Source organism: Rattus norvegicus, chromosome 7, assembly GCF_036323735.1.
Source record: "Rattus norvegicus strain BN/NHsdMcwi chromosome 7, GRCr8, whole genome shotgun sequence".
In the NCBI taxonomy this organism is placed as follows: domain Eukaryota; kingdom Metazoa; phylum Chordata; class Mammalia; order Rodentia; family Muridae; genus Rattus; species Rattus norvegicus.
Window position 1 is genome coordinate 136,177,890 of NC_086025.1, and position 141,844 is coordinate 136,319,733.

Genomic DNA, 141,844 nt, shown 5'->3' on the forward strand with positions numbered 1-141,844 from the left:
GCCTTGTGGGGACAGTAGATTCTGGCCGCAGCCAAGGAAGAGCTAGCAGGTGCGCCCTGAGCTGTGAAGCAGCCTCTGAGGCCCCGCAGCCTCTACTTGCCTCTTGGGTGCAGAAGGGTTAACTTGCTTTCTTGGTTCCCCCGTTTCCGCAGGCTGCAGGGGCTGTGTTGGGCCACGAGCGCCATCTATCGGCCGTTGAGGGAGTTAGCTTTGCCTCACTAAGATTTCTAAGCCACGCAGCCTTTCTCCTGCCAAGGGCTCTGGCTGCACAAAGCTTAAAATTGCCTTTTGGATGAATGCAACCCACGTTTTCCCCTCTCCGGGTACCAGGTGTCACCTGGCCACTTCCCTGGGGAACTCCAAAGGACTTTCTGGAGCTTTCTCTCCACGCTCTGATCTCCTCTCTCCCAGCCAGGTCAGCACCCGTGTGAGTGATTAGAATGAAAGCTGATAGTCTGGAACTAGGGCTTGATCTGCGGTCACGCTCTCAGCTTACTAATGGGGACCTCAGGCAGGTTACTTCACTTCTCTGTGCCTCGGTTATCCCAGCTGTAAAATGGAACAATCCTTGAAATCTCTTTGTCTTTCGTGATAAATTAACTGGCAAAGTGCTTTATTAAGGCCTGTCGAAGAAGGGACTGTGTGAAGGTTAGTCACACAGGTTGCTATGGCTACTGGCAAGCCTGAAAGAAGATGCTGGGCTGAACCCTCAACCTCCTGACCAGACAAAAAGGCACAGTACAGTACTAGTCAACTCATCCCTGCAGAGTCCCCATTACAGACCACGCCCTGCCCGAGTTAGGTGTAGGGACTGGGAGTTCAGGGATATAGAGAACCTTTCCGTTTCCGAAGGTCCGGAGATTTGATGAAAGGTCAGAAAAACGAAGGAGGGCAGGGTTTAGCTCAGTGGTGAACTACAGAGTAGCATGCACAAAGTCCTGGATCCTATTCCATTGTACACACACGCACACACTTCCATAAAAAGGCAATAAGGAGGAATTAGCAGGCATATAAAATGACCTTTTTGCTGGGTATGGTTTCACGCACCTATATCAGCACTGGAGACTGAGGCAGGAGGATCACAAGTTTGGCACCAGCCTGGGCTATAGAGCCAGAGTCTGTCTTAGAAACAAAACAAAACAAAAGACACTGGCAGAAAAGGATGGCTCCAAAAAAGTGCCTCTTACTAAGCCTGATGACCTAAACTCAATCTCCAAAACCCACTTGGTAGAAGGAGAGAACTGATTCCTGCAAGCAGTCTCTTCCCCCTCTACAAAAGGTGATGGTACGTGATCACACACTCATAAGTAATAAACGTCCAACAGACACCAAACCCACAGAATGTGCTGCTTTGGAGGAGGGCAGGCCCAGTATGTAGGGGAACCTGGGCCACTGCACCCCAACAACCTGTCCTTCACTCTGGCTCAGAACTCTCAAAGGCAGCCTGTAAAAGCATCTCTTACAGGACTCTCCAGTTCTTCAGGAACCTAACCTTCCCTGGCTTGTCTGGTGGATCAGAGACTAGAGTAGAGGAAGCTGTCTGGGGGTCCCCAGACCCATTCCCACTTACCTCCCAGAGTTGGGGAAGCAGAGCAGCCGAGTTCATATCAAGCCTTTTCCTGACATCTAATCTTTGTGTTAACCTTCCTGTATCTCGAAAGAGAAATGGGTACATAGATTTACCCAAGGGGTGAGAAGGCAGAAATGTGGGCAGAAATGTGGGCCTCCGTTGGCTAAGGCCTTACTCTGACCCTCAATCCCAAGACCACACAACACAACCCACTTAACTGGAGACAGGTGGCAGCTTCCTAATCTTACAACTCAGGTGTCCCCAGTCTCCTGGCTCTGGATGCCTTCCTTGATACCCAGGAGAGGGATGGGCAGCTACAGAGCTGACATTGCTTACTTGGGAAGCAATTATCGGAGGAGCCGTCAGCTCAGTGAGGCTCAGTTCTCACTAATCGGATTTCATCGGAGCCCCAGGCTGGGGGAGGGGGTACTGAGTAATTTGGCTTGATGCAGTGGTAGGAGATGTCCGGGAGGGGAGGAGGCTGCATAATCTGTCTGAGTGGTATTATAGTTGTCCAAAGCGGTTATCCTGAGTGGGCCACACAGACATCAGAAAGACAGTGTTCCGGGTTGGGGGAACTGATCCCCAGGTCTTGGAGAGAGAAAAATGGATGTTAGATTTTGCAGACTGAGAACATTGCCCACAGTTGAGCTGGGCTGAGCAAGTAGGAGAGGGAGGAGGTTCAGCCTGGGAGCAAGGCCACTAAGCCAAGTGAGAAGGTGCTCTGAGACCCAACATGCCACCTAGCCATCACCCAAACACCCTGGCTGTGTCCATAGCCAGTCAGACACAAAGGAAGACTTGAGTCCTCCCGTGGTACTTGCAGGCCACACTTAATCCTGTTCTGTCACCAGCCTTCTCCCACAGCCTCCCTAAACCGGTGTTCCCTTTTCTGCCCATATCACCCCAGTCCCACGTGGTGTCCTCCAACCCCTGCCCCCCTCACCCCGAAACACACAGATAACCCTCTCCTCACCTCTATAATCCACTCCACAGCTTACAGAACAGTGCAAGCATGACAGCAAGAGTCGCTTATCTACTGAGTCTCCTCCCACACCCGGCACCACACAAGTGCTTCAAGCTGGATTCACCTTCCTCTCAGCCCTCCCCATCCAGCATTTGGCCTTTCTCATCCTCACTGCCAAACCACTATTGTCCCTGGCCTGGAATTCTTTCCCTTTCTCAAGACCCCGCCCAACTCCATTAGAAGGATCCCCCTCTCTTTGCCTGTACCAGGCTTTGGAACCAATATGTCTGTTGGTGCTTTAGGGCTCATGGCTCTGCCAGCCTGTGTTTTACTGGAGGCTGGCACTTGCTTCTGTCCCGGGTGCTGCCTTGTGTCTAGTATATGCTCAGTGAATCCCTGTGCCAGGGTTGAGGTGGTGCTAAGAGGGGGACCCTGACTTAGCAGGTTCCGGGTACTAGGTTCTACCCTCAGCAACGAAGGAAGAAAGAAAATAGCAGAGTAGGCACGGTGGCTCACCCCTGAAATCAAGAGATAGCAGTGAAAGTTGGAGTCCGGAGCATCAAAAACTCAAGGTCATCCTCAGCTACATCGTGAGTTTGAATCCCGCTTGCTATGTATGAGACATTGTGTCGAAAAGACAAAGTATCAGAGCAGACCTGGGACGCCTAACTGCCACCTATGCTGGCTGTGACTCCCAGCCTTCCAAAAGGGAGAGCCTCCCTCCTAAGCTGATATTATTTCACCTGTACAGGCCACAACGACCTTCTTTCTGCTCCTTTCCCCAGAGGGTTGATGGCCTCTCCCAGCACTCAACAGTCCCTGTCACTGGGCCCACTCTCTGGTCACATCTCTTGGGCAGAGTGGCCTCGAGAACTGCCCCACCCTCACCCCCTTACAGCCATGATGAAGCCCCGGCACTCTGGGCACTAGGTGGAACCGGATGCAAACCCACCCTACCCCTCACCCAGAAGGGAGGACGCGGGAGCGGCGGGCCCCGCAGCACTAGCTCGCTTGCATACATTTGCATGCGATTTGCATGTGATCAACTTCACGTTCAAAGCCTGCCCCTCGGCCCGTGCGGGCGGGCCACCCCGCACATCCTCCTGGGTGCGGCCAGGGTCCCCGCGCCCCCGCGCCGGCCGAGCCGCGCAGCCGCGCGCCTCGCGGAGGATCCCAGCCCATTGAGGCCGCTGATTGATGGCGCTGCCCTCCGCGTGAACCCGCCTTTAATACCGAGGAAGTTATGAAACCGCCATACATCAGCGCCCGCCGCCCCGCCCGGCCGCCGCCCCGCCCGCCGGCTCCTCTTCAAAACCTCATTTGGGCTCCGGCCGCGGGGCTCACGGGGAGGGGGGGTGGGACCCCGCGCGCCCCCCACGGCTGCATCTCCGGACCCATTTAGAACTGCTGACATTTTATCTGTGTTCCATACATCACTCCGTCCCCAGCAGCTATCTCTCAGAGAGCGGCGGGGGGCTGGTCCGGGTCCTGAGCTGAAGATGCTAGGAAGCTGGATGAAGGTGGGGGAACCGCCGCTGCCTGAATGCCCCTTCCCAATCTGAGAGTTTGTGCAGGTGGGGTGCATCCTGTGCAAGTCCCTGTTGCCTTTTCTTGAAGTGGCTAGTTTTGTTGCCCATCCTCCTACTGAAGAGTATGATGGTGGTCGTTTAACCTCTTCTGTAGACCTCTTCTAATATTTACTGCACCTCCCTTCTCGGAAGTCCTTCTGAATGTCTAACCATTGTGCCTCATGCTGCTTTTTCTTCTCGTTTTTGTCCTTGGAAGATAAGAGAGCCAAGTCGCCTCGCACATGCTTTAAATCCTTTGTTACAATGTCAGAGCAGTCCAAGTACCTGCCCACACTCTAGAGTTTTACAAACATAATAGAAGGCAGACCGCTGCCTTTCACCTCAGAATGGAGAAAATGGAGACCCGAACTCCACAGGAAACAAGGCCAGGACCCAGGGCCCCGAGGCAGAGAGCAGGGACAGACAACCGATGTCTGGACTGACAGACAGCGGGTAGAGGAGGAAGAAAGGGGGATGGGAGAGAAGCGGGCAGACAAAGGGAGAAACACACAAAGCGCTGGACAGACAAAGGGACTGTGGCTGGGGACAGGCAGACAGCGGAGAGGCAGAGACAGCTGCACGTCCGCCGGCGGGTATGTGAGCGAGCCCTCCCGCCTGCCCATGTCACTCAAGGCTCTGCAGGAATGTGGCCCGGGTCCCTGGGGGTACTGCAGCTCTAGTTTACGTCTCTCTCATTTTCCTGCGGGTCTTTGCCTCCGAGCTCACCGCGCCTGCCCTCTGGTCTCCCCTGTCTGTGACCCCGGCCCAGTCACCGCACCTCATGGCCTGCCCTTCGCCCTGGCTCAGGGAAACAGACATCTCTGCGAGCGTAGGGATCTCCCCGGACTCCGCCAGTGCAGGAGGGCGCAAGGCACGTCTGGGGCTGGAGAAGGCCAAGGGCTGCCCGGCTCAACGACTAGAAGGCACGGGTGTGGCTCATTGAGCCCCAGAGGGTAGGTGTGGTCGCGCATCATTTGCATCTCATTTGCATATCCGAGTTCCCATTCCTCCCCTCAGGCTCTGCAGTCCACCCCCAAACCCCATCCTGCCTTGAACTTCAGCTAGGCCCCAGTAGCCCTAGAGAGGTGAGGAAGGGCAGGGCGAGCATGAGAAAGACGCCCGGTGGATCCTGGAGGAGTCACTACACTGCAGCACAAGTCACCCCTGCGCAGATTAAAGCAACATCTCCCCGGGGCTGCAGGGCATCAGGTCCTCTATGACCCCTGGAGCTTGCTAGCTCGTGCTCTCTCTCTCTCTCTCTCTCTCTCTCTCTCTCTCTCTCTCTCTCTCTCTCACACACACACACACACACACACACACACACACACACACACACACACACACACGCTGTTTAGCCCAACCAACCGCAGCTATCCTGTTCCATGAAGTATTTTCTAGCTACACAAGCCTCAAGTGCTGGCCTCTCCACGGCCTCTAAAACTGTCATCGTCTGACCAGAGGACGACAGGACACAGGGTTTGCACAGCTTATAGACCAACCTATGGTGGTCTCTCCAGTGGGACTGCCTTCTCCACATGCCCACCAATGAACCAAGTAAACTCTAGTGAAACCCTCAAAACCTCTCTTGGGAATCCCTCCCTGACGTTCCTCCTTAACTCACTACCCACTGCACCAGGCAGAGTCCACACATCCTGTGCAACCTCCCCGGAACACACTTAAAGATGAGACTCAGATCTTCTTGGCATTACAAGCACCAATCAGGGGCGCACCCCAGAGGAGGTCAGGAAAGAAAACAATAGAGGCCTTCTTGTTTCCTAAATGGTCCCTTTGCACAAGGAACCATGGAAGAAAGGAATGAAAAACTAGGACAATGAGAGGACAGTGGATCAGGAAGGCACAGAAGAGGAGCAGAACTCAAAGCAAGGAGAGAAAAGAGCAGAACAGGAGGGCGGAGTCCTGGGTGCTGGGTCAGATGAGCTCGGAAACAGGGAGGAGTGAGCCTTGATCCCTGCTAGAGCAGATCTAGGTGAGCTTAGTCACTCCTGCCCTGGTTTTCTGATTTGGTTTGGTTTGGGCTTTGTTTGTTTGATGGGGTCTCCCAGTGTGGCCTCAGCTGTCCTGTAACTTGCAGTGGTCCTCCAGCCTCAGCTCTTAAGGTTAGAATTATAGATGTGAGCCACCACACACACCTAGCCAGTTTTTCTGCCCGGGAAATAGATGCATCTCCCTTCTACCCTCTCCCTGACCTTGGGGAGAAGGGACAGCAGAGGGTTGTCACCTCCTCCCTGGGACAAGGGTGCTGCAATCCCGTTGTGATACTGTGGGAGGCTGCAGGTTCTATCTGGCCATCTGAGCCTCCAAGGCACACTGAATGACTGATTTCCTTCCTCTGACCCTGACAGAAGGCTCATGCACTTGTGGCGCCCGCGTGTTCATTGTTGTCCTAGGTGGCGAGTAGATGCGTAGTGCAGGTAACTGGACTGCCACTGCCCCTCCACTTCCTGAGAGAACGTAGGTGGAGGCCAGTGGGTCACAGAGTTCTCTCCTTAACACCACAGAGCCAGATCCTGGCTCAAGAGGACAAGCTGCTTTCCTGCATTCTGCCTCCTTCATTTCACCAAATCTCGTAGCCCATGGCCTTGTCCTTTCTGGTGCAAGCTTACATCTTTTTCTGATACTTTATTTTTGAGGCTCCCCAATGACAAAGCAGAGTCAGGACTCTAGTGCTCTAGAGGATGGTGGGCAAAAGAAGAATAGCTTTCAGTCTTGGATGGAGGAGTAGGAGTGGGAAGAGACTAGGAGAGGAGGAAGTACTCTGCTGAGGATAAGGAAGGAGCACCAGGAAGACTGTGAGGAGGAGGCAGCGTCCACTACCTCCTCTCTTCACCAGTTGCAGTTGAAATGGAAGGTAGACAACTGGAAGGACTAGCTAGCTGAGACAAGGAAAGAATTCTGGGATAGTAAGATGAAGGCAAAGTCTGCACGGGTCTGAGAGCGTCTGAATCGGTGCAGGCCCCTCGGCAGCAGCTACAGGAGCAGGAGCTGAGGTAACCCGAGGTGCAAAGAAGCTCTGCGCGCCAGCATTGCAGGGGTTCTCACAGCACCAGACACCAGAAGGAAAAAGACTGGTCCCAGAGCCCCCTTGTGGCCGCTCAGGACAGGACCGGAGGCGCTGCACGCACCCAGCCTGCTTAGAAGGCCTGGGCCGCTGCAAGGAGGTGGCTCTGAGGCCCGCTAAGGCAGAATAAGGCTTAACGGCTTCGGTTTTCATAGCCACCGGCCTTTGGCACGTCTCCTCTTGGGCATCAGTTTCTTCATCCATCCAAAGAGATCAGATTGATTTTGGATGGTTCCTGCACACGTATGACTCCAGCCCTGAGAGAAACTGAAGCCAAACGAGTAGGCTGGCCTCAGACTTGCTGCAATCCTCCCGTTTTACAAGTGTTGAGGTTACAAGCCAAAAGCATCATACCTGGCATACTGTGAACAATTCTAAAGACTTCAGCACGTCAAAGTCACGCTTGGTGCAGTCCCTTAGTCCCAGCACTTCGGAGGCAGAGGCAGATGGATCTCTGTGGGTTCAAGACCAGCCTGGTCTAGGACAGCCAGGACTGCAAACAAACAAACAAATAAGCAAACAAACAAAAACGACTTCAGCATGTGGTGAGGGTGAGGACTCAGGTACTGGCCACAGGTGTGCAATGGGCTCTATTCCTCTGTACTTCTCCCCAGCTGAGATCTTTGTTGGGGGGAGAGGGGAAGGGGATCATAGACAGACTGTGAAGACTCAAGCCCTCCTGCAATGTCTTCAAGGGAGGGTAATCTGCAAGCTTTGGCTTGATCAATCAGGCTGGCCTGAGGCCACCAGCAGGAGATCATCGAACCCTCAAGAGCTAGTATCCCTCTTGACATGTCATCACATGCTTGGGGTCTGTCATTCTTTTGCCACAGACACAGCCTAGGTTAGGTGGAACAAAGCCCAGAGGCTGAAGTGCTGGGTAAGAGCCACTCAGGTTCAGCATGCTCAGCCTCCCACACTACTGAATGCATAGGCACACCCCCACATTCAGGGCTCCACACATGTGGCTCTCCAGAGACTCCTTTGGCCCTAAGGAGATGGCTGAGTAAGTGAACATAACGTTAAGTCCTAGACCAGGGACAAGGGGCAAGGGCAGGATGCCTGCAGCATTGGTGGGGTCCTGAGGAGACCAGGAGCTTTGCATCACTTATGATGGAAGCCAAGGATCCCTACAAACTGGAAAATGCATGCCAAGAAGCAACCCAGCCAGGGCTTTAACCCAGAGACCACTTTTCCCCTGGAGCCATACTCTTTAGGACTACTCTCCTGGACTATTTGGAAGTCACTCCAGATATCTAACCTAGAAGTTTTCACTGTGGGGATTATTTTAGCCCTTTACCCGTTTTAAGCCTTAGAAACTATTTTGAAATTCTGAAGAGGAAAGAGAAGTAAACACAAAGGGCCAATGGTGACAGGGCAATATCAGACAGAGCTGGAACAGTCAGGGGACACACCTTTGCAGGATGAATCGGGATATGGGCTGCTTTGGAAGAGAGACCACAAGGAGGGTTTCCCAGAAAAGGGCTCATGGTGATATTTTTCTGGGAAAACAACAACCACAACAACAACAACAAAACATTAGCTAATTAAAGCTGAGCATGAGGTTGGGGATTTAGCTCAGTGGTAGAGCACTTGCCTAGCAAGCGCAAGGCCCTGGGTTCGGTCCCCAGCTCCGAAAAAAAGAGAGAAAAAAAAAAAAGCTGAGCATGACAGTGAGAAAGAGGACAGGAGACAGGGAACGCACAGCAGAGAGAAGGCCCTAGACAAGATGGAACAGGATCTCAGGTGGAAATGGCTTGGGCTAGCCCCTAAATGTTCTGAAGTGACCTAGCCTGAGAACACCCACCCTGCTTCCCCATGTGGACTGACTGACAAGCCATGCTGAGGAATGGGAGGGGGCTTTGGTACTTCAGGGGGCTTAAGGGGAATCAGAGGCCTCTGCCTTCCTGCACTACCCCTCAGCACCCATGAATTGGGATGTTAACATTCCCCACACCCAATCATAAGTCACCCCAAGGCCTGTGCTGATGCAGGAAGGGAAACAAGGTCAGAACCCTCACCAAGCTGGCCTCCACCTGCCAGGGAGGGAACATCCACTGTCCTGACTCTTAGCACCTAGCTCTAGAGACCCTGCTGGTCTTGCTCCTGGTTCTGTTTGTGGCAGCCCCTGTCCAGATCCACTTTCAGTCCCCAGAACCAGAGGCTCCGCCAGTCTGGTGTCCTGTCCTGGAGTGAAGCTGCCACAGGAAGGACTCCCAGACACTGTGGAGTGAAATGTCACCAGGATCTGGAACAGGCCTGGGTCTCAGTTCTCTCTCAGCTTGGGCTGGCCAGCTTCAAGTCCAGGGATCCTGAAGCTACACTGGGAGCAGGGAAAGGAAAACTCTGGAAAATGGGGCTCTGGTACCCCAGCTAAGGCAGGGAGCAGGCAACAGCACCTGGCTGCTGCATGCAGAGGTGAACTAAGGAACTCATTCCCTTCCCAGCCTGGATGTGACTGATCTCCTTTAGGAGCTTCCTGGCAGCCCTGAAGCTCTCTTGCAGGAAGCTGATGCTGGCTGGCATCATTCGGGTCAGGATGGACAGGAGGTCTGAGCAGTGCTGTGAGGCAGCCAGTACCATTCAAAGCCACACCTACAAACTGGTCCAGACAGGCTAAAAACAAGTGGCCTAGAGCCCATCTAGGAAGCTGAGGGATGAGAGGAGATGCTCAGGCTGAGAGGACACAGGACACATGAGCAGCAGAAAATGTGGATGAAGCAAGAGGAGAAACCAAGACCCAAGAAGATGGAAGGAAGACAATCTGCTTCCAATAACCTCGGTGTCTAGCCCCAGCTAGGAGCCTGCCTTCCCAGAATACCAGGGATCACCAAGAGCATCAGAGAGTCCAGGAATAGGAATCCAAGGTGTGTGTGTGCGTGTGTGTGTGTGTGTGTGTGTGTGTGTGTGTGTGTGTGTGTCTGACTTACTGTGGGTTGCCTGCTTGTACCTTTGTACACTACCTGTATACCTTATGGGGACCAGAAAAGGGTGTCAGATCCCCTGTAACCAGAAGTACCAATGATTGTGAGTAGCCACGTGGTGCTGAGAATCAAACCTGGGTCCTCTGGAAGATCAGGCCTGGGAGTCCAGGTTTTGTTTCTGAATCTATTTCACCATGCTTGTGGTTTTGGTAAAGGCAGACTGTGGAGCAATTTGGAGGCAGACAGCCGGGCTGAGAGGCTTGGCCCTATCACTGTCCCTGCCCCCATCCCTTCTGCTTATTGATTGAAGCTTCCATTCACTCCTCTTGCAAAGTATTTCACAGGGCTTGGCTGGAAACTCAGGATCACAATGAGTAAGAATCTATTGGCATTCGATGAGAGCCTACCTGGGTAGGTTGTCAAGTGGCCGACACCATTGCGTGGTCGGGACCTGGTACTCAGTTAGGGCAGCCTAGTTGCTGTCTGGCTGTGTGATTTCAGGCTAGACCCTTGACCCTCCTGAGCCTCGATGTTTTGTGTATAGAGGGCGAGTGGTCAGAATGCCTCCCCTGTGGGGCTCTTGAGGGGTCGAATAATTAAGTGATGTGATGTGTGTGGCAATAATCTCTGGACAAGTGTCAGCTATAACAATGAGAGGAACAATGGTGGCTTTTAGCCTGAAGACAGAGCTCAGTTTGCACAATGCTTGCACAGTACGTGTATGAATTCCTAGGTTCTATCCTAGGCATAAATTCTATCATAGGCATAGTGGTACATGTGGATAATACCAGCACTTGGGCCAGGGAAGCAGAGGTCCAGAAATTCAAGGTCATCTTCAGCTACATCGTGGATTCGATCCAATCTGGATGATGATGATGTTGATGATGTTTGGAGAGAGATGGCTTTCTTTCTTTTCAAAAACACTGTCTCACTGTGTAGTCCTGAAACTCACTATATAGACCAATCTAGCACTGAACGCACAAAAAATTCCACCTACCTCTGCCCCCTTGCTTCTGGGATTAAAAGCATAGACCACTACACCTGACAAGGTTTACATTTTTTTATTACCAGATGTCTTGCCCTGCTTCCAACACTGGAGTCAAGGGAAGAAAGCGCTTTGCCTTCATGTAGTGGGTCGCCTGGACCATAAAGGAGAGGCCAAGGCAGAGGCAGGAGAGTTACAGCTGGGAGGCAGCAGGAGCACCCTCAGCAGGCACCCTGGAGAGGACTCTCAGGCTGCTTGCTGCGCTTCTATTTCATACTGACCAGTGCACTGACCACACTAGTAATGGCAGCAGGGATGCACACACAAACTACTGTAAGCCTGGATCAGCAGTCTGACCTCCCCCAGCTTCAGCTACCTCATCTCAAGACTAAGGCAGTGGACCGCCAGACAATCTGCATCCTCTCTGACCAGAATAAAATGATGACTCGGTGGCTGGGTGCATTCTAAGACACACATGACCTCTATGCATTTCACCTGGAGCCTACCTCACTCTCATATGCACAGAGGTTCAGAAGTAAGGGCATTGACCTTGCGGTTCGCACGCCCTTTGCTTTGCTCACCCAATGCCAAGTCAAACTGGCACACCACTTCTGGGTGCCACAGGCCGGGCGCCTGCTGCCCCCTGCTGGCTAAGTGTAGCGTGGCAGCCTCTCCTGCCGGAGCTAAGTTTGAGAGCCCGGCCTATTTGGCAGGTAGGTTGTCCAGCTTCACCGGGTCCTTAGGATCATCCCATCCAACTGCTCCCCGCAACCCACTGCCGGGATCCCAGGAAAGGCTGTGATAAGAACGAGAAGAACTCTCCACTGGCTCTGATCCCTCTACAGAAAAGAAGTTTCGAACGTAGTGGTATTTAGAAATGAATAAACAATTGAGAGTAAGCGAGGCCCTGTCCTGCGTGCTTTAAGATCTGATAAATGTGGTTGCAGAGGTTCCCGTTTCACAGAGAAGGGGACCAAGGCGAAGATGCCCGAAGCCACATAGCCAGCAAGCTCAAACCGGAACCTTATCCCTGGGAACAAGCAAAGAGAGTCTGGGAGACAGACACGTGACGAACATCTATAGACAGTACCCGGGCTGCAGGACCACGGGCTGGGGGAGGGAAGGGAGGCGGGTTCCCCTTTGACCCCAGGGCCCCAAAGATGCTATCAGCCAGACCCTGCGGAAAATCCTTCCTGGATCCCTGTGCATTCCAGCCTCAGCCCGCTAGTTTTACAGCCTCCCGCAGCCAGGACGCTGTTTATGGCTGCCCCATTCTCCAGCCCTTGTCTCCAGGCCCCAAAGGCATCTGGCCCGGACAGGAGGCTGGGAGTTGGGGGTGGGGGGGTTGCTCCCCGCCCAGCTCTCCTTTGAACCCTGCTGGGCGCCGGAAGGAAGAGGCTGGGCTTGGGGCCTCCAAGCTGCACACTGAGCCAGAGGGGGAGGACCCCCCAGGCAGGGCCACCTAGCACCACCTAAGTGCCCCTGTTTGCTCTCGTTGTGTGACCTTGGGCTCGTGATTTAACCTTCCTCAGCTTTAGTTCATTCTTCAGAGAATGGAACTCGTAGCTCCTCACGGTTCTTTTAAGAATGTGACACGTCAGGTACAAACTTCCTGCTTCAAATTATAGTTGATATGATTAGCTTTATAGAGTCTGTAAATAAAGCAAAGAACAGGAGATTCCCTCCTCCTCGTCCAGCAGGCCTACCAACTCTGCCCCAAATCTAGTTAGTCCCTGAGGTGGACCTCCAGTGCCCCTCTGCATCCTTCACCCGCCCTCGCGTGCGTATTACCCTCTGCTGGCAGTGCGAAGAACTTCACTCTCTGCCACGGAATGTCTGGGAACCAGGGCTAGAAGGGGCTCTCCCCATGTTCCCAGGTCACCTAGAATCTGCAAAGGAGTCATAGACATGCAGATTAACGGAGTTCGAATGTAGGAATCAAGCTCTAGGGAATATCTTGGACACATAGGGCGGAGCCCTTGTAAAAGGGTTGCAGAGTCATGAAGTAGTGTGTTAGCTCAGCAGAGGGAGCAACAGGAAAAAAATGACATGGCCTTTTCCTGAGATGCTCCCAGCCCTATGGGAGAGGGGTAAGAGAGCTACAGGAAAGCCTGTAACACCATTGGAGACCTGGGGACAGAGCTGCCAGAGATGTGAAGCAAGCCCTATACCCACCCACACCCTCACACCCCCACACCCCACTCCCACAGTAGGTTAGGGATGGGAAGAAACATCAAATGTGCCTACTAGCAAGGGCAGGACTCCTTGGAACAGTGACCACCCCGAGTCTCAGCATCTGTCTGCTGATGACAGCAACTCCCACCCAGGCATGAATGCCAGAGGGGGCAACCTGGCCACCCTGCAAGTCAGGGCAAGGAGGCATGGGCAGGAAGCACTTCTTCATATGTGGGACAGTAGGCTGGGGCCCCAGGCCCTGAGCCTCACAGCCTCTCCTTTGCTCCTGCTTCCCATGTGCCAGCTCAGAGGTGATTCCGGAAGAGAGGGTGTCAAGAAAGCGCAAGGGACTTTGGGTTGTAGACCAACCAAATATCCCAACCAACTTTGGGTTGAAAGCCAAGGTCCAAATATCCCTCAGCAGAGTGGGGCTGTGCCCCTCAACACCATCCTCGCCCTTCCCAAGGTCTGCCTGGTCCTCTCCACTCCATTTCCCACCAACTGCCCAGCCGTCCCCTCCCACCACACCACCACACCACCACACCACCACTCCAGCTGCCAAGAATTCCAAACAAAAGGCCGGATCCAGGCCCTGTTTATGTCATGGCAAGCTCTGTCCAGCCAGAAGCTGCCCACCTCTGACCCCCAGCCCTACCCCCAGGGCTCTGTTGGAACAACATTGAGCAGGGATGGGTGGACAGGCCCTCCTTGTCTGAGGCTGAAGTAAAACTGTTTCTCCAGTCTTAGTTTGAGCCCCAAACAGGTGGGCCTGGCGTGGGAAGCCTCTTTTCCAGATGACTTAAGAGCACGTGGATTGAGGGTGTTCTGCTTCTCTGTGCGTCTGTGTTCTAGCTGTCTCCTCTTTAGCCCATCTACTGCCCCCTCCCCTAGGCCTGTCCAGACAGCCTCCCTCACTCACAAGTAAACACATTGCAAAGAACAGAGCCTGAGACCCCCAAGTGCAGCTGCCCTGGGTAGGTTGTAAACCGAACAGGTCTACAGTAAACACAAAGCAGGAGCCTCTATAAACAGAAAGGGAAAGGGACTCCAGCTGAGGGACTCTCAGGACAGCACAGCAGAGGACGGTACCTGGTCCAGGGAAAGGAGGCACCATAAGGACCAAGAGTGCAGGACAGAAGTGAGATAGCACTGTATCCAGGCCACCATCTCACAAGCTCTCTGTCATAGCACACACTCCAACCCCATGGACCAGGGACAGAGTGACAGGAAGTATTGAGGAATTGACAATCAAGAGTTGGGTCCGTCGATAATGTTGGGACAGAGTCCTGGGAGCAGAGGGGTCTAGCAGGAAGTCCCCAAGTATCTATGCTGGAGGGTCAGGTTCCCAACTCCAAGGTAAAAAGTCATCTGTCTCCAGCACCCAATCTGGATTTGGTCCATCCCGCCTGACCTATAGTCTCCTTTGTTTCCTACCTCCGACATCTCCACGTTTCCGCCGGGTTGAATTTTTTAAAATTATTTTATTGTTACTTGATATGAACGAGTGCTTTGCCTGCATGCATGTCTGTGAAGCACCTGGTACTCTTCAGAAGCCAGAAGACAGCATTGGATTCCCTGAAACCAGGATTACAGAAATGGAACCGTGGACCCTTGTGAGTCTCTGTGTGCTGGGAATTGAACCTGGAGCCTCTAGGCAACAGCAAGTGTTCTTAATCACTGAGTGGTCTCTCCATCCCCTAAGTGCGTTGCATTAACTTGGAGCCTGTACGATCATTCACTTCATATTTGGACGACCAGTAGGGACTACAGCTGTAGAGACTCCCCAGTCCATCTCTATACCCAGTTTCACTTCCTTCCACCTGTGTATGTGGTCCTGCCCCATGTGACCTCACACAACCGAGAGAGAGGGCAAAGAGATTCAGGCAAACCCCGTGCTAGATCCAAGTCCATGCCTGGGTGTGAGAGTGAGGGGAGAGAGAGAGATAGGGCCCCATGAATCCCCCCAAGTTTCCTAGTACACAGGCTGGCAGACCTTACAACCATGACCTGATTCTCTATTGCCCCCACCCCCCAACTAATTGCTATTCATAGGACACAGCTGGGTGATTAATGGCCTGATTAATAATTACTCAGGCTAATAAAATAATTAATTAATTTGGCAAGCCATTATTTATCTGGTTGTCTTCAACCTGAAACTCGGAAACTAGGAGTTAGGAAATCTCCCTCCAGGTTCTTTCAAAAATATAATCTTTAACAGAGTGGGTGGGGATGTCTCTCCCCATCCCAAGACCCTTCCCAAGTGGGAGAGGAAAGGACTGGCGTTTCTGAGAATATAGACATAGGTTAGAGATGAACCCATGGCAACCTCAAACCCAGGGAGGGGCTGACTAGAGCTGGGGGCTTTCAAGAAAGACTGGAACCCTGCATCTGAGCACCCAGGTTTGGGAAATTTTTGTATGCATTCTCCCCAGCACATGATTGATGACACCATTCTCAACAAACAATCTTTATCTCTCCTCTTGTCTTCCAAATTTATGATTTTGCCCCCAAACCTCAGCTTAGGTGAGTGAGGAGTAGGTGAGACCCAAGAAGTACTAGGGAGTTCCCAGGGGACCAGAGCCCTCCATCTGTGTCTAGGTTCCCAGTAAAATCAGAGAAACAGGGGACAGCCGATCTCTTGAGAGGCAAGGATGAAGGCAGGCTCTACTCCAGGGGTGACTTGTCCCATGTCTTGTAGGCAGGTAGAGGTCACACATGAGTACTTGTGTGCTTCAGTGAGTGAGATTAGGTGGGCTCCCAGCAACACTAAGTATGTGTAAGAACTCCATCTTTTTCTAGATAGAAGTATGGAAAACAGGATAATAAATAGAGCATGCCTAGGATAAAAATCTCCACAAAAGAGATGCTTCTAAAGTTCATGTAGCCTGGGAGGTGGGGGGGTCGGGTTCTATCATTCCAGCGCTAGGGAGTTGGAAGCAGGAGTAGCAATTCAAGGCCAGACTCTGCCACCAGTTGTAAAGACCAAGCTGGACTCTCCATGGGAAGGAAAACCTCAGTTTGGACATTTAAGTGGGCTTTAAGGAATGAGCAGGAACCTACTAGTGAGGACTACAAGCCATTGCCAAGGCTGTTGAGGAGCAGGACAAGTGGAAAAGTGTGTGGGAAGTAGCCAGGCAGACACAGGCAAGGCCAAGGTGGCTGGAGGAGCATCTTTTCCTGTGAGTAGTGCGGAGATAGGAGAGGGGTCCACGCTGTTTTGTGTGTTCGGAAGGCAGTTCTGGCAAACGGGGAAGAGCGCTGGTACCTTGGGGCCAGCCTAGGAGACCCTGGGAACAGGCTGGACTCCAGGCCTCCACAGTGGACATGGAAGATCCCTCGGGGTCCGGCTACTGGGGATTCCCACTCTGTCGGTCTTGAGTCGCAGCAGGACTGCGTAGGATCGCTGTTCTTAAATCTTCCCACACCTCTGGAGGATGGAGAGGAACCAAGCCTGACTTAGGATAGGATAGCATATATGGATGGGATCCATCGGCGGCCTGCAGTGGAGGCAGCGCCGCTGCCAGCAGAGGGAGCGCGCGAGACGTGCCGCCAAGAGCAGGGCCTCGCTCTGGCGGGCGCCCCCTGACGGACACTTGCGCTCCCAACCACCCCCCACCCCCTACCCCCACCCCGGTGTCACCCTCGGGGACAGGTCTCGAGGAGTTTGAGGTCCCTGCAGTGTGATTCCAAAGTGCGGCCACCCAGGGCGACTCAGGCACTGGCAAGAGCAATGTGAGGCAGGTCCTACAGTCTCTCACCGAAGCCCACCGGGCCAGCCCGGAGCAGGGGCGGGGCGCGGGGCCACCCAGCCGTCCCAGTGGGCGGCCACCGTGTGGGCACCTGGTCCGACCCGCCGCCGCTTCCGTGGGGGAAGGGCGACTCATTTCACCTGAGCTTCTTTCTATTGCCTCACCCATGGCAACATTTTTCACACCTCCTCTCCCTACCGGTTTCCAGTTATGAGGAGGTTTCAGGTTACAGTCCTCGGAACTCTCATTTTCAGCCCTTCTCCCTGAACATCCAAGTTTGACTCGGTTGGGGAAGTCCTCCCTGATGTCTGACCACCATTACTCTTACTGCAGCTGCAGCCAAATCTTCCGAGTTATAGCCTCACTGGAGAAAGTGAGTGCCTTAATTTTCTTCCCACGCTTGCTCACAATTCCGTTCCCCTCCACGAAAAGCCTTCCCTGCCACCCCATCTTGCATTCCGTTCGCCTTTTGTCATGCAGGCCACCCAACACTGCTTCTGATCCCCCTCCCATCTAATATCCTATCTCGCACTATACCCAATCCCCAAGAAGCTGGAGCCATGAATAGCCTCAGTTTCCCGGGAGAGCACTGGGTCTGTGGCTCCCTCCCGGCCCTCTCAGCGAGCTGCAGCTCCTACTAAGGGGGAGTTGATGGGTGGGGTCGGGGATGGAGGTCGTAGGCTCTGCAAAGGTGCTCGGCAAGCCTGAGCTGAGTCCCGCATCCGACCCGCACCAGCGCGGGGCGCACGAGCTCCCATTCTTAGCGCAAGGAAGACCCCGTGTGGCCGTTGTAGGAGGCGCAGAAGAGGGAGAGCGCCCAGGCTCGGACCGGATTCCGGGGTTCTGGCCTACTGTAGGGATTTATTCCCTGACGTCCTCAGCAGTGCCTTGGAATCCTTCAGTTTGTTCACACACACTCAAAACACAGCAACCTGGACTTGCAGAATGATTTCGCCAAACCACAAGGAAAAGTAATGTACTAACAGCAGCAAGTGTGATTGTCGTTAGACTTCTGGAAGGACTTCAGATAGGGAAGCAGGGAGAAGGATCTTAATGAAGGGGTGGGGCAAATGTCCCGGTCCTGGGAAGAGGGGATTCTGAGGCTGGAGTGAGTGTGGGATTGTCATGGCCTGCTTTACATGCCTCTTCCCTAAGGAACTACACTTCAAATGACAGGTGGGTGGGAACATTTCTCCATTCTAGGAGTCTGCTCTTTGCCTGTGCCTTACGCAGGATGAGAACTGAGTGTTGGAACCCAGGTAGGTCACTGGAAATGATCACCCAACAAGCAGGACCGGGACCGTGCACAGTCCACCCTAAGTGTTTTGAAGCTGGAACCTTTTGGCTCCGCCCAATCGCCATGTCATTTGCACACATTTGCATACCCAGCTGTGCAAGGCTGCCTTCCACAGCACACCTTCGATTGCTGATGGGTGCGCTGCGCTTCTAGTGAGACCAACTAGAGCGGGCCATCTTTGTGCCCAACCCCCCCCCCCCCCGCCGTCGCGCTACCTTCTGGGCAGGGGGGCCCACACCCCGGATTAGAAGCCACCACCTCCGAGCAGTCCGATCTTCCCACCTTTCTGAAGGACTAATGCGGTTTCCTATCCTACTATAATCCGGTGTATGTGATTGGGGTACCCTAAACTCTGGGAACTTCCCAGAATTTCGAACAAAGATTATGATGTAAGCTCTAGCTAAGAACATCCTTCAACTTCTGCTAGCAGCATTGTGTAGCTTCCGTGTGGCCCAGGCTTGTGCCCACTGGCCTTCTGTCAGAGGACTGCAGACTCTGAACTGCTCTGGCTCAACTCATCAGCCCACCCTGACTGCCCTCCTGCTCTCTTGTCTCCCAGACAGACTTGGTAGTATAGGCCTGTAGTCCCAGATGTTTGGGGGGTTGAAACAAAAGGATCACAAATTGAAGGCAACTCTGGGCAGTGTAGGAAGACCCTAAAAAATTAATTAATTAAAAATATATCTCAGATGTTAGCTGACACCTGTAATCCTAGCACTCTGGAGGCTGAGGCAGGAGGATCGTCTTGAGTTTCAGGTTTGGGTTATGTAGTAAATTCCAGGTCAGTCAGAGCTTCATAGCAGGATATAAGTATCATTATTAATAATAAAGCTTATCTTTAATGTTCAATGGTAAAGCACTTGCCTACAGAATGAAAGGCCCTGGGTTCTTCCACAGCAGAACACACACACACACACACACACACACAGAGAGAGAGAGAGAGAGAGAGAGAGAGAGAGAGAGAGAGAGAGAGAGAGAGATTGATTAAAGAAAAAGAGCTTCCATTATCCTCTCTCGGGCCTCCTGGCACCAATGTCTGTGCCCAGGTGCTGCACTCCTTAGATTATGAGCTCTCTCTCAAGACAGGGACCATGTCTTGAGAGCCACAGACTCTGGTGCTCCAGGGTCACTCAGAAAGACTAGACAGTGAATTAACGAGTGAAGCCCGATCCTGTCAGACACCCATAGACACTCCAAGGTCATCCAGGCAATCTCAAGGACAACCGTGAAAAGCGCATAGGAGCGCGACACATCTCCACTCAGCTTGCCAAGCCAACCCAACTCACAACCCCGTGCAAAAGACCCGGGGGGGGGGGGGAGAAACCTGGGGCATGGGAGTGAAGGCCGAAAGGAGAGCTTCAGACGGGGCCAAGGGGCCATGGTTCCGACTCCGGTATGCCTGGAGTAAACCTCTTGAAACTGACTGACCCTGAGTTACGAAACCGGAGTGACCCTGGTTACCCCACTCAACAAGGGAATGAAAGGCTTACTACTTGTGCGAAAGGGCAGGTTCCCCGGCTTCAGGTGGGTGAAAAGGGCGTCGCTTGCCCCCTTGACCATGGTGCGAGGACACATCCCTGGAAACCGTGGCACTGGACGTACATTCATCCAGCATCCAGCATCCAGCCGGGTGGGACTCCGAGGGTCCAGCACTGAGCCGACCTGGATGTGATTTCCACCGTGGCTGCCAGAGGGCAGCATGAACTTCCAAATCACCTCGGGCAGCCTGACTCCGCGATTCGCCAGACAGAACTCTAACCCTGGCCTGGCCCAGCTGCTGTCTTGTATTGCCCAGCCTGCCTCTCATGGTGGTCACAGGCCCTAACTTGGTAGCCAAGGATTGAGGTGACTTTAAGTTTCTGGGAAAGGAGCTCCTCCAGGAGTCCTGCTGGAAACATGCCTGCTTCTGGTACAGGGGACCCAGACGCCTAAGGCCGGTCAGTTTCCTCTGAGCTGTATGCAGAAATGCTGAGAAAGAGCTGAAAGGTGATGGTCAAAGGATGAAAACGGTCCAGGTAGGCATGAGTAAAATAAATGAGAAGCATTCGAAATGATGAGAGCATATTAATTGGATCCAATCATTTCACACCATATACATACTGCTTCAAAACTCAGAAATTTGTACAAGTATAATTTGCAAATACTTTAAAATTAATGAGTCAATGTGTATGTGTGAGCATGCATGTGTGTGTCCACACCATGCCACAACGGATGTGTAGAGGTCAGCTTTGTGGAGTCAGTTTTCTCCTTCCACCTCTGTGTGGGCTCCAGGGTTTGAACTCAGTCATCAGGCCTTGTGCTTCACACACCTTTACACATGGAGTCATCTCACCAGCCTACTAACATTTTTTTAAATGTTTCAGGGCTGGAGAGATGGCTCAGCGGTTAAGAGCCCCGACTGCTCTTCCAGAGGTCCTGAGTTCAATTCCCAGCAACCACATGGTGGCTCACAGCCATCTGTAAAGAGATCTGGTGCCCTCTTCTGGTGTGTCTGAGGACAGCTACAGTGTACTTATATATAATAAATGAATAAATCTTAAAAAAAAATAAATGTTTCATGAAGCTAAGGAACTTTTTAAAACCCAGGTGTGATGCCATATGCCTTTAGTCCCACCACTTAGCAGACAGAGGCAGAGGCCGGCAGATCTCTGAGTTTAAGGCCAGCTAGAGCTACAAAGTGAGACGTGAGACTCTGTTGTCAAAAGAAAGAAAAAGTACGAGTGTTTGCCTGCATTGATGTCTGTGCATCACGAGTGTGCCTGGCATCCTGGGGAAACTGATAGTTGGTTTAACTGCTGTCATACAGACTGTGCAACAACAGGACCAACAGACCTGTATCTCAGTGGTGCTGGGGTGCACATATCCGGTTGTACTTTTCCATCAGTCACCCAGCCTGACCTCAACACTTAATGGCCTTGCCCATAGCCTAGGGTGTTCAGGGATTTTTGGGAGGTGAGGTCCCCTCTGGGTTTATATTGCGTACCCTCTCTTTACCCTGACATTTCGCGTGCCCTGGGCTCCTCGAATGCTTGATATCCTTCCAGACTGTGCTGCCTCTGACGCACTCTGGCCTTCCACCTGCAGTCTCCTGCTTTTGGGTGGCATGGTAGTTTTATGTGGTGCTGTGGAACCAACCCATTGCACTTGTTGGGCAACTGATCCATATCCCCAATTCCCTCTTTCCTCCATACTTTTTTCTTCTCCCTGGCCTCTCTCAGAACGGAGTCTGCATTAAGGAGCTGGAGGGTGGGGGTGTTAGCTTAGGGACTAAATTGCATGCTTGGGGAGGAGAAAGCAATTTCTCCATAATGACTTCTTCCTCTGAGCTCAGAGAAACCCCTCCCATGCAGCAACCCAAGCACTGTTTGCTCATTTTCATAAATGATCTGCAGATTATGCGCTGCCTTGAATTTTCCAGGCAACTGCTTCCCGCCCATGTCCATTAAATGGCTTGACTTAGACCCAGCGGAATTTAATGTAGTCAAAATGAGAACATATTCAAATGGATCCTTCCTTCCAATTCATCCACATCCAGATGCACCATTTCCTTGTGAGGGACCCAGAGATGTCAGTAAAAACCTGCCACTTGGCCCTTGAGATCTGTAATAGAGACTAGGTATCCTTATCTGTGGTCACTTGAACTGCTACGTCCTTGCTCTTCCCCTCATTCCCTTTCTGGGATGTTTAAAGCAGGAGGCCTGAAGGTTGAGGGGATCCAGGTATCCCAACCCCTCTACCCTACCTGAGTAAAAATTAAAGCCATTAAAGATGCACAGAGGACCCTAAAATTATCCACATATTCTTCAGGTTTCTAGGGAGGTCATAGAGTTCAGAGGGAAGTCTATCCTTTTTCAGAACATAGGTGGGCAGATGCTGAATTGATTCATTGCCCAGAGAGAGCTCTTGGGAAGCAAAGTTCTAGCCTGCTGTTTATGGAGAGTAATATTACTTGCTGCCTGGAGCCACAGAAGCATGCACCTTCCGAGGGCTTCCTCAGTCCTTGAATCTGCTTGACACACATGACACTGATCTTACTAAGTTCTCACCTCTGCCTTTCCGCTAGTTCATTCATGTGCTAATTTTCACAGCACAAGTCTGTTTCTCTCTCTCCCCAAACTTGTACTTTACTCCCCAAACCACATTGATCTAACTCTTTAATCCATGCCCCAGACTCCAGTGAAGCAAAGGGCAGGGGTAAGGTGGGTAGGGGAACATAATTTAGTTGGTAGAGTACTTGCTTTTGCCTAGCTTGCACAAGACCCCAGCATAAAACCAGATATGGTGGCACATACCTAGAATCCCAGCACTTGGGAGGTAGGAGAAAGATCAGACATTCAAGCTCACTTTTGGCTATACACTGAGTTTGAGACCACCTTCGGCATCAGGTTTCCAGCTGCCTACAAGCTCCCCAGGTTGATGAATGAAACATTTTTACAGACATGAGAAAAGAAACAAATATTTTGGATAGAAGCTAGGCATGGTGGTGCCTGCCTGTAATATGATTCAGGATGTTAAGGCCACAGAATAAGAGTTCAAGGACGGGGTTGGGGATTTAGCTCAGTGGTAGAGCGCTTGCCTAGCAAGCACAAGGCCCTGGGTTCGGTCCCCAGCTCCGAAAAAAAGAACAAAAAGAGTTCAAGGACACCCTTGGGATTCTGCCTCAAAAAGGTGTTTTTCTTTCTTTCTTTTTTTCAGAGCTGAGGACCGAACCCAGGGCCTTGAGCTTTCTAGGCAAGCGCTCTATCACTGAGCTAAATCCCCAACCCCAAAAAGGTGTTTTTCAAACAAAGAATCCAACAGTTTTATATCAGCAACTTCCAGACTTATAGCAACCCTTGCCCTGAGATGACACAAGCACACCAAAGGTTATAAAATTCTCCCAAGTTGCCATTATTGGGCTGGAGAAATGGTTCAGTGGTTAAAAGAACCTGCTTTTCTTGCAGAGGACCCAGGTTCAGTTCCTATCATCACTTACACGGTAGGTAGCTTGCAGCCATCATCCATATGTATATGTGTGGTACACAAGCAGACATTACACTTTGCCTGAATGAGGCAGTGAGGCAGAAGCTAGAGCTACTCGGTAGACAGGACAGAGGACAGCCAGGCACAGGTCTCTAACAGCTGAGCACCCCTGGCTCCCGCCATGAATGGTAACACACAAGGAAGCTGAAAATCATGGGGGAAGGCAGGCTGCCTCAAGAGGTGCTGCAGGTGTGGAAATAGCTAGAGGACATCCATTCCATGCCCACACAGCAATGGCAAGGACTTCTGCTCACCTGCCCCCTTGCCTCCTTGCAGATGTGGCAAAATTTCACAAGCTGCAGCAGCTGTGGCCAACACTGCATCTCCCTACACCCTTCCTTCTCCACAGGCAGTGGTGACAGGAGCGGGTGGGGGAGGGCACAGTCCCAGCCCCATTTAAAATTATCAGCATTTCTCCCTCCCTGGCTCACGACCAATTATCAGACAAGCTTTTGCCGAGGGAGTTGGCAGCTCCCAGTCTGGCAGTGGGCTAGAGGCTTGCTTTTCCCAGTCTGGCAGTGGGCACCACATTTCATACAGACCTGCACACCTGCTTCCAGAGACCACATGGGCTTATGAATGAGCTTATGGAGAGTCCTGGACTGTTGCAAGAAAGATGATAATTTGACAGGTTGAAATGAAATATCAAAATTAAGGTTGCTTATGGAATTGGGATGGGTAGGAAAATCAGAAAAGAGGAAAAAAGGCAGGAGAGCCAGACAAATGCACACAATACAGTGGGCAAAGAGGAAATACCATTAAAGGGGGTGGTACGCCTGAGTGGGGAGAGCCTGCACCTGGAAATCAAGATGCTACAGCTGCTGAGGGGAGGCAACAGAGGCGACACAAAGATCAGGGAGGAGTCTAGAGCCTCAGACTAGACTGTGCTTTCAAATAACACTAAATACTGGGCTCAGGGTTTGTACAGAGCCACACAGTGCTTATGCCAGATGCCCACATTCTAACTGACCCCAGCCTTCACCTTGTCTCCTTTTCCCTCCCTTCAGATAGATAGCCTGGCCTACAGTGATCTGTCTCCCAAGTGCTGGAGTTAAAGGCATGACACCATGCCCAGTGATGTCTCCCTTAAAAAACAAAACAAAAAAAGCATACGTAAGCAAGTCAACTTTGTGCAGCTGGTTTTCTCCAGATCTCTTCCAGGGATTGGATTTAGGTTGCCAGCTTCCCCATAGTAAGTGCCTTTATGCACCGAGCTCTCAAGTCACACTTGTGTTGCTCTCTCCAAGCACAAACAGGTCCATTCCAGGCTTGGGCAGCAGCTGTTGTCATGGCCTCCTCTGTTCAGTCAGGGTCAGCTCTCACCACAGAGGACACTTGGTTCTAGCTTACACTTCTTTCCATAGAGCAGAGGGCCTGGGGCTGCTGACTCCAACTGAGCAGCTGAGTTACGTGCTGTGAGCCTGATCACAGACCCCCAGTGACCCTCTACTTGCCCCAGCTACCAGCACTGCATCCACTTCGCTACCTTGGTAACTTTCAACACAAACAAGGATGAGGCAAAAGTCCAGTCTGGACTTCTCCAGAAAACAGAAAGATTCAGAGGGGAAGCTATGGCAGCAAAGAGCTAACCTGAACCAGGGCCAGGCAGACCCCTTTGCTCACGGAGGGGAGACACAACAAGATCGTTATCTAGGGCTGGTCAGACCCCCTGTAATTCTGGAGTTAGTCCGGATTCAGACAAGAACGGAAAGGGAGAAAGCAGACCCAGACCTCAGAGGTAGGAAATAAATAATGTCCAGAAAGGCCTCTCTCTGAAGTGGACCAAATGGCTCTCCTGCCCCATGTTTATGGGGTCATGGACCATTAAGCCAGCCAACCTACAGATGTCTTCATAAGACTTTTACGAGATTAGACTGCAGAGACCCTATAATTCAGCAGCCAGAAAGGAAAACAAGAGAGAGGAATTGCAGACAAGCTGGTGGAAACCAGGACTTGGCTCCAGGGTCTGTCCATCTTCAGGTCTCATGCTGCAAGCTCCTGCCCAACCACACCAGGTTCAGGGCCACATTACCTCACTTTCCCCCCTGATCCAATTTCCTCTGCCATCCCATTTCTGGCCCACAGGTAGGGCACAGGTTTCTTTGGTACTTGCAAGTACAAAGAGGATACAGTTACAGTATAACCATTTTGAGCTTTGTAAGCCTTACACTTTCTTGATGTACTTTATTGGTGAAGAGCACCTGGTAGTCCTTTATTTTCCATACTGTCTATGGAGAGCTGGAAGAGCAGGGAAACCAAGAAGGCAAATAAACTGAACTCAGTTCAGGGTCATAGCAGGCACAGGCAGTGGCTTATTCCCCAGGGTTAGCGCCACCCTGTGGCTGTTTGTAGCAAGTCAGAACCAACAAATCCCCAAAGAAGGTAACAGCAGCCAGTTCTCTCTTCTCTTCTTTCACAAATACTTCAGAAATGGGATGGATGGATGGGTGGATGGGGTCAGCTCAGTGAGTGCTTGCTTAGCTTGCACAAGGTTTGATGCTCAGCACTGAAAGAAACAGGGAATGGCAGAAATGGCTGACACTTCGGGACCCAAATTTAAAAGGTTTATAGACCCAGCTCTTCAAACTACCACTCAAGATCCATATTTGAAAAGCAATCCTTTATTAGAACCAATACAAGAGTATGAAAAGAGGGAAAAGAGGGTGGAAGGGGAGAGAATGATGTCTGAATCGGATGTCAGTTATAGAAAGACATGTCTGTTTTTTTTTTTCAAAACATTTACACTTAAAATGCAAACATACATGTATATAGATAGATAGACCACTTATCCTTTAAAGAAATCAAAAGCAGGCGAGTTTGGCTGAAATAGAACCAAGAAACACAACCAAAACTCCCCCACAAACCAAAAAGTCCACCGAGAATTCAAGACCTCACTTCCACTTAGACACCTGGCCACAAAGTGTGGTCTGCTTCCCACTCAGAATGGCACAGCAGAGACTGAGAAAATCCAGCCTCGAGGACCTCTGAAAGCCCTCTCCATGAGGAGGTGGGAACATGGCCAGCAGGCAGGGGTAAGGCAACTGCTGGCTACTACTTGGCAGGACATGAGACTGCTCCTTTCCCATCCTCCAGAGAACCCTCTAGGATCCCTGTTAGGAGTAGAGTCCACCTAACAGTACTGGAGTGTGTACCTCCAGGGAGCTAGGACTGTGTGCTTTTTCATGGTACCAATACAAGGTCAAGTAGGGGAAAGGAAACCTATCACGAAGAGCTTGGGGATGCCTTAGCCCTATACTGAAACACAGAGTAAGGCTTTTGAACCCTCAAGTGGGCAAACAAGTGTCCAAGATGTCCTCAGTGGGTCAGATGGTGGACACTGAAAAGAGGTGACAGATTCCACACACAGTGAACTGGAAGAAGCCTTGAGGACCAATGCTCAATTCTGAAATGTTACACCTATTTCTAGAAACAAAAAAACAAAAATCCAATACAGCTTTTTGGTGGGGGAAGGGAGAGCTATGTTGCTTGAACCATCTGGCTTCTATGAGAGGGCAGAGGCATAGAAGCATGAAGGGTTCAGTAGACTAACTGTCCTAGGATCAGTCTGGAAAATGAAAGCAACAATATAAATCCAAAATACCAAGTGTCACTTCCTTTCGAAGACAGTCAGAAGTAGTTATAAGTCCATGAGAATAGGACCTTAACTCCTGCAGAGAAAGACATGCGGTAGCATTCCTGCCTCAAGATTCCTAAACCAAGGCTCTTGAATTTCTAACAGTCTCTTTGTAATATAAGACACAGAACCCACAAGTGCCTTCCCTTACATTGTCCCAAGTTAGACTGGACGATCAAGACTCCAACATTCACAAAACACTGTTAACATCTGAACTAGCAGCTTTGATGAGGGGTAAAGGGTGGGGGGACAGAAACTCGCCAAGGTCACTAACTACTTCCAAACTTGGAAGTAGCTCAGTGAGGGCTAAAAGAGTCCGACTTAAGGTATCCTCCACAGGCAATCCTAAAGGGTTGATCAGCTCTGATCTGTAATGCCTCACAACACCCCATGAGGTAGGTCAGTATTATCACCCCATTTGACAGATGGGGAACTGAGGCATTGAAAGGAAAGACTTGCCCAAGGTCAGCCATTAAGACCAAGTAGGAGGTTAGCACAGAACTATGCACTAGAACATCTCACTTTCAGTCATTTCACTGCAGCCGGATGAGTCCAATCAACACACTGTTAATTGAGGGCTGCTGCTCACCTGGAGTAACCCAAGGCTGGACAAACCACCTTAGTGCCACTTTGAAAATTAAGTTGCATTTTTTAAACACTAAAACTCACTAAGAAGTGAAGGGTTAGCCAGGCAGTGATGGCGCACACGTTTGATCACAGTACTTGGGAGGCAGGGGCAGGCAGATCTTTGAGTTCGAGGCCAGTCTGGTCAACAGAGCAAGTTCCAGGACATCCATGGCTACACAGAGACCCCATCTTGGAAAACAAAACAAAACAAAACAAAAACAGAACAAAAAATAAACAAACAAACAAAAGACATTGATTCTCAGTCTTCTACTGGGTAATCCAGGTTCCCAAGGTCCAGAAAGCAGCATGGGCCTCCTAAGGTCAGCACTGAGCATCTGAGGGCTGCAGGGCACAGTGCAGACTCCTAAGCACAATTCCCTCTACTACTGCCTGGCACTCCTCCTGTGACAGCAACCGTTCCACAGCCTGACTCATCTCACCTAAAGGGGGTAGCATCTTTACAAACATCTTAAGGACATACTGATGCTTCTCCTACTACCAGAAAGGAAAACAGAAACAAAGATGTCTTCCCCATACCTTAGAATTCCAGTAGGAAATCATTTTGTGCCTATCTTAAAACTATTGGGGTTGGGGGCACTGCTAAGCTGGTTTAGGATCAAACCCTAATGCTAATGGAAACTGAAAAACACAGACTTGCATCTTGATCATGCTGTCACACAAGGAAACTATCTTTTTAGTTTTCAAAGAATTTCAAAGCAGGACACTGCCTTCCTCCCACAGCCTTCACAACAACCAGTATAGAACTCTATATACAAGCACTCAACAGATGATATGATGTTCACTAGGGACACTCTACGACTTTAATATATATGTTTATATCCCGCTGATCTGATTAGAATGAATAGATCCATATGATAAAAAAATTCAAGGCTGGTGTTTCAGCAATGTCAGCTTAGGTTCAGTCTGTCTGGAAACTTCCCTAACAAACAAAACACTCTGAGCTAGGAATACAGTTCAGTGGTAGAGCACTTGTCTAAAATGTACAAGGCCCTGAGTTCAATTCTCTCCTACCCACCCACACAAACACAAATGCATGTACCCCTCATAATCCCAGTGCTCAAGGCTGAAGCTGGAGGGCTGTAAGCACTAGGGTCAGCCTGGGTTACTTAAAAAAAAAAAAAAAAAAGGCTCTTTAAAATTAGCAATCTGGGCTTGGACCAACTGTTAGGGTCACAGTTGCCAACACCAAGAACATTACCAAAAAAAGATGATAAAAAGTTCATTGCATTCAATTTGGCCTAATTTCTTGCTAATAGTTTCCTATTAGATTTTCCGATTAATACTGATGGCTCTTACCTAGGCTGTGATAATTAGGTTTTGATCTATTGTGACATTAATGATCACAATCAGTTGACTTTGAAATTGTCTTTAATTAATGACTCCTTCCTTGTCAGCTTTTGCCTCCAGTGCAGGCAGGCTCTGCCCTTCCTCCACCACTGTGTTTTAACTCCTTCTCTCACTGACCTCAGAGACAAACAGCATTGGTGGACCACTTTTTCCCATAAAACAAGACTTTAAAACATATTTCTGACAGGAGCAATAAGAGATGATGTTAGGTGAAATGAGGGCCAAGAGGAAAGACAAGGGAATAAACTGTCACTGAACAGGAGAGACCCCATTTTAGACAATGACCAAAATCAAGCTTGATGCTCAAGTGGTAATGACAGAAGTAACTAAGAAAAATAAGACGAGGTAGATGAAAATTCAAAATATTCAGCACAAGCAAAAAACAAACAAGAAACTTCACATTTTAACCTTCTAGAGCAGTTAGTTGAATTTCTGGGAATTCTGACTTCTAAAGTCAGTCAATTACATCTTCGTCTTGGGCTCTCAGGAGTCAGAATAAGAACCTGAAAAACAGACCTTTCCTTCTCTGAGAAGGGTGTCACGCACAATGAGGAGCCAGAGCACATTATTCCTGTGGAAGGTTTTGATATAAGTGACACAGGAGCTGCTTACTCCCTGGCACTGAGACCCACGTGATCCAAAGGTAGCTCATTCCTAAGCTTTGTTCTAAGGAAGTCTTGTCATTAGATGGTATGTTTTGGGCTTTAAAGCCAGACTAATGTTGATTTCTCCAAAAGGGTGAGAAATTGAACAGTGTGAGCAACTTGCTAAAACGCCCACAAAGAAGAAATATACACCAGCACAGGCAATACTAACACAGTCATGAATGCTTGGCAGTCTAAACAAGACAGTTCTCACGCTCATTCATCTGCACTCTTGGTAACGAAACGAAAGCCTTTCTAGCTTTATTTCCTGCAATGCTGCCCATGGCCAGTTAACTCAGTTCATCCAAGACCACAGTCTTTCCCACAGATGAAGCAGTTAATGGCACCCTCCTACTGCAGATTTACCTTACCCCCCCCTCCTACTGCAGATTTACCTTACCCCCCCCTCCTACTGCAGATTTACCTTACCCCCCCCCCCGTGGAAACCCAGGGCTTCATGGATTCCTCACCAGCACTCAACCACTTAACTAACTGCCCACTAAAGACTCACCTTTTTGTATACCTGATGCTGTCCCAGACCAGTAATTTATATACATGTGCAGTATTCATTATCCAAAACTATACTGATCAACTCATCCCACACCACTATCAAAGTTCTCTAGCGAGTTCCTGAGCCAAAACTGTTTGTTGAATGAAAACAATATTGATGTATGCTAAAGTTGTAGAAATGTGAACAACACAATGTGTAAAATTGAGGATGGATCACCCAGTTCACCTGTTTTTGCACAAAGCTAGCAAAACGTGAGCACTAGAGGGTGAAGCCAGCAAGAAACAGTCAGGACTAAACAGAAAAGGGGGGGGGGAAGAAATTCAACTTTAGAAAGATGTTTTGAAGGGTGGGAGATGGCTCAGCAGTTAAGAGCACTGACTACTCTTCCAGATCTGATTCTCAACACCCACATAGTGGCTCACTCCTATCTAAGAGGATATGAGACCCTCTTCTGTCTCCTAGGGAACCAGGCATGCATATGGTGCATATACATGCAGGCAGAAATCACATATATATATAACTTAAAAAAAATCGAAATGTAAATAAGAAATACTCAAGTTAATAAAGAAAAAAAAAGGCATTTTGAGCCAGGCATAGTGGCATACAACTGATACATAAAGATCCTAAGTTCAAGGCCAATCTGGGTACTCTTTTCCTATTTTTCCTTTCACAACAAGATCTATGTAGGTGTGGCTGGCCTAGAACTCACTATATAGTCCAGGCAGGCCTCCGATTAAGATTTATCTACTTCTGCCTCCTAAAGACTGGAAATAAAGGTGTATTACACTGTACCTGGCTAGCACAGATAACTCCATATAGAAGGAGCTAAGAGCCAGATATGGTGGCACATACCTATAATCCTAGAGACTGGGAAGAGGCAGGAGATCAAGAATTCAACTTAGGGGGTTGGGGATTTAGCTCAGTGGTAGAGCGCTTGCCTAGCAAGCGCAAGGCCCTGGGTTCGGTCCCCAGCTTCGGAAAAAAGAAAAAGAAAAAGAAAAAAAGAAAAAAAGAATTCAACTTAGCAGGGCTGGAGGATGGCTCAGTGGTTAAGAGCACTGACTGCTCTTCCAGAGGTCCTGAGTTCAAATCCCAGCAACCACATGGTGGCTCACAACCATCTGTAATGTGATCCGATGCCTTCTTCTGGTGTGTCTGAAGACAGCAACAACATAGTCACATAAGTTTAAAAAAAAAAAAAAAAGAATTCAACTTGGTTATACAACCAAGGTTAGCTTGGTATCAGTGACTTAAAGTCCTTAGAGCAACAAAAACAGGTGAATTTGGTGATCCATCAACTGTATGGCAGGGGAGGAAAGGGGGCAGACAAAAATGGCACAGCAGTTGCCCGGCTGTCCACGCTGGTCCTAGGTTCAATTTCCAGTACCACAAAATTAGTTCTGGAGAGGGTTAACACAGGAGAATATAGTCAGTGTTTAGGAGTATTTCTTTCACCTTTGGCCATGAACTCTTTAGAGCGAAGATAGAAGATAACTCTAGGAAACACTTTTGTCCACAGCTGCAATTCTCCAGCAGAATCAAGCTACTTGGCACAACACAGGCTGGAGGCACAAATGGGTGTCTGGCTTCTTCATACTGAGAGCTGAAGAGAATACTGGAATCCCGGTTCCCTATTTCTATATATAACCAGGAAACTTACTAAGAGGAAAACAAGGGGTTGGGGATTTAGCTCAGTGGTAGAGCACTTGCCTAGCAAGCGCAAGGCCCTGGGTTCGGTCCCCAGCTGGGGGGGGGGGGGGGGAGACACGGACAAGAGAGTTTTGGTAATAATTAACAGAAAACCAATACTCCATGAACTTTTGAGAGGGAAAAACATTGTAAAGAGCATTAAAACCAGCAGGCCACTCCTTCCCTTCATTTTTTGCATTACAAGGCATTAAATCCTCAAACTGTATACTCAGTCCTTCCACTGCCAGTTTACAGCCCACTGCTGCTGAGTGCTCAGCAGGCTGTCCTTCCCTCCAGCTGCTAATCAGAGACTAAGATCCTCAGGAACTGGGCCACTTCTGGGCTACCTTCATCTGCCCTAATTACTAGTCTAGGTTGCGTGAAGGACACATCTGCTCTCTAACCACCTGCATTTCATCAAGTTAAGCAGACAATGGTCACTTATCCAGCCTTTGAGCTTGCCTCTACCATCTTCAGAGAATGAACTACGGAGAGGTAAGGGTTAGGTGCTCTTCCCCTACCACAGTACCATTCACAGGTTCTTCCTGGCTGTCCTGTCAACTGTGCAGTATAATTGTTGACATAATTTATTCAAGAACACAGAGCTCAGTGGCAGCTGAGCAGAGAAGTGATGCTAGCAAACACTGAATGGGTCTAGGACGTGCACACACTTGGGTCATCTGTGGACCAGAGCACTCCACTCCTTCCCCTCATTACCATGAACGATCTAGAAATGGGTGGCTGCTCAGATAGCTATGCTTTAAAAACCGAAAGGAACAACAAAAACAGCCTCAGTAGTTGATAAAGTCTAGAATTAAGGCTATCTCAGCGTTTACTCCTTTTCCTCAGCTTTTGAGCTGGGTCAAGAGTGCTCAGCTCCTGGGGCTGGGGATTTAGCTCAGTGGTAGAGCGCTTACCTAGGAAGCGCAAGGCCCTGGGTTCGGTCCCCAGCTCCGGGGGGGGGGGAAAAAAAAAAAAAAGAGTGCTCAGCTCCAAACCCTGTTATTTCCTTACATTTAGTCCTGATTCTCAGTCTCCTCAACTATATAAGAAGAAAGGAATGAAGAGAAGATGGACATTTTCAGGGGACAAAAAGAACAGAACAGGAGCAGAAATAATAGCAAAGTAAGAGTAAATCAAAAAGGAGTAGTTTGTTGTGGGAGAAGGTTGTGTCAAAAAGCTAATGTCAAGACCTGTTGGTTTCTGAGGCGATGGTCTTCCATGAAAATAGTTTTTAAAATAAGCTACAACTAAAAGTCTGAGGATGGAGAGGGCAGGAACATTAATCCTCTAGGGACTTAGTGGTAAAGTTAAAGAGTATCTATCACTGCTGTGAGGATTTAGAAACTGATGACACTGTGGCTAATGGTTCCTTTCTAACAATTCCCAACTTAAAATAACGGCACGGAAGGGAATGTGTGGATCTGCTGATTCCTCTTTGGTACAGGAATGCTTTGGGAGGCCATAAAAGTTGGCAGGGTGCTTGGCACAAGCAAGCACCAGGCAGTCCCTACACCTACATAAATAGAGTCTAGGAATGAGGGTGAAGGAAAGAACACATGCACACCATGTGATACCAAAGACAACCGCATCCAGCCCCGTCCTGTTATCGTCCTGCACTACAGCTTACAGACCCCACAGTTAATCCTGTCATTTAATAACAAACTGATACACTTTACAGAAGCAGAATCAGGGATTGAAAGTAACGAAGCCAAAAGAGTGTGAGGGCTAAACAGTGTAAAGTCTCAAGCCCTCAAGAGAACTGAGTTGTTATGGGAGGGTAGGTGAGAATAGTCAGGAGTGGCCCAGAAGACCACACCAGGGACCCTGTATTCTCCTGGCAGAGCTAAGTGAGATTAAAAAATACACAACATGTAGGCTGCTGCTATTAGCTTTCTAAAAGCTGGACAACATCCTTTCTATGCCAGTATGTCAAAACAAAGGCCAGCTGGTCATCAATATATTCTAATTAACAACCAAGAAACTGAAGTCATCGTCATTATAATAAAATTCCCCAAAGCAACCAACCCCAAAGATCACGACTCTAAGGTGATTAAAAGTTACAGGGAACAGAAGGAAAAGATCAGGATGAAAGAGAACACTATGGGAACCACACAGCATGTGAAGGATGTAATGCCTGACTTTCACAGAGCTACACTTAGGAGTCAGACCATCAGTTATATTACAAGGGAACCAATACCAACATCTCTCCCGTGGAGCACAGTGATTGATAAGCACATCATTTTTATGGATATGTTTAGGATGGAAAGGGACGGGAGAAGCGAGAGGAGGCAGGAAGGTGAAGGTATTATATACAAAGAGAAATGACAGAGACTGCCTCCTCCTTTAGCTCTTTGCGCTTTCTTTTTCTTTGTTTTCCGCATCCTCTGGATACGCATGCCACGTCAGTCTCTCTTCATAAAATGCTATCACAATTTGTGGACATTTCACATTAGCTTCTTTTGCAAGGACCAGGTCAGCTTCATCTGTGTCTTTCCTGGAAAGAAAGGGTACAAGACTTAGAAGGAGACATGAGACTGAGACAGTCTGTCAGTGTCAATGCCTGAGGTTAGCTGGTTTGATATCGAAGTAGAAAAGGCTCTTTACAGGGCTGGAGATATAGCTCAGAGGTGGAGTCTCTGTATTTGACCTTTAGCATCAAAAAATAAACAAAAAATAAAGAGCTGAAGAAATGGCTGTTCTTGCAGAGGACCTGGGCTCAGTTCCTAGCACCTACATGGTACCACAGGACTGCCTGTAATGCCAGTTCCAGGGGATCCAACACCCTCTTCTAGCCTCTGCAGGCGCTGCACACATGGTACACACACACAACATATATATATGGAGGCAAAACACATACACGTAGAAAAAAAATTAAATAGGCAATAAATCTTAAAAGAAAAAGGAAAGGGAGGAAAGGAAAGAGAAGAAAGGAAAAGGCCAGTCAGATATGTGAGTACATGCCTATAACTCTGTAACTCCAGGCCTAGGGAGATGGGGACAGGAGAATGAGTTCAATGTCCTGCACTACATAGTAAGTTCAAGGACACCTTGAGCTACATGAGACCTTGTCAAGAAAGGAGGAAGGGAGGATGGGGAAGTATTCCACTTTCTTCTGTAAGTCACTTTCTCTAATAAAGTAATTTGTGCTTTATTTCTTTATTTAGCATTCAGTTTGATGTCTTTTGTTGAAATTAATTTCTCTTTTAGACATCATTTGGTGACCCTGATCCTCAATGATGTAGGAAGTTTTACTTAGCTCTTACCCCATAGTCATAGGCTAATGATCTCACGGTAAATGATTCAGTTCTATACAGAATTTAGGTAGTAGTAATACTTTTTTTTAATCCAAATATGATTACTATAACACAACAATACCAAAGTTTGAGAATGTCACAAATTTATTCTGAACCATAAATTCCCACTTAATACTGACACTATGGATTAAATTTAGGAATTCTCAATTTCACACTCTTTCTTCATAGCAAAAACACAACTGTGAAGCACAATTCCTCTTACCATTTCATTAAGAACATTAAGTCTCCACAGGAATCTGTCGCCCCAATGATCTTTTCTGGTTCCAGTCCTCTCTCAAAGCCCCGAGCGATATCATTGCTTTGCTATAAATAGAATAGGAGAGATTGGAGCTTGCAGAGATCAAGGAAAAACAAAACAAAACAAAACACCTGTTTTTCTGAGCTACAAATCATAGCCTTTGTTAATATCATCTGTTATCATTTGTCATCAGTTCAGAAAATCCTTGCAACTCAAGAAATCAGAGGCAGCAATGTTATGAGATATTTTTGCAATAGATGTAGTCATCTTCCCTGGTATTCCTTGTAAATGATTAAGGGGGGACCCCCCACAAGTCTTTAGCACCCCAGGAGTCTCAGGAGAATCACCTGGGTACTCCACCCCTCTAAGCTACTCAATCTCTTCAGCACTGCGAGCAGACCCTCCCTCTACTGTGACTTCTCAGACAGCAAACAAGCTCACTTTCACTCTCAACTTCAGATGCTTTCTCGACAATAGCCTTTTAGACTTTTAATTTATCTTAACAGTGGCCAACAGTTTTAATATTTCACAGTCATTTATATTGTAAAACAGAGGTTCAAAGATCACCAACACTAACTTGCATATAACCTGAGAAAGGAGCCTCTGGCCTGCTCAGACTCGCTACTCACATTAATTGGGACTGGTCTGAGACTGCAAACAACTGAACTGACCTCATGAGAGGAGCACAAGGCCTGCTTTAGTCTCTGGCTGATCCAGGTGTGATGACAACAGTCAGAACAAAAAAGTCTAATTTTATACATATTTTTTTCTAAAATTTACAAGAGATAATACAAGCTCACTCATCACAAAGAAAACTTAAGATTTACCATAGGAACCAAATCCCAACCCTCTCTGATCATGACTTGCCTTTGAGCTACAAAAGCAGGCCAGTTAGACAGCTCAGTGGGCAAAAAGGCTTGTAGCCAAGCCCAACAACCTGAGTTCGATCCCTAGGACTCACAGGGTGCACAGGGAGTATCAACTCCCACATATTCCCTGACCCATACCCCTCAAAACAATGAGCAAATACAAAACACACAAACAAATGATTCTGAAATAGATACACAAAAGTCTGCACGGTCCTGGTGGTCCTCAAAGATACCAGAACCCCAAAAGGAAGGAAATCGTAGCCAAGGATCAGTGGGAAGACACTGGCTCTTTAAGACACAACCTCTTTGGGGCATTTAAGGGGAATTGGTTCCCAGATGCAAACACAGCTGCTCACAGCTGGAATGCTGGCACAGTGACTAAGTCATACATCATCTCTGGCAGCTGGAAAGAGTCTGCTACATAGGGAGGGAAATAGAAAAAGAATGTTCAAGCTGCTGAAAGGAGCTGAGGCAAGGAAAACACTAAAATCATCACAGGTAGTAATCTTAAATCAGGCATAAAACCGACTAAGAAATTTCTTCTGCAGTGGTCTAAAAAAAGGCAATCTCCCCATACCTTGAAAACACACAACTACTATGATCATGCCAGCTGTCTACCTGACAGCAGCCAGTATTGCTGAGAATGCTATCAAAGGCCCCAGACAAACATTATGATGTAAAGGGTGTCTGGAGGTTGTTTTCAAGGTCAGCAGCTCCAGAACCTAGACACGAAGCCCTCTGAAGTGGCCGGGGACTCAAATCAAAGCCAGATTACTGCCTTTAAAAGAACAAGACCTTAAGTTGAAGAAATGTTTACTATCTTTCACAATACATAGTTAAAAGTCTTTGATTATTATTTGCTACTTTAACTAGAAATGAACCAAATGACAAAAGTCAGAACACAAAGGGTTAAAAAAAGGTGATACCACCAAGCCCAAAGTTCCAACTTCAATTCCAAGACCAACCTGGTAGAAGAAGGCTACTGTCTTTTTCAAGTTGTTCTCTACCATCCACCCATGTGCAGTCCACACATGCTTAACACATGCGAAATAATAAAATGTACTAAAATATATAAATGAAATTTAAAAAGGGCACAGACAGAGTGAGACCAGCAAGGTCTACACAGTGAGTTTCAGGCCAGCCAAGGTTCATGCATTGTTTGAGACCCCATCTCATACAAACAAACAAACCCCAAAACAAAAAACAAGTCCTCAGAAAATGAAAAGTATTCTTCCCTTAAGTTCCTCATCAATACAGTTTATTATAGTCAGAATATGGCATAGGTTGCAGCCGGTGCTGGCCCTGGCCTTTAATCCCAGTGCTCAAAAGGCAGATGCAAGAGAATCTCTGTGAATCAGACATCAGCCAGGTCTACATAGCCAGCTCCAGGGCAGCCATTACTACACAGAGACCTTGTCTTAGTAAACAAACAAACAAACAAACAAACAAAGAAGTTGTAAAATTAAAATAACAAGAGAAAGAGGTCAGGGACAGCCCCCATAGAGGCCAAGAATTACACACAACCTTTATAAAACCCCAATGCTTCAGTTTACCCACAGAAACTCTCATTTAACTGATGTGAGGTTCACCTTGGTTACTAGAGGCATAGTCACAGTTTTGAGAAAAGTGTACAAAAATGGGCATCTAACTTTAGCATAGATAAACAGGGATGCTATATGAACTAATACTTGTATTTTATTAAATATTAAGCACATAGGTTTCATAACCCTGAAATAAATGGCAAGAGGGAAAGCTGGAGATGTAGAATGTTTGTGTAACATATACATTTGGCAAAGATGAGACAGAAAAAAAAGGGACAATGTGGTGTTTATACACCCTCAATCTAAAAATCAGGTAAAAGCAACTGAATCAAACCAAACTTCATAATTACTTTCCAAACTAAAGAATAAACACACAAAAGATGAAAATTATTTTCTTTTTAGGTTATACAGCTAGAATAAAATTAGTGAAAGTAGCCAGGTATGGTGCTATTTAGGCACATGCCTAAAATCCCACCGTTCAGGAGCCGATGGCAGAAGTGGAAGTTCCAGGCTAGCCAGAAATACATTGTGAGTTCAGGGTCAGACAAGTCGGTTATAAAGCATGACCTCTGGCTCCAAACAACAGAGAGGCTGGGCTCCTTAGTTCAGTTGGCAGAGTTCTCTTTCTAATATGCAACAAGTCCTGAGTTCAATCCCTAGCACAGCATAAAACAATACCACAGGCCTACCATCTCAGTACTTGGGAGGTTGAGGTAGGAGTATAAGAAGTTCAAAGTAATCCTCAGCCATACTCGAAATGTGAGGCCAGACTTAAGACACAGGACACTGTCTCAAATATCAACAACAGAAACAACAACAAAAGAAAAAACAAACAAAAAGCTAAGAGAAAAGATAAATGTTATGGATGTAAAGACAGACAGACTCCTGAGGTTCATTAGCCAGCAAACCTTCATGAATCAATGAACTCAAGAAAGACATCTGACTTTGATCTCTGGTCGTCACATACATATGAATATGTATATATGTGTACTCATGTGCATATAACAAGTATGCAAACTATACACATATCACACACACAAAAATGATTAAAAAAGTGTTATTGGAACAGAAGACAAGATAGAAAGAAGCAGTAAGCATTTCATGTTTTTTTTTTAATGTTAGTTAGTATTGTGTGTTCTGGTGGGCAGATGCATGCAGGAGTTAAAGGTCAACTTAAGGAGTCAGTTTGTTTGTTTGTTTTTTTCCTTTTCTTTTTTTTCGGAGCTGGGGATCGAACCCACTGAGCCAAATCCCCAACCCCTAAGGAGTCAGTTTTATCCTACAATATGAGGGATCGGATTTGAACTCAGGTTTTCAGGCTTGGCAACAGGCAACTTTACTCCTGAGCCAATTCCTTAGCAACTTTTCTGTAGGTTGATGTCATTATGCAGGTGAGGGCTGGCAAGTTAGATCAAGGCCATGACTGGACAGTAAAAGAATAAGGCTACAAAGTGTCTGTAGGGAGAGGAGGAGGAAGAGGAGGAGGAGGAGGAGAATCAAGATGGAGACTGAGAAGGATGACCCAGATCTAGGTGGTCTTGAATTGCCAACGTAGCCGGGATAGATTTCTGTAGACAAATTTATCTTAACCAGGTGGGCAGTTTATATCCTTATCAGTTGGTTTTAAGTTTATTGTGTGGATGTACTGTCCATTGAGCATTCAACATATAAATCTGGTTGTTGGGTTACAATTTGTTGAGTCTTGATATTACCGGGTAGCTGGGACTAGAGTTCCCGGCTGGCCAGGGTGACTAGCAATGGGAACAGAGACCGCTAGGGCCAGAAGATAGACAGCTGGGCTAAGGTGGCGTGGTGCCTCACGGAAGGCAGCTACCGCTGAGATAAACTAAGGTTGGTTCTATATGGCCCTACAGTGCCAGAACTAACGCCAGGGAGCCACTGCCTGGGTCCAAGAGTACCAGGGGCCAACCGTGGAGCAGTGACGCGAGGGAACCAGTCATGTCCCTTTTAATTATACCACAACACTTTTCTTTCTTTAAAAAGAAGAAAATCAGAAGTGTCTTCCTCTTGACTCACTGGCTAGAGAGCTTGCTCCTCTTCTAGAGGTCCTAAGTTTGGTTTCCAGCACTCACTTTAGGGAGTTCACAACTATCTGTAACTCTACCTGCAGGGAATCCAACACCCTCTGGCCTCCTCAGGCACCCACACAAGACACACATTCACACACGTTTCTACTCATGGAAGGGACAGAGTGGGTTGCACTTCATATTAATTTTCACACTTAAATACAATTAGTACTACTAGTTCTCACTCAGCCAGAAGGGGTCACTGTAGCTAATCAACACACTTCCCTGCAAGCTTTTGTTCAACAATATACCAGAAGGTTCATCCTTAGAAAATAACTAAGCCCCTGTTTGCACAACAGTAGCAGGTGGACAGTGGCAGGAGTGGGAAGCTCACCTCTCTCTTTTTTTTGGATTTAATATCATCAGCACTGTTGGAAAAACTGGATTTCCTCTTGTTTCCTTCTGACTTCTCCCTAGGCTTGTTGTTCTCTCCCTCCTTCATCTTCTTGTACTTTTTCATAAACTCAGAAATTAGTTCAGGACAATCCAAGTTCTTCTCAGGTTCCCAAGTGTTGTGCTCCCTGGACAACAACAATAAAGACAGAAAGAAAAGACTTAGAGATAAGGATAATGCCCTATTTTTATCCACTTTCTATCTCTGCAGAACTTAAGACTGGCGAGAGTATACAAACTACATCTTCAGCTATTTTCATTGCTAACGCTTGTTTTAAAGAGGACATGAAAAGAAAGGACAGGGAATCTATTAGGGATTTAACAAGCGGCGTCAAGTGTGGTTCAGTGGTAAGGTAATGCCATTGGGTCCACCTCCAGCTCTGCGGAGAAAAAGAAATCCGACACCTGATCCTCAATTTCACTGAAGAGACATGGGGAAAGTATGTTCACGAAGTCATGTAAGAATTGTTAGAGCATTAGTATTTTTTTCAGGACTGGGGATCAAACCCCAAAGGAGGATATTATGTCTGCTTCACCACCCAGCTATAGCCATATAGCAACATGTTAATAGCCAAAACCCCCAAACAAACCTGAATGCTCACCAGCTGATGAATGGATGAACAAAAATGTGGTGCATAATGGTGTATAATGGAATAGTATTAAGTAATAAAAAGAAACAAAATAAAACTTGAGGAAAATCTCAAAAACAGTATACTGAGTTTATGCTTTCTTTCTGATTCCATTTCTCTGACAAACCCTGACAAGATATATTTTAGACTAAGGAAATGTTCTGTAATGGACATCTGGGAACAAACCACACCAATCTCTGAGTTCAAAGCTAGTCTGGTCTACCGGAGAAACCCTGTCTCAAAAAACAAAACAACGAAACAAGAAACATCAAATGTACAATTTCAGTGGGTATGGGTGGCTTTTTTTTTGAGGGTGAGATTCACTCTATGGACCAGGCTGGCCCAAACTCAAGACATCTGCCTGCCTCTGCTTCCCAAGTGCTGGGATGAAAAGCCAGTGTTGGGACTAAAGGCATGTGGCACTACTGCCTGGAATAGGTGACTCTTATGGTACATAAATTATAGTTTAATAGACCCACCTAAAACTACCAATTTGAGGGTAGAGATGTTTCAGTGGTTAGAGTGCTTATTACTCTTGCAAAGGACCTGAACATCTGTAATTCCAGTTCTAGTACTGGAGACCCAAGTCAGTGCAATGTATCCCATGTAAGCACTCTACCAACTGAAACACACTCCCAGTTTTCCCTGTAGGCTTCTATTTTATTTTGTCTTATTTTATTTTATTTTATTTTATTTTCACCAAGGGTCTGTGGCTGGCCTGGAATTTGCTAGGTAGGTAGATCAGGACGACCTCTAATAGAGATTCAACCATCTCTACTTCTCAGAGTGCTGAGATTAATGGTGCAGGCCACAATACTCAGCTTCTTTATGAGTTTAAAGATAGTCTTACTGTGTAGCTCAGGTTGGTCTTGAACTTTTTGAAATTCTCTTGCCAAAGCCTTCCAAATACCTAGAGCACAGGAATGAACCAACATGTTTGTGTTTTTATATTCTCAAAATTGACCTCCAAACTTTGTATTTATAGCACAAGTTTTAGAAAATTAAAACTAGGGCTGGAGAGATGCAATGGTTAAGAGCACTGATTGCTCTTCCAGAGGTCCTGAGTTCAATTTCCAGCAACCACATAGTGGCTCACAACCACCTGTAATGGGATCTGAGGCTATATTCTGATGTGTCTGAAGACAGCTACATTGTACTTATATATTAAAATAAATAAATAAAAGGATGTAATCTTAAAAAAAATTAAAACCACAACAATCTTGTGGAATTAAAGCAAATGTACCTGCAAAGAAAAAAATGTACTACCATCCCTTTCCCTATTGAGAGGCAAAGCTCTGTTAGAGGGCAAGCACTAGGTTTTGTTTGTGTGTGTTTGTGTATATCCCACCGGTATTGAACCACAAAAGCAAAAGATAAGTTAATAAGCCACAAACACTGTAACTATAACCTGCAGTTAGCTTGAGGGGAAGTTGCTGACATTAAATCGAGCCCAACAGTGCTGGCCTGTAAGAGTTTTAGAGGGAAACCAAGACTTTACTGGCATCGTTTGTGTGACATTTTGGATTAAGAATCTGTAGAAGTGAACCTTTTGCTAGTCAGTCTTCTGGGGGAATATTTCCTCAGGGTTATCACACAGAAGCTATGGTTCAGTCCGTAAGGGTCCACGGCTGCACATCAGGGTGGCAGGACTGGGTAATATTTAAGTGTCCCATGTTGTATTGGTTTTCAAGACATGACATCTCTCATGAAGAGCATTTGATGTCTTATACCAAGGGACAGGATAAAGACCCCAAAGAAAGGCCTTCCATAAAGATGCAGCCTCAGTTGCAGTGGCAACCCGAGAACATTGGAGACACAAGGACAATGGTTAAGTGTGGCGTAGAGCTGGCCTGAACCTTGGAGACAAGCAATGTGTGTGGCTGATGGCAGCTTCAGAGAAGCAGGACTGTTCAAGTCCCGTGGTGAGCAAGTCCAAGATGTCAGACTGGGAACTACACAGCTGGGCTTGGATTTTGCTTAACTAAGTAGGACTAGTTTTTAGGCACCGATTCTGATCATAAGGAATAGAAATATTTTTGATTTTACAGAAGCCCAAAATTAAGACCTTGGACTTACTTTATTATTTATTTTTGTTTTTTGAGACAAAGTCTATGCAGCTCTGATTATCCTGGAACTTACTCTATAGACCAGGCTGGCCTGAAAGTCATAGATCTGCCTCCAGAGTACTGGTATGAAAAGTACTTGCAACTGTGCCTGGAATGGTATTTCCTAAGGAAACATGGAGAGAGCTAAAGAGGTGGATTAGTGGTTAAGAGCACTGGCTGCTCTTCCAGAGGACCCAGGATCAATTCCTAGCAACCTCAACTGTCTTAGTAACACAGAATCTGAAAGTCTGTGTGGTTACCACATCACCAGGCATGTATATAGTACCCAGACATACATTCAAGAAGAAAATCCATACATATACAATACAAAAAAATAGACCTTGAACTTTCAAAGTATTGAAATATTTCATTTTCAAAAAATATAAATTTTTTTTCTTTTTTCTTTTTTTCGGAGCTGGGGATGAACCCAGCTAGGCAAGCGCTCTACCACTGAGCTAAATCCCCAACCCCAAAATATAAGATTTTTAAAGTAGGACTGGGTATGTGGGTTGTTGGATTTGGGATTTTTTTGTTTGTTTTTTTCAAGACAGGATTTCTCTAGTAGCTTTGGCTGTCCTGGAACTCACTCTGTACATGAGGCTGGTCTTGAACTCAGAGATTCACGTTGTGCTGGGACTAAAGGCTTATGCCAACATCACCTAGCCTGAACTGTTTTTTATACTGTGATGTTAACATGAATCTTGAGGACAATAAAAGGTTACACTGTAACAATTATATGCTTGTTTATCAAACTGACAAGGAGCAGACCTGGGATGCTGTCTTAGTTATCTGGGAAGAGACCTTCAATTGAAGAATAGCTTCTATCAGACTAACCTAGACCTGTGAGCATGTCTATCTGTAGAACATTTTTTTGATTGCTAATTGATATAAAGGGACCCTACCCTAGTACCATCCCAGAGGCAGGAGCAGGGTGGCAGGCAGATCTCTCTGAATTCAAGGCTTGCCTGGTCTACATAGAAAATTGCAGGACACCAGGGCTTCATAGAAAAACCTGTCTCAAACAAAACAAAGGGGGAAAAAAGGCAGCAAACCAGTAGCCAGCATTCCTCCAGTTTCTACTTACATTTCTTCTTTTTTCTTTTTTTTTTTTTAAAGATTTATTTATTTATTACATATCAGTACACTGTAGCTGTCTTCAGATACACCAGAAGAGGGCATCAGATCTCCCCACAGATGGTTGTGAGCCACCATGTGGTTGCTGGGAATTGAACTCATGATCTCTGGAAGAGCAGTCGGGTGCTCTTAACCGCTGAGCCATCTCTCCAGCCCTCTACTTACATTTCTTATCCTTTCCAAGTTCCTGCTATGACTTCCTTCAGCCATGGAATGTATGTAACATGTAGATGAAATGTAGATGAAATAAACCCTTTCCCTTCCACATGGCTTTTGGTCACAGCAACAGAAAGCTGTGACAGAAACTGACAGAAAACTATAGCACAACTTGTATCATCACAGTAAGAAAGGTTAGGTACGGGCTGGGCAGTGGTGTACCCCGTTAATCCCAGCACTCAAGAGGCAAAGGAAGGAAGATCTCTCCAGTTTGAGGCCATCCACGTGTACAGAGTTCCAGAACAGCCAGGGATACACAGAGAAATCCCTGTCTTGAAGAGAAAAACAAAAGTTGCTAAAAAATAGTAAGATAAGTTGAGACCATTCACCTTTTATAATAGTATTTTGTTAAAATTTTTCTATCAGTAGTTGTTTTTTAAAATAAAACTAAAATTTTTATTTTGTGTATGAGTGTTTTGCCTATATGGCATGAATAGTGTCCATGGAAGCCAGAAAAGGATATTGGATCCCTGGGACTTAAATAATGGAACCACCATGTGGGTGCTAGAAATTGAACCTGGGTCTTTTGATAGAATAGCCAATGTTCTTCGCTGCAGAGCTGCTATTTCTGGACCCTTATCATTAATTGTTACTGTTATTTTCTTTCTTTTTTTTTCTTTCCGGAGCTGGGGATCGAACCCAGGGCTCTACCACTGAGCCAAATCCCCAACCCCTGTTATTTTCTTAAAAGATCTATGTTTATGAATTCTTGGCCTAAATGTATATGTGCACCATGTACAGGCCTGGTCAGAAGAGAGAATCAGAACCCCTGGAACTAGAATAAAAGATGCTTATAAGCCACCACATAGGTGTTGTGAATCAAATCCAGGTCCTCTGCAAGAACAAGAGCTCTAAATCAGTGAGCCCTTTCTCCAGTTTCCGGTTAATTTATTAATATTTTTTTTCTTTCAGTTTCTCAAGTCAGAGTTTCTCTGTGTAATCCTGGCATTCCTAAACTCACTCTATTAAACCAGGCTGACCTCAAACTCAAGAGACCCGCCTGCCTCTGCCTCCCAAATGCTGGGACTAAAGATATGCATCATTATGCTCAGTTTAATTTTAATTTTTTATGGAGTACACCAGCATATTCCTTTAACCCAGGTTGGCCTGGGGTTCATTATGCAGCCAAGAATGACCTTAACCTCCGGATCCTCCTTGCCTCTACTACTGACAGATAGGTTTATCCAATGTATGCAGTTCTAGGGATCAACCCCAAACTTTCATGTATGCTACACAAGTACTCTAGCAACTGAGCCAAATTCATAGTTCCTATTAATTTTGTACTTTAACATATTAAATTCTTATAAGTTATGTATGGTACAGGAATAAACAGTTTATATATGGATGGTATCCACTGATCCAAAATGAGGTACACTCTTGCAGACAATGCTCAGGGAAGAGAAGAAAATTTGTTCCAGCCTTTAATGAAAGCCCAGGCGTTTGCTGGCTATAATGGTGCACACCTTTGATCCCAGTACTCTGGAGGAAGAGGCAGGTAGATCTCTTTGAGTTAGAGACTACCTTGGTCTACATTGTGAATTCCAGGACAGTCAGCTACATAGTGAGACCCTGTCTTGAAAAAAAAAATTTTTTTTATTATTTCTTTTACTATATATAAAAGGGTATATGTATAACAAAGGAGTCTATAATAGGGCATCAGATTCCATGGAACTGGAGTCACAAGCCATTGTGAACTGTGGGACAAGGGTATTGGGAACCTAACTAGAGTTCTCTGAAAAAGTAGGAGGTGCTTATAACTGCTAAGCCATGTCTCCAATCCCAGACATTCGTTTATACAATGCTTAATATATATCTACCCCAGCTTTGCCTTTCAGTTCTGTACCTATGTTAAGTGTCAAAAGTTCAAACAGTCTTAAGCACCTTTCAAATATACAAGTATTTCTAATGATGACTCAATAATAAATCTAAGAACAACCAGGAATTCTTCAAGCATTATTAGAAGTGCTATTTCATAGGACTTTCCTGTGTCTCACTCACTTCAACAATTTTCATGCCTAGTCGTTCTTCTTTAGAAACATGGTGATGAAGCAGAGCCCAGCTGGGAAGAGTTCTTGCCTAGATATACAAAGTGTTATAAAAAAACAAAACCACCACCACCAACAACAACAGCAACAACTCCCCAAAAACCAGTGTGGTGTTTTGGGAATTGGTTCTAATGCGTTGTCCTATTTCTGCTCCCAAAAAGCCAAGCTTTCAGATCTGAGGGCTTCAAAGAATTGCTGTACAGCCACTGGCTGGGCAGGGAGACAGGGCGGGACTTTTAGACTGCTAAGGCAAAAGACCTAGGTGGCAGAGAGAAATCACCTCAACTCAGGGCAGAGGATCAGATTTTTTTTTCCCCAAAATATTTATTACATGTAAGTACACTGTAGCTGTTCAGACACACCAGAAGAGGGCATCAGATCCCATTACAGATGGTTGTGAGCCACCATGTGGTTGCTGGGATTTGAACTCAGGACCTCTGGAAGAGCAGTCAGTGCTCTTAACCACTGAGCCATCTCTCCAGCCCAGAGGATCAGATTTAAGAAGTCATCCAGCAATGCAGGTGGAAAGGGAATGCACTTTCTGGGGAGCCTCCTCCCCCACAAAGGAGGTAATGAGGTAGCAGAGATAGAGTTTAGAAGGTATTAAGCCAGGAATACTGGAGGGAAATGTATGCTGGCAGCAGGGAGGATTAGAAATGCCCAACCAGGGGTTGGGGGTTTAGCTCAGTGGTAGAGCGCTTGCCTTGCAAGCGCAAGGCCCTGGGTTCGGTCCCCAGCTCCGGGGGGGGGGGGGGGGGGGGGAATGCCCAACCATTAAGATAGTCAAGTCAAGACCAAGACCGGCAAGGGGGTGGGGAGGGGGGTGTGTGTGTTTCATTTGAGAATTCAAAGGGTTCTGTCAGGTGGGACCCACTGGAAGCATAAAGCAACAGTTTAACTAATTCACCATTACAGCGGTGGCCTAGAATCACAGCACTTGGGAAGGAGAAACATAAAGTTCAAGGTTATCTTAGGCTACAGGGTAAATTCTAGGTCAGCCTGGGCTATGGAAACAGTTTATAGAAATAGTAATCTAGGGGTTGGGGATTTAGCTCAGTGGTAGAGCGCTTGCCTAGGAAGCGCAAGGCCCTGGGTTCGATCCCCAGCTCCGAAAAAAAAAAAAAAAAAAAAAAAGAAATAGTAATCTGGTCCAACAGATGCTAAGTATCCTGTAATTCATGAATCAATTTACCTAAAATGCTCAATGTTCCATTTGAGTAACGTTAAATCATAAAATAATATTTCTGAGGTCCTGAAGGGCCTTAACATAAAGGCACTTTATTGTGATTCTTCACAAATTAAGTTTTATCCCTTGTTTCTATATTTGCTTTCTGTGGTACCCAAACCCTCACATACATTAGACAAACACTCTACTACTGAGCTATATATAGCTCCTGTGCAAGCCCTGAAGACCTGAGTTCAGTCCCCAGAACTCACATAAAAATGTAGATGCACTGGTGCTCCTACTCTAAGATGGGAGGAAAGACAAGACTGACTAGAGGAGACCGCCCAGCCTGAGAGAGGTGCACTGCACACAACCAAACCAAGAGACCTTGACACATACAAGAAGGTGAAAGTGACCTGCCCCTCACATGTTTAAAATTACTAACAAAGAGACGTTTACATTGAAATGTTAGCTATATGCTGGCCATAGTAGTACATACCTTTAATCTCAGCCCTGGAACTCAGGTGAACTACCTGCCTCTGAGAGCTGAGATTAAAGGCTAGGCTTCTTTTAAGTCTATTAATATACTGCATGTGAGCTTAGTGTACATACAATTAGAGGTCAGAGACCACCTCAGCTATGGGTCCCTGCCTTCCACCTGTTTGACTAGGGTCCCTTATTCACTGCTATGTATGACTGGCTACTTGTCCCTCAGGCTCCCAGGGATTCTCTTATCTCTGTCTCCCATCTCAGTGTATCACTGCAGGGAGAGATGTAAGTCCGACTCTATATGGGTTCTAGTGATCTAAATTCAAATGTAAGAGGTCCACCCACACTCACTGAGACCACCAAGTACTATGCCTTATCCCTGGGTTTTTGTTTCTTTTCCTCTTTTGGTATATATGTGAGGACAAAACCAGGACCCTGAGTATGCTGGGTGAAAGCTCTCTACTACTAAGCTACACCTACCAACCTCTTATACCTCTTTTATTAGAGTGGGGGGTGGGGTGAGGGTTGGGGGATTATAAAATTAGCCAATGGGCTGAAGAAATGGTTCAGTGTTTAAGAGGATTGTCTACTCTCCCAGAGAACTGTGGTCTGATTTCCAGCATTTACATGGCAGCTTACAACCACCTGTAACTCCTCTTCAAGCTGATCTGATGCCCTCTACTGGACCATGGGCACCAGACAACATACATGTAGTATATATAGGCAAAGCACTTATACACAAAAAATTAGAAAAAAAATTAGCTCCATGTGGTGGCACATGCCTTTAATCACAGCACTTGGCAAGCTAATCTCCTGAGTTCAAAGTCAGCCTGGTCCAATAGGGAGTTCCAGGACAGCCAAGGTTACACAGAAAAACCCTGTCTCAAAAAACATAAAAAATAAACAAAACAAAATGGCAAAAAAATTTAAGTTATAATAATAAAAAAAAGAAATTAACCGAGGTCATTCACCTGTATCTTAGGGGATGGAACAAGAATCTGGTCCCACGATATCTAGCTCCCAAGTCTGTGTTTCCAACCAATTCCTTAAACTACTCTTCAAAAGTAAAACCATTAAAGTATCAGCTCCATAATAGGGACAGTGTGTGGTCTGCTGCCTGTTTTGATTTTCATGACAGTATGTAAATGGAAAAAGACAGATTATGGCTCATGGACAAAGAAACCAAAGCTTTCTAATCTCTACAAAGTCTTAAAGACTGAAAAAGAAAGCACTTACTCAGAAAAGCCTTTCCACTTCAGCAGATACTCCACTTGCCCTTTAACCATGCGCCTGTCCAACACCTTTTCCACCACATACTCCTCCTCATCCTCTGATGAAGAGCTGTCGGCTGTCCTCTTGGTCTTCTTTCCCATGTTGGGTATGTGTTGGTCCACCTAAAGGAGTGCGGCCACCAGGTTCCTGAAAAGGGGGAAAGATGAAATGGTTTAATCTATCTGAGGGTTAAAATTGTCTCTTTGTGATGGAACAGAGGATATAACACCAGTGAGACACTTATCCTTCTCTTTGATCTACAATTATTATATGACAATGCTACAAATTTAACATGGGTCAATCCACACTTCTCTAACAACTTCTCTTCAGCTGGAGATCAAAATTATTAGATGGAATAATTGTTTCACTCTTTAATTTCATATTCCCAAAGAGCAAACAGCATGCATGTTACTCCTGACCATTTCTACATCTACTTGTGAGCCAGGAACTCAAAAAGAAATATGGAAAGCCTTCAATTAAAGAAACAAAGAATAAAAAAAATCTTTTTCCATCAAGGTGAATAAAAGACCCTTTCCCCCCAATGCACCTGAATTTAATTTTTCTATACTCTGAACTCTCAGGATACACACACACACATCCTGCTTGGGCCATCTCTCACATTTCCATTGAATTGGTACATTTCCCTTAAACAATTTGAGCCTGTCCTTTCAGATTATCTATCAGCTCACAGAAGCAAGGCTGACAGCTCAAACATACTAAGTCTTCTTTTTAGCAAGCTCAGTTGGGGATAAAAGGGAAGAGGGGCAGAGAAAAAAATTTCAGAATTACTCACTGGACTAGTCTGTAATTCCCAGAGCTCAACTAACCTAAATAGTTCAGGAGGTACCTTGTCTCTTAACTGAAGTTGACTTTGGGCCAAAGGAAGAGGAAGGAGAAGTCTGGCCCCAGACTCTGCATCAACATGAAGCCTCCTAAGAACACAGAGGACTTATTCATCAGCCTCAGGCCCCAGAAAAGCCACAGCAAGGCAGCACAAATGGAAACTGAGTTAAGCTCAGAAATATGCACATCAGGAGTGCTCACAGAGAATCTAGTTTTTAAAATTCCCACACTGTTGTTACCATAATCATTTTAAAATAATTCTTTAACAATGTTAAATGGCACCCATAGTCTGAATTACCAAGTAGCAAGAATTGATTCTCAGTTGACTCCATTGTTATTTTGCTATAATCTCTAAAGATATTTTTCAGAACATTCCCATCTTGGCCAGAAAGCCAATCTCAGAAATAAAAAGGGCAGCTAATCTTAAAATCATGTTCAAGTCAAAGAAGCAGAAGTTGTATTTAACAATTTATTTAAATTATTAATTTGTAAGAAATTATTACAAAAATAAAGTGTTGAAAATCCTACCTATAAAACTGGTTAGCAAATAGGTATGCCCGCCTCAAAAACTGCTTATATTAATTTCTGACCTATGGTAACTTTATTTGAGAAAGGCTTGGGGGAATGTAGTTAAGGGGTTTTGAAATAATCTTTCCATTTATTTAGAAGACTCATAAACATCAAAAAATATATAAGGTTTATTTAAAATAAACACAGCCTCCGACCTCACCACAGACAGGAAATGTCATATTCCAGGGAGAGTACCCCACCCCCACCCCCACTCACCTTGGAATTTCCGGGAGCTGAGCACTTTAGGTCAGAGCGCTGGGTTAAAACCAGCCCCATGTTGGAAGCATGCAGTTAAGCATTGTGGCTATGGCCTTCCCTGCCTCACCAGGAAAAAAAAAAAAAAAAAAAAAAAAAAAACAACAAGGATTTACATATGTGTTCTTCAGTTTGAGGAAGAGAATTTTTTTCTTTATACCTTTATGTTGAAGAGAAGCCCTCAAAGTAGATCAATAGGGGTTCCCTACCTTACCTACCGGATCGCCCCAGTTCGTTCTTTCCCTCTGGGCTAACAGGAGGGGCCTCCCCTCCCAGGTCTGGGGCTTGGCGGGCTGGCAGCTCCCCCGCCCCCACCCAGCTGCCTGGGCGCCACTGCGCAGCTGTCCCAGTCCGTTGCCATGACAACTGGCAGCCGTACTAGACTAAGGGGGGGAGAGGCAAATGAAAAAGTTAAAAGGCTTAACTTTCCTTTTCACTGCAGACTGGGTGGAGAAGTTGGAAGGTATCTTCCCCTGGCCCCGAGGCTAAGGCTTTCAGAGCTCAAGGGAGTTAGGTTCTTTGTTTTAAAGTCCAAAATTTAGGCTTATTTCTCTAAAAGCGCTGTGAATTAATCAATAGCATTTTAGGACCACCTAACAGGATTATCGCTCACTGGAAGAAGGGGAAAAGCAAGATTAGGTACTACAACAGATCAGGACAATCAACCCTTTATCTAGAATCATTCGGGACAAAGGCTTTCCCATCATCTGTCCAGTTAATTAAAATTGCTTGAGGGGGAAAAGTAACAGGAAAGGGAGAGGGAAAATATTTTACTATGTAACATCTCTTGTTTGAGAGAATTACAACAGAACCCAAAGACTTTAAACAAACAATGACCAGGGATCAAGCTTTGTGATTTTGGGAGCTGATTATGGAAACCAGGGCATTATACTGTTGTTTTATTTAAAAAGCAAAACAACAAACCAAACAAACAAAAAACAAAGAGCCAGGATATGTTTGATAGAGCCAGGTACGGTGAGGTGGGAGGGGGTGCCTCTATGGGCCCAAGCTAAGGCATCCCTTCCCCCTGAGGTACCAGCCATATAGTATCAGCTAGAGTATGGAACAGAGTTTATTTAGGGCATGGGAAATGGAGTTGGGAAGGGAGTTGAGAGAGAGAGGCAGGGAGGGAGGGAAGGAGGGAGGGAGGGAGAGAGTGAGGAAAGGTCTGCCAGGAACAAGTGGAGGGAGGGGGAAAGGGAGAAAGTGGTCAGGGAGAGTATGAGAATAAGAGCAAGAGAGAGGAGGTGGCAAGCAGCCCCTATTATAGTTAGCAAGGCATACCTGGCTGTTGCCAGGTAACTGTGGGGAGGAGGAGCCTAGAAGAAATGCTAACCATACAGACTACTGAGCTACACCCCCATACCACCAAAGGAAAAAAAAAAGAAAAAGAAAAGAAAAAGAGGGCTGGAGAGATGGCTCAGTGGTTAAGAGCACTGACTGCTTTTCCAGAGGACCTGAGTTCAAATCCCAGCAACCACATGGTGGCTCACAACCATCTGTAATGAGAACTGATACCTTCTTCTGGTGTGTCTGAAGACAGGTACAGTGCACTCATATAAATAAAATAAATAAATCTTAAAAACAAAAAAGAAAAGAAAAGAAAAAGGAAAAAACCCTTTCAACTGAATTTACAGATGGGAAAAATTAGTTCCTTAGTTTAAAGGCGAGGGAGAACAAGTTGGCAACAGCCATCACAGTATTTATTAGTTATTCTTATAATGCTATAAAGCAGACTTTTAGTAATTAATATCCCAATATATTACTCATATATAAATCTTCATATTAATAATCCCTAATACCCAAGAAAAGAAGGGTATTATAATAATACCATAATAATAATAAAAGAGCAAAGACCATTAACAGGAAACACATCAGGAATTTAAGGTCGTACACAACTACATTGCCATGAGTTACAAGAGATCTAGTCTTAGAAAAAAAGAAAATCAGACACATATAGACATATATACAATGTCTTTTCACTTGGCTCTAATAAACATATTTGTTTCACATATCGGAATTTAAATTTTGTGGCTTCTTCAATGGGAGAGTAAAGAAAAGAGATAATCAAACAGTAAAGAACTACAGGAACTAGAGAGAGGAGTAACTCAACTAATTATGAACATTTACTGCTCTTGCAGAGGACCAGGGTTCAGTTCCCAGCATCCACAGAGTGGCTCACAACCACTTATAACTCTAATCCCATGGGATCTGAAACCCTCTTAAGGGTAACAGGCATGTATGTATGCAATCAAACACTTAAACATAAAAATTTTAAAAACTTTTTAAAAAGAAAAAAATAAAGAACTACAAGTCAGCAAACCACAGAGATACTGCACATCAACATTTATAGTAATGCTATCTACAACAAAAATATAGAACCAACCTAGGTGCCCAGCAACAGAGGGATGGATAAAGTAAATGCATACATACCCTATGAAATCTTTTTCAGACATAAAGAAGAAAATACATCAGTTGCAGGAAAGCAGATGTATATGGAGATAATCATATCGAAAGAAGCCAGTCTCAAAGATAAATATAGTATGTTCTCTCAATAGTAGCTCCTACTTCATAGATAGATACAAAATCATGTATGTAGAACTAAAACTGTGTAGGGGTAAAGAGGAACTACAGAGGGATGAGAAATGGGAGGATAGGAGTGGGTGGGGTAGGGAACTATGTTCAATATATAATACATATCTATATAAAAACTTTACAAAAGAAAAGAAAGCCAGGAGGGCATGGTGGTTCATACCTTTACTCTCAGTACAGGAGACAGAGGCAGGTGGATATCTACATTTATGGCCAGTGTGGGTGGGAGAGAGGTACTTTTGAGTAGAGAATGGCGGTAATTTTGGCTATCATACCAAAGTCAGATTATGAGAGTTTTTATGGTACTAGATTTATTGAACCAAGCACATTGAACACTGCTGGGCAAGTGCTCTACCAATGTACAATCTCTCTAGTCCATTTAGTTATTTTTATTCAGAGAAATGGTCTCATCGAGTTAACCCAAGAAGTCCTTAAACTTACAATCTCCTGCCTCAGCTTCCTGAATCAAGCAATGCTTGCCACTATGATTAAAAAAAAAAATTAAAAAAAAAATCACTAGAGAATTTCTCAAAGTTCAGAAACTTATGGACTTTTGCACCTCCCCCCCTTTCTTTAAAGGACAGCTTCTCTGTTTCCCTGGTTGTCTTGCAACTCACTAATTCTCATTGTCTCTCATTCTCCCCTCCCCCCCATAGGGTTTCTTTGTGTAGAGTCAGGCTGGCCTCGAACTCACAGAGCTCTACCTGCCTCCTGAGTGCTGGAATTAAAGATGTGTACCACCACCACCCCGGGGAACTAACAACTTAAACCAGACTGGTCTTGAACTCATAGATCTATATCTGTATGTTTTCTGTTTCTGCATCCTGAGGTGATGGAATTAGAGGTGTGTACCACTATGTCCCGCACTATCACAGCTTTTCAAATTAAAAAAAGATACAAGTGTATATACACACTATACATTAATAGTGCATACTATATACTATACATATACTATATATCATACTATATACAATATATACATATCATATATTCTATAGTATATTATGTGCTACATAGTATATACTATAATATATATATATATACTATGTACCATATTCTCTACACACACACACACACACACACACACACACACACACACGCACACACATGCACGCACGCACAGTGTTTGGTTGCCTGCATGCCATAATGTTTATATGGAGATAAAAGGACACACTTTGGGAATTGGCTGATACTCTTCCTCTTCCTCTGTTGAGTTCCAGACACTGAATAGATTATCAGGCTTGACAGCAAGCATCTTTACTCACCAAGCCGTTTCCCCAGTCAATGTACCAGTGCTCTGCTACCAACATCAGAAGGTAAAAAGAGAATTATCACAAGCTGGAGGCCCATCTGGGCTATAATAAGAAGACAAATATAAAAATAAACTGAGGTCTGGAAAGGTGGCTCAGTAGTTAGGAGAGCTTGCTACTCTTCCAGAGGACCCTCAGCATCCATGTCAGGTGGCTTACAACTATTTGTAATTCTATCTTCAGGGGATCTGATACCTTCTTCTGGTTTCTACGTGCACTGCATATGTGCATGCACAGGCACGCACATATACACACACCCCGAAAAACAAAATCCCCCAAACTCTGAGACAGGATCTATGTAGCTCTGGCTGTCCTGGAACTCTGTATAGACCAGGCTAGCCTCAAACTCAGAGATCCACCTGCTTCTGCTTCCCTAGTGCTGGGATTAGAGAGGTATATCCCTATGCCTGGCCTCATCTTTTTCTTTAATTAAAGAATATAAAAATATAACCAGAGAAAATAAAATATGGTCAAAGTAGTAATTTACCAGGTAAATTACTCTTGAGCAAATAACCTTTATATTAAACCTCAGCATAACTGAAACGGAACAAACAGCTGGAGCAGCAGCAAAGGCCTATCTATAATCCCAGCACTTGAAGAGGTAGAGCTGGGCCAGGTGGACTCACTGTTAAAAGCCAACCTGGTTTACACAGTGAATTCCACACCTATATAGTAAGATCTTGTTTCAAGAAAAAAAAAAAAAAAAAAAAAAGAAGAAGCCAGGGCTGCATAGACAGCTTAGCACTGACAAGCACTGGCTGTTCTTCCAGAGTACCAGAATTGATTCCCAGCACCCACTGGTGGCTTTACAACTGTTTGTAACTCTAATCCCAGAGGATCTGACAACTTCGTTTGATTTCGACTAGCACAATTGACCTGGAGTACACAAGCATACACACAAGCAAAACACCCATACCCATAAAATAAAAATAAATTAAAAATCTAAAGTAATAGGTCCTCATGGCATACCCACTAGGGAAATGGCTGGATTTATATTGAAAGAGCTATATTATAAAAGAGCTATGCAAGCCTTGATCCCTGGATCCCACACAAAGGTGGAAAAGAGAACATTGACACTCAAGGTTGTTGTACTGGCTGGTTTTGTGTATCAACTTGACACAAACTGGAGTTATCACAGAGAAAGGAATTTCAATTGAGAAAATGCCTGCATGAGAACCAGCTGTAAAGGCATTTTCTCAACTAGTGATCAAGGGGGCAGGACCCAGCCCATTGTGGGTGGTGCTGTCCCTGGGCTGGTAGTCTTGGGTTCTATTAGAGAGCAGGCTGAGCAAGTAAGTAAGTTAACATCTCTCCATGACCTCTGCATCAGCTCCTGCTTCCTGACCTGCTTGAGTTCCAGTCCTGACTTGCTTTGGAGATGAAAAGCAACATGAAAGTGTAAGCTGAATAAACCCTTTCCTCCACAACTTACTTCTTGGTCATTGATGTTTGTGCAGGAATAGAAACCCTGACTAAGACAAATTGGTACCAGAAATGGGGTATTCTTGTGACAACCTGACCGTGTTTTGGGAAGAACTGTGAAAGGACTTTGGAACTTTGAGCTAGAAGAGCTATTGGGATGTTAAGAGCTTCTGTGGAAGCTTGGAAGATAATGTTGAAAACAGTGCAGAAGATGGAGACCTGGATTGTGAAATTTCAGAGGAAAGATTAAAGACTCTTATCAGGGCTGTTGCTATTTTGATTGTGAAGATGTTGTGGCTTTGGTCAGCTGGGGCTGAAGAATCAGCTGTGATTAACAAGATACCAGAACTGCAAATCAAAACCTTTGCATTTCTGGGACGATTGATACTGGTCAGCTGGGGCTAAGAAATTGGTGTTAAGAAGAAACCAGCTGGGGCTGGGGATTTAGCTCAGTGGTAGAGCGCTTACCTAGGAAGCGCAAGGCCCTGGGTTTGGTCCCCAGCTCCGAAAAAAAGAACCAAAAAAAAAAAAAAGAAGAAGAAACCAGCTCACTGAGGTGAAATCTTTTTTTTTTTTTTAGATTTATTTATTTATTATATAAGTACACTATAGCTGTCTTCAGACACACCAGAAGAGGGCATCGGATCTCATTACAGAGGGCTGTGAGCCACCATGCGGTTGCTGGGATTTGAACTCAGGACCTCTGGAAGAGCAGTCAGTGCTCTTAACCACTGAGCCATCTCTCCAGCCCACTGAGGTGAAATCGTATGGGAAGTTTTCTCTGAGAGCCCACTGAGGCTGTGTTCCAGAGGTAGACAAGGTTGTACCTTGTGCTGTGCGTGGCTGGACTTGGTAGTGTGTAAGAGTCACCTAGGTGGTACTAGTTTTGAAGGAATGAAGGAGGCATGAAGAGCAGCTGAGGCTGGGCACTGTGAGAGGCCATGGAAGGCCATTGGTGAAGGTGCAGCCTCAGTTGCAACTGATGGCCCAGGACTGAAGGGGTCATGCAAAGGAGTTGAGACTTGGTACCATTTAGAGAGCCTGTGAGAGGCTATTGGTGAAGCCTAGTTGCAGTGGAAGACAGCAGTGTTTTGGAGATGCCAGTAGCATGAGATGAGCACCAAGAGCAGCAGCAGCAGCAGTGGAGTACAGGCATCTGGAGCCTAGAAAACAACGTGTGTGCTACAAAGGGCAGTGCTGGAGAAGTGACCCAAGCCCTTAAAGGAGCCTAGAAGATCATGAGTGGATCCCAGACATTGGACAGTTGAAGTTTCATTTTGCTTTTGATTGTGACTGTGCCCTGATATTTTTTTCCCTCTTAAAGGAAGAAAGTATTTTAGTATAGTCTACAGTTAAGAGACTTTGAATTTTAAAGACTTTCAATTTTAAAAGATATTGGATATTTTAAATGGATTGATCTTTTAATATGTAAAGACTGTGGAACTCAAAGTTATTTAGATCTTGGGGATGAATAAGAAAGTAAAGGCTGAGGCTTAAAGCGATGTGTTTGTGTGTCAAGTTGACAAGGGGTCAATTGAACTGGCTAGTTTTGTGTGTCAACTTGACACAAGCTGGAGTTATCACAGAGAAAGGAAGTTTCAATTGAGAAAATGCCTCCATGAGACCCAGCTGTAAGGCATTTTCTCAACTAGTATTCAACGAAGAAGGACCCAGCCCATTGTGGGTAATGCTGTCCCTGGGCTAGTAGTCTTGGGTTCTATAAGAAAGCAAGTTGAGCAAGCCAGGGGAAGTAAGCCAGTAAGTAACATCCCTCCATGGCCTCTGCATCAGCTCCTGCTTCCTGACCTGCTTGAGTTCCAGTCCTGACTTCCTTTGGTGATGAACAGCCATGTGGAAGTGTAAGCTGAGTAAACCCTTTCCTCCCCAACTTGCTTCTTGGTCATGCTTATGCAGGAATAAAAACCCTAACATAGTTGTCTTCTGGCCTCTACTCCTTGCCATGGTGTAAATACCCTGCTACGAAGTATGCTCATGTGTATGTGCACAAAACAACAAAGGACAAAATATTCTCATCATTTTTACCCTTATAAAACAACAGGAGGGGTTAGGGATTTAGTTCAGCGGTAGAGTGCTTGCCTAGCAAGCATAAGGCTCTAGGTTCGGTCCCCAGCTCCGGGGTGGGGGTGTGGGGGGGGAACAATAGGAAATAAAAAGGTTCAGATCTATTAACTCCTTTCTATCTGTAAGAGCAGCCTGAAAGGGCTTGTGAATCAAGGTCCCTTTTTCTATGGGAAATGGGTTTTCTAACAGCTGACAAATCAAATTGGGCCTGATGCCAGGAGTCAGAGTCCAACCATAATATTCTTTAAAGAATGGCATACAAGTGTATTATAAATCTCCTGGATGGTCACAGATCAGAAGCTGGCAAGGATGACGACATAGTTCTGATGGAATGTGTCTTATCTTAACCTTGAAGTTACAGATCTGCTCAGGAACTGCAGTTAGAAATGAGAAATGCACTCAGACATGGGAGGGGACATAATTCTCTTTTAGACAGTGCGACCCAGTGTATTAGGGTCAAATGAAACACAAAGCCAGATGGACAATTTAAGGCTCGTCCCTGTACCAGATGAAGCATCGAGACTGGTGGATCAAACTGAGCCTGGGAAGGAGCATTCGAGTATGAGAAATGATATAGCTGGCAGGTGATGGAGTGATTACAGCAGAATCCTGATACTATGGCAAAGGAAGAGAGGACAAGTAACCTTATCCTTATGGAAATCTTCATGGGAAGAGCTAAGGAACTTCTCAGGTTTCTAGAGAGCCTTTTTAAGCAAAACAGCTTTCAGTTGTCTCTTAAATACTAATGGAGTATACACCATAGCCTGTAGCAACTAGAGCCCATAGGGCTAAGAAAAGATCAGTACCAACAGATCTTCCTATAAATGACATAAGACAACTTCACCTTATAGTGTCCTCAGCCAGGAACATGGATAGAAACCAGTCTTGGAAAAGCAGCAAAGAACTTTGTGGTCGGGCAGTCAGACCCACATTCCAAACCACTGACAAAGGATTATTTAAAGGATGAATCTTCAAAAAACAAAGTGTGGTGTGTGTGTGTGTGTGTGTGTGTGTGTGTGTGTGTGTGTGTTGGGGGGAGGATTGCAGAAAGAAGATAAGGGATGCCAGACAATAGTACACAAGCCTTTAATTCCAGCATTGGGAAGGCAGAGGCAGGCCATTCACTGTGATTTCCAGGACAGCCAGAGCTACACAAAGAACCCTGAGGGGATGGGGACAAAATTCTAGACTAAAGAAAAGAGCATTTAGGGGCTGGGGATTTAGCTCAGTGGTAGAGCGCTTACCTAGGAAGCGCAAGGCCCTGGGTTCGGTCCCCAGCCCCCCCCCCCCAAAAAAAAGAATACTGACTGCTCTTGCCAAGGTCCTGAGTTCAATTCCCAGCAACCTCATAGTGGCTCACAACCATTTGTAATGGGATCTGATGCTCTTTTCTGGTGTGTCTGAAGACAGTGACAGTGTAGTCACATACATAAAAATAGATAAAAATCTTTAAAAAAAAAAAAAAAGTCCCTGTCAATCCAGAATAATAGGTATAGTGGCTAACTATTAGCATTAAGCAATTACTGAGTGAAACTCCCCACAAAGTCCTGGTCTGCTGGTCTGCTCTAGTCTTAAATGATCATGGCATAGCAAGCATTTTTTTTTTTTAAATTACCAATTAAATAAACAAAGCAATATGGATAACTAACTGGTAAGCACTTCACTGAATTACCAAGTTATTTGGTAGTAGTATCCAGATGCATAATCAATGAATTCTCCATTTTTGGATCCCAGTAAGAATCCGTAAGCCAGCCAGGTGATGGTGCACACCTTTTATCCCAGCATTCAGGAGGCAGAGGCAGGTCAATCTGTTTAAGACCAGTCTGGTTTACAAACCGACTTCCAGGAAAACAGCCAGAGTTGCTAACAGAGAAACCTTGGCTTGACACAAAACAAAACAGCAGCAAAAATTCTCCAGACAGCAAGCTCTGGCTAAAAAAGGGAAGGGAAAAACATGTGCAAATCTCCCTCTTATCACACAAATTAAATGCTATTGATCAAAGGCTTCATATGACCCAGGCTCCCTCCCCTCTATCTTCCCTCCCCTGACAGGTTCTCTCTCTATATAATCAATTATGTTGTCCTCCAACTTACAGTAACCCTCCTGCCTCTGCCTCCCTAGTTCTGGGATTACTGGCACATACCACTATACTCAAAGAAAAATTTAAATTTCTTCTCAAGACCCTTGAAGAAAGACACCAGTTCAGGGTTGCTGGGCATTGTAGTGCTGCCTCCAGCCCTCCAGTACTTCTCAGGAGGGTGCAGCAGAAGCAAGAGGCCAGCCTGGCCATAGAAAAGATCTTGTCTCAAAGACTAAAACTAGAACAAACTGGGCTCAAGAGATGGCTCAGCGGTTAAGAGCACTGAGTGCTCTTCCAGAGGTCCTGAGTTCAATTCCCAGCAACCACATGGTGGCTCACAACCATCTGTAATGGGATCTGATGTTCTCTTCTGGTGTGTCTGAAGACAGCAACACTGTCTCATACATCTCATACATAAAATAAGTAAGTCTTAAAAAACCTAGAACAAACTTTGTAGGATATGGGAAGCTTCAATTGTTAGTAACAGTCCTAACTTCTAGGAGTGTTCTATGCAATCACAGCAAATAAACAGATACAGTCAAACTTACAGAACCACTTTAATCTATTCACGTCTTTTGTTCCTCATGAATATTAAAGTATCAATGATCTCAGGTATGTAACACAAACAATGTAAAGACACTTTCTTGCACTGGATCTATAATTTCTAAAGATTGGGTCATGTAGCATATTAACAAGAACACAGCACAGCTGCACACTATAGCTGTCCAGGTGTCTGTTTCAGGTTTTGTGACATGGGGCCGATAACTAACACCCCCCACCTACACTTGTGCATATGAACACCCAATTCAGGAGAAGTCAAAGCTTTTAAAGTATCTATGTAAGAGACTCAATTAGGAAAGAGTTGAGAAGGATTAACTGTGGCCACTAACAGACCTATCATTAATAAGCCTCACACAGGAAACACAAACTTTATTACTCTACAGAGTAATACAGAAAAGTGTGTTCCCTGAGGCTAGCAGTTACAATTCATACTTTAAAAACCAGACTAAGTGGTTGAGAGTGGAGCCTGTAGTAAAGGGAATGGTTTTTTGTTTTGTTTTATTGTTTATTTTCTATGTATACAGAGTCCTTCCTCCATGAATACCTGCCGGTCAGAAGAAGGCACCAGATCCCATTACAGATGGCTGTGAGCCACCATGTAGTTGCTGGGAATTGAACTCAGGACCTCTGGAAGTGCAGTCAGTGCTCTTAACCACTGAATCATCTCAAATCCTGTAAGGGGAATGTTTAACATGTATGTGCAAAGCTCTGAGTACAATTACTAGAATATTTCCCAAAAATGAAACACTAAGGCACAGTTTCAACCAACTAATAACTACATTGAGGCTGGGTACTATTGATTCTATAAATAAAGCCTCCTGCTACAATTAACAAAAAAGTAAAGAATCTTTATTTGATTTTTGGTTTTGAGACAAGGCCTCATTCTGACTAGTACCTTAGATGGACAACAATCTTCCTGCCTGTTTTCAGAGCACTGGGATTACAGATGTTACCCAGTTTCCCTTCTTTTTTTAGATTATATGACAGACCTTGTTAAAGGCCATTCTATATTTCCATTTGAATGTTTGTGCCCCATCCCTAACTCTAACCGTTCTCTAAAAGACAGTACTACTGTGGCTGGCCCAGAGAGCAATGACAGACTCCCTCTATGTGCCACCCAAAGGTGTGTGCTACACACCCAGTTGACCACTCTCTTAAACAAAGGAGAGCTGGGGATTAATAAAGATGTAGTAAGGGCTGGAGAGATGGCTCAGCAGTTAAGAGTACTATCTGCTCTTCCCGAGGTCCTGAGTTCAATTCCCAACAACCACATGGTGGCTTACAACCATCTGTAATGGGATCTGATGCTCTCTTCTGGTGTGTCTGAAGACAGCCACAGTGCACTCACATACATAAAATAAATCTTCAAGAAAAAAAAAAAAGATGTATTAAGGCAGGTGGTGGTGGCACCTCGATCTCTGAGAGTTTGAGAACAGCAAGGGCTACACTGAGAAGTCCTGTCTCAAAAAAGGAAAAAATAGAAGGAAGAAGCAAGCAAGCAGCACAGGAGGTATGAGTAAGACATTACCAAGATTGGGTATGGGTTCTTCAAGAGGTAGTGGCCCTGACCACTATTATTTTATATAAATGAATGTGGACTATAGAACTCAATTCTCAGAACTGTTTGACATGTCAGTCTGATAAACTAGTATGCCTAGCAACTGCATACAAATTCTTATATTTCAAAATAAGGCTACTTGAATATTTCTCCCTTTCCCATTAAAATCTACTGAATTTCTCCTCTTAAGTTGTCATAAAATCTAGTTAAGGTGCTGGTAAATTAACCACTGGGCACATACTATATACCGAGCTGTTCCAAGATTTATAAGAAAGTAGAACTCGGCATCATTATTGGAAAATGTCTTCCAGATGGTGCTTCCTAAAAACTCTACCACCTCTGGAATGTCCTAACTCATCTTAAGACCCTACTCTCAAGTGGGTGTTAAACACACACACACATACCCTGTGATTTCATCATAAACAAATCTTTAAAAATATGGGTAAATTACCATGAATTTATACACACCACTTGGGCAGATTATCCTCATAAAATATAGACGCTGGAGCCAGGTGTGGTGGTGCATACCTTTAATCCCAGCATTCTGGAGGTAAGGCAGATAGATCTTTTTGAGTGTGAGGTCAGCCTAGCCTATACAGTGAGTTCCAATTCAAAACAATGGAAGATAATTTAAAAGAGAAATTAAATGTTCCTCTACCTAAATAAAACTGACATGAAAGACTTTTCAAACATCAGCCATAAAATTCAAGTCTTTACCTGGCATTGTTTACAGATTTTATAGTTCAATAGCTCAGGGCTTCAGGTCATTAGCATATACTAAGTCAGGAAATTTTGATTCGCCTAATACTGTGTTTGGTAATGGCATTCAGTAGACATAAAAATTAACCTATATAACCATAATTAAAAATATTACTAATTTAACTGTTGAGATGATTTATTTAAGTCAATATACCACAATCTGACTAATTGTATATTAATTACATGCTGAAAAGAAAGACATTTTTACATGATTAAAATAAAGTAAGAAACATCTCAGAATGTAAACTTCAGGGACTAAAGAGAGCTTTCCTCAGCCAATGGCACAGCTCTGTGCTTTTCGGTCACCTTGGCATATGTGCAACATGAATTACATTGAAGTCAGACCCTACAATTTAGATGAATAAAATCAAGCCAGTATTGAATTTTTCCCATTCCATACAAGGGTATCCTTGGTAGCTTCTGGGCCATCTATTATGATCCTGACCAATTTTGCTTTGTGGCAATTTAAAAGCTGTTAAAAAAAATACATAATGGGTGATGACAGAAGAAACAAACCCATACCAGAAGTTATTGAACCTTGCAGGTCTTAGCAAGTGTCTCTATTGACATTTAAGTGTGAGTTACTATGGCACAATATAATAAAAGTGTGTTCCACACTTCAAATATATTGATAGTTAAATGCACAGAAAGGCCATCATCAGATAAATGGCTAAGGGGATGGCTGATCTCAGACCACCCAGCTCTTCAAGTGTTTTGATGTGTTAATATTTAAGCCAAGTAAGAATTTTTTTTTTGTCCAGTTTCCAACCACATTCCCAATTCAAATCCTGTGCCAAAAAGATGATTAATATAGTCATTCTGTTCCTTTTCTAAAACTGTTTAGCTGGGCTCTGGGATATTTGTTGTGAGCCCACTAAGTGTCAAACACCACATGGCCACTAAATCTACCGTCTTCAGCCTATGGGCTGGAAACTTAGTTTCTCCTTGGTTAAGTCAGTGTTCCATAAAGGTTTTGATAAAAACAAAACAAAAAGAACAACAAAAAACAAAATCAAAAACCAAATGAGGGGCTGGAAGAGATGACTTAGCAGTTAAGAGCAATGGCTGCTCTACCAGAGGACCTGGGTTTGATTCCCAGCACCCACATTATAGCTCTCAATTGTCTTGAACTCTTGTTCCAGGGGATCCGACATCCTCACATTGATATACATGAAGTCAAATTACCAATGTACATAAAATAAAAATAAAACAACAACAAACTGAATGAGCAAAAGAGGACTACATGGGCTTTGGAAGCAGCCAAACTTCATCTGCTGAGGGTTAGTGCCTGTGAGGCATGCAGAAGGCTGAGAGTTCAACATCCAATACTACAAAGCCAATCCAAAAGATCAAAAAGGCGGCATGGTCGACAACCTCATGGCACTCACAGGCTGAAGCAGAAGGATCACTGAAAGCTCAAGTCAAACTAGACTACATACTAAGTTCCATTAAGGCCTTAAGCTACGATTTAAGTGTCCCAAAATTAAAGTAAGGGAAGGCTACTTAAGAGGTAACATTACAGCTGTAATTGGTTCAGCTGTTAAGAGCAGCTGCTTGCTGCTCTTGCAGAAGACCTGGTTAGGTTTCCAGCACCTAGCAGTTCACAGATGAAGACTGATAGATTATAACAAGTCACAGTGTGTGTTCCCTCATATTCTCTTCTAACATCCACAGGCACCACCAGGCAAGCATGTGGCACATATACAGTCTGTATAGGTATGTTTGTGTTGGGGCACATTTGTGCCACAGCATGCCCACGGAGGTCAAAGTACAACTTGGAGAAGTTAGTTTTCTCCATCATGTAGGTTCTGGGATGGACTCCAGACCACCAGGTTGACCTTGAGTAAGCATCCATCCCCAATAAAGCAACTTAAAAAGCGGTAACAAAGTATCATTACTAGAGGTAGAGTGCTTGGACTGAAGGCCTTGTCACCATACCTGACCCAAGCACATCTCTTTAATACTGGAAAGAAGACTGCAGTGAGTAGACATGGATCCTAGCTGTATCAACGATCAAAGATGAAACAGAATAGCTCGCTTAACCTTAAATGTTAATCAATGCCCTAATTATTTATTTCATAGGTCTGCTGTGGGAGAAAAAGACAAAACAATTTGGGCACAGGGGTTTCATTAGACAAGGAAAACAGATGCATCACTTTCAGTTTCTCTTTTCCCGGTTGAAAAGTGAAAGATGTCTGGCTAGAGACTCATTTTGTAGACTAGGCTGGTCTCTAACTTGCAGCAATCCTGCTGACTCTGCCTCCCAGATGATAGGGTTAGAGAAGCACCAAACCAGGCTTTTTAATGTTTATTACTTTTCCAAGGTCTATAGGAACAACTGAGACATCAATTCTTTTGTTCCAAATTAGTTATTTATGTGTTCTACTCTTTTTGATTTATCACTCTTACTATTCTCAAGTAACTTCCAGTTTGGTTTTCCTACTTCTGTCTTTTGAGATACTCTCACTATTAGCTCAGGCTGTGCTTGAATTCATGTGGTCCTCCTACCTCTGCCTTTCAAATTCTTTGTTGTTCGGGGTTGGTGCTGAAGGTCAGCACCTTGCATAAGCTAAATTTTGAGCTACATCCCAGTTGTTTGACCCTTGAGTAACTTTGATGTTGTTTGGAGACTTCCTAGATGTCTTACTAATTTCTAATCCAGTTGCACTAAGATCAGAAAAAACTTTATATAATAGCAGCCTTTTGAATGAGACTTATATTCCATACCAGTTGAAAACATTTTGCTGTTGTGTAAACTATTCTACAGATGTCAATGTCAGACTGGCTGATAATACTGTCTTCCACTTCAATACTTTTCTACATTTGTTTTTATCAATTAGTTAAATCTCCAAATATAATCACAGAAGTTTGCTATTTCTCATGTACCTTTTCTCCTTCATGCATTATAAGACCCCTTCCACTGTGAGGCTGAGGATCAAACCCTGGGCCTAATGCATTCTAGGCCAACACTCTATCACTGAACTGTATCCCCAGCCCCTGAAGCTTTTATTATTAGCTGTATAAACACAAGATTTTTATGTCCTCTTGATGAATGGATTCTTTAATTAACTAACTTGCTGTTATTTGCCCAATCTATCTCATAGGTCTGTTATGGAAAAAGAACAAGAGAGCACTTTGGAAATAGAGGCAAAAGTTTAACAATAAAGGAAGCTAAAAAATAACTTTAATGAATTTTCTGAATTATCTTTAATTTTATCTCTGCTGTCTCCAACTACTCAAATAAAAGAGGTTTACTATGTCTTATCAGATCTTTAGACATAATTTACTGTTAAAAGATACTGAACAAATTAGCGGTATATCACCCTCCATAGCGCTGTACAAGTGAGTCTTAATGATTTAGGGATGAGAACAAGGCACACTAAGTTCAAGGATTTGCTTCAGAAACCAAAGTTAAGATTTCCCAGCTTGTTAGCTGACCTCTTTAGTACAGGGCATTTTATTCCAACATAATTATACCTGTTGGCTCAGATGCAAATGTGCTGTACTCTGAGGAATGTAGATTACAATCAGGGAGTACTTGAATTCAATGTGCTCCCCTTGGCTCCATGGAGAAGACAGGAGTACTATTTGTTATGACTGACCTTGAAACAATCTTTCAATCTCATGTATTAGCCATGAAGCATAATACAACACACACTCAGAAAACCTGTAAATTAAAACTGCACATGGAGCTCTTTGTTCCATCTATGACCTATTTTAGGGTACAAAAAAAATGTGTCAGTACTTAATTCTGAAGAAGTACTTATTACTGGAAAGGGAAGTTCAGAATATATGGCTCCCAATTGGCCAACTCACTACACTTTTTAAAAAGAAGTTATGCATATATTTAAGTACAGGTTTGCCTATCTATATTAATAGCCCAAGGAGTTAATCAACCAGCAATCAAGTATTTGCCTCTCAAGTTCTAGGCAAAATGACACAGGGCTATAATGGTCAAATGTTAGAATTATTGTTATTGTTGAGAATATATAACTTTAGTTGGCCTGAAACTGGTGTATATATAGACAAGGCTGAGAAATTCCCCTGGCTCTGCCTCCCAACTGCAGGAATTAAAAGGCATTCAGCACCAGACTCTGCTTAATTTGTATTGTTAGTTATTGGCACTAAAAAAATAAATAAATAAATAAATAAAATAAAAAAAGTTCAAGGTCAGCCCCATCTACAAAGACAGTTCAAAAATAGCCAGGATTAACAGAGAAACTGTCTTGATTGATAAATAAATAAATAAATAAATAAATAAGCAAGCAAGCATTCCCATAGCTAGCTTTGGGAATGAGCTCAAGGTCTGCCTGTGTACTTAGTTACTAGTTTCAAAATTAAATTCAGGGGTTGGGGATTTAGCTCAGTGATAGAGCGCTTGCCTAGGAAGCGCAAGGCCCTGGGTTCGGTGGTCCCCAGCTCTGAAAAAAAGAACCAAAAAAAAAAAAAAAAATTAAATTCAACGACGAATGGTGACTCACATCTTTTAACCTCAGTACTCATGGATTGCTGAGTTGGAGGCCAGCTTGATCTATTTAGCAAGTTCTAGAATGTCCAGAGCTACATAATAGAGTCCCTGCCTCAAAAATAAATAAATGAAGTCACGTTTTGTGGACTGGACAGATAGCTTAGTGATTTCTAAAAGTGTTAGCTGCAATCTGGGCAGTGGTGATCTATGCCTTCAGTCCCAGCATTCAGAAGAGGAGGCAGGCAGATGTTTGTTGTGAAGTCACCCTGGTCTACAGAGTTGAGTTCCAGGACACGCAAGACTACATAGAAAAAAAATCCCTGTTTGGAAAAAATAACCAGAGAGACAGAAACAGACCCACATAAAGAGATTCACATATGAAATATACACATGTAGGCAAAATACTCAGACATATCAATTAGTCTAAAAAAGTTTACAATTCTTTAGAAAAAAGATCCAGGTTTCTGAGTTTTATATTTTTCATTTGTCTTCCATTTTTTAAAATAATCCTTTTTTTTTAATTAGATGAAATTTATTGGGTAACAGTCCCCAGGGCTCACTGAAAAGATTCATACCCTAATCCTATGAATTTGTGAATATTACCTTACATAGCAATGTTATTAAAAGATGAGAAGAGGGGTTGGGGATTTAGCTCACTGGTAGAGCACTTGCCTAGCAAGCGCAAGGCCCTTGGTTCAGTCCCCAGCTCCGGGGGGAAAAAAAAAAAAAAAAGACAAAAGACAAAAGATGAGAAGAAATTTACCCCGATTACCCCAGCAGGCCTTAAGTACAATCACATTCATCTTTATAAGAAATAAAATGAGTTCCCAGCACGCAAAGAACAGAATGTGAAACAGCAAAGGAACCTCATGCCATAAGCCATCAGAAGCCGGTATGTACAAGAGGTTAGAGACAGGGGTTGGGGATTTAGCTCAGCGGTAGAGCGCTTGCCTAGCGAGCGCAAGGCCCTAGGTTCGGTCCCCAGCTCTGAAAAAAAGAAAAAAAAAAAAAAAAAAAAAAAAGAAAGAAAAAAAGAGGTTCAAGACATTGAATGCAGATTTCCAGCCTCTAGAATCCTCTGAGGTGTGCTGTTATAGAAGCTACAAAAAGCTAGTAAGTGCAGGAAATAAATCTTTAAAGATCAGTAACTGGGGGCTGTGGTATATATTGAACAGGGAATGTGTTCAGCATGTTCCAATCTCTGCATTCTGCCTCCAGCACCCAATTAGAACACAAAGATAAGAAGTGTGCTTCAAATAATCCCCCAAAAATGTCTAAGACTTTCCATTTTTGTTTTGAGAATCTATGTAGGCCAGGCTGACCCTGAACTCACAGATCTGATTTGACTGATTCGCAAATTCCAGGACTAAAGGTGTGGGATACCACATCTAGCCTGACTCTTTGTCTTTTTTTTTCTAAAGATTTATTAATTTATTATATACAAGTACACTGTCACTGTCTTCAGACACACCAGAAGAAGGCATCAGATCTCATTCAAGATGGTTGTGAGCCACCATGTGGTTGCTGGATTTGAACTCAGGACCTCTGGAAGAGCAGTCAGTGCTCTTAACCGCTGAGCCATCTCTCCAGCCCCTTTTGTCCCATTTTTAACACAGTGTTTCACTATGTAGCTGTGGCTATCCTGAAACACACTATATAGACCAGGCTGGCCTCAAACTCAAGATATCTGTCCGCCTTTTCCTCCTGAGTGCTGGGAGTAAAGGTATATGCCTCTATGACCAACTTAAAACTTTTCAGACAGAATTTCACTATGCTGACAAGGCTGGCTTCCCTGGCTCCAAATTCAAAATTCCACCTGCTTCTTCCTCACAGTGTAGTATGCCGTGTTGTATAAAACCCTTCATCCTTCATATCAATGGGTAAATATTTTTTTAAAAAAAATACGTGATACAGCCAGGTGTAGTGGCACATGCCTTTAATCCTAGCACTTGGGAGGCAGAGGCAGTCAGAGCTCTCTGTGATTTCCAGACCGGCCAGGGTTACATGGTTAAGACATTGTCTCAAAATACAAAATACAATTTGTTCAAAATAAACCTACAGGCCTAAGACAAACTCTAAGAGGGTTAATATTTTCATAGTTGCTAACAAGAACAGTGTAGATTTTTCCACAAACAGATAGTAGGTTGAGCTCCTGGACAGACTAAACATAGGCACAGTTGTCACTGTGGGTGTTCTGCCAGCACAAGTGTAAAGTTGTCCTCAGAAATGAATATGTGGCTTCAAGTGCCTTACAGAATCCCACAAACTCATAGCTTGTACTACATATTAGCCAACTCTTCCCAAATCACCTAGGTTCTTTTCAAAATTTCTTAAAATTCTATCTGGGTGTATGTGAGCATACAGGTACCTAAGGAAGTCAGTGTAACACTGGAGTTATGTGTAGTTGTGAGTCACCTAATCTGGGTGCTAGAAACTGAACTCAGATCCTTTACAAGAACAGTAAATGCCTTTAAATGCTAGCATAGGACTGGCCCAATTTGGAGGAAGGTTAATATATATAAAAATTATTAGACAAAAGTGTTCAGCTACACAGCAGTGAGCTTTGATCCCACTACTCAGGAGGAAGAGGCAAGCTAATGATCTCTTTGAGTTCAAGATCAGCTTGGTCTACAAAGCAAGTTCAGAGAAATCAAACCCTGTTTCAAAAACAAAACAAAAACTAGGGCTATACCGTAGTTTCATGACAGAACTCATAAGCAAGCATGAGGAGGACCTTCTGTCCTATCCTCAGCACCATGAGAAGCTAGGGGTGGAGAATCACAAACCTAAGGCCAGCATGGGCTACAATAATGATACTCTATCAAGAAAATAGAAAAGAAACTCCAGCACCAATAAACAAAGTCACTAGCTTTCCTCAGAAAACTTCACCCTGTGTTGGCTAGATACCAAACAAACCTTTCCCTTTTCTAAAGTATTGTCAGGGCTGAGAAAAGTCAATGGTAAAGCACTTGCTTAGCATGTCCAATCCCTAACACTAAGTATCCTTTCATAACCATGTACAAATCACTTCAGTTATGTTTCTTCTTTCCCAACTACCACCCTGCTTATTACTACACACACACACACAACTTTATATTTCTTTTTTGAGACAGGGTCTCTCTGCATAGCCCTGGCTATTCTCAAGTCATTATGCAAACTAGGATTGCACTAACTCAGAGATCCTCTTGGCTCTGCCTCCAAAATTAAAGGCCCACAGTTTTAGACAAACTAAATGGAATTGTGTTATTTTCTTATTTACTAATCCCTTTAGGCTTAGTTGCAAGAGTGGGCCTCTAACATTTAAACACAAGTGCTAAAGTTTTAAAATGTAGTTCAACACTTGTATTATTACAGTATGTTTTGAAAAGGCAAACATTGTTAGAATTTTTTTCTTTTTTTTTTCTATTTTTCGGAGCTGGGGACCGAACCCAGGGCTTTGCGCTTGCTAGGTAAGCGCTCTACCACTGAGCTAAATCCCCAACCCCTAGAATTTTTTTTAAAAAGATTTATTTATGTGTATTGGTAATCTGTGAAGAGCTAGATGCTCTTGGATCTCTTGGAACTGGAGTTACAGTTGTGAACTGACATGTAGGTGCTGGGGATTGAACCTAGGTCCTCTGGAAGAACAGCCAATGCTCTTAACCACTTCACTAGCATCCCAGAATTTTCAATGTGATAGCCTCATGTCAATAATAATTATCAGTAAAAAAATGTCCCTACTGTAGAGAAATTCTTATCACACTTACACATTGGAAAAGAACACATAAGCAGAAAGTTTATTTCCTTTATTTTCATTTTTGGGGGGTGGATGGGAGTGGTTCAACACAGGGTTTCTCTTGTACCTCCCTGGCTGTCCCGGAACTCACTACATAGACCAGGCTATCCTCAAATTCATAGATCTGCCTATCTTTGCCTCCCAAGTACTGGGATCAAAGGCATGTTACCACAGCCTAGACTAAGTTGTTTTCATAGCTTATTTCAGACCTTTAAAACCACCTGCAGATGCTGGGTGGCACACACCTTTAATCCCAGAGCTTGGGAAGCAGAGGCGGGAAGATCTGAGTTTGAGGCCAGCCTAATCTGAAGCTCCAGGATATCCAAGTCTTTGTGTACAAAGAAACCCTGTCTCAAAAAACTAAACCACCTACCCCACTCCCCTGCAGAGAGAGAGAGAGAGAGAGAGAGAGAGAGAGAGGCAGGCGTGCCAGTAAAAATAATAAAGTCCACCAATTAGCATGTGATAAATACAGTTGGGAGGAATCCACTTGGTGATGTAAGGTTGATCTGGTGTTCTGTAAGTACCAATGAATTTGGTCAATGGAAACTGTCCTACTTTCTCTCTTTTGTCTGTCTGTTGAGCCAGGGTCGCAGAGTCTGATCGGCCTGCAACTTGATATGAAGATGCTCTTGACCATCCTCTTCCATTGCCTCCCTACTGCTAGGATTGCAGGTCAGCACCACCATGCCAGGTTTATTCCCTGATAAGAGACTCCAGGATGGTAGACCAGAATTCCACCAACCATACGTACAACCTTGAAACTGACCTGATTTTTAAGAAAATAAATCCAACAGATGAGAACACAGTACTTCACATGCTTGTTTGGTGAAACTCACTTTATGGACTATACAGACAGAATCAGAGGGTCTTGTATGGTGTATACATGTAACCACATCACCTGAGACACTGAGGCAGAAGATTCCTTCAAATCAAGACCAACCTGGACTACAAAATGAGTTCATGGACAACAGAGACTTTGCTTAAAGAAAACAAACAAACGAAAAATTATTAAGAGGGCTGGAGAGATGGCTCTGCAGTTAAGGGCACTGACTGCTCCTCCAGAGGTCCTGAGTTCAATTCCCAGCAACCACATGGTGGCTCACAGCAATCCATAATGGGATCTGATGCCCTCTTCTGGTGTGTCCCAAGACAGTGACAGTGTACTCACATATATAAAAATAATAAATCTTAAAAAAAAAACCTATAGAGACAAAGAGTCTGAAATATTCCAGAGAAATGACAATACCAGGCATGGTGACACATGATTTTTAATTCCAGCACCTGGAAGACAGAGGCAGGGGTAATCTCTGGTAAAAAAAAAAAATTAAAAGCATGTAAGACAGGGATACATATCTAGCCCCTTACTTGCCAAACAGTGAAGATGTAATCAATCCTGTTTATGAAACAGAGTCGAACTATGTAGTCCCTGCTGACCTGAAACTCACAAAGCAGACTGGCTGGCCATAATCCTATGTTTACTCTCTAAGAAATAGTAAAATTTCCCTTTTTAATCTCAAGACACAAAAACTAATCTACACCAGAGGAAAAACAGTATGTAAGACGTCGCCAAGACAAGGTGGCAGTGGTGATGGCAATTCCCTCCATGCTTGCTAACTACTAAACTGCTACATATCTGAACATAATAAATTCTAGCATTAGCCACTTTAAATGGAGACTTTATTATTCATTTTCACATTTTTGATATTGTTTTAAAACTGAAACATTAAAAGAAAGAGAGGCTGGAAAGATGGCTCAGTGGTTAAGGGCACTGACTCCTCCTCCAGAGGTCCTGAGTTCAATTCCTAGCAACCACATGGTGGCTCACAACTATCTGTAATGGGATCAGATGCCCTCTTCTAGTGTGTCCCTAGACAGTGATAGTGTACTCACACACATAAAATAAATTTTTTTTTTTTTTTTTTTTTTTTTTGGAGCTGGGGACCGAACCCAGGGCCTTGCGCTTCCTAGGTAAGCGCTCTACCACTGAGCTAAATCCCCAGCCCCATAAAATAAATTTTAAAAAAAGAAAAAAAAAAGAAAAAGAAAGAGGCTGAGCAACTGTGGCTCACACCTTTAATCCCAGCACTTGAGAGACAAGTGGCTGTGTATCTCTGAGTTCAAGACTAGCCTGGTCTATAAAATGAGTTCTAAGACAGTCAGGGCTACAGAGATGTGGAAGGAAAAAGGAATTTTGAACCATATCTAGGTAGATGCCGAGTCTAGCGTGACTTTAGAGCTCAGCACTTAAGTTGCATTATTAGCATAAATAAGTATCTCATAGTTGTACAGTATATTTGCCCTTTTTGAAGTGCCAGTGATATGGAAATATCTATTCATTAGAAACATCACTAAAATCTGTCAGGCATGATAGCACTATGGAGGGAGGACAGGTAGATCTCTTCATGTGAAGCCAGCCTGGGACATATAATATCTCAAAAACAAAACAGAAAACTAAACTGAAATCATCAGTCTCTTGTACAAAGTACGAAAGCATCTTCCTTTCTTTTCTTCTTTTTTGAGATAGGGTCTGATTAAGCTTTGGCTGTCAAGTGACTCACTACATGGATCAGGAGGCTGGCCTCAAACTCACGGATATCCATCTATCTACCTGCTAGGATTAAAGGCATTGACTACTATGGTAGGCTGGAATTTTCTTATCACAAGTATACCTCAGACTATTAAGTAAATCAACAGACACAGATAGTAAATGAAAATTATACATTTGTCTAAATCCTCTGAGAAGTGTGGGCATTATCAACACCAAGGAGATTGCAGAGAAAATACAAAAAAGATATAGGAATAATGACCCAAGAGATGGTAGAGTCTTCTGTCCCCAACACCCTAAATACCTTTCAAATGAATCAGCTTTTTCACCCAGAATCAGACATCCTCAAATGAACAGCAGAAATAGGAGCTTAGGATATCTTGAATGTTAGGGGAGAAAAATGTTCTTCGGAGGAGACACTCGAAGAATTGGAAACATGAATAGTGGTCACAAGAACATAATGACTGAAAACAAAAAACAAATGTGTCCATTTTTATTAAGGTTTTCATTGTTTCATTAATGACAATTACCCCTCAAACATACAGGCCTCGACCTGTTTCCATAGAAGCAACACGTTTTGACTTTTGACATACAGCTCACAAAAACTTTCATAGGGATACAAGTACAAATACAGCGGCCCTGGAAACGGGTGGTAGTGGTTAAGTCTATTTTTCTTGGATGTTTTTCATTAAAGTATTCATTTCACTGTAAAATTTTAATATTCTTCTTTCCAAAGAATAAAGGCACGTCCTCTAGAGTCTAAGTGAAGGGTGAAACTTTTTGTACCAAAAAGTACAAGAAAACATATGTTTTCCTTAAGGTAATATACGGAATGAATGCCTTAATTATAGGAGTCATTTTAGTTAAATGTTCGCCCCCACAAATGCAAGACTAAGCTTTATTTTTTGAGAGTAGTCTGTCCTACTGGCTCCAGGTTTGCTCTATATGAATTTAACCTACCGACTCCCGCGCTCCCCACTGGAGTCCAGCCTCTGCCTCTTGGGGAAGGCCGGCCTATGGCGCGCTTGGGGTTCATTGGCTCGGAGAGACGCAACTCAGGCAAGAAAAACCCGCCTCCCACATTCCGATGGCCCAAGGACCGGTTGGTAGGCAGCTATAGGAAGACCCAATTGGCCTATACACTCGCCAGTCAAACGCTTCGGCAACGCAGCTTCACCGAACCTGCAAGGATAAAACATCCCGCCCCAGTTGTCCTATTGGCTGGCCCGACCCGTCGCGGCCCCTTCACCGTCGTCTCCCCCCCCCCCCCAGTTCAGCGGTCCATTCATTTCGTACAATAACCGGTGCAATTGGAGCAGGTTCAAGATCTCGTACGGGTAGACAAGACTCTGCCACTTACCCGGGATCTAAAGTGATCACTCACACTAAGGCCTGCACGGTTCCTCTGTGGCAAAGCGGCACCACAAGCCACCGCTACCGCCGCCTTCTGCGCAATGCCAACCGCCCGCCAAAACGGATCCTTCCCTGCGCCTGCGCAACCAATCCCGGGCTTGGACCTTTTCTCCGCCCAAAACGCCTGCGCAAAACAGAACACAGGTCCCTCCACTACGCAGGCGCCTACGAACCTCGTATCCCTCTCCCGCCCGCCATTTCACGTGTTCCAGACAGCAGGCGGAACTTCGTACTGCGCCGGCGTAAACTCGCCATTTTTATTACACATGCGCTTTATAGCTGGGAAAAGTCGCGGCGAACTACTTTCTAACGTATCGTCCTTTGCCGAGTGAGTTTGTAACATTCGGGTGTGGGGAAGGTATAAAACACATTTAAAGACGTGAGTACATTCAAATATAAATTACTGGCTAGCTAGCCAATCAATGTGGTTAAGAATAAGATCCCTTGGGGCGTCAATGACTCAAAGGGGCGGGGACTGAGTAGAACGCCCAAACGGATGCCGTTTCTTAGCAGGGCGTTTTTACAGGCCAATGGTGGGAGGGAACAATTTCAAATCTCCAATAAGACTGAAGCAAGGGCGGAGTCTACCAATGCCGAAAGCGAGGAGGCGGGATAAAAGGGAGAGCAGAAGGTAGGCTGCCGGACACGTTCGCTATCTTATTCCTTTCTGCTCTTTGACGCTGGCGAGGAAGCATCGCTGAACGCTCTCATCATCCTACCGTCATGTCTAAGTCAGAGGTGAGTTGAGCGCGCTCTGCAGCTTCGCTTTCTTCCACACTTACTGAATATGACGGGATGTGACCTGTTTTGTCGCTGGCTCCCGTGCTTTCGGTGTTTGATCGATTACTGCTGAGGCCTACTTTAAAAAATGCAGGTCGCCATTTTGTCCTCATAGTCACCATGAGGCTGCGATCCGACAGCCATTAGTTTCTACGCACTGTTCCTTTTGGCAGAATTCTTACACTTAACGATCTGGGGTTTGTGGCCTTTTTTTCGTTTTTCCCTATCTGGTCTAATGATCTCTTGTTAAAGAGATACTAAGTCTTAATGGCGATGGACCAGACCAACCTGTGTCTTTTGTTGCGCCTGCGTATGAAGTAACAGGACGCATGCGCCGCGTGCAACTCGAGTCCCCAGTCAAGCCCAGGAAGGAGCACGTGGTCTTGTGCAGTAATAAAGAACAATAAAAAAGTGTGGCGTGTGTTGATGAATGGTGTTGATTCATTCGCCCAAGTTTCAGGCCCTCCACTAAGCCCCCTCTTTCCCCCACTTTATTTTAGTCCCCCAAGGAACCGGAACAGCTGCGGAAGCTCTTCATTGGAGGGCTGAGCTTCGAAACAACCGACGAGAGTCTGAGGAGCCATTTTGAGCAATGGGGAACACTCACCGACTGTGTGGTAAGATTTAAAAAAACAAAAGGAAGAGCTGCCTTATTTCTTCTGATTTAACCTTGACGCTTCTTAGCTAAATGTTTTGTGAAGTTAATTAATGGGATACTAAAAATCATCGTTGTGGAGCTTTGCTAACAAGATCTGTAAAAGAGCTTTTTATTTTCTGACTCTGGATGGAGTTTCATGTTTGCAGCGCTCTGACTAGGAATGACTTTTTGGCTTTGTGATCAGGCACTGTGTTGATTGAATTAACTCTAAACAGGTAATGAGAGATCCAAACACCAAAAGATCCAGAGGCTTTGGGTTTGTCACATATGCCACTGTGGAGGAAGTGGATGCTGCCATGAATGCAAGACCACACAAGGTGGATGGAAGAGTTGTGGAACCTAAGAGAGCTGTGTCAAGAGAAGTGAGTGGTTTTTCCTAATAGCTGGTTCTTTTTTAACCTGAGATTGTAATGGGGCAGATCTCAACTGGGAGATCCTCCCTCCTGAGTGAAATTAAAGGCATGTGCCACCACAGGTGTCAATCATTTAGGAATGTGCTGCTACTAAATAACTGGAGTCATTTTTCCTTTTAGGATTCTCAGAGACCAGGTGCCCACTTAACTGTGAAGAAGATCTTTGTTGGCGGTATTAAAGAAGACACTGAAGAACATCACCTACGAGATTATTTTGAGCAGTATGGGAAAATTGAAGTGATTGAAATTATGACTGACAGAGGCAGTGGAAAAAAGAGGGGATTTGCGTTTGTCACCTTTGATGACCATGACTCTGTGGATAAGATTGTTAGTAAGTATCAGAGGATTACATTTTCCTTTATGATTCTGGAGTTCACATGTTTTTTTAAAAGTCCTGAATTTAATTTTTCCTCTTAGTTCAGAAATACCATACTGTGAATGGCCACAACTGTGAAGTAAGAAAGGCTCTGTCGAAACAAGAGATGGCTAGTGCTTCATCCAGCCAGAGAGGTGTGTTTATTGCTTGGTTAGACTTGGGGTGAGGAGGACACTGTTAGTTATTACAGGTTAACCTAATGATCCAAAATTTCTTTTAAGGTCGAAGTGGTTCCGGAAACTTTGGTGGTGGTCGTGGAGGTGGTTTCGGTGGCAATGACAATTTTGGTCGAGGAGGGAACTTCAGTGGTCGTGGTGTGTATGGCTTTGTTTGGCTCCTTGTTGGTTTTAGAACTTATAACTAGTAATTGCTACCCTGTGTCCCCAGCACTTACAGGTTTTGATATTTGATAAGTATTCATTCACGTACAAAGCCTGGTTTAAAGCTTTGGTTTCTTCCAGGTGGCTTTGGTGGCAGCCGTGGTGGTGGTGGATATGGTGGCAGTGGGGATGGCTATAATGGATTTGGCAATGATGGTAAGTTTCTTAAGGAGTCTGTAAGGAGTGGTTTCTGGCGACCTCTACCTTTAGAATAGGCTACTAGAGACTAAACCTAGTGCATGACAAAGTTCAGTCAGCCCCGTAAAATGCATGCCCTGAGCAGCCTTTAGCTATTTAACTTGCGTAGATTTTTCTTGTTAAATACTTTTGTCTTATTGAGAAGACTTGTATTCTTGTAGGTGGTTATGGAGGAGGCGGCCCTGGTTACTCTGGAGGAAGCAGAGGCTATGGAAGTGGTGGACAGGGTTATGGAAACCAGGGCAGTGGCTATGGCGGGAGTGGCAGCTATGACAGCTATAACAACGGAGGAGGCGGAGGCGGCTTTGGCGGTGGTAGTGGTAGGTATCCAGTGACGCAGGTACTTGGTGCGGAGCTAGATGAGACTTCCAGGGTTTATGCCCGTCTCAGACTTCACGGCTGGCTCTTAGAGCATTGTAGGTACATTGCATGGTGCGTGCAAATAGGCTTGCTATGCTACCTCCTCCTGGCTTTAAGCTGGGGCCGCCTCCCCCAAAATGAGTAGGTGGATGAGTGGTTAGTGTCTTCCTTCCACATGAGGTAGTTAGAGACATAGCTGGATTGTCTACCTTCTGCTGGGACTTCAGGCATTTAGTTGATATATCCAAGAAATGTCTGTCTTGACCTAGAATATGTACACAAAGACCTTCGATTCTAACTTGCCACTGAGAGAAACTGTCATTAGTTAGGTTGATTTTCTTTAAATGTTGGATTATTAACTGAATGCCTCACTCAGAATGAAATGTAAGGGCTTGAAGTTGACAGAAGGTATATATAATCTTTGATTCAGGATCCTAAACACATTGGCTTGTCAGTCATCAAAGACTTTTCCATTTTAGGAAGCAATTTTGGAGGTGGTGGAAGCTACAATGATTTTGGCAATTACAACAACCAGTCATCAAATTTTGGACCGATGAAAGGAGGAAACTTTGGAGGCAGGAGCTCTGGCCCTTATGGTGGTGGAGGCCAGTACTTTGCTAAACCACGAAACCAAGGTATAGTATTATGATGTAATAAAAAACTGATAGTTAAATCTCCCTTCAAAGGGCATCAACCAGGAGGGTCATGTGATCCTTGTTAAGTCATCTTAATTTAAGCTAGGGACGTTTTTAAACAAATCGTTGATAATTACCACAAAATTGTTAGCACAAAGTATTGAAACAAAGCATTGTCTTAATACTTCAGGTGGCTATGGAGGTTCCAGCAGCAGCAGTAGCTATGGCAGTGGCAGGAGGTTCTAATTACAGCCAGGTAAGTGCCTCCTTTGTGTGTGTTCACAAAATTTTATAATTGAACCCAGTAACCCAAATGTAGCTGAGCAGTGCAACATAGTTAACATTATAACTGCAGTAAAATGGTGGATATTAAGTTAATATGCAGTTCAGCAAAATTTGTGGGAAACAACTTGCTCTATTGGATTGTAGCCTTGAGTCTTAATGTGTTTTAGATTAACAACTTTATTCCATATTGTTCAACAGGAAACAAAGCTTAGCAGGAGAGGAGAGCCAGAGAAGTGACAGGGAAGCTACAGGTTACAACAGATTTGTGAACTCAGCCAAGCACAGTGGTGGCAGGGCCTAGCTGCTACAAAGAAGACATGTTTTAGACAATACTCATGTGTGTGGGCAAAAACTCCAGGACTGTATCTGTGACTAATTGTATAACAGGTTATTTTAGTTTCTGTTCTGTGGAAAGTGTAAAGCATTCCAACGAAGGGTTTTACTGTAGACCTTTTTCACCCATGCTGTTGATTGCTAAATGTAAAAGTCTGATCATGACGCTGAATAAATGTGTCTTTTTTTTTTTTTTTTAATGTGCTGTGTAAAGTTAGTCTACTCTGAAGCCATCTTGGTAAACTTCCCCAACAGTGTGAAGTTAGAATTCCTTCAGGGTGGTGCCAAATTCCATTTGGAATTTATTTATGGTTGCTTGGGTGGAGAAGCCATTGTCTTCAAAAACCTTGGTGTTGCTAAACTGCCAGTTACTGTTGTAACTTAATGAGTTTCACCATTTAAAGGGTCATCCAAGCAAGATCACAATTTGGTTATAAAATGGTTGTTGGCACACCCTATGCAATATCAAAATTGAATAACGGTCTCAGATAAAATAACAGATGGGAATGAAGCTTGTGTATCATCCATTATCATGTGTACTCAATAAACGATTTAATTCTCTTGAATGGAATGACAACTGTATGGATTTGGGACTGGCAGAGATTTGGACTTTCCCTACCCAATACCCCTGGTAAATGTTGATTGTTTGTTACCACAGTGTAAGTTCAAAGCTCTGCCAGCATAGAAGCCAACTGCTGGTTAATGCCACCTATAAGCCCAGAGATTAGCAGTGTTGGGGCATCTTTATAAGAACCCTTAATTGCCCTAATCACAGGCTGTAGTGAAGGAAAACTGCAGTTTTAACTGGGTTGTGGGTGGGTGTGCCTCAAGGTGATTCTAGTTCGTTGAAATTTTAAGTTACAAATATAATTAACAATGTATAATTTTGTATTAACGGCAGTTTTCCTTCACACTACTGTCCTCAAGTGTTAATTGTATAGAAAATGAGTTCAAAACAGTTACTATCCGATAATTGTTACTTGTGCATAGGTTCTTACAAGTTTCCCATTTGGTGCCCCTTTTAAGTGCCATTGTACGGGGTAGCATAGATGACTTGTGTATTCCTACTCATGGGTATATATATATTGCTTGGAAGTTTTGGGGAGGGGGGAAGTGGGGAGGTGGGAGGTGGGGGTGGGGGAAGCATGGATGGTAGTTCCATGATACTGGCTGAGTTTGCAATAGCAGGTGGAACCTTAACTATTGAGGGAGTTTGCAGATACCTCAGGAATCGGGACAATGCCTTTAAAGATCCAGGAGATGTTCAGCTACTAGGAACTGCTAGCAAGTATAGCGCGAATGGCTTCCAGCTCAGAATCTCTACAGCTGAGAGTAGACACTTGTGGTATGTGGAGTACAGATAAGCCAGGGGCAGGCCACGGCACCTCCATGAAAGCTAGGAGGGAGTGAAGTTTGAGTGACCATCGCAAGGAAGGAGGCAGACGAGAGTAAGGCACACCTGACTCTTAGGACTAGCAGGCAGAGCCAGAAGGAAAGGTTTATTGCTATGCTGCTAGGTAAGAACAGATTTTACTTACATCCGTATAGTTATAAATTATAGTCCAATTTTCTGTTGGATTTCTCTTAATTATATTGAGCCAAAACTAGTCCAGTTAAGCTGCACTTGGTTTTTCTGGAGATGAATTGTTTTTATTTAATTAATGCCCTATTAGTCCTACTTGAAGGGAATGAATACATTTCTATTGTGACAATATGTTTTGGCCCTTTAATTTTATTTAACCTTCCTTTGACCCATTTTCTTAAAGCAATGGCTCAAAGTAATATTAGATACATTTCCCCAAAATGGTGGGAGGGTGGGTGGATTGTTAATGGGAGGGGGTGGGACTAGTTTAATGATGGGAATTGGCCCCACAAAAGGCTAGTTCTAAATGTTGTTTGCTTTTTTAGGAAGGAATCTGCTATGAGGCTTAACTGCTGTCATAAAATTTGTTTAAAAAACATGCTACAGAAGTTATTGGCTAAAAGGTGAGTTTTTGACTGATAATTTGTTAGAACTGTACATACAAACCAGGAGTCCACCACTGTCTTATGTAAAGCTGCATAACTGTCTTTCTTCTCCTTTACAGGAACATCCTTAAGAGAAGAGCCTTTATTCTGGGCCACTCTACTACTTCTCACTGCCATGCAGTTGGGTTTTAGCTGTACTGCTAAAAATCATTCAATTTTGTGAATGGCTTACTTTTTTTACAATAAACTTTTTAATTAACTTGGCTCTTGTCTTCCTTTGTGGCATTTTACAGCAGCAATGAGTCTTTTTACTCCTTAACACAGACTGAAACCCACATTAAAATCTAAAGACGTAATCTGGTCAGGGTGGCAAATGCCTCCAATCCCAGCACTCTGACCCAAGCATCTAATTTCTTCAGTTAGAGGATGGATTCTGTGTGGTTTACACCTAAGAGTGTTTTGAGAGGGTCTCGCTATAGTCTTGGCTGGCCTAGATCTCCCTGCCTTAGCTCCAGAGCACTAGGCTTACACCACAACTGATAGTTATATATCAAGGTAAAAGCAAAGATACGGGATTTCAAGCTGGGTGTGCCACACAGCACCTAATATTTGAAAGGATTTGAGAATCAAGGTCATTTTCCACTACATGTAGATGGCCAGCTTGAGTTAGTGTGGGACCCTGTTTAAAGAGTATTCCAGCACCGGTCTGACTTCAAGGAGACAGACCTCTCCAATAACCAGGCTCCTGCATGAATGTAGTACATTGAGTCACATAAGAGAAAGGCTGGATTGTGGTGCCAGTATCTTTAATCCCAGCACTCTGGAGACAGGTAAATGGATCTTTGAGTTGGAGGGTACCATGGTCCACCCTGTCTCAAAGGTAGTAGTGGTAGCATACCCCAACCCCAACATAGCAGTTGTCTTAACCAAGGATTGGTTTGTAGCCTTTTCAGTTGCCTAGCTTTGAGGCTCTGGTACAATGCATGCCTGAATGTGGGACATTACTAAGGTGTGACTGAAATGCCTTCAACTTTTGAGTGCTTGTTCAAACTTTACAATCCAGTCACTTAGGCTTCAAAAGATCTTTGGCCTCTCAGACCCAGAGTGAAAAGTAAGCAGGAGAAAAAGTTTGTGAATCTATCAGGAGTGTGTGTGTTTTCCAGAGACCTTCCACAGAGGGATACAGCAGCTCTTGGCATTTATGAAATAAGGGGGCCACCAAGGACAGGAGTTCCTCAAAGCACTTGGGCTCCTGACTCTGGAAGCTGCTGTGAAGGCAGGTGGATTGTCAAATTGCTCATGCCCTAATTTTATGTATGCTTTAAATGAGCTTAGGATTTCCTTATCTCCAATAAACAGCGGTTTCTGAGACAGTTTAGCTTCATGATCCTCAAAGAAGACACAATGGAAAGCTATTTCCACACAGCTCTTTATGGACCAAAGCTTGGACAAGAGGTAGAGGTGGGGACCTGAGAAGCCAACACTCACCTGGCCTCCAGGCAAACCTCAAATACATCTTTGAACTTCCAAATGGTCTTTTGGTCTGGAGAACTCAGCCTTGATTGGGGATTGGGAAGTACCTTTATCAGAAGGGAATGAGGGGAGTTCCTAGCACCAGTGTCCACCCCCTCTAGGCCAGCTCAATCTGTGGCCTCCATTTTGGTCCCACGGGGTACCAGAAAGATGGCCCCATCAGCAGCCTGTTGCAGTACATATTCCTCTGGTGAATAACTGTTGCCAGATTCATCCCGAAGATGCTGGAAAATATCATGGTACAGCTCTGTCAGCTGTTGGCGCATGACCTCCAGAGTGCGGTCAGCCTCCCCTCTGGCTCTGAGGAGCCGCTCCCTTTCACTGCCCAGCCGCTCCAGCTCTCGCTCCAACTGCACAATGGTTTCCAGTTTTCTCTTGCGACAGTTCTGGGCTGCCACCTTGTTCTTGCCCCGCCGACGGATGTCCCGAACTAGAGCCAGCTGGCTCTCCGTTAGCGGATACTGTGCCAACAACTCATTAAAGTCATCTACCGGCAAGTTAACTATCTTGTCCGTAGGGAAAGGAATCTTCATGGCCAGGGCCCGCCGCTCATCCCGACTCCCTGCCTCCCCACGGACAGCAGGCTTAGCCCGCACTGGACCGGAGGATGACTCTAAGACCAAGGGTGTTTCAGTGGGCGGAAGAGTATAGTTGGGGTGGGCCAAAGAGTTGGGCATAAGTGAGTAAGGGTACTCCACCGGGTACATGTCCACATACTCGCTCCTCCGCCTGCCAGCCTCTGTACCTTCTAGCTCAAGAGATTCTGCATCGCTGTAGTTGAGGGATAATCCCGAGTCAGATTCTGGATCTTCTTGGGGCTTGGGTTGCCCCACTGGCAGCCCAATGTCCAAGAGAGCTAAGGGGTCTGGGAGGGGCTCATTGAGCAGGCCTGAAAGGGTAAGTGGCTTTGACACGGGTATGGCTATGTTGCCATAGGAGTATGGGAGGTCTGGAGCATGGGGAGTGGATGCTGGGAGCTCATAAGGTGGTGGAGGAAGGGTGAAGCCTGCATCTGGATGAATTGAACAGGGGCAGTATGTTGGAGGTGGCAGTGGCCCAGGGTATGGGGTGGGTGCTTGAGGCTCAAAAGATGGCTCACTTGGAACATTTAGACCCTGCAAAGAGAGAAAAAAAAAGAGGCTTAGAAGATAGACTATGCTGGACAGTGGTGGTAAACCCCTTTAATCCCAGCATTCAAGAGGCAAAGGCAATCTGAGTTCTAGGCTAGCCTGCACTATACAGTAAATACCAAGACTACATAGAGAAACTCTGGGAAAAAGAAAGAAGCTGGGCATGGTGGGACACACCTTTAATCTCAGCACTCTGGACACAGAGACAACCAGATCTCTGAGTTCAAAGCCACCCTGGTCTACAGAATGAGTTCCAGGACAACTGAGACTACTCAAAGAAATCCTGTATCAAAATAGGGAAAGGGGGGTTTGGGGTTATGAAGAGGAAAAGGCTGTTTAAGCAGGAATAAAAGTTGGGATGGAGTTAAGGGGATGTTAGCCGGGAAACAGGGAAGGAGAATAACAATCAAAATGTAAATAAGAAATACTCAAGTTGGGGTTGGGGATTTAGCTCAGTGGTAGAGCACTTGCCTAGGAAGCGCAAGGCCCTGGGTTTGATCCCCAGCTCCGAAAAAAAGAACCAAAAAAAAAGAAAAAAGAAAAAAGAAATACTCAAGTTAATAAAGATAAAAAAAAAAAAAGCAGGAATAAAAGTCACTGTTGAGACCCTCAGAGAAGACAACCTCACATTGAACTGGCTACAGAGTCTTCTTTATCAGGAGAAGCCCTTACTAGGCCAAATGGCTCCTGTTCCTTTATTCTCTTCAGGAAGACAAGGTCATTATTATCCAAGATGGATCCTCAGAACTTCTACTGTGGTTATCTAGAGTCAAAGGGTCAAGTTCAGGGCTTTGTCATTCCCTGGGTGCCCAGCAGAGGGAGCCAGTGTGTGGGAGGAGGGTCTAAGGGCAGATCCTGAGGACACCAGGCAGAGGTAGGCACAAAGCCCAGGCTGAGGGTTAACCCTCTGTCCAGGCCCAGGTGCAGTGAGGAGAACACATATTACAAACAAGGCCCCCAACTTACGTAGCAGAGCTATCCTGCTCGAGCCTAGCTGAGGACAAAGGCACCACTGTTAAACCAACAGACACCCCTTTGTCCAACATTCAGGAGGAGAAGGACCCCAGCACAGTCTATCTCCCCTTTCTGAGGCCCTTTAACTAAGGCTCTGCTACCTGGAGGAAAGGAGTTTGTTGCTATGGGTGAGGGGTGGTAATGAGGGAAGATGGGCAGAGCTGGAAGAGAGTCAGATCAGAGGAGAAAATAAAAGAGAGAAGTAGAGCAAAGGCTGGTAGCGGGAGATGTAAGCAGAGCAGCTGGACAGAAGCCTACAACCCCCCGGGTGTTCCTCATTATCCCCCTGCTCTCTGCTTCTGGCCGGGCAAGAGCCCACCCCATACTCACCTGCAGCTCAGTAATGGACATGATCTCTTGCCAAGTCAGTTCCATCTCTCCAAGCTCCCCAGTAGGCAGCTGTGGTAATCTGTTTCTGTTTGGCTGGGGAGGACACGGGGGCATCCTACTGTGCCAGCTGATAGCCCCAGCTTCCCCCAAGCACAGGTTCCCGCAACCTGTGTTGAAGGAAGAAAGGTATTAGGATTGCTTCTACCAGGTCGAAAGTTTGTCCTGTCCTCATGCAGAATTCCCATAAGAAAGGAGCATTGTCAGTGGTTCACGGGTGCCATCAACCACCCTATGAACTATAATGTCCTTTTCTTCAGTGGTGTACTCTCTACCTCACCTGCTCTGACCACAGTCAGTCCTCTGGGCACACAGTAGGCATCTTTACTTTTTCTCAGCAAGATGCCTTTTCTTACTCCCTAAAAATGGCGTTCCTGTCCAGAGACAAAATCCAGCCTTCTGGTGTTTGGGGATTGAAGTTTTATTTTCCATTCCGGGAGGAAACAACAGGAGTCAGTCACCCTTGTCTTCTTCTTGGGTCTTCAGTGTAATGTCTAAGCCTTTATTTATTTTATTTTTGAAACAAGGTCTCACTATGTATTCCTGCCTGTCCTGGAACTTGCTGTGTAGACCAGATTGACTTCTAGCTCACAGAAATCCACCTGCCCCTGCCTCCCAAGTGTGGAATTAAAGGCATGTGTCACCACACCTCGTATTTCAGCCCTTTCTTCCCAAGATGTGAGAGCTTGGGGATCCTCAAGGAGTGTGTTGTGGGAAGTATTAGGCAGACAGCCCCTCCCCTTCCCTGAGATAGAGCCCAAGCCTGCTGGTGATAGCAGCCCTTCCCTCTCCTCCCATCCTTACTTTAGGCTCCCCTGCCTGGGCCAGATAAGGGGTTTATCAGCTGCAGGCAGCAGAGGCAGAGGAGGAATGGGCTCCAGGAGACACTGGACCTCTACCCTGTATCCCAACCATGTCACTTGGTCGTGTCCCACCCCACATAACCATGGCTCCTTTCTCTTCCAAGGTCAACACACGACAAAGATTTAGCAAGCGCTTGTCAAGACTTGTGCTGGCATTTTAAAAAAAGCATAGCTTATCAGGCTGGATGTCACAAAGACCCTGTAAGGGGGTAGAAGGCAGACACTGAAGCCCACGCTGATAGATGGCAAGTTGGAACCTGATCACACCCCTCGCTGCTTTCTAGGCTCCTTTGGTTCCCAAGGTGCTCGCTATCCACAACCCACGCCACTATAGGCAGTCTACCTCAGCAAGTTCCCACAGCGTCTCAGGCCCCTTTCTTTTTCTTCTTCAATATCTCTTTGGGCTCTCAAGTGCTGCCTCCTCTGTGCTTCTTTTTAATCTGGGTTCTAGCTTTCAGCTCTGCTGCTAAGTAGCAGTGGGGTGTCACTGCTCCTGGTTAGTTCTCCCAGTAGTAAAGTCAGGGGGTTAGACAGCCCAATTTGAACTGGGGGAATTCCTCACTGCTTAGACAATTGCAAACTCCCACCCTGGTTTTCACCATCACCTCTTGGTCCATCCATCTCCTCATCCTGCCTCCATATTCCCCGATACCCATCTCTACCTGAATCTGTTTTCTTTGTGTCCAAATAGATTCCAAGTACACTTACTTAGCAAGGTTTTCCTGATCTCTCAGGGTCAGGCACAGCACAGCATATACATGCATTCACATCCACTCTACACACCATATAAATAAAGGAAACATCTTGGGCTGGAGAGATGGCTCAGCAGTTACGAGCACTGACTGCTCTTCCAGAGGTCCTGAGTTCAGTTCCCAGCAACCACATGGTGGCTCACAACCGTCTGTAATGAAATCTGATGCCCTCTTCTGGTGTGTCTGAAGTGTACTCATATACATAAAATAAATAAATACATCTTTAAAAAAAAAAAGGAAACATCTTACAGAAGACCAGAGGATGGGGCTGGATAACCTCAAATATGACTTTATATCACCTGTCACAAAGATAGCCCCTCCTGCTATTCATTATGTAGTCCCCTCTTGGACCTACCACAAAATGTATACCCACTACCGAGTTTCCCTCTTTTTAATTTGATCTGCCTAAGGCCCTGTCTCCACCCTCTTGCTATAATGCCATCCCCAGAAATGGGAGTTGATATAGGCACAGGCTTTTGACCAATGGTTAGAATGGGTGGGGTGTTTATGTCTGTCCAGGATGCCATTTCAACACCGGAACTCCACCCTCCCCACCCAGGTTCTGACGGAAATTGCCCAAAGGCATAGTGAATGAAGAAGGAGTTTGGGGGTTAGGCAGGGACTATACTGTTGCCTCATAGTTCTTCTCCCACTCCACCTCTCTTTGTCTCACCTGTCTTCCTGGGTCCGAATCTGAGGTACCTTACAAAGATCTTGCCCCAGAAGGCAAGGTTCTCCTGTCTTCAAGATGCATCTTGGACAAATTGCATCAGAGTTTCCAGCTAAATAAAGACAGGACTAGAGAACTCCACTACTGTGAGAAGGAACAAGCTGCATCTAGTCAGACAGACACATTCACTTGCAGTGTATAAAAACCATTCCTGAAGGCCTTGTGACTACTGAACTGATTTCATGTGCAGGCACCTAAGAACAACAATGCTCTAGACATAGAGGTGAGGCCAGTCTCTCCTCAAAAAACACACATCTAGATGAACACAAAGTCAGAAAGGGGACTAGCAAATGGTCTATATCCTTCTTTTAGCTGCAAACCCAGGCAAAGTCAGACTCCAGGTGGTACCTAGCTATCAACCCTTTCCTATGAAGACCTAAAGATGAGTCTTCTTCTTCTTCCTGGGATTTAAGAGACAGAGAGAGAGAGAGAGAGAGAGAGAGAGAGAGAGAGAGAGAGAGAGAGAGAGGAGGCAGGAAGAAGCTAGAGCCTGGGCTAGAGCCTGGGCAGAAGTTTGTAAAGGAAACCACCAGACCATTGGCTTGCACCAGGCACAGGCCCTTTAGGTCTTGGGAGCCTGCCTTTCAGAGAATCAGCAAGCTTGCAGCCAATAGGACTGACTAGAAGCCAGACAAATAGAATACCAGAGATGGTAGCGAAAAGAGACAGGAAATGTGAGCTAGGTTTCCAGGGACTCGTTAGCAAAAGCTGCTCTTGTTTTACACTTTGGCCTTCCTCTTCAGGCCATACAACCACTGAATCTCCTGGGCTGGTTATTCTCTTTAGTCCTCTACACTGTAGATCTGGTAGAACTTGAGCCAACTGCGGAAACCTCCATTCTTCCTTTTCACCTACCCACTCTCCCCTCTCTTCCTCCCTCCCTTCCTCCTTCCCTCCTTCCAGACCAACCCAGAACCTTGAACATACCATGCCAACACTCTACCACCAAGCTACATCCTTGGAATCTTCCAAAGATCTTTTTATGATCCCTAAGACTTCACAGGTTATGAAATTTTCTAGGGACACAGGATCATTTGCAGAGGTAGGAGAAGAAGACAGTCTATCTTCCACTGCTGGTCCAAGACTTTGAACTTCTTTGACAGGGAGCTTGCCTCGGGGTACTGTATTAAGGCTTATTAGGTTACTCCATCTCTCTTGGTGTCAACACAGACAAAGGAAGGATTGGGGAGATATGAGAAAAGCTTGGTGTGTAGATTAGAAGGTAAGCAACCTCGTTACAAAGATTAGGGAGACTTTCTCAAAGGGGAGAGGCACACAAAAGCGAAATAGAGAAGCCAATAGAATGAAGATTTGAGCCATGAAGGCTTAGTCCCCTGGGAGCATATGTGACTCAACATGATGCTAGGGAACAAGGAAAAGGGGACAAATTTCTTCTGCTCTCCTGTGACATTATCCCTAGAACCCTGGGTCGTAGGAAGTAATAAGTAGAGGCCGCAGTCCACAGATCTGGTAGCTCTCTTTCTCTTCCACAGTATCTCAACCTCCTGCTGCTAGCAGCCAAGAATTTCCATAGAAGTATCTGTACTGAGACTGAATGCCCTCCTCTTTGCAGGTCCAGCTTAGGACTGTAGAGGAGAGGCAACCGGAGAGGAACTCAGCCAACTACCCTTGCTATAGCTAGGCTCTTCGGAAGTTCAGACATCCAATAACTACCGCCCCTTTGCTTCCCACAAATCTCAGATGGTTGGGGCTACAGAATACCGTGGGGGTATTCTGTACAGGGGGGGTACCATATTACTGGAGCCTACGAGCTCCCCAAGTCAGCAGGCCAAATGAAGGGTTCCTCCTGGTCACTCCCTTGCTCCTCCAGGGTGTTTTTTAGTAAAACACTGTGTGGTCCCCAACTACAACCTCCCTCCCACCCCAAGGATCCAAGAACAGCCAGGAAGTTATCTAAAAGTGTCTCCAAAGTATCTCCAAGTCATATTACTCCAAACGTATCAATTTCCTACACCAGGGACAGTCTAGGAAGATGTCTTAGAAACATCCAGACAGAAAGTTAGGTATTCCTCCCAGTACCTCCTCCACCTGCCCAGCCTGACCTCCCCAGAGCCCACTAAAGTCTCCCTCCAGACTCGCCTTTTAGGCACCTGTGGCAGATTCCAAGCCCGGCGAGAAGAGAGATGAGGCTGCGGGTAGTGTCCCTGAGAGGCTGGGTCAGAGCTGACACCTCCTGGGCGCTGAGCGCTGCCTCTGAGCACTATTGAGGGCCGAGCCCCGCCCCCGGGCCATGGCTGGGCGCGGAGCACCGGTTGGCCCGGGTAGAAGCCGGCGCACCGGCGGTCTCTCCGAAGCCCTCAGTCAGAGTTAGCAGTGCTTCCTCCAACCCTTCCCTTTTCCCCATGGCCCTCCTCTCCTCCTGCCCCTTCTGGCCAAGAGAGGAAACTTGAGCCCGGTGTGGTTTCTGCCTGCACCCCGCCCCCGCCTCTCAATGGCGGCGGGGGCACCCGGGGCTCACAGGCTCCCGACCCTCTCCAGCTGATTCAGGACAGTGCATTCCCTGTTCTTTCACAGCCGATGGTCCACTCACAAGTGACTCCTAAGCTTAAACACGGTCAGCAGCCTCCTCTTTCTTTCAGGTGGTGTTTCTTAAAGACAGGGAAACTGAGTCATAGCAAGGCAAAAGACAGCAGGCAGTAAGGACAGGTATCTGAGTCCAATTTGCTTCGGGCAACAGCCTTCACTTCTAGAAAGCCTGGGCTCCAAGGGAGCTATTTTGGGGATGAGAGGCTGCTAGCTGCTTAGAGGTATTCTTTTACGTGTACACCCCTCCCCAAACCCTACCTCAGATGCTATAGGACAAAGGATTCTTTTTTGGCCATCTATTTATTGGTTGATTGATTGATTGATTGATTGCCAACGTGTATGGGGTGTGAGGGTCCTTAAGTGGGAGGCTGTCCTGTTGGTTAATAGTCTCCCTAAAAGGGATCTTTCTTTCTTGCAGGCCAGGATACATACGTACATCAGATTCATCTCCAGGTACACAACAGCTCTGTATCAGACTACTGTGCCTTCCCAGACATCTCTTGTCTTTCTGCTTTCCCTGTGCTGGAGTTATAGGAGTACTCATTGTGTTTGCTCCAGTAACTTTCAGGTCAAAGCAACATGACTTTTTGGTCTACCTAACTTTGGTTCTGATTAATACAGTTTACACTTTTTCTCACTGATATTCAAGTAAATTTGGAAACATTTTGAGGCCAGAAAGAAAGCTGAGTATTTGGCAAAAGACCTAGAACCCCTGTACTCAGGAGGTGGAGGAAATATCAGTTCAAGGTCAACATTGCCTAGATAGAGAGTTTGAGGCCAGCCTGAAGTGCATGGGACCCTGCCTCTGAAAAACAAAATAATAAGATAGACAGGAAACAGATAAGTACTACCCCAAGGTAGAGGTATCATTCTGCTAGCCCTTTGGATAGGATTATGCTTGTGGTTAGAATAGTGGGAGTATTCTGTCCTGAACACGAACTACAGCTACTGGGAGCCTTCCAACCCTTCCATCACAAAACCGTCTTCTTTTACCACTCTAGTTCTCCCTGCTATCCTCTACAACCTGGCAACACAGTCAAGCAAGTAAGGACTGTGTCGATACCACAAAGAACCTCTCCCATCAAGCTAACATCGATGAGATTGCTCACACTCAGCCACTCTCCCATCAAGCTAACATCGATGAGATTGCTCACACTCAGCCAGACCCAAGGCTGAGTACTTCCCATTCCAACCTGATCACACACACACACACACACACACACACACACACACACACACACACACACACACCTGTATGGTTTATGTGGGACAGGAGGCAATCCAGTGACTTTACTGCATGCTGGATGTGGGCTTGGGGGCTAGTGTGGGACTGGATCTAGGTCACATGCATGCCCTTGCATACTTATCTGGGTCCTCATAGGGAATAAAAGATAGTAACAGTCACACATGCAGTTGATTATATAATATCAGGTTATAGATAATCTGTGAACAGAGTGTGTGGAATTTCAGATACATCTATACACAACATAGACCTTAGCTTTCATTCATTCAAAAATATTTATTTTCGGGGACTGGGAAGATGGTTCAGTGGCTAAGAGCACTGACTGCTCCTCCAGAGGTCCTGAGTTGAATTCCCAGCAACCACATGGTGACTCACAACCATCTGAAATGGGATCTGATGCCCTCTTCTGGTGTGTCTGAAGACAGCTACAGTGTAATCATATACATAAATAATTATTTAAAGAGATACTTATTTTCTACTCCAGAAACAAATATGACTAAGACAGTCCGTATTCTCACACACAGTCAGAACTATAGCCAGTGGACGTGATGACACATGCCTAAAAATCCAGTATTTGGGAGACTGAGGCAGGAAGACAAACATTTTTTTAAGCTACCCTGGGTTACATAGTAAATTCCAGGACAACATGTGATACATAATGAAACACTGTTTAAAAAAGAAAAAAAAAGTAGGGGTTGGGGATTTAGCTCAGTGGTAGAGCGCTTGCCTAGCAAGCGCAAGGCCCTGGGTTCGGTCCCCAGCTCCTAAAAAAAGAAAAAAGAAAAAAAGCATTCATGGAACAAAGACAAGAAAAAAAAATCACTACTCCAGGCTTGCCTGATCTATACAGTAATATACAGTAAGTTCCAGGCCAGCCAGGGATACATAGGAAGACCCTGTCTCAAAAACAAAACAACACAAAAAGTCTAGGCGTAGCACTATTCAATGAAAGAAGTTAATCCTAGTTGGTGAAGTTCAAGCAAGGTGTTCCAGTCGTTCTGGGATGTGGAGAAAAAAGAAGAGTATTCTGGCAAAGGTGTGGGTACGCCGAAGCATAAAATACAGAAGTTTCTAGAGTGGCCTTGAGGTGACAAGTAGGTGATAAGCCTAAACACCCCGAGGAGGAGCTGGGGATATCACCTAGTGGCAAACATTTTCTTAGGTCCTGGAATCTGGGATAAGGAAGTCTGTGTACTTTACCAGGGGCTGAAGAGCAAGGCTCTCTGAGAATCAAACTGGGGAGCATGTATTCTCTTCTGCAGACACTCCTAGAAGTAACTGAAGTCCTTTACTTGCTGGGATGTGGCCAGGTATAATGAGCTAAGTAAGTAGCCCCTGAGGCACTACCGCCCACTTCACCTCACCCCCCTCCCTAGGCAGAGCTCTGTCCTGTGGTTTCTGGGCTGTGTCCTCCCCTCCAAGTCACCCCAGGGAGAAGGGGATTGATTCCCTTAGCCCCCTTCTGCCAGATCTGCATGTCCACAGTCAATGCCCGGCAACAATGCCTCTTTGGCTTGACTTACAATCTGCAGGGTGTTAGGGGAGTGCCACCTGAGTGGATTGCATAGACTTGGCCAAGTGACAATGACTAAGATTTTCCTGTCTCCAGAATTCTTCCACTTTAACAAAGGTAGGAGAGGCAGAATACAGATAGAAGAGAGGCCACATAGCTTTATTATATTAGCATTTTCCACTCTTGCTGCTCACCCAACCCCTAAATAGTTAATCTGTCACTCCAGTCCAATCCACCCCCACTACGTATGTGCACACCACCAGCAGCATCAGGTCAAGCCACAAGCAATGTTGCCAAACACCCCACTGGGTTATGCAACCAGCTTCCCGAGAAGGGTGAGCAGGGCGGGGTGGGTAGAGGTGGAACCAGGGGAGGGCCATGGGTCCCACAGGGAACTGGCTGCCTTGCTGGATTGCCTACTGGTGTGACCGCAGTGGCCCCAGAGGGCGGGGATAGTACTGGCCTTTTATCAGTGCCCCGCAGCATTGCACCCGCCACCCCCTGGCTTCCTCTCTCAACAGACGGAAGGGGGAGGCAGCCACAGTGGGGATAGGGGGAGGGCTGGGTGTTATCCTAAGCAGCAGAGCTGGGCGGTTGCCCCGGATGGGGGAGGTGGTGAAGGACACCAGGGACCCGGGAATACTCATGCTCCCCTTATGAAGTCGGGAGTTGGGGTATAAAATATAAACTGATACTAGATATTGGAGTCAGGTCTCCAGAGTCATCGGTTCTTTTCCTTGTGTTCCAGTGTAAGTGAGGATAGGATTTTCCCAATTTCGAGAGGAGGTCCCTTTCCCTCAAATAAGAATTCTCAGAGGACTGACTCTGAAGGGGAAGGCATGCTACACGCTAAGGTTAAAACAGCAGGAGGCTTCCCAGCGAATTGAGTGGGCGTCAGTTTCCCTGGACTCTGGCGGCTAAGAGTTGAGTCTTGCTCGAGGAGCCCAGAGTTAGAAAATCCCAGAAACAAAACAAAACAGAACAAAACAAAACAAAACAAAACAAAACAAAACAAAAACACTTTCGAGCTCCACTCCAAATAGATCTAGGAGAAAAAGTGTCCTAGCACCTAATACATCAAGGATTATGGCTTTCTTTCGTTACCTTTCCTTTTTTCTTTCTTTTTTCTTCTTTACTTCCTTCCTTTCTCCTTCTTCCTTTAAAACAAAAAACAAACAAACAAACAAACAAACAAAGAAACAAAAAAACACACATTGTCTTACTTTGTAGCCTTGACCTGGAACTCACTATGTAGCCCAGGCTGGCCATGAACTCTCAGTACTGTTCCTGCCTCAGCTTTCTCAGTGCTAGGATTGCTGGCTTCATTTACCACGCCTAGTTGAGGACCAAATCTTGATTCTGCCATCCCCTCTCCCCTCCTTTGCTTTTCTCCTAGATATTGAATCTTATTCTAACCTGTGTTTCAGTCTTGGCGTTTATTATTGGAGTTTATTATTAGCTGTGTGGCCCCCGAGGGAGCACAACCTTTCTGAGCCTTACTTCCTTACCTGAAAAAAATGGAGATATTGTTATTAAAATATTCTTTAGCAGGGTGAGTATTAAATGAGTGTAGGACTAAGTGTGTATTAGCTCAGTAGCAAAGCTCTTGCCTAGCATGTTCAAAGCCGTAGGTGTGAGCCACAGTACTGCAAATAAAATAAAAAAATATATTAATAAAATAAAATAATTCATCTCTGCTTCCTGACCACAGACACAATGTGTCCAACAGCCTCGTGCTTTTGCTGTCTTCCTTCCTTAAATTAATTAAGCTAATTAGTAAAAATAAACAAAATAGCTGATTACTATCTATTTCCTAATGAGCGCTTAGGTATCAGGAAGCCATAGCCTTTTGGGGCATCAGAATTCCCTGTCTGGAGGCCACACTGATAAAAAAATATTTGAGACAGCTGAAGCCAGGAGGCAGCTTGGTTCTGCAAGGAACCCAGATACAGTGTTGGTAGCTAGACTTCCAGGAACTAGCCTCAGGCCATGGCTCTCCCGTACCAACACTGTTGGGAGGAGCTCATGCTGGCCACAAAGTCTTATGGGCTTCAGTCACCTTCTAGCAACCCCAGAATTCCTACACTACCCAACTGTTGCAATCCTCCTCAAGGGGTAGAACCACTGAGGACATCCCACCCTCAGATTGGAAGGGTGGGTGCCGAGCTATTTACTTACTCCTTTCAGAAGCATCCTGCATCCCAGCCTCCTATGATTGCCCCTGCTGCTTATCTAACTCAAAATGCCCTCCTTGGCTGTTCCAGTCAGAACAGATGAAAAATCTGGGTTTGAGCCTCAGCCTAACTCCCGGCTGGCAGTGTGAACCTGAGCAAATTGTTTGACTTCCCCGAGTTTCAGTTTCTTCTCGGTAAATGGGGAGCACTAAGCTTCCGTCAGAGGATGTGTGGGATCAGATGAGGCAATGTACAGTGTTAATTACTGAAAGTCTAGTAACACTGGTCCCGTGATCTACTCCCCAAGGCCTGTGTCAGGTTCCTGTGTCAAGCCACGTTTCCTGGCTATTTCAGTTTGGTCATATATATATATCCATTGGTCTTTTTGACTATAGAATGGTATAAGCCTAGCCTGGGCAGACCCTATCTCAAAATAAAAAGTAGAAGGTAGGAATAGGACTTGGGAGTAACTCATTGGCAGAGTACTTACTTGCTTATTATGCTTGAGAACCTAGGTTTTCTCTCTCTCTCTCTCTCTCTCTCTCTCACACACACACACACACACACATACACACACACCTTTAAATTTAGTGATTTGATATGTAAGCTTTATTTTTTTATGATTTTATTTTATTTATAACTGTAGCTATTTTCAGACACACCAGAAGAGGGTATCGGATCTCACTACAGGTGGTTGTGAGCCACCATGTGGTTGCTGGGAATTGAACTCAGAACCTCTGGAAGAACAGTCTGTGCTCTTAACTGCTGAGCCATCTCTCCAGCCCTTGTAAGCTTTATTTTTAAAGATTTATTTTTATTATTTTTAGGTGTGTGTGTGTGTGTGTGTGTGTGTGTGTGTGCCTCTGTGTGTGTATGTTCAGGTGTGTGCTAGTGCCCATAGATGCTAGAGATGCCAAATATCCTGGAACTGGAGGTATAGGTGGTTTCTGAGCAACCTGACGACGGTTCTGGGAATCCAATTAGGGTTGCTTGTTTATTTGTTTGTTTTGTTTTCCTTTTTTTCCCCTTGTCTCAGGTTTATTTGTAAAAACAGCATAGGATGCTGGTCATCTGCAAATAGTGTGTAGGTAGGTGTGTCACAGCAGTCTATTTGTCTTCACATTGACAGGATATGGGACCCTCACAGGGGCCTGGGCACCCTTGGGAGCCTGGGTTGGAGCTGAAGCCTGGGCCTTAGCTGGAGCTGTGGCCTCTGCCTTGGTTTGAGCCTTGGGCTTTGGTTGGCAGAGCCTACGACCCTTGGTCATATAGCTTCGAATCCTCTTCCCAAACTTGGGGTGAGCAATGAAAGCCAGACAGCTGAGTTTGTCTCTGGGGCCCTTTGGCATCTTGGGCTTGATGGCCTGAGGCTTCACCAGGGCCTTGATGGCCTCTGTTCTAGCATTTACTGCCTTTGCATTGCTGGCCTGCATCTTTTTCAGGCCTTTCTTGTTGTGCTTCTTGACAAAGTACATGTTCCTCAGGAACTTGGGGTCAACCCTTTTAAGAGATTCATATCTTTGTGACCCGGGTTTCACTCCTCCACCCCCCACCCCAGAGCTGAGGACCGAACCCAGGGCCTTGTGCTTGCCTATAGGCAAGCGCTCTACCACTGAGCTAAATCCCCAACCCCTTGACCCGAGTTTCTTGATGCTGTTTCTGTGCCATTTGGGGTACTGGTTGTGTTTGGTATGGTTCTTTGACTTGGCCATGTCTACACAGTAACCCACGGCTCCCCCAGCACCTGGGACAGGAAAAGAAAGTTGTTTTTCTGTTTTGAGACAGTTTCTCTGTAGCCCTGGCTGTCCTGGAACTTGCTCTGTAGTCCTGGCTGGCCTTGAACTCAAGAGATCTCCCTGCCTCTGCCTCCTGAAGGCCAGGATTAAAGGTGTGCACCACCATGTCCAGGTTTTAAACTAGGGTCTTTTGCAAGAGCATTCTGCACACTAACTGCTGGGTGATCTCTTCAGCCCCTATAAACTTGCCATTAAAAGAGGTTAGGAAGCCACTAAGATGGCTTGACAGGTTAAGGTACCTGAGGAGTCTTTCTTTTTTGTGGTCTTGAGTTTTATTATTACACTGTGTCAAAGAGACAACAACTCTACCTCAGTGGAAATGTAAAGAGACATTAGTTCAGATAGCTGCTACCTTGGGGCTAATAAGATGGCTCAGTCTGTTCTGGAAATGTATATATTTTTATATATTCATATTCATATATATATATATATATATATATATGAAAGGAAGAAAGATGTTGTTACCACCTTCTCAAAGCCTATGTCTTCTCCAGCAACACTTCTCTAGAGCCCAAGTTTCAGTTGTCCTCACCAGTGTGCCCACATCTCCAGGTCAGTAGCTGGAGCTGTCCCCTCTGTTGGTGTTAGTGACCACAGTGCTGCTCCTTATTCTGCCATGGCTGCCTGGGATCAACCCATAATGGCTATCTCTAGAGGCAGAGCAAGCCACCAGGTGAGTATGCAGAGCCGAATCCAGGCGATCTGTATGGCCTAGGCATTGTGAATTACTTTTTTCTGAGTCTTTAGTTCAAAGCCAGGAAAAAAAATTCTTTCTCTGGGAGCATAGAAATAAACCTCTCCCACCTTCATGTTGAATAGAGACATAACTGATTTGTTTTTCTCTACTAAAAACTAAGCTTGACTTGAATGCTTAGAAATTCAATTTTGGTCAATTAATTCATCTTGAAAGAATTCGTTTATGCTGACCTAACTTAAAAGAGCATGACATATAAGCTATATGGTTGATTTACATGTTTCTACGTAAAACTCATAGTATCTTGGACAATTCTATTGCCTAATTCTAGTAGTTGGCTACTTCAGAAGGCAAATATGATAATTAGAAAGGTTGCTCTGTGAACAAGAAGAACTGGCTATAATTTTCATGAGTAATGAGCCTGCGTCTGTTACCTTAGTAAAGATAGCAGGCATTCATTCATGTTGGCCAAGCAGAGAACTTTTTTTTTCTCAAAACATCACTGGAAGAATAGATCATGGTGGTGTGGATTCTTTGAAGACAGCGACTCCCCTTTCTGTGAAGACAAGGCACAATTCAGTTGATTGGGTTTCAGCTCTAGCCAAGTTAATGTAATTGCTTCTGTTTATATCCCCTTCGGCCATGTTACTGTAATTGACTGTGTTAGAGCTTGGTTGCATTTAGGTTGTAGCTATTTCACTTTAAGTGATTAGGTTGCTAGAGTACAGATACATTGACGGAATTATGCTTTCCTGGAACTACATTAGATCACCTGCCATTTCCACTAACGGCTGACCTAACCTAGCACCATTTGCTCCTCCAGTTTTATCCACAGTGCACTGTTCTCTGGGGGCATTTTCTGACTATATTGTTTTTAATCGCATGTTTTCTGACTGCATTATTCTGACTGTAAACCGAAGAACTATGGCCTTTCTGTATTCTACATCTCTTGCAATCCTTTCTGCGTACGAATGTCACATTCAGCACCTTAAAAACTGCTGCTGTGACCCAAGCTGTGGTGGTGCACACTGTTAATCCCAGCACTTGGGAGGCCGAGGCAGATGCATCTCCATGAGTTCAAGCCAGTCTAGTGTATTGAGTGAGTTGCAGGACAGCCAAAGCTACACAAAGAAACTGTCTCAAAAAAAAACCCAAACAAACCCCCTCCCAGAAAAAAAACCGTGCTGTGGTGCAATTCCAGCTATTTGGAAGGCTGACAGACAGGAAAACTGAAAATTAGAAATTTGTCTAGGCAATATAACAAGACCCCATATCAAAATAATAATAGTAGCCTCTGTAAAGTAGGAGAAAATGCATCTGATTTATATGTCAAGTAATGGTTTAGCATCCAGAAATCTATAATACATTGACATCGCCTATAACTTGCTGGGCTTGGTGACTTGAGAGACAGACAGGTGGATCTCTGCAAGTTCAAGGCCAGTCTGATGTATAGCAAATTCAGGCCAGACAGAACTACAAAGAAAGATCCTGTTTCAAAACAAACTTTTAAAAAAGGGGTGTGTGTGTGTGTGTGTGTGTGTGTGTGTGTGTGTGTGTGTGTGTGCGCGCGCACGCGTGTGTGTGTATGTATGTATGTGATGTCTGTGTGTCTATGCAGGTGAATGCAAGTGTCTGCAGAGTCCCGAAGTGTTGCATCCCCTGAAGCTGTAGTTGAGTTTGAGGTAGTTGTAAGCCATAGATAGATATAGGTGCCTGGAATCGAACTCACTGGAGTCCTCTTCAAGAGTATTATGTGCTCTTTTTTTTTTTTTTTTTTTTTTGGTTCTATTTTTCGGAGCTGGGGACCGAACCCAGGGCCTTGCGCTTCCTAGACAAGCGCTCTACCACTGAGCTAAATCCCCAACCCGTATTATGTGCTCTTAATCTCTTAATCGTCTGTCCAGGTCCTCCTCTACCCCCCCCAACTGAGGGCGACCACTCAGCTCACTCCAATTCTTATAACACAACAAGAAAAAAACAACTTAACCTAAAAATGAGCTAAGGACTTGTGTACGCTGCTCTTCCGGAAGATATGTGAGTGGACAACAAGAATACAGAGAAGATGCTAAAGCATTAGTCATGTGGAAAATGCAGATCAAACCACAATGAGACACCATTTTATCCCTGTGAGAACTGTTGTACAAAATACAAAAACAAACAAACAACAGAAACTGCAGTGACTAAGAGTATGTGGCGATGTAGAGAAATTGGGAGACCTCTCACAACTTCTTTCAAGTCCTCCCAGCTAAGAGGATCATAAGTTAAAAAGCCAATTGGAGCTATAGAGTCAGTTCTAGGTCAGCCCACGTGCTGAAGATGCTCTGTCACATGTATATCCATGCACGTACACGCACACACATGCACGTGCACATGCACGCACACACAAAGTGTAAAAGAAGTCTTGTTTATTTGCCTTTGAATGCATAGAGGAAGCAGTTTGGTGGTTGGTGGTGCTTACTGGAGAGGGGGACTCAGGAACAACTGATTTTCTTTGGGAATGATGAAAGCATTTTGGAAATAGAGAGTAATGGTTGCACAACACCACAAATATCAACAACTTCTGAATTGAACATTTTAAAATGATTTCTAAATATTTATATTAGGTTTGCCTGTTTATTTATTTGTTTGTTTGTTTGTTTATTATATGTGTGTGATTGTTTTGCTCCCATGTATGCCTGGCTGTCATGTGCATCCTGGAACTGTAATTACAGAGAGTTGTGAACCATCTGGGAATCGACCCCAGATTCTCTGGAAAGAACAAGTACTCTTTTTTTTTTCTTCTTCTTCTTTTTTTCGGAGCTGGGGACCGAACCCAGGGCCTTGCACTTGCTAGGCAAGCGCTCTACCACTGAACTAAACCCCCAACCCCAAGAACAAGTACTCTTAACTGTGGAACCGTCTCTCCTGAATCCAAAACTATTTTTAAAAATTTGTTTTATTTTACATGCTTATATGTATAGCTAAGTGTATGTATGTAGCATGTAGGTGCTGGAAAGCGAACCCAGGTCCTTTGTACAAGCAGTGAATGCTCTTAACTGCTCTTAGCTTCTGTAAAAATATATTTTTAGGACTGGAGAGATGGCTCAGCAGTTAAGAGCACTGACTGCTCTTCCAGAGGTCCTGAGTTCAATTCCCAGCAACCACATGGTGTCTCCCAATCACCTGTAATGGGATCCAATGCCCTCTTCTGGTGTATCTGAAAACACCTACAGTGTACTCATATAAATAGAATAAATAAATCTTTAAAAAATGTATTTTTAAAAAACTTTTTGTGTTCACACACAAAGAACTACAGCAACTGAGAAATGCTGGAATCAGGAGAAATAGTCTTCCCCAAGGAAGAGTATACCACCTGTTTATCTAATACCAATGGTCAGCCCTGAAAGCATACATACAGGTAACATTATATAGATTGAACAAGTTGTACTTAGGAATATATATATATTAACATTTAACCATTCACATACTTTTCAAGTATGTTATCTCATTTAATCCTCATTCAATCTCATTTAATAATAGCAATTAATAAAAAAATGCTAAAGTTTTTAAAGGTAACAGGGAGGGGTATATAGAATAGTTTGAAGAGAGGAAAGGGAAGGGGAATATATTATAACCCCCCCAAAAAAGAAAAAACAGTGTGTGTTTGTGTGTGTGTGTGTGTGTGTGTGTGTGTGTGTGTGTGTGTGTGTGTGTATGTGTAGGTGAGCACATGCCCTTGGAGGCCAGAAGAGGGCATCAGATTCCCTAGAACTATCAATATGAGTTCTAGAAACTGAACTCAGGTCCTCTGGAAGAGCAGCAAATGCTCTTAATCACTGTGGCATCCCTCTAACCCTAAAATGTAGCTAATTTAAAAATAAACGTGTAAGGATCTGTTCCAGGGGATTCAATACCCTCATACAGACGTACATAAAGGCAAAACACCAAATGCACATGAAAGTAAATTCATATATATGTGTGTGTGTGTGTGTGTGTGTGTGTTTTGCCTACATTAAGTCTGTGTACTATGTGTGTGCCTGTTGCTCTCAGAGGCTAGAACAGGGCATCAGATCTGCTAGAACTGGGGTTATTTGTGGTTAACAGCAGCTGTGTGGGTGCTGGGAATGAAATACGGGTCCTCTGAAAGAGCAACTAAGGCTCTGGACTGCTGAATCATCTCCAAACCCTAAAATGGTTAATTTTTATGTGGATTTTATCTTAATTTAAAATTTTATCTCAATAACATCATTTTTTTTCTTTTTTTAAAACAGCCTCTCATGTAGCTCAGGCTGGCCTCAAACTCACTATGTATCACAGGATGACTGACCTTGTCTCCAGATCCTCCTGCTTCCACTTCCTGGGTGAGCTGGGATCACAGACTTGTGCAACACACCCAGTATATCTTAAGAGGGTTCAATTATTTTCAAGAAATAACTATAGTATAACATTTAACCATACTTCACATACTTTTCAAATATGTTATCTCATTTAATCCTCAGCCTTCCCCCCTTTTAGGTCAGCATACTGTATAGTTCAGGCTAGCCTCAAAAGCCAGGCAATCCTCTGCTTCAGTGTTCCAAATGTTGGGATTTAGGCATGAGCTGCCATGGTTGGCTTATCCACATTAAAAAATTTTTTGTTTAATTATTTTTGTGGTGGTGCACATCTTTAATGCCAACACTCAGGAGGCAGAGGCAGGTGGATCTCTGTGAGTTCAAGGCTATCCTGGTTTACATAGCCAGTTTCAGGACAGTCTGTGCTACCAAGTGAGACATTTTCTCCAAAGAAGTGTGTGTGTGTGTGTGTGTGTGTGAGAGAGAGAGAGAGAGAGAGAGAGAGAGAGAGAGAGGAAGAAGAAGAAGAAGAAGAAGAAGAAGAAGAAGAAGAAGAAGAAGAAGAAGAAGAAGAAGAAGAAGAAGAAGAAGAAGAAGAGGAGGAGGAGGAGGAGGAGGAGGAGGAGGAAGAGGAGGAAGAGGAAGAGGAGGAAGAGGAAGAGGAAGAGGAAGAGGAGGGGGAGGAGGAAGAGGAAGAGGAGGAAGAGGAGGAGGAAGAGGAGGAGGAGGAAGAGGAGGAAGAGGAGGAGGAAGAGGAGGAGGAGGAAGAGGAGGAAGAAGAGGAAGAGGAGGAGGAGGAAGAGGAAGAGGAGGAGGAAGAGGAAGAGGAGGAGGAAGAGGAAGAGGAGGAGGAGGAGGGGAGGGGAGGGGAGGGAGAGGAGAGGAAAGGAGGGAGAGCAGAGAAAGAAGAGAAAGAAGAAAGATAGGTCAAACTTTTGGGGTTAGTTCTCTTCTTCCTGTGAGTTCTGGAGGTAAACTCAGGTAATAAGGCTTGTACCATAAACACCTTTACTAACTTTGCTGTGCCCCCTCCTTCTTTCTTTCTTTCTTTCTTTCTTTCTTTCTTTCTTTCTTTCTTTCTTCCTTTCTTTCTGGTTGACAAGATCCCATTTTATGGCTCTAGCTGTCTGGGAACTCACTCTGTAGACCAAGCTGGCCTCGAACTCACAGAGATCCACTTGCCTCTGCCTCCTAAATGCTAGAGTTAAAGGCGTGCACCCGGCAGACAGTAATTTTAAAAAATGAGGGAAGTGTGCTGTGGTGTGTCGTGGCTGATGGCTATCATCCCCTCACTCAGGAAGCTCAGGCAAGATCAGAAGTTCAAATGCAGTCTCCATCATAGGCAAAGTCAAGGTCATCCTATGCTACCAGAAACTCTGTGTCTCGAAGAAACAAACAGAAAAGATAAAGTCATGGTATTCTTCCCTGAGAAATGGACACACACACACACACACACTTGGGGCAGCAGAGTGCTCAAGGGATTAGAGGGCTGTGGACTGGTCAAGAACATGGTTTTAGGACTAGCTCTTCAGACCTCAAATGTATGCTGCCAACTAACAGCTTCTCTGGACTCTATTTCTCATCTGAAAAATGGGTGTAATGACCACATACTTCAAACTTTTTTTTTTCCGGAGCTGGGGACCGAACCCAGGGCCTTGCGCTTCCTAGGTAAGCGCTCTACCACTGAGCTAAATCCCCAGCCCCCAAACTTTTTTTTAAAAAGTGCTTTCCTTTTTTGTTGGTTCTCTCTCTCTCTCTCTCTCTCTCTCTCTCTCTCTCTCTTCCTCTCTCTCACCTTGAGAATATTTTTTATTAGCATTTAAAAGAAAAATCCCCTTGCCAGGGGTTGGTGGCACATACCTTTAATCCCAGCAAGCATTAGGAAGGTTGAGGACCACTGCCCTAAAGGGTTTCATTTAGCCCAGACTGGCATGAAACTTGCTACATAGATCAGTAGCTGAAGCTGGTCTTCAGCACCTGATCTTTCTGCCTCTGCCACCCAAGTGCTGAGATTACAGATATGGGCACCAGGCCCAGGCCCAGCCTGTTTTTTTTTTTTTTTTTTTGAGACAAGGTCTCGTGTGCCTCAGACTGGCCTCCAGCTCAATGTGTACCCAAGGACTAACTTGAACTTCTGATCCTCTTGCATCCAACTCCAGGGTGATAAGATTAGAGGTCTGTGAGTCCATGAGGACGGAACCCAGGGCTTTGTGCACGATAGGCAAACGCATTACCAAAGTAAGCTATAGTCTAAACAACCCTCTATTCTTTTTCTCAAGAGGCAGGGTCCTACTCTATTGTCCAGACTACTCTTAAACTCCTGGATTCAAGTAATTCTCCTGTTTCAGCCTTTCAAATAGAATTAGAAGAGGTGCAGGACAGCCTGGTCAATCATCATCATCATCATCATCATCATCATCATCATCATCATCATCATCATCATCATCACCATCATCATCATCATCATCATCAAAACCCTTATGAGATTCTTAGAAAAATGTATCAACAAATCAGGCTTCTTGGCTCACACCTGTAACCCCAGCTCTCAGGAAGCTGAGGTAGGAGGGTTGTGGGGAGTTTGAGAGTTTGAGCCAGTCTGGGCTAGAGTGAAACTTTGTCTCAAAAAGCAACACTATGCTCCAATAGAGGGCCCCACATCCAGAAATATAAAGAACAGCACCAACTGAAGCTAATGGCTTATTAACTTCAAGTTAAGCAACTAGTGGCAGTGGCCCGTGACTTTAATCCCAGCACTTGGGAGGCAGAGGCAGACAGATCTCTGTGAGTTCAAGGACAGCCTGATTTACAGAGTCATTTCCAAGACAGCTAGAGCTAGAAAGAGATCCTGCCTCAAAAAAACAAAACCAAAACTACAACAAAGGAACTGGACAAGGTGGTGCACACCTTTAATCTCTGTAACCTAGAGACAGAGGCAGGAAAATCTCTGTGAGTTCAAGTTCTAGGCAAGTCAGGGATACAAATGGAGACCCTATCTTTAAAAAACAAAAACATGGGCTGGAGAGATGGCTCAGCGGTTAAGAGCACTAAGTGCTCTCCCAGAGGTCCTGAGTTCAAATCCCAGCAACCACATGATGGCTCACAACCATCTGTAATGGGATTCGATGCCCTCTTCTGGTCTGTCTGAAGACAGCTACAGTGTACTTATATATAATAAATAAATAAATAGATAGATAAATAAATAAATAAATCTTTAAAAAAACAAGAAGTTGGGGTGTACAGAGGTAGATCTAGGAGGAATTAAGGAGTTGGAGGTTCTGAACGTGATCAAAATTCATTGTAACAAACAACCCTGCCAGATATATTAAACAATACATAATTGAATGGCTGAGCGTTATGCTTGGCATCTAATAAATGAACAGAAAATGTTAGCATTATCATTAATTTTCCAAAGCAAAAACAACGCCACTGGGTTCATCCTTTAACAATTCTGGCTGCTCTTTCAGGTTTGATTCCCAGAACCCATGTAGCAGCTCACACTCCCATTGTAACTCCAATTCAAAGGGATCTGCTATCATTTTCTGGCCTCTACAGGTACCAGGTATGCAAGGGGTGCACAGACATGCCAACTAAGGGTTTCTGTGGCTGTGATGAAGCACCATGGTCATAAAGCGAGTGGGGGAGAACAGGGTTTAGTCAGCTCACACTTCCACATCACTTTTCATCATTGAAGGAAGTCAGAACAGGAACTCGAGCAGGGCAGGAACCTGGAGGCAGGGGCTGATGCAGAGATCATGGAGGGGTGCCAGGGGCCAGTCAAAGGCAGATGATCTCTGGCCTCATAATGCTCTCTTACTATTCTGGGGGCCAGAAGCTGAGGGCTTCTAGCAATCTAACTTTCTTGTTATTCCTTGGCTAAAAGCCACTGGTTTCTGGCAATTAACTTCTGCTGATAGCAGCAAGGAATTAAGAAAAAAGGCTTAGTTTCTGTCTGGCTCAAGAGCCCCTCTCTGGCCAGAGGAGAAGCTTGGAGTTCGTTAACTCTTCATGAGCCAGAGAAAAGAAGAAGAAGAAATGGAGAATTCAAGCACACACATGGCTGGGACCAACCACCTGTCTCAGCAATCCCACAAGTATTCATGCATACACACATGTACATTTATTTACACACATATGTAGGCAGACAGACATATACATTTGGTGGATGGGGCTGAGCCCCAAAGGCTACACTTTATTTCTTCTCTTTGACTTTGTTATACCTTCTTAGACAAAGTTCCTTATAAAATTACTTCGTAGATGAAATGTTGCACAAAAGAGGAGTTACAGAAGGACGTTGATAGTAAGTTCAATGCAGTGTTTTATTTTCTAAGCTCATTGTAAGCTCAAAACAACAGTTTCATATGGTCTTGCTTTATCATAACGCATACCTGTGGCTTCATCCTTGGATCTGACATTGAATGAATATTTTTCCTTGATCACAAATCTGTCCCAAGCCCTTTTCTCTTCTTCGTGTAATTTATGGAAGTTCACTGCATTCCTTATTATGTAGTCTTTACTTACTATTCTATGAGGATGCACATTCTATTCTTTTTTTTTTTTAAAGATTTTATTTATTTGATGTATATGAGCATCCTGTCACTGACACACCAGAAGAGGGCATCAGATCCCATTACAGATGGCCGTGAACCACCATGTGGTTTCTGGGAATTGAACTCAGGACCTATGGAAAAGCAGTCAGTGCTCTTAACTGCTGAGCCATCTCTCCAGCCCCCGGCACATTCTTTTTTTTCGGAGCTGGGGACTGAACCCAGGGCCTTGTGCTTGCTAGGCAAGCGCTCTACCACTGAGCTAAATCCCCAACCCCAAAACTATGACCTACAGAGAGATTCATCCCCAGGAAGGCCTGCACATCACGCATGTGCACACCATTTTTTTTTTTTTCGGAGCTGGGGACCGAACCCAGGGCCTTGCGCTTGCTAGGCAAGCGTTCTACCACTGAGCTAAATCCCCAACCCCCCCATTCTATTCTTGATTCTGACTTTATTACATCTCTCTGGCAAAACGACTAAAACCATCTCCTTAAACTTTCTTCTTAAAATTATTTGAACCAAATCAGGAATGCTATAAAGTAATTAATTCATCTAAATAGTGTTAATTCATGAAGGCTCATCTTCATGTTGACCTGTAGGAGATTTGCTTAGTAGGGTGGGCTGATGCCCAGTAATCACTAGGCAACGTAATAGTGACAGGAAAGGACATATATCAGCAGCAAGAAGCAATCCTGAGATGAAGACTCTGGGTTGTGCCTCTCCAGAGTGCACCCATTTGCACCTATGCAAAATGGTGGGTCATCTCCAGGAAACCCACTTTCCATAGGCTTTCCTAGATGGCTTCTGTCAGAGGGGAGCTGCTTACTGGCTTGCTCTCCATGATTTGCCCAGCCTGCTTTCTTATAGTTCACAGGATCACCAGCCCAGGGAGGGCATCATCCACAATGAGCTGGCCCCTTTCTCATGAATCACTACGTCTTACAGCTGAATCTTATGGACCGCCCCCCCCTCCATAAATTAAACCATCTAAACGAACCCATTTAATTGCAGGCAAGGCGAATCTCAAACGGCAGTGCTTCTACTAGTCCTTCTTCAGTTCCTTCAGTCTTCTGAGAACAGACTTGACAGTGGCAGCAGAGCGGTTTGTAGGTGCAAGCCCGGTTTCATGCTGTTTTCATGCAGCAATGGTACAACAGTGCCAGACGCTAATGGCTCATCTCTTTATCTTGGTCTCGCCATAGAAAGATCAAATGTACTTGGCCTGCTGCTTGATTTCATTTTCCTTCACCATTTTCTGGAGGGGAGCACCATAGTGGGTCCCCTATTTCCTGACAATTCTGATCTTCTTGGTGCATTCAGCCAGGTCTCCCAAACCGGTCATTCTCTCAACTGAAGTTCCCTTCTTTCACATAACTCTAGTTTGTATGAACTTGACATAAGACAGGCTAGTGCACATACATTAAGGCAAAACACCCAAATAATAATAATAATATGATAGTAATAATAATAATAATAATAATAATAATAATAATAATGATAGAGCCACTCCACTGAGTGATACTAGTGTTGTGTTTAGCTTGGATAACTGTCCATAGTGGAAAAGGCCAAACCTGATTGGGTGTGAAGGTGTGATGGCACACACCTTTAATCCCAGTACTTATGAGTCAGAGGCAGGTGAATGTCTGTCTGTCAGTAAGGGTTACATAGCAAGACCCTGTCCTAAAACAAACAAACAAAAAAAACCCAACAACGACAACAAAAAAAAGCCAAAATTTTATCTTGTCTTAATTTGAGCCTTATAAAGTGGGACTTCACCAGAAAAACCATTACTTCCTAGAATATATATTAACTATGAAATTCATTTTATATTAAAATTTTTTTCTCAGCTTTGTTCTGAAATTATGAGAAACTTTGTTAAATTTGAACGCTCTTTTAGAAATCTCCTAGAGGAAGATTTCAGAGGATAGTGGATAGTGGCTTTGGCTTTTACTCGGGGCAGGAACGGAGGCACGGGGAAATCAAACTTCAACAAAATCTTACCATTAAAAAAAATTTTATTTATTTATCATGTTGATAAATCTCCCTATTATGTAAACCTGGAAATTTCAATCTCTCCTCTCTCTCTCTCTCTCTCTCTCTCTCTCTCTCTCTCTCTCTCTCTCTCTCTCTCCCTCCTCCTCCTCCCCCTCCTCCTCCTCCTCCTCCTCGTCCCCCACCCCCCTGCCCCACGTGATGAGAATTGAACTCAGGTCCTCTGGAAGCGCAGCGAATGCTCTTAACCGCGGTCTTACTGTGTAGTCCTGTTTGGCCTAGAACTCTGTATGTAGACCAGGCTGGCCTCAAACTCAGATCTGCCTCCCTAGTCCTGGGATTAAAGGTGACACCACCATTCCCAGCTACAAACCTACCTTATCCACTCAGAATGTACCATTCTCATCCCTTTCTGCCTTGGTCCTTATTCTTTCATTCTCTCTTGTCTCCAATGCCCTAATATCTTATTTCCTGTTGAACCAAAGGGAATGGGGGTGGGGGGAACGTTGTCCATCAAAGTGCAGGTCTCCTGCATCGACTCCCAGACCGAAAGTGGGAGGCAGATTGTCTGGAGCTGAGCAACGGAATGTGGGAGCTGGGAACTGAACTCAGGTTTTCCACAAGAAGAGCATGAGCTCTTAAATTTAAAATATTTATTGGGTATGTGTACGTGACACGTGCACATCCTGGGATATACTTCTCCAGACTTTGGTTTGTGTAGGCAACGCTTGACTGTCCATAGCTAACTTGGTGAACTCTCAATGTTGTTGAAATGACCCAAGGACACTACAGCTGCGGATAACCCGCAGGACCTAATGGTGGCGCTGGGAATCTGGATTCAGGTAGGGCTTTTCAGCAAGGCTAATGCTAAGGGTTAGAGACACATAGCACCCCCTACAGCGAGTGCGAATAAGAGGCTGACAGAATCACGTGGCTTCCTCCTACCAATAGCAAAGTAACAATCGCTTCCTCTGTTCCCCATGGAAACAACACCGCCCTCAATGATCCTCCCGCCCCTTCAGCGCTTGAGGTTTTGGTCTTTCATTGAAAATTCCGGATGACAATCAAACATCCGCTTCTTCTGGCTGGACAGTTGGCGTCCGTGAAGCGAGTGACTACGCTGACTGGTCCAGATGCGAAGGCTGGCTTATTTTCACCCAATGTTGCTTCTTTGGGGCGGGATCTAGCGAAGACTCAGGGCCAATCAGCGGCGACGTCGCTTGTGCGACTCCACGTCGGCAGCAGCTACGGGCAAGATGGAGGCGCTGATTTTGGTAGGAGCTGGAGGGCCGGTGGCTCCGCCGTGGTGTCCAGGGGGTCCGGGAGGTGGGGTTCATCAACTGGGGCGGGGAGAGGGTTCTGGGCAGGCCTCGGGGCCGAAGCTCCCGCTGTCTGAGCAATGCAAGTGTGGCCTACATGGGAGCCAGAGCCGCGGTTTAGAGTAGGAAGCCTGACCGGGAAGAGGCAAGAGCCGGTGGCAAAGTTGAAGAGAACATGCAGGGACCTTAGGAGAATTCTGAATGCACTGGATCGGGGCCTGGGGGGCGGGGGAGTTCAAGTTCTCCCTGATGGTTAGCATTGTGGATCATACCTACTTGAGTTTCCCCAAACCTCCATATTTCCCCCCAAGTTGCAACGGCAGAATAGAGGTGTTTTGTCAGCCCCAGATTCTCCTGATGGTGGTCAGAATTCGACTACGTATTGGCAGTTCCATGTCCTGTTCCTTCACAAAACTTGTTTTCGTTTTCCTGTTAATCTTTAGTATTTAATCCCGTCATGATTGAGAGTCGGTCAGCATTCCATCCAGGTTCAGGAGTACTTGGTAGAGCTAGTCTAGATTTTGGAATATTTTTTTTTCTGACTCCTTATTCTGCTGTCCTATTCCCTCCTCCTTTAGACTTTAGGAACTCATACTGTAGGACCCCTTGTCTGTCTTCCCCTGCTTGGTTACATGAGAACTGAGGTGACTGATACCAGCAGTGCATTAGCTCTCTTCTCCCCTGATCCTTCTGCTTGTTCAAATAAAACACTGCCTCTTTTTTTTTTTTTTTTTTTTTTTTTGGTTCTTTTTTTCGGAGCTGGGGACCGAACCCAGGGCCTTGCGCTTCCTAGGTAAGCGCTCTACCACTGAGCTAAATCCCCAGCCAGAGCATTTCCGCCTGTCAAGGCACTGGCTGGCAGTTTGGAGGCCTACCTGTGTCTGAATGTTAGTATAGGAATTTAACTTTCAGCTTCTTCCTTTCAGTTGTATTCCAGGACTGTTTCCAAGAGTCTTCCTTAGCTTCTGTTTTCCTTTCTATTCCTTGTAAGTGTACATGTCAAACTCTTTGTCAGTAAAAGAAAAAAAAAAAACCAACAACCAAGTTTTTCCTTCTCTTTTTTAGAGGAAAAAAGTTTTTTGAGACAGGGTCCCTCTCTCCCTCTCCACCTCCCTTTCCCTTTTCTGGTGCCCTGGCTACTCATTATGAAACCAGGTTGGCCTCAAACTCACAGAGATCCACCTGCCTCTACCTCCCAAGTGCTGAGACTAGAGGTATGTGACACCACTCCAGCTCGTTTTAGTTTTTTGACTGAAGGTTTCATAAGGTCTGACTGGAATCAACTTTGCCATGTAGCCAAGGACAGACCTCCTCCATTCTCACCTGGTGTTTATGTGGGAATTTGAACTTTGGTTTTCTTATTTGTATGACAAGCACTTTTAACCACTGGCCTATCTGTCCAAACCTTCTTTCTTTCAAATGTCAAAGAGAATTTATTCTCATCATGTGAGTTGGATAAGTTGAAGCAAAATGTCTTGAGTAGTTCAAGTATTTACTGTATTTTTACTGTTTTTTAAAATCTTGTGACAGATGTGGGTAGAGTTTGTAAAATTGGTTTTCTTGGATGTTTTTAGCCTTTTTAGTCAGGTGTGGTGGCTCACATATGTAACCCCAGCACTCAGGTTGAGGCCATATTGTTGCTAGTTTGAGGCCAGCCTGGGTTACAAAATAAGACCTTGTCTCATAAAACCAAAATTAATGTAATTTAGTTGAACCAGCTTAAAGAGTGAGGAAGGTGATACTTGGGGAGCTCCTTTACCGTTGGTTCTGTTGGGCTGGGTGTAATGCTATGCCAAGAGCACATGGTCTAGCTGACTTTAAAGGCCCTGTGTTCGGCCCCTAGCCCTGGGAGAGCTGAAGTTGTATGGGGTAATCTCTGTGTCATTTTCTCTCCCTTTTCTGTCTCTTCTTGCACTGGGTAGTCTGTCTCACCCTGCCTCTTCCTCATTCTTACCTTTCGGCTGAGCTCACCAGCTGCATGTAGTAACAGACCCTTGCTGGAAACCCCATACTTTTACTTTAAAAACTGTACCAGGTCTTTGTCACAAGCACCTTATGTGTTGGGTTTAGGGATGCAGAGCTGTAGGAAAAGACTCTTCCTAAGGAAGGGCAGTGCCAAAACTCCATTCCATTTTACTTTCCTTGTTCTCTCAGAACAAATCTTTTTTTTTTTTTTCTTTTTTCTTTTTGATACAGTCTCATTATGTAGCCTGGACTGGGCCTGAATTTGTCACTTCCCGGCCTCACTAGGTTTCTGAAGTTTCTGTAGGTTCTTACACCTCTTTAGTTTGCAGGATTTTCCTTTCAGCCATGGGTTGTATAAAGTTTTTGTTGATAAAATACTTACAGGAATCTATAGATTGTGGCTCCCACCTTTAATCTCAGTACTTGGCAGGCACAGGCTGGAGGATGTCTGAGAGTCTGAAGCCAGCCTGGTCTACTTAGTGAGTTCCCAGACAGTCAAAACTATGTAGAGAGAGCCTATCTATAAATAAATAAATAAATAAATAAATAAATAAATAAATAAATAAATCCCAAACCTACAGGTATTAGTTTTTGTGCTGATTTTTAGAGTTCTTGAGGATTAAACTAGTGTCTTTTTCTTTTCTACTTCTGTGTTCTTTCCAACTTTATTTATTTATTCATTCATTCATTTATTTTTGAGACTGGGTCTCATTATGTAGTCCTGCCTGGCTTGGATCTTGCTATATAGACCATGCTGGTTTAAACTCAAAGATTCTCCTCTGACTTCTGAGTACCAGGATTAATAGTGTTTGTTTCTGTGCCCACCTATACCATCATCATTACATTTATTTATCTTTTGAGATAGAGTCTTTCTATATAGTCCTGGCTGTCCTGGAACTCACTGTGTAGACTAGGCTCTCCTCTAACTCACAGAAATCCACCTGCTTCTGCCTCACAAGTCCTGGGATTAAGGGCATGTACCACCACACCTAGCCTATTAATACTGTTTTTGAGAATAGGGCTCATGTCGTCAAATCTGGCTTTGAACTCTTGACCCTTCTGATTCCAACTTCTAAAGTGAAGAGATTATAGGTTTGAACCACCATAAACCATATCCTGTGTTGTTTTGAGGCAGGGTCTTTAAATTTTATTTTATTATCTTATGTGTATATATAGGTGGGTGCTTGCAGAGGTCAGAAAAGGGTATTGGGTCCTCTGGAACTGGAGTTACAGGAAGTTGCTTTTTTTTTTTTCCGGAGCTGGGGACTGAACCCAGGGCCTTGCTAGGCAAGCGCTCTACCGCTGAGCTAAATCCCCAACCCCCAGGCAGTTGCTTCTTCATGAGGGTGTTAGGAACTGAACTCAAGTCATCTGCAAGAGGCAGGAGGATTTTGAGTTTAACACTAGCTTAAGCACGTGCCAAGACCCTGTGCCAAAAAAAAAAAAGAAGGAAGAAAAGAAAAGAAAGCAGCAAGCAAAAATTCAAGAAATCTCTACATTTCTACTGAGCTAAAGAGTTCCCTGTACCTGGACAGCACTGAAGAAACTACTCTTAGAGAGGACATGCTACTAAGCTGCCTCCAGGTTTCCTCCTCTTGCATTTCTGTTTTCTGGTTTGGCAGAACCTCTGGGGAAGCCTAATCAAACATTTTCTGGCCTCACCTGTACAAGGCACACGACTGTACAATGTTGAGAAGAGGGAAGGGGAGAGCTAGAGGGCCAGGAAATGGGTCAAAATCTGCCCCAGTGTAGGCATTTCTAGGTAACAATAGATTCCTTCATTGAGGACTTTACAGTGGATCCTTCTTGAATTGAGCAGCCAGCCTTGGGGGATGGAGAGATGGCTCAGTGGTTAAGAAGAGCACTTGCTTTCTTGCAGAGAACCTGGGCCGGCTTTAGCCCCAGCATCTGTGTGGTGGTTCATAACCATCTGCAGCCCCAGTTTCAGGGGGTCCGACCCCATCTTCTGACCTTGGGCCTCAGGCAAGCTTGTGAGGCACACGCACGTAGGCAGGCAAAACAGTCGTAAAGTAAATACTGAAAAAAAGCAATGTGGCCTTAGCTCATATTTGGATTTACCGAATCTTCCAGTCCTTTGTCTCTTAGTTCCCAGCCTGTTTCTGGCCTCAGCCCCCTCTGCTGCTCTTTTTCTGGCTCCCCTGTTCTCAGGTGTTAGTGGAGAGGAATCTGCAGGTTGCCGTTCTCCACTTATCATCTGGAATCTTAATAACTTACACTTTCCTTCTGCCTTTACTTTTTCCCCACTCCCAAAGCTGAGTTACTGTAGCAGTTCAGATGGGTAAAAACGTCGTACAGAGGTATTATTTCTTCCTATTTCTGAGTGCATTTCCAGTGTTTTACAGATTAGACCTCGATTCCATCCACCATCTCCCTTTTTATCCTAAAACTGACAAAACCCTGATTTCCACATCTCATTCAAATACCAGGCCATCTAAAGTGCACCAGGATGTATATGTATCTAGAGGAGGAAGCTGCAGGACATGTTGGTGACTCAAAGGTTGACGTTGTTTCAGTGGCCTTTGCTTCCTGAATCATCTTAATGGGGCTTTTGTTAAATTCCTTTGGCACTAACAGTAGAGGTACTTGGCCTGAGTGCCCCCTCCCCCGGCTTTGGGCAAAGGTATCAATTACATTAAGCCCCCAAAGCACTCCCATCTCGTTCCTGGCAGTCCCCTGTGCCCCTCTCCCAGCTGCGTCCTTGCTGGTGCTTGGCCCCTCCATTTCGTTAGGAGAAGCAATCTCCTCATTCCTGCGCTGAGGAGATATATTTCTCAGCCAGGGCTTGAGCAGTGCCAGCACTACCCCCGGTGAGGTCCCTGGCAGCCATAAAAATTTTTATTGTGATTATGTTGGTGTCGGGGTGTCCATCTGGGTTATTGCACACCTAGTTTAATTGATTGAAGTTTAATTTATTGACACTTCAAATTAAATGATCAGAATAAACTGTGCTGTTACTCTGGCCGGCTTGTTTTAATGGTTGATTGCTGGAAGCAGACCTTGGCTTGAACTAAAACCCCAAAAGAGTAATTGACGCTGCTTCTTACTCTCCCTATGTCTTGCCCTCTAAGAAGACCTCGTTATAGATTTCCGACGTATTTATTTATATATTTTTTCCTCTCCTTCACAGTGGTGGGAAAGGGTTGGTCCCTGGCAAGGTATAAATTACATCAAAGGTCTAGAGGAGCCATCACATGGTCTGAAAGGGAGGAGGAGGCCTCTGCATAAAGAAAGCCAGGTCCTCCCTGGGAGGCAGATTGTGAGTGCAGTTGCCCACCTGTGTGAGGGAGCCTCAAGGCAGGCTGGGCTCTTTCTCATCTGTGTTCTTGCTGCTGTTTCTTACTCCACTGGCGTGGCTTGGCTGGTATTGGCAGGGCTGACAGAAAAACTAGAGGAGAGAGGAGCTGCTGGAGGGAGCAGTAAAGACGAACAGGCGTCATCGGGGCCGGTGCAGCCGCTTACGCTGGAATGATGAAGATGCCCTGGGAGTCTAAGTCCATGTACACTGTGAGATGCCAGTGTTGGCAAAGGCCTTCCAGATTTGCCTCTACAGCAGACTCTAATCTACAGTTAGATTTCTTCTGTCCTGACATTGCCTAGCCTCTGTCACCTTTGTACCTTCAGGAAATCCTTTTAATTCATGTGCTACAGACGAAAGCTTATCTTGGTGCTGGGAACGTACCTCAGCTGGTAGAGTGCATACCTAGCACTCATAAACTGGGCATGGTGGTACACACTGTAGTCTCAGTACTCAGTAGATAGAATCAGAAAGATCAGAAATTTAAGGTCATCCTCAGCTACATGGCAACTTGAAGCCAGCCTGGAATACCTGAGGACCTCCCCCTCCAAAAAAACAAAACAAAAACAAAAACAAAACAAAACAAAACAAAACAAAAAAACCCCAAAGACTAGAAAGTCTGCCTCTTTACTGGCTTTTTATCTTTTCTTCACAATCAGTGCACATAACTCCATTTGCACCAAATTGCTCTGTCAGCCGATTATCCCCAACTCTGTGTGTGTGTGTGTGTGTGTGTGTGTGTGTGTGTGTGTGTGTTGGGGGGATTAACTATATAGTCTAGGCTAGCCTTAATTTATGATCCTCTTGTCTCATTTTCCTGCACAGGAATTGCAGGTATGTGCCTCCAAACCCAGCTTCCATCTTCTCTGCTATGTGGTTAGACCGAAGAACACAGACACTCTTTACTTTGTCTGTAGATCCTTGTGTCTGGAGCAGAGGGCAGCAGGGTTAATCATGATAGAAACTAGGGCCAAGAATGAACCATAAGTGGATCCAAGCTGACGGTGGATGTCTGTAACTCCCAGCATGTGGGAAGCTGAGAGTTTGAGGCCAGGCTGAAAATTGTAGAATAATCCTGCCTTGGAAAAATGTGAAAAGAAATCCACATTAAGAAATTAAGATGTGCTGGAGAGATGGCTCAGAGGTCCTGAGTTCAATTCCCAGCAACCACATGGTGGTGGCTCATAATGAGATCTGGCGCCCTCTTCTGACTGTGCAGGCAGAACATTGTATACATAATAAATCTTGAAAGGGGGGGAGAGAAAGAAAGAAATTAAGACTTTGGGGTGCTTTAAATCTAGATGTCCGGTCACGCATGGGCACAGACCCATTCTAGCACCAGGGAGGCCTAGCTGGAGGATGGCAAATGCCAACTTATTTGGGCTGTGTGCTGAGACAGGGTTGGGGATATCGCACAATGATAGCATTGGAAAGAAAAAGGGCAAAAGATGTCCCTAGTCCCTTTTGATTTTTCTTCCTTTTGCTGAATGATTTGAGTGTGGGTTTCTGAAGTACCCAATTCAGGTGGCAGGGTATTCTGGTGTAGCCTCAGGCCTGGTTGAGGAATGCATCTGATTTCAGTTCACCTGGTTGTCAGCATTGCCACCTCGTTTGTGTGAAATCTTTTCACTGGTAATGGCTGAGAAGTTAGGAGTTGTGTGACCCCTTGGGTGGGGGAGTTCTTCAGCAGCTAGGTGTCCTGAGTTTTCAGAAATTGCTTGGGGAGCTGGGCTATACTGGTACATGCCCTTAATCCCACCACTTGGGAGGCAGAGGCAAAAAGAAACCCTGTGTGTGTGTGGGGGTGTAAGATAAAGAAAGAGGAGGGAGGGGAGAGGAGAGAAGGAGGGAGGGAGGGAGGGAAGGAAAGAGATACCTGGGGATCTGGAGAGATGACTGAGCACGTAAGAGCTCTTGTTGCTTTTATAGAGAACCCAAGTTTGATTCCCAGCACCCACAGTAGATCACACCCTTTACTAACTCATACATGTAAAATACATATGCTTTACAATAAAATACAATTAAAAAAGGAAAGAAAAGCAAAGACTTGATATTCTGCGTTGCCTAAGAGCTTGAGGCTTGGTTAACTTGTGCGATTTGGTCACTAAATCCGGCCATTGAGAGCTGGAGGGATATGGTGCTGACCCTCACTCCCCCTGCTGGCAGTGCAAGATCCTTGGTTGTATTAATTTACAAAGGCCACATACTTTTATTAAATTGTTAACTGGTTGAAGGCAGAAAGCCATTCATTTCCTCAATTTTTCCTCTTCACATTCAAAAGAATGTTTGGCTTTTTTTGAACAGGGTCTCACTGTGTAGCTGTGGCTAGCCTGGATCTCATTACATCGACTGGGGTGTCCTCAGACTGACAGAGATCAGTCTGCCTCTGCCTTCCAAGTGTTGGGACTAAAGATGTGGGCCACCAACCCAGGCTCTTCACATAATCTAAAGAGGATTGGATTTTAAACCTAGTTCAGTCTCATAATTGTGTGATATGGGGTTTTTGTTGTTGTTTGCTTGCTAGGAACAAAGTTCAGAGATTTAAAGGTACCAACCCTAGCTGATCTAGGTCCAGCCTTTCACTTCTATGAGGAAATTGAGTATCAGAAAAAGGGAGGGGAAATTTTGAGTTAATAGCTTACCCAGAATTCAGAGATGTCAGCTCCTCCAAGTGGCAGAAATTTTGCCCTATCATATGCTATAGGAAGGTGTGTGTGTGTGTGTGTGTGTGACTCCCACACCTGCATATGTTGTGTGGAGGGTGGAGACTAACCTCGAGTGCCATTTCTACCCAGCAGCCAGTCACCTAGTTGGTTTTTTGTTTTTTGTTTTTTGTTTTTTTTTTCTTTTTTTCGGAGCTGCGGATCGAACCCAGGGCCTTGCAAGCGCTCTACCACTGAGCCAAATCCCCAACACCTACCTAGTTGGTTTTTGTTTGTTCATTTGTTTTGTGTTTTGTTGTTGTTACTGTTTTGAGACAAGGTTTTTCTGTGTAGCCCTAGCTGTCCTAGAACTTGCTCTATAGACGAACCCCAGAGATCCCATCTGCCTCCCCAGTGCTGGGATTAAAGATGTGTGCCACCACTGCCCAGCTCAGTTATTATTATTGTTGTTTACCTTTTTTTTTTTTTTTCCCCCGGAGCTGGGGACCGAACCCAGGGCCTTGCGCTTCCTAGGCAAGCGCTCTACCACTGAGCTAAATCCCCAACCCCGTTGTTTACCTTTTTAATTTGGCTGGCTGGCTAGTGAACCCAAGGGGTCCTCTGCTCTTTGCTACCTGAATGCTGGAATTGACAGTGCATGTGATTAAATGCGCAAGTACTTCACCAACTGAACTCTCACTCCAGTTTGTTTGTTTTGTTTGTTTGTTTGTTTGTTTGTTTGTTTTGAGACAGAGGCTTGTGAACTTATGTAGCTGATGATCTTGAACTTTGAGTCTTGTACCTCTGCCTCTTGAGTGGTAGATTACAGGCTTTAAGGCCATGTCTGGTTTTATGTAACAGTAAGGATTGAACCCAGGGCTTCATGCATGCTGGGGAAATACTATAACTGAGCTGTAGTCTCAGTTCCTAAAATGATTTTTTAAAATCTGTCTTTCTGCCATCAATACCTCCTGAATATGTGTTCTGATTCCTCTTTTTTAACCAAAATTTGATCTCATGTAGACTAGATAATTTCTCTAGGACCCATTTTTTTTTGGTTTTTTTATTTTTTTTAAGATAGGGTCTCGTTATACAGCCCCAGCAGTCCTGGAACTTTATGTAGACTAGACTGGCCCTGAACATACAGAGAACTCCCTTTTTCTACCTCTTGGGTCTTATTTCCTCGGAGCTTTTGGTTGTTTTGGGTTTTAATGTCTCTGTGTGTGAGTGCCACTTATGTGTGAGTGCCTGTGGAGGCCAGAAGAGGGTGTCAGATCCCCTGCTGGGAACCAAACCCAGACCTGGAAGGAGCAGGAGGCACTCTTAATTGCTGACCCACCTGCTCAGCCCTGCTGAGTTTTTGGTTTTTAATGTGTTTATTATTTTGTCTTTGGTGCTGGGGGAATGTGGCACAGTGCATGCTAAAGCATATTCTGAGCACAGAATCCACCACTGAAACCCCTGAGCTGTGTCTTCCAAATCTAAATGCTGTCCTTGTCAAAACTTAGCTAAATTTTCTTTTCATCTGAAGTCTATAGGCTTCTGTAGTAAATTAGAGCTCTCAGTCCCAGCACGGTTTTTAATTTAAAAAATGTTAACACAGGGTTAGGCAGCAGAATATCTGCGTATTCATGTGGTGCTGGTATATAAGAATTTCTTCCTCTAATTTTGTTTTGCTTTCGAGACAAGGTTCCACTCTATCCTAGGCTGGCCTAGAGCTTACTATGTAGTCTAGATTGGCTTCTTAACTCCTGATCTTGCTCAGCCTTCTAAGTTCTAGGGTTACAGATGTGTTCACTATGAAGGGCTCTTTTAGTTCTAACTCTAGGTTTCGCTTTATAAGTAGGGTTGAAGGAGACCATCTTTTTTTTTTAAGATTCATTTATTTTATTTATATGAGTATACTATAGCTATTCTCAGACACACCAGAAGAGGGCATCAGATCCCATTATAGATGGGTGAACCACCATGTGGTTGCTGGGAATTGAACTCAGGACCTCTGGAAGAGCAGTCAGTGTTCTTAACTGCTGAGCCATCTCTCCAGCCCTGAAGGAGACCATCTTGTTACAATTTTTAATTGGCGGATAATTTGCTAAGCTTAGCCCTTTTACTGTGGTCCCAAGAATATCTTTGTAAGTAGGGAACACAGAACTTTCCAGGAATCTCAGCCAGATTGTCTGTCTGTATGTATGAATGTATGTATGTATGAATGTATTTGTTTGTTTTTAGTTCTGATTTTATTTTTTTTTGTTGAATATTTCAAATGTTATTCCCTTTCCCGGTTTCACATCCATAAGCCCCTATCCCATCCCTCTCCTCCTCCTTCTGTAAGGGTGTTCCCCCTCCCCAACAACCCGTTCCCCTTATACATACAAGTGTTTTGTCTTTATACATAAATGGGCACCATGTGCATGCAGTACCATCAGAGGCCAGAAGAGGGTGTCAGAACCCCCTGGAACTGGGAGCTGGGATCTGAACCTGAGGCCTCTGCAAGAGCAGCAAATGCTCTTAACCTCCGAGCTATCTATCTCTACAGATTCTTAGGCCTTTTGGTTTTGTGACCTAAGTGAATCAAATAGTTACTCAAAGTTCTAAAATATTCTGTCTCGGGGTTGGGGATTTAGCTCAGTGGTAGAGTGCTTGCCTAGGAAGCGCAAGGCCCTGGGTTCGGTCCCCAGCTCCGGGGGGGAAAAAAAAAAGATTCCGCATATAAAATATTCTGTCTCTCTGCTCTACACATTGTTTCTCCAAGATTTTTTAGTCTCATACAATGATCTTACCCAAGTATTCCCTTACTATTCCATATATATTGCCAATAGACTTAATCCCATCGTTTTTGTTGTTGTTGTTGTTTGTTTTTTTGTTTTTCTTTTTTTCGGAGCTGGGGACCGAACCCAGGGCCTTGTGCTTGCTAGGCAAGTGCTCTACCACTGAGCTAAATCCTCAACCCCGTAGACTTAATCCCATCGTTTTGTTTGTACTTGTTTTGAGACAGTCATTTGTCCAAGCCTGTCCTAAAATTTGACAAGCTGCTGAGGATGACCTTGAACTTGTGATCCTCCTGCATCTAGAGTTACAATCATGTGCCACTACTCTTAGCTTTCCATGTTTTCTCTTACAAACCTGTTTCTATTAGCTTTATTTAAAATACAAAATACATATAAATAGAGTTTGGTGGGGTTTGGTTTTTGTTTTGTGTGTGGATTGAACTTGGGGTCTCACACCTTAGGTGAGCACTGCACCCAAACCAGTGCCTTTGTAGCACTGTTTGCCTGGGCCATGACCCTGAGGAAGCTGTGTGTCAGGCCGGAGGCTCACAGGGGGCAGCACTGGGAAGGACTCTTCTTCCTCTGGCCTTCCCAGTGTAGGCCTTGGGGCTCCAGACTTGACACTCCCACCAGGTTCCTGGAGACTCCGATTGAGATCAGAGAGTTGGTTGCCGCAGCCTAGGTGCTTGTTGGATGATATTTCAGCTGTCCCGAGGACAGCTTTCTAGTTTTCTTGATAGTGAAAACAGACATGAAAATCTATCCCTGCCACTCCTCCTCCTACAAGCCAGTCTGCCTATCCATCATTTACAGGCACTCTTAGCATTTGAGGTGAAGTTCTGTTATACACTCAGGCTGTGGCTCTGAAAGTCAGTGCATCACAGAACTTTGTCTCGAAAGCTTTCTAGCAGCTGCCCATTTGGGGAGTGAGAGGAAGAGTAGATCTTTTCAATCCCTTGAAAGACCCTAAGATTGTAGGGTCTTTTTCAAGAGTCAATATTTAGGGCTGGAGGGATGACTCAGTGGTAAGAGCACTGATTGCTCTTCCAGAGGTCCCGAGTTCAATTCCCAGCAACCATATGGTGGCTCACAACCATCTGTAATCGGATCTGATGCCCTCTTCTGGTGTGTCTGAAGACAGCAACAGTATATTCATATAACTAAAATAAATCTTTTTAAAAAAAGATGTATTTTAAAAAAAAGAGTCAGTATTTAATGCAGTACAAGGTCAAAGCCTAGTCCATTGTCCAGGAAGCTCATTTTTTAGTACTGGGAGTTATTTATAAACATGTCCTTTGCAAAACTCGGAGTGAAATTACATTATTAGTAATGGCTTCTGGAACCTTTGAACTGGCTGGCGTTATGGCATGAAGGGAGCTCTCTGGCTTATGACATGAGGGGAGCTCTCTGGCGTCCCCTCTCCTGAGATGTAAAGGCCTAGGGCAGAGTGGGGTCAGCTACAACAGATGAAAGGAGAGCAGGCGCTACTGCAGCATGGTGATGCTGTCGGGTGGCATTTCCTGCCGAATACCCCAGCTCTCCTTGCTGTGGGTCTTCCTTCAAAGTCTGAACCGTTCAGACTTCATTCTGCCTTCCCTCTTCTTCCAGACCCTTAGTGCCTGAAAGCTGGTCTGGTCTCTCTTTTCTCCCTCAGCCTGTCTTTTATCTTTCCCAGGAAGACTCGGTGTTTCTGTTTTAAGGTTTCTTTGATCCTGTCTTCTAGACAGCCAGTGAAGAGAGCCAGGAGCAGAACCCTGGGCTGTTTTTCTGTTGTTAGCATGACCCTGTAGGTGCTTAAACTGTGCTGGCCACAAGAGCATTGGCTCTCCCGCTTGGCAGGTAGCCATTAGGGATTTTGGCTTCTGTGAGGATGGGGTGTGTGCTCCCATTCCTTCCAGGAATGCCAGACTCTGGCTGCAAGAACAGTCACCAATGCCAGATTAAGGTCCAGTTTCAGCTTGTGGGCAACTAGCCCTGTGTGGTTGCTGTGAGTGTGCATGGAGGGGCACAACCATTTCCTTCTTTCAGGACGTTTTGTCCATTAAGGGAACTCAGTCGCATTGAGGGCTCCATTTCGGTACTTGAATGGCCGGCCAAGTGGCTATAGAACAGAACCTGCTCTGTGGATGATCTTTCTATATGGAGCTAGGAGTTAGAAGAACAACTTCTGTTTGTGGCTCTTAGACTCTACTTGAGAAGACTTCCCTCTGCCATACAGCACAGTTCCCCAGCTGCAGAGGAAATGCATTTGTTCTTTATTCCAGAGGGCAGTGTGGCTAGGGTGGGCAGTTTTCAATGTGTCAGAGGAGAGGGTGGACTGGCAATAATATCATCCCACAACAGTCTCACCACGAAATCCACTTAGATGCAAAATCCAGTTATAATACATCATCATGCCAAGAGGTTTCTTTTTAAACTTTATTCTCAATCTTGAACAAATATTGAGAGTTCGAAATGTGCCAGGCATTACTCTGTATACTTGAGGTGAATTAATGAATGAAGTACAACAATTGGTGAATGTTTTGGCTGGTTTCTTTTTGCTTTTTGAGATAGGACCTTATAAAAAACTACCATTCTTAAGAATTCAAGTCAGGGGGGCTGGGGATTTAGCTCAGTGGTAGAACGCTTACCTAGGAAGCGCAAGGCCCTGGGTTCGGTCCCCAGCTCCAAAAAAAAGAACCAAAAAAAAAAAAAAAAAAAAAAAAGAATTCAAGTCAGATGGACATAAAGACACACATCTGTAATTAGGAAGACGTAGGTGGATTAGGTTTAAGGTTATCTTTGGCTATATACTGGGGCTACATAGCATAACCTGCCTCATAAGAAAAAAAAAAGTAAGTTGGGAAAACAAAGCTTACATTTCTTAGGGCATTTTCTTTCCTTTTTCTTTTTCTTTTTCTTTTTTTTTTGAGACAGTACCCATGTACCTGTGGCTGTTCTGGGACTCATTTTGTAGCCTTGAATTCAGAGATCTGCCTGTCTCTGCCTCCCAAATTCTGAGCCAGAACTGCTGGGCTCTTATACTGTTTTCAAAAGACTGGATTAGTGAGCTAGAGAGATAGGCCTGCAGTTAATAGTGAGTCCCGGCTTCTGTCTAGTGGTGATGGCACTTACCTGTAATCACAGCAACTTCAGGTACAGAGCCAGTCAAGTCTCTGAGTTTGAGGACAGCCTGGTCTACATAGAGTTTCAGTGCAGCCATGGTCATACAGAGAAATAGGACACTGACTTTTAAGCTGGGTCTGGTGGTATATACCTTTAATATCAGTAATAGCAAAGCAAAAGGCTGGCAGATCTCTGTGAGTTCAAGGACAACCTGGTCTACAAAATGAGTTCCAGGACAGCCAGAGCTTCATAATAAGACCCTGTCTCAAAAACAAAACACAACAAAACCCAGCACCACCAACAAAATCCACTGACTTGTCTTCTAGAAAACCCAGGTTCAATTTCTAGCACCCACATGGCATCTTTAATCCCAGCTGTAAGGGATTCTGACACTCTCTTCATGGCCTCCAAGGGCATGCAAGTGGTACCCATGTTTACATGTAGACAAAGCACCCATACACATGGGGGTGCGGGGGGTGGAGTGATGGCACTTTGGAGGCAGTCTTGTGGGTTCAAGGCCATCTGGGCTACATATTGAGAAACCCTATCTAAATAAGTAGATAGATAGATAAATGTTAAAGAAAAAAAGAAAAAAGGCTAGGTTAATACCCACTTCTCTTGAGCTAGGATTGCTTCTTTTGCTTGAAACTCCAGGAACCTTCCTCTACCTCTGTCAGGCTGTATAGTCTCTGGATCCTTAGCAGTAATTCTTTCTTTTGCCTCATGTCTTTGTTAAACATGTATTTTGAAGATGGGTGAGTTTTTAAAGACCAGGAGAGCAAAGCAGATAGTCTTGTCTTGGATAAGAGATAATGAGAAACAGTCTTGGTGAGACCTCAAATACTATGAATGGCGGAGGCCTTCTGTGCCCAACGCCAACTCCTCTCACTTTCCTTTTTCCTTCTGAAAGTTGTGAGGAACCAGAGACCACCAGGCTCCATAGCTTTTCCCAGATCATCTGTTTACAATTGAAGAAAGGTGTTAAAATGTAACCATTATAGCTAGCTGAGCTGTGATGGCTTTGTGCGACCCAGTATCATCAACTCTGTCATTCTGGGGCTTTGTTCTGTTTTACAGGGGGAGGGGCCAGGGATGAAGCCGGGGGCTCCCTGCACACAAACATGCACTATGGCTCTGAGTACTTAGCTCCATTCTTGGTACTGGAAGAAAATTCCCCTCCTATTATTTTAGCTACCTCCTAAACCCTGGATGTCTCAAATATTTTTCTGTTTACCACACTTAAGATTCAAGTTGATTTTTATCCTAGCAGATTAAGTGGTAATGGTTCATATATATTGAGGAAGGGTTTCATATGTGAACTTTGGATGATGTCTGTCTCAGAACCAGTGTGTGTGTGCGTGTGTTTATGCACACACAGACCTGCTGTGTGTGTGGCTTGCTTTAAGCTTCTGCTTTGAGACTGCAATGACTTCCAAGGGCATCCAGCCCTCTTTTAAATTCCTGTTCATTAACATGGTCACATCCCATGCCCACCTGTGTTCAGGAGGCCAGGGAGAATGGGTGATTTAGAAAATGACTTGGCCTTAGGACCTGGAAATAGCATGGTGAAGGCCTGTGAGCTTGAGACTGTCTCTCTGGGCCTCGGGTAGTCTCAGGGGAAGGTATTAGACCTAATCATGGTGAAGCAGGGAACACACAAACCCCTGTGTGACCCTTTGCAACCCAGCGGGGCCAGGAAAAGAAGGTATTAGGCTTGCTAGTAGTGCTGCCATCAGAACTGAAGGTGTGTTCATATTTCTTCAGGAGCCCTCCCTGTACACTGTCAAGGCCATCCTGATTCTGGACAATGACGGAGACCGACTCTTCGCCAAGGTAAGATTTGCTTTCATTTTAATTTAGGAGCAGGACAGAAACATTGGAGACTTAAATATTGGGATTGACTGTGCTAACTCAGATTCTCCAGGGGTGGGATGATTTTTGAGAATTCTTTCACCTTACCTTGACTACTCCAGGTAAATCCAAGTTGGCAATCTTCTGCTCCTTAGAGTGTTTTCTGCCTGCTATGATCACTCTCATCAGGGCAAGGAAGAGCTTAAGAGGCTTAATTCCAGAGCAAAAACTATCTCAATGCTAGAGGCCTGTATTTGTGTCTGTTTTACTTCTCTCTTCTGCCCTGGACCCTATTACCTTGTCACTGGCTTGAGTTTTTCAGGGAGTCCTCCAGTTTCTGACCTCACCAAGCTGCATGCCCCCGTGAGCTGCTGCTAACTTTGGGTGGATTGAGAGGAGAAAGGACACCCTTCTCCTCCTTTCTCCCCCTCCTATAGAAATATCTTCTGTCCCTGGTGTATTAACTCTGGGTGAGCAGAGCATAAATCAATCAGCAGGTGGAGATTAGTTAGAATTCACCAGCTGTTCCTCCCTGTAATTGGATGTAACTATACAGGACACCTTTGGAAACAGTTATCCAGTTACTAAATGCCAGACCTGTCATAGGTCTTCAGCTGACTGCGACGGATTAGCCCCTAAAGAGCAGGCGGTTTAGCAGCCTGCATTCCCACCCCCTTGCTGGGAGTGCTTGGGAGTGGGCTCAGTAAAGTACTGACTGCCCACTTCTCTCAGCCAGCAGAAAGGGCCAAGATGTGCAGAGCATAGGGCATGGACTTGCCTTGCTGTGGGAGAGATGGTCTTCCAGCCAACTGGTCGTGTGCACATCTCTAATCCTAGCCCTTGTGCACTCAGGGAGGCAGAGGCAGGCAGACCTACAAAGTGAGTTCCAGGACAGCCAGGACTACACAGAGAAACCATCTCAAAAAACCAAGCTAAAAAAAAACGTACTGGTCTTCCTGCAGTGAGGGAGAATCTGAGGAAGCCTCCCTGCATCTAGTGTTCCTTGTTTCTTCAGCACTGTCCCTGACAGGAATGACTCCTAGGAAGCATGTGGTGTATCCTTGAGAGCTTCTGGGTCTGTGCCCTCAGAGTTTTAAAAACAGCTCATAGAATTGTAGGATTGATTAAGCACAGTCCTTTCCTGGTTCTTTTTTGTTTGTTTGTTTGTTTGTTTTGTTTTTTAATTTATTTCTTTTCTGGGTGTATATGTGTGAACTTGTTAGAGAGGCCAGAGAATAACTAGCAGGAGCTCTCTCTCTCTCTCTCTCTCTCTCTCTCTCTCTCTCTCTCTCTCTCTGCCATGTGGGTTCTGGCTCTGAGGCTTGGCAGCAATCTATCTCTCTGTCTCTTTCTGTCTCTCTCTGTCTCCCCCCTCTCTCCCGCCCCCTTCCCATTCCCTGCCTCTGTAGTCCATGCTTCTCTGTCTCAGTATTCCCCTGTTACCTCATGCCTTGAAGGGGTCATACAAGATCCCAGAGTAGAACACTCACTAATCATTGTGGGCTCACAGCTATGGTGACCCAACCATGTCTCCTTCCCTCCCACTAGTACTATGACGACACCTACCCCAGTGTCAAGGAGCAAAAAGCCTTTGAGAAGAACATTTTCAACAAGACCCATCGGACGGATAGTAGGTCATTCTGCACCATTCTCTGTGTTTCGGGGAACCACAGGAAGGGGGTGTCAGCAGGACTAGAAAAAAAGATAAAATGACTCGGCCTCCTCTTTTTTTTTCCTCCTCCCCTCATATAATAAACTCTTCAGAAATGTAATGGGGAGGTGAGTGTACCTCACACGGGAATACCATGGTAGAAGCTTGGCTGTTAGCTACCTGTCTAGTCCCTGGATTTATGAGCCTCACTTGACAAATTTAACTGCAGCTCTGCTTATTGTACCGCATCCATTAGGGCAGGTAAATGGAAGCCTGTAAAGGTGACCGCTCTGCGTTTTTACCTCCGAAGGATCGGCTGCTACCCTGCCTCATACGCAGGGAGGGAAGTAGGTGCAGTGGGGGAGGGAGAACCAGAGAACAGAGACTCCCCTGAGTTTCTGAGTCCCTTCTGCCTACCCCTCGAAACAATAAATAGCTTCAGTGCTTGGAGGTCATTACAGTTGGCCTTTCCTTGGCCCAGGCAGCTGGCCCCGGGATTTCATGGGAACTCCTGTTCTGCCACCTCTTCTCCCACCATTCAGTTTCTGCTTTCTTCCCCCAGGTGAAATCGCCCTGTTGGAAGGGCTGACAGTGGTCTATAAAAGCAGCATTGATCTCTATTTCTATGTGATCGGCAGCTCCTATGAAAACGAGGTGAGACTCACTGTGCGTGTGCTACCTCTGACGCCACTCCAGTGGGACACAGCCACTGGCTTGGGGCTTGCAGAGCTACATTCCTCTGCTCTCTGGCAAGGTCATAAAGAGGTCTGTCAGAAATCCCTGTCAGCCTTACAGAAGAAATGGCCCAGCCAAAGAATCAGTCCAGAAAGGAAGTTTCCTGGGTCTTTTTTTTTTTTTTTTTTTTTTTTTCTTTTTTTAGTAAGGGGCAGTATCTTACTGTATAACACAGGCTGTTTTCAAATCACATCTCTTTCCCAGGTGCTAGAATTACAGACAGGAACCACCATCTCCAATTAGAATATACATCTATACAGTATTAATGTTCTTTCCTACACAGTGGCATTTTAGGTTTTGTTTGCTTCTTTGTTTCTGTTTTATTTTTGAGACAGTGTTACACTGTAGCCCAGACTGGTCTCAAACTCAATGCAATCCTCCAGTCTTAGCCTCTTCAGTGCTGAGATTGTAGGTGTGAGCCACTGTGCCAAGTTCCCATGGCATTTTTTTGTTTGTGTGTGTGTGTGCGCGAGGAGGGAGTTTGAGACAGGGAGTCTATGTGTAGCCCCGGCTGTCCTGGAACTCACTCTGTAGACCAGGCTGGCCTTGAACGTCTCAGGGATCTACCTGCCTCTGCCTCCTGGATACTGGGTCAAAGGTGTGTGCCACCACTACCTTGCTAACCCATGGTGCTTTGTTTGTTTGTTTGTTTGTTTGTTTTTTAACTTTTTAAATTTTATTTTATGTGCATTGGTGTTTTTGTGTGAAGGTATTGGGTCCCCAGGAACAGGGGGTCAGTAGTAGTAGTAGACAGTTATCAACTACCATGTGGGTGCTGGGAATTGAACCCAGGTCCCCTGGAAGAGCAGCCAATGCTCTTAACCTCCAAACCACTTCTCTAGCCCTCTACCCACAGTCACAGTGTTTTTTAAAGGTAGATTTCTGAGGTGTAATCAAGGGTGTGCGTGTGTAAGTGTGAATTTCATGAACCATACAGTAGGAAAGGGTCACTTGATGAGCTCTCACGGTATAAGTGGGTCTGTGAGTGTATCCCTAACCTTCTTGTATGTAGGAAACAACTTCTGGGAGAGTAGAAGGCACGTAAGCCACCAGATAATTTCCCATCACAGCTAAGACTTTTGAGAGACCAGGTCCTGCTGAGCCCTTACTGCTATGTGTGTGCTCTGTGAAGTGTATTGTTTAAGCTTGGCAGCATTTCTGTGGGTGGGAAGCATTACTGTCTTTGTTTTGCCAACGAGGAAACCAAACCACAAAGAACCATATAAAATTACTTTTATTTGGCTTTTGTCAAACTATAAAAGCAGCTGTATGTGTGACTCAGCTCACTAATTCCCTGGAGGTTACCTATGTAGAACAAGCTGAGGTTCAGACCGAGTTCTGACTTGAGAGCCCAAGCTGGGGCTGGACGTGTAGTTCAGTAGTGAAGTGTGCCCATCGCAAATTTCAAGTCTCAGATTTGATCCTTGGTACTGTTTCCTTGTTTTGTTTGTTTGTTTGTTTGTTTTCTTCTAGACAGGGTTTCTCTGTGTAGCCTTGGCTGTCAAGAAACTTGCTTTGTAGACCAGGCTGGCCTTGAACTCAAAGAGATCCACTGCCTCTGCTTTCCGAATTCGGAGATAAAAAGCATGCATGATGAGGCCAATCTCTGGGAATCCAGGATACAGACCTGGCCAGTGTCCATCAGTGTGGCCAGGATTTGATAAAGCTTGATTCAAATTTGGCTTAAAAACAAAACAAAAAAAAAAAAGAAAAAGCATGCATGACCACACCTTACTCTTGAGTACAGTTTTTTTTTTTCTTTCCACCACCTTCCTCTGATCTCAGCTCTTAATAATTTCTCTCTTTACTGATCCATCAGGTAGCTTGGTAAAGGCATAGGGGCAGGGACTGGAGAGATAGTTCAGCTATTAAGAGTGCTGGCTGCTGGAGAGATGGCTTAGCAGTTAAGAGCACTGACTGCTCTTCCAGAGGTCCTGAGTTCAATTCCCAGCAACCACATGGTGGCTTACAACCATCTGTAATGGGATTTGATGCCTCTTCTGCTCTTCTGGTGTGGATATAGATAAAATAAAAATAAATCTTTTTTTTTTTTTTTTTTTTAAGAGCACCGACTGCTCTTTCAGAGGACCTGGGTTTGATTCCCAGCACCCACATAGGAGCTCACAACCATCACTCAATCTCAGGGAATCTAGTGCCTTCTTCTGTCATCTTTGGGTACTACTCATATGTGGTATACAGACATAGTTTTAGACAGATAGTGTATACATTAAAATAATTATTAAAAAGACACTGAGGTAGAGAGGCACGGCAGTGCACACACACCTATTATCCAGTACTTGGGAAGTACAAGGCAGGAAAATCAGGAATTTAGGCTTAACCTCAGTTATATAGGTGGTTCAAGACCGACTGGGGCTATGTGACAGATTACCTCAAAAAGCAAAACGCAGCTGGAAATATTGCTTAGCATTAAGAATGCCTGCTATTCTTTCAGAGGACTTGAATTTGGTTCCTAGCATCCATGCTTTGCAGCTCATACCCTCTGTAACTCCTGCTTCAGGGAGATTCAGTGCCCTCTGCTGGAATCCATGGGCACTCCTGTACACGTGCATGTAAAACACACAGAAGTAAAAGTAAATCTTCAATAAAAAAAAAAAGTAAATACACAGAGGGCTATAGACAGTATAGAGGACTGTACCAGCAAAGTTCTTTCTCAGTTTCTTCCTTAAAGAAGCCTCCACTTGTGGAACTGCTTACAGAACTAACTTCTCGAGAAACCAGAGTTGTTCTGCTGTTGTGTTGCATTGTGTTCACATCACGTCTCTGGCCATTTGTAAAAGCTTGTGCTTTTTGCTGAGGAACGAAGTGGAATGTCTGCTTTGGGGTAGCAGTTTTGGGGCCTTGAACCTTCCTTCTCTTTTCTCAACAGCTGATGCTCATGGCTGTTCTGAACTGCCTCTTCGACTCCCTGAGCCAGATGCTGAGGTGAGCAGCCATTCTCACTTTAAATTTGGAAGGGAAGCACCTATCCCTTAAACCCAGCGATTAGTGGGAAATCAGAGCCACACTGGGGAATTGGTTCAGTGTGAGGAATTAGACTTGCTGTTTGGGGATAACTAACTGAGGGGAGGGTTAGGTGGAGAGCGTGGTTCTCACATGGGATCATTCTCTGACTAAGGGAGGAAAGAGAGTCCTAAAGGAAGAATAAATATTCTATTCTCTGTTTCCTTTGGCTATACCGATGATTGAAACCAAGGGTAGGCAACTGTTCTACCACTGAGCTTCTCACCCAAACTTTTTCTTTTAATTTAAGACAAAGTCTTACTAAGTTGCCCAGGCTGTCTTAAGATTCTCTTTGTAACCCAGGCAACCCTTGAACCTGTAACCCCTGCTTCAGCTTCAGGAGTAGTTCAGAGTACAGAAGTGGACCTAGTCTGTATGCCTGTACCTACTCCCGTCATGTCCAGTAACTGTGATGGTGTTCTGAGCCCCGGGTGCTTTCCTAGGCTTGTCCTCTGGGTTTGAAGGACAGGAAGGACAGGAAAATGTCCCAGGCGAAACCTCCCTACCAGTTTTCCATTTCCAGCCCTCCTAGTCTCTCCCTGGACACAGAATGGGCCCACTGTGCTCTTTGCCCGCTTTACCTCCCAGTAGTCCTCTGTTCCCATGCACACAGCAAGAGAAGATATGAGATACTTTTCTCTGAACTTCAGCCGCAGCAGCTCCTAAAAGTGAACACATTTTAGAAATCCATCTGGAGGAGAACAGCGGGCGCTCTCAGCCCTCAAACCAGCAGGCCAGAGGCTCAGGTTTCCTCAGGAAGGGGGGATGATTTATTTCCCAGCCAGGTGAATGAATAGACTTCATTTCGGGTAATCTAGAGAAAGAGTCATACTGACGGATGTGACAGGCCACATGCACCAACCACCGGATCTGTGGCTGGTAGATACAGCCCCTGACTGTTCCCAGCCCCTCCTTGGCCTTTGTTTTAGGGCTTGAGCAGGCCTAGGGGGAGGGGAGAAGCAAAGAGACTTCAGAACTTTGTCAGAGCTTGAATGCAGAGGGTTTGCATTCCGCTCCTCCTACCTTTGCACCATCACCAGCTCCAGATTGTGAGATGGGAATATTTTCTACTTTCTATGTCTTTTTACCTTCACCAGCAGCAGTACTCTGGATAAGTAGCCTAGGAGTCAGAAGTTAGCTGTTTGCGATCCCCCAGAATGTCAAGATTCTGATCACCATTCAGCAGTGCAAAAGGTTCTGCTTCATTCACCTCACTCCCTTCTAGGTGTGGTTAGTGGAGACAGTTATTGGTCAGAGTTAGGATCCCCTATTCAGACAGTGGCCCAGGATTCCTTTCACACACAACCTGATTTTTCTTTTCTTTTGGGGATTCAGAAAAAACGTAGAAAAGCGAGCTTTGCTGGAGAACATGGAGGGGCTCTTCTTGGCTGTGGATGAAATTGTAGATGGAGGGTGAGTTCTCTGCTCTGCCTTGATTTGGAGTGGGGAGGGGAAGTGGCTGCCCCTCTTCCAAGTCAACTGGGCTGACCAGCCAGTGATCCTGATCTCACAGCAAATTGGTCCCTTGGAGCTGGACCAAGTAAGCAACCGTCTTCTTTGTGTTTGTAGGGTGATCCTAGAGAGCGACCCCCAGCAAGTGGTGCACCGGGTAGCTTTGAGGGTAAGCAGGAATGTGCATCCCCATCTCTCCACAGGTCCTCCCAAGCCAGGCTTGCTGGGTATGGCTGAGGGTCCAGCTCATGTCCTACCTTCTCGTGGCTTCTTCATCTCAGTGTCCCAGAGAAGCAAAGGAACTACGCGTTTGTTTCTAACGTGGTGCCTAGCATTTTATATGGTCTTTCCACAAAATGGACACATTAATATGTTAAGGAACAATGAAGTAAAAGAAACCTTAATATTCATGGTTCTAAAACTGTAAAGGAACTTGAGGTTGACTAGTTGCCTCTTTGAAGATAGATCCAGTCATAGAGGCAGAGGAGTTCTGAGTCTGATGGAATCCTCAGAGAGCACTTGATTGGCAGCACCTCAACCCTCCTTGATACTAGTGATACCAGAAAGGCAGTCACTGAGTGAACGGTAGGAGTCCTCATATCTGCTGGGAGATGACAGTGCAGAGAAGCCACCTGTAAATTGTATGGTGCAGAGATGTCTGAGCAGAGGAGTGCACCAGTCCCAGCTCTGACCTCCACAGAGTGAGAGCTGCCAGTGCTGGGTAATGGGAAGTCTTAACTGCCGTGGGCTCCATTTGCATAGTTTAATCTTCTCCTCTAACATATGTCTCTGTGTGGCAAGAGAGAGGCCCCCCCTCGGGCTCCCCCTTTCCCTTCTCAGGCTGCTGTTGCAGCAGTTTATTTCTTCAAATTAACATGCAGTCGTTACCCGGCAGGCCTTGCGGGATCCATTAACTACCCCTGGCTTCCCCCCCCCCCCATATTGATATTCAGGGAAGGTCTTCTCCTGACTAGGGAATCAGGTCCCCCACCCCAGAGTTGAGGGAGGTGAGGATCAGATATCCTGCTGATTACTTGGAATGAAATAAATCTTTTAAGAAGTCATCCTGCCTTTAAGTGGAGGATGGATAAAATGACCCTTTGTGTTCACAGTCCCTCTGGCCGAGTAAATTGTGGCTCAGTCTTTGGAAGGGGCCAAGAAGTTTAGGGCATTTGCCTTTGCTTCAGTTTAAAAGAACACTTCCTCCTCTACCAGGCTGCAGTCTAAGTGCTTATCTCTGTGTACAGGGTGAAGACGTCCCCCTTACAGAGCAGACCGTGTCTCAGGTATGACTTCCTTCTTCCTTCTTCCTCTGCACATGGACAGAGACTAACTAGCAGGAGCCTCCAACCTGCCAAGTCTAAACTGAGACCTCACACTTAGCTTCCTTGGCTCCCTCGTACTCCAGAGCACTGGGACTCATTGCAGTGTCCTCCTACCCCGCCCCCACCCTGTCTCCCTTTACTGTGATCAGGACTGTCAGCCTTGCTCTGTACCCTTCAGACCTTCCCTGCCTGGTACCTCAGTCAGTGATTTATTCCCCAGCAGAGGCTTGCCTTAAGCAGATGGTCTGTGTGTATGTGAGCACACAGTTCTCTCTCTCTCTTATTATTCAAATGAGGGCTGCGCTGAAAATGCATATTCTGGAATATGCAGGCTGCGCAGATCCATCCTTCTACCTTGACTGCAGATAGATTGTCTGCTTGACCTGGAGGCCTACATGGAAGTGGTTCTGGTTTTGCCCAGTAGGAATCCTCACCATCTGGATGTGTAACCCCCTCTTTATAACATGTGTCCAGTAACTCCCAGCTTTTTTTTTCTTTCCTCCCAGGTATATCTCTTCTCTCTTCATCCCCCCAGTGGATTTGAATTCGGGGGGAATTTCCCAAACTGACAATCCTCTAGGGCCTTAGAGAGCTTCCTCCTATTCTTCCACCCTTGGGATTTTCTATCCCCTGTTCTTCTAAGGAGAGGGAAGGCAAGTGTGGGGAAGGAGAGCCTCAGCCTGCTCACTCCCTGCGGTTTGCAAGCCCCCCTCAGTGCTGCCTTTGTCTCCACAGGTGCTGCAGTCAGCCAAAGAGCAGATCAAATGGTCCCTCCTTCGGTGAAGGTGTTCTGAGCCCAGTTCCTTGCCCCTCAAAGCCCACATCTGCTGTGACTTCTTATCCAGGCCCCCCAACTTACGTCCTTAGGGTCATCTTGGAGAATTGCAATGGATTCTTGTGTCTCATACTTTCTGGGGTTCTTTCCCCTCCCTCTCATGAGAGTAAAGTCCCCAGCATATTTGAGTGAGTCAGAGAAAACACCCTCGTCCTACTTACACTGGTCTCGTCCCCCCTATCCCCCCCTCAAATCCCCCATTCTCTCCTTGGTTTCTTGGCCCTTTACTGTGGCTGTACTTTAGATCAACAAAGTAAGAGAAAGAATGTGCTGAGTGTTTTCTTCCCTGTGCCTTAAGGGCCCTCATCCCAGCAGCCCATATATCCAGCAAAGGGAGGACTACTATCTTCAGCACAAGTGGGTTTGGAGTGGCAGAGGCCATATGTTCTTTGCCGCAGCTTCTCTCCTTCCTGCTGCCCTATCCTCTGCCTTAGAAGAAATGGGAACACCTTATAGGGAGTGGACAGAGCTGCAGAGGAACCGTGATTTAAAGGCTCTTGGAGTTATGAAGTGCATCCTCTACCCTGATCTGGCCTTCAGCCTCCAAGCTGCTATACCTGCACGTGGTCCTGAGAACATCTCTCTAGGTCTGTACCACACCTCTCTGCCTGTATCACCTGTGAGATCTTTGCCTGGTGTGGCCTCTGTCACCCTGGAGCAAAACCAGACCTTGGAACTAAAACTACTTTAGTCCCTAGAAAAGTTTATGCTCAGAACTGAGGAAGGAAAGGGCCTAATGGTGTTTGCCTTGCTGTGTTCCTTCTACTCAGCGTCACACTCACATTCCTCTGCCTTGGTTCTACAATCTGCTGTTGAGTTCCCCCTCTCTGCATCAGTCTTCCCTAGAAGCAGGGGGTCTGGTGCAGTGCCTTTCCTCTGAGGCTTGGATTCCTGTTCTTGGGTGTAATGTTGCCCCTTGACCCCACATCCCTGTGAAAATGACTTGGAAAAAAAAAAAAAACGTTTCTGAGCAAGCATTCTGCTTCATGCATTGGCTGAAGTGGGCAGACTGAAGGCGGCCTCTGCAAGAAATGGAGTCAGGCGAAGTCCACCTTGTACACTGCTGTGCAGCAGAGGAATAAAGAATCTCTTCCAAACTGCCTTTGTGTGGTGGTTCTGTTCCTCCCTTTTTTGGCAGCTATTCCTGTTCCTCCAGCGCCCCCCCCCCGCCCCACCTCTTATAATATTTCTTTCTTTCTACCTCAGAGACTCCCCAGCAGTCCCCCCCTACCCCTAATTTACAGGGCTGTTTGCCTCCTTGGCATCTCTAGGCCCTTCGCCTGGAAATTGGCGCCAGGGGTGGGGTGGGGATGGTATTTTCTCAGTGGGAGACTCAGGGAACTGAGTTCTCCCCCACACACCCCCAAAGCCAGCTGCCTGCTCCCGCCTCAGCCATTAGTAACCCGGAGACGCGCACCTGCGTGGAGGCTCTCCTCCAGCCCCTGCTCCCTTCCCGCACCTCCCACTCCTCTGAAACGGCGCTGAGCGGGTTATTTATCGGAGCCTGTGCTGCTCCAGAAGGTCAGGACGGTGGTGTAAATAACCTCTTCTCGCCATTTCCCCATCCCTCCGGAGCCTGCTCCCCTCCCCCTCCTCTACCTTTATTCGCACAAATGAATGTGGCTGGGCTGGCGCAGAGCCTGGCCCTGCATCTTAATGGGGCGGTGAGCTCACAAGATGGATTTAGCTGGGGGTTTTATGGTTGCTGCGGCGACAGGAGAATGCTTTGGTTTTGTTGCCCCTTCCTCTGCAGGATTTTAAGGAGGGAGCAGTGCGGGACTCCTCTCCCCTAAGATTTGAAGGGTCTCCTCAGTCACCTCTACTGTTCTGACATGGGTCTGCAAACCCAGGACTGACAAGGAAAAGGGGAAGGAAGGAAGCAGAATGGGAAGAGCCTCTGCAACACAGCGCGAAGCCTGTGGTTTGAACAGACCTCTTATGGAAACCTTAGGCACAGCAGCTGTGAAACACCTGGGCCCAGGATCCCTCTAAGCTGATAGAAAGCTATATGCTGGGCCACTCCTGCTTGGGGCCGTGTACTGGAAGCTGGGGGACTGGTGGGAGAAGAGCTATGATGCCCTCTGTCTTTGGCTGTCTGATCTGTGAGAAGCAGTGCCCAACCTGCTTCTCATGGCCTATATAGCCTTTGGCTTGGGACAGCAGGATTAGAACGGAGTTGAGCTCATGAGCAGACATATCAAGAGGAATGTAGTTCTTTCTGTTCAATTTTCAAATTCCGAATCCTCTACGCTTGTTTCTCCAGCCTTCTGTTTCCCACCAAGACTGAAGTTTTGGTGCCCCAGCCTATGCTGTCCTCTGGCAAGCAACTTTGATTTGGGACTCTGCAAACCCATCCTTAGCACTAACTAAAACAGACACAGCAGTGGCTTGGACTGTCTGGTTTGCCTCCCCCTCCTGCTTGTGAACCTTTCCCTCTTCCCCTGGGGATGCTTGGGAGGCCCTCCTCCCTTCTTCCCCTTCGGCTGGGAAAGAGACTACAGCCTGAACAGTGCCAGACACCTGCCTGCCAGATGTGGCGATTCCCCATGCTGCCCCTACCCCACTGTCTCTCTTTTCCCCACCCCACTGAGCTCAGGCAGAGGGAGCCCCCCAACAGAGTGATTTACTGCTTCAGTCTTCCTCAAGCGCCCCTTCAGGCTTCTCTCCTGGTGCCCACGCTCCCTCTTTTCCCACCAAGGCCAGGCAGCCTCACCCCATTCTGACTGCAGGACCCTTTGCTGGGTGAGCTCTAGCTCCCTCTCTGACCAAAGAAGGAACCAGAATCGGTGGGGGAAGGGTGATGCCCTGCTGTGCCCTTAGGAGAGAAATCAGCTGCAGACAAGAGCTGATGTCATTCTCAATCCGGGAGGACTGGAGTGGAGAGGCTAACAGAACCTGAACGCTGAACCAACATCCCAGGGATAGGCTGAGCTTCTGACGAGTTACTAGGCAGACCAGAGACCATGTTTGGGACTGTGTTGTGCATATTGCTGTTTCACATCTCTCTCTGGTCTCCAGGCCTTGTTCCTGGATCTGTTTTTTAAATAACCCCACAGGTGCCCCTTTAGTCGAACCCCAAACACTCAGGGATTCAGTGTCCTCCCCCTATGTCTTCCTGGGTCTGCCTAGGTCACTTCAGCTCTCCTTTAGTGGCAGTTCTCTCTCTGTTCACCTCGCAGGCACCCTAACCCTAACCCTAACCCTAACCCTAACCCTAACCCTAACCCTAACCCTAACCCTAACCCTAACCCTCTGCTTCCTGGCCATAGCAGAACCCACTGGACACATGTAGAGCCTGTCTCCTCCTATTGTCCTTGTAACCTAGCACCCAAAAGTCTCCGCTGGGTTGGAACAGGTCTCAGGGTGGAACTGGGACAGAGGGATGACAGGGATTAGTGTCAGAGTCTGCACACATGGATAGCACAAGAAAGTAAGGGAAGGGGAGGAGGGGGCTAAGAAGGGAAGGGAAGCAGTGAAGGCCCAGAAGCACAAGTGGAGAGAAGTAAGTGAAAATGACAAGCTAAGAGAGAAATCTTACAAAGAAAGCAAGCAGGGAAAAAAATGGAGGTGGAGACAGGAAAGACACAGCAAGAAAGGGCTGCTGGGGAGGGGCCAGGCGAGGGGCAGGCTGGCTCTCCTGGGCTGTTTTATGCTGACAGGTCGTAAATCATGTGTGTGTGCACATGTGCACATGACACATGCATGTAGGAGTCTGAGGTGCTGAAAAGGACAGTATCCACAATATTATCCCTTTAGCAGCCTCTTTTGAGGTACCTCACACCATGTCCCAGTATTCTTGCTGCTCCGGGGACTATTTGGAAGGTACCTCCACATTTCAGGAACCCTGGCTTTCTCACTTGAACTATAAGCCTGCTGGAATGTTCAGGACCCACAGAATAGTCCAAAGGTCCCATCCCCTCAGTGCATAGCCCCATGGCTGCCCACCAGCTGCTCCTGTCCATCTTCTCCTCCCACTCTTCTTGTCCGTTCCCCTCCCCCAGACTCTGACCCCCAGCCTGCCTGGGGCCTGGGTCAGAGGGGAGACAAAGACAGGATTTATCACCAGTGTAAAGAAGCAGCTAGAGACCAGGGCTGAGGGCAAGGGCTGACCTCCCTGGGATGGGAGGAGACACTGGGCCGGATGCAAGAGGCTAGAAGACAGGGCTGTCCTGGTTCCTGCCCATAACCCCCAGTGTTCTTACTCAGCCTGGCTCCCCTTTTTTTCTCTGAAAACAGAGAAGATGCCCCTGAGGCAATTTTGGGTCTCTAAAGGAAAATTTGAGAGGGGAACAGATGAAATCCATGACACAGGGTCATTCATGACTGGAAACCAGAGGCAACCAGGCCTTCGGCTGTTTCTGGGGCTAGGAAGATGCTGCTAGATGTGGTACAGGGGACTGCATTCTAATATAGAGAAGGGTTCTCAGGGCAAACCTGTCAGGTCACTAGCAGGAAGGGAAATAGGGGTCTTGAAAGACAGGAGGCAAGTCCCGCCTGGAGATAAAACAGCAGAACTGGTTAGGGGTTACAAGCTCCTACTCCTGAGAGTCAGTTTCCTCCCTGAGGTGGCACTCAAGAGACAGGTTAAAGCTGCCTTTGAAGCAAACATAGTTGGCCTAAGATTGTCCACTCAGCAGGCAAGACATGTGCTGGAAGAGAGGCCAGTATGATCCAAGGAGGTTCTGAGAAACCAGACTATATATCTTCTGCGGATGGATCCTGAGGTTCACCTACAGCTGCCCTTAGAGACATCTCCAGAGCCCCGGGATCCTGGCATCCAGTGCTCTGATTCTCGCCTTATCTTACTATTTCCAGAGGGTAGACACTAGAGTGAACTCTGGGCAAGAGCTAGGTAGGAGAGTCACTGAGCCCTCACCTCAGGCCCCCCAACCCATTCCTACTCAGGGCGGGTAAGGAAAAACAGGGTTTGCTCTCAGACTGCTCTACAAGGAGCAATCATTGACTCAATTTCTGATGAAATGCTAGAAGTTGGAAATTTTACTGGGAAGGGTAGTGGATTGAGAGAAAACAAAAGAATGGAGGGGTGGGCAGGAAAAAGGAGAGGAGATCCTGTCTTTTTCCCTTACTCTCTCTTCCCCCGATTGAGGAGGCAGATTTACAGCCTTGGTGTTGGGGGGAGGTGAGCATAAGGAAGACAGATCTGCAGTTTTGCCCTCTGAGTGTCTGGGTACTTAGCTTTAACTCCCCCATTAGCATCAATCCCCATCTTGCTGCCCATCCGTCTTCTGACATCAGCTCCTTCCTCTCTGTGTAGGCCAGGCTTTCTGACCCTAAGTGGCTCTTAAAGGGCCAGTCTAGACCCTTCTCTTTCCCTCCTCTCAGTGGAAGGAGTGGGGGCAGCAAGCTGGAGCCTGTGCATAAACATGTATACTGTGGTCCTTCTTGCTGAGGCCAGTGTCACCGAGGGTATGGGGTGGGGGGCAGGGTGACTTTCCCATTTCTCTGTAACCTCCCTTATGTCATGGCCCCTACCTTTGTCTGCTAACAACCCAAATCTAGAACAAACACGTTGCTGGCCAGGGGTTGAGAACTAGAGAAGACATATGGATCCTTCTTCCCTCTTTTCCTGGAGACCCAGGGCAAGGACTGTTTTTAATTCTCAGCCAGCAGTGGGGGTAGACAGGTCGGAAACCGAGGATCCTAGAAGATGCATTGGGCACCACTTTCCTAGTCTCTTTCCCAAGGATCCCGGCTGTGGGCTCGGTGGGAGATTACAAATCCCTTCTCTGTGAGGGAGACAAAGTCCTGAGAAACCTGCTTGAGTTTGCTGGCTCCTCTCCCCAATTCATTCCTCAGCAACTGGACTTAGAGGAAGAGAGAGCAGACTTCGCCTGGTCCTGTGCAGAAAGACTGTAACTGCCCTCCAAGGTCTCCAAGAACGACAGGATGCAGACAAAGTTCTTCCCTGACCTGCCTTTCCATCCTTTCTGCTGCAAAACTCTGCAGGCATCGGAGGGGGTTCTCAAGGGCCGTACCTTTCTAACTTTCTTACTGGTTTCTGAAGCCCACCACCCACAGCCCCGGAGCTCCGTCTGGCTCAAGATGAGAGGGAGCCGCTGGTGGGGTCCTTGGGAAAGTGGCTGCGTCCGAAATAGGAGCCCCCACCGTACCCCAGCGGCCCTTTATTTATCACCCTCCAAACCTCACTCTCAAAGAAGCATAAATATTCCTAATTCCTGAAGGCCGAGCCTGAGCTCGTAAATCTAAGCGGGAGGGTGGGAGTGGGGGTTGGTGGGAGGGGTCCCGCGCAACAAACGCGACAGAGCTTCCACGGCCTGCGCGCCACCGGCCTCGGACCTGCCAGTTTCCCGGCTGTCTCAACCGGTCACTCGCAGAGCTGCTTCGGAAGCGGCGCGGCGGGCACGCGCGGCGAGCACGGGAGGACAAGGCGCGCGGGGGAGGGGCGCGCGGCCCCGTTCCTAGCCGCCCCCCCCCCTCGGCGCCCACCAGGCTGTAAATCAGGGCCGAGTCCGCTGGGCCAATGGCATCGCGACTCGTAAATCGGCCTGTCAAGATCAGCCAATGAGAAGCGGCGTTAAATCAAGTCCTGTCAGAGTTCGGCCAATGAGAGACTCTGGGCTGACCATAAATCTGTCCGCGAGAGACAGCGAAAGAGAGAGAGAGTGTGCGTGCGAGCGGGCAGGCGGGGCCTCGGGGGAGGCGCGAAGCTGGGGGGGG

The 141,844-nt window shown here is 45.4% G+C and overlaps 4 protein-coding genes and 1 non-coding gene across 27 annotated transcripts; 3 read left to right on the forward strand and 2 right to left on the reverse strand.

Moving 5' to 3' along the window:
* Window positions 1-25,937: 25,937 nt before the first annotated feature.
* On the reverse strand, window positions 25,938-76,686 carry Cbx5 (chromobox 5). 10 transcript variants are annotated; one of them, XM_039078942.2, is made up of 6 exons: window positions 75,494-75,623; window positions 50,939-51,038; window positions 49,274-49,456; window positions 40,196-40,382; window positions 35,329-35,429; window positions 25,938-34,306 (listed from the first exon to the last, which is right to left on the reverse strand). In XM_039078942.2, exons 3-6 carry the CDS (start codon window positions 49,408-49,410, stop codon window positions 34,156-34,158), a joined length of 576 nt encoding a protein of 191 aa, XP_038934870.1. In that variant the 5' UTR covers window positions 49,411-49,456; window positions 50,939-51,038; window positions 75,494-75,623; the 3' UTR covers window positions 25,938-34,155. The 10 variants fall into 10 exon arrangements, with proteins under 10 accessions (XP_038934870.1, XP_038934874.1, XP_006242453.1 ...); XM_039078946.2 differs by lacking the exons at window positions 50,939-51,038; window positions 75,494-75,623 and adding exons at window positions 74,438-74,597; window positions 75,094-75,353; XM_006242391.5 differs by lacking the exon at window positions 75,494-75,623 and adding an exon at window positions 51,196-51,325.
* Window positions 75,744-82,196, forward strand: Hnrnpa1 (heterogeneous nuclear ribonucleoprotein A1). 6 transcript variants are annotated; one of them, XR_010052947.1, is made up of 12 exons: window positions 75,744-75,874; window positions 76,073-76,284; window positions 76,827-76,943; window positions 77,200-77,346; window positions 77,518-77,728; window positions 77,815-77,907; window positions 77,995-78,087; window positions 78,235-78,309; window positions 79,191-79,346; window positions 79,537-79,602; window positions 81,873-81,950; window positions 82,052-82,196. XR_010052947.1 is itself a non-coding variant. In XM_063263120.1 (12 exons), the coding sequence occupies exons 2-11, from the start codon at window positions 76,270-76,272 to the stop codon at window positions 79,590-79,592; spliced, it is 1,122 nt and encodes a 373-aa protein (XP_063119190.1). In that variant the 5' UTR covers window positions 75,744-75,874; window positions 76,073-76,269; the 3' UTR covers window positions 79,593-79,602; window positions 79,830-80,530. The 6 variants fall into 6 exon arrangements, 4 of the variants coding, with proteins under 4 accessions (XP_063119190.1, XP_063119191.1, NP_001386203.1 ...); XM_063263120.1 differs by lacking the exons at window positions 81,873-81,950; window positions 82,052-82,196 and adding exons at window positions 78,513-78,671; window positions 79,830-80,530; XR_356017.2 differs by adding an exon at window positions 78,513-78,671 and having other exon boundaries at window positions 75,755-76,284.
* Window positions 82,197-83,344: 1,148 nt separating this feature from the next.
* Window positions 83,345-95,961, reverse strand: Nfe2 (nuclear factor, erythroid 2). 5 transcript variants are annotated; one of them, XM_039079709.2, is made up of 4 exons: window positions 95,823-95,961; window positions 94,749-94,801; window positions 85,940-86,106; window positions 83,346-84,580 (listed from the first exon to the last, which is right to left on the reverse strand). In XM_039079709.2, the coding sequence occupies exons 3-4, from the start codon at window positions 86,051-86,053 to the stop codon at window positions 83,573-83,575; spliced, it is 1,122 nt and encodes a 373-aa protein (XP_038935637.1). In that variant the 5' UTR covers window positions 86,054-86,106; window positions 94,749-94,801; window positions 95,823-95,961; the 3' UTR covers window positions 83,346-83,572. The 5 variants fall into 5 exon arrangements, with proteins under 5 accessions (NP_001012224.1, XP_038935637.1, XP_017450513.1 ...); NM_001012224.1 differs by lacking the exons at window positions 94,749-94,801; window positions 95,823-95,961 and adding an exon at window positions 90,442-90,696 and having other exon boundaries at window positions 83,345-84,580; XM_017595024.3 differs by lacking the exons at window positions 94,749-94,801; window positions 95,823-95,961 and adding an exon at window positions 89,269-90,408.
* A 13,845-nt stretch (window positions 95,962-109,806) lies between these two features.
* Window positions 109,807-136,242, forward strand: Copz1 (COPI coat complex subunit zeta 1). Of its 5 annotated transcripts, XR_010052988.1 has the most exons (10): window positions 109,807-110,434; window positions 126,040-126,108; window positions 127,675-127,756; window positions 128,340-128,431; window positions 131,400-131,455; window positions 132,869-132,946; window positions 133,103-133,154; window positions 134,233-134,271; window positions 134,817-134,963; window positions 135,046-136,242. XR_010052988.1 is itself a non-coding variant. In XM_017594903.3 (9 exons), exons 1-9 carry the CDS (start codon window positions 110,417-110,419, stop codon window positions 134,877-134,879), a joined length of 549 nt encoding a protein of 182 aa, XP_017450392.1. In that variant the 5' UTR covers window positions 109,807-110,416; the 3' UTR covers window positions 134,880-136,242. The 5 variants fall into 5 exon arrangements, 4 of the variants coding, with proteins under 4 accessions (XP_017450392.1, XP_038935278.1, XP_038935279.1 ...); XM_017594903.3 differs by having other exon boundaries at window positions 134,817-136,242; NM_001108117.1 differs by lacking the exon at window positions 134,817-134,963 and having other exon boundaries at window positions 110,368-110,434.
* Mir148b (microRNA 148b) lies at window positions 121,981-122,077 on the forward strand. The gene has a single exon (NR_031782.1). It is a non-coding gene; the product is annotated as a microRNA 148b (primary transcript).
* Window positions 136,243-141,844: the final 5,602 nt, after the last annotated feature.

Excerpts from the sequence above, each read along its gene's own strand:
- Cbx5 (XM_039078944.2), bottom strand. The coding sequence starts at position 49,410 with ATGGGAAAGAAGACCAAGAGGACAGCCGACAGCTCTTCATCAGAGGAT. Across the intron at positions 40,383-49,273 it reads AAGTGGAAAGGCTTTTCTGA|GGAGCACAACACTTGGGAAC; the intron begins GTAAGTGCTTTC and ends GTTGTTGTCCAG. Across the intron at positions 35,430-40,195 it reads AATCCAAAAAAAAGAGAGAG|CAAAGCAATGATATCGCTCG; the intron begins GTGAGCTTCCCA and ends TTCTATTTATAG.
- Hnrnpa1 (XM_063263120.1), top strand. Across the intron at positions 77,729-77,814 it reads CTCTGTGGATAAGATTGTTA|TTCAGAAATACCATACTGTG; the intron begins GTAAGTATCAGA and ends TTTTCCTCTTAG. Across the intron at positions 77,908-77,994 it reads TGCTTCATCCAGCCAGAGAG|GTCGAAGTGGTTCCGGAAAC; the intron begins GTGTGTTTATTG and ends ATTTCTTTTAAG.
- Nfe2 (NM_001012224.1), bottom strand. The coding sequence starts at position 86,053 with ATGCCCCCGTGTCCTCCCCAGCCAAACAGAAACAGATTACCACAGCTG. Across the intron at positions 84,581-85,939 it reads TGTCCATTACTGAGCTGCAG|GGTCTAAATGTTCCAAGTGA; the intron begins GTGAGTATGGGG and ends CTCTCTTTGCAG.
- Copz1 (XM_017594903.3), top strand. Across the intron at positions 131,456-132,868 it reads TCCCTGAGCCAGATGCTGAG|AAAAAACGTAGAAAAGCGAG; the intron begins GTGAGCAGCCAT and ends TTGGGGATTCAG. Across the intron at positions 133,155-134,232 it reads TGCACCGGGTAGCTTTGAGG|GGTGAAGACGTCCCCCTTAC; the intron begins GTAAGCAGGAAT and ends CTCTGTGTACAG.